We start from the raw sequence: 104,941 nt of genomic DNA, 5'->3' as shown, positions 1-104,941 counted from the left end.
TCAGTCCCTTATCCTTACCATTAAACTATAGATCTAGTAACTCAGTGAGCAATTTTGGTTTTTCAAAATGTTATTTGTATAATGAGCAGGAAATTTTGCGGCACTATTTCACTATTAATCATTGACATATTTCCTCACCTTATCAGAATATAGGAATGTAAACATTTTATGCAACTCACTCTTTTACCCATGGGCCAAAATAAGTTTTAACATAACAAAACACTAATTTTCCCATCTGCATATTCAGTACCTAAACATTCATGCATGAACAACATCAGAAGTCAGCACTTCAGATACTTGTCAGAAAATCCGACCAGGAATGTTCCAGCACCTGCTAGCACATCAGTTAAACCATCTGATAGTTGTGAAGATAGCTAACGAATATGTTAAATATTCCCCCAGATCCTTTGAGTTCTATCTCCGTATTATCAGGAAACAACTTACCTAGACCCTATTATCACAATTAAACACTATGCTATTGTCTTTCTAAATAGAGTTACAATAAAAGAAACGATCATTTGAAAAATATTTCTGGATCTTCTACAAAACTATAGTCAAAGACATGTCTATTAAGTTACTTGTATGAAGTAACTACTTAACTTTCCTATATAGGGTGCCAGAGAAATGTGTAAGTACCTGGCTCTAACTGATTGCGCCACTGGAGGTCCAGCTATGTAAATGTTGCCTTTTATTGAAGCAAAGGGACTACATTCCCTCATTCTCTTTGGTTCTGACTTCTAGAAAGCTCAGATTCAAGTTAGACCTTTACCCTGGGTTCCTGACACATATTGAATCCACTCAAGTTTCCTTCAAGCCAGCTCAGCAACATCTCTCTCTCCCACCTTCCCTACCACTCAGTGATTCTCAAAGGGAGGGTATTCCCCACCCTCAATTACATCCCTCCTCCATCTGGATGTCATTGGGGGTAATGAGAAATGTACTGATGGAAACAGGTTGTACTTGTGGTCGGTGTCTTTTTCACCACCTGTTTAATATGCATTTTGCATTGCAGCCTGTATTTTTGTATGCTGTTTTTGTTTTGCTAAGGCAGCTACGGAGAATAGTGCTGTAGGCACTGTTTGTCTGGTTAAAGCAGCTCTTTTTTTTTTCTTTCTTTTTTTTTATGAATTATTTATTTATTTTTTTGTTACAGATATTTTACCTTTTTACCCCATTGGCACCCCCCACCCCACCCCACCTCCGCCCCGTCCCCGGCTTAGTTGTCCATGTCCATTGGTCATGCATACACGCATATAAGTTCTGTGGTTTATCTCTTCCCACCCCCCTATCCCCCCCACCCCCTCTTCTGAGGGATGTCAGTCTGTGCCCTACTTCCATGTTTCTGGGTCTACTGTATTCCTCAGACTGTTATGTTCATTATATTCCGTATATAAGTGAGATCATGTGGTATTTGTCTTTTTCTGCTTGGCTTGTTTCACTTAGGATAATACTTTCCAGGTACCTCCATGTCGTCTCAAAGGATAAGAGATCTTTCTTTCTTACCGCTGCATAGTACTCCATTGTGTATATGTACCACAGTAAAGCAGCTCTTTTTGGTTTATTCTGTTCAGACACTGTTCATTAGTCACATTCTAAAACAAAAATCTGATTCTGCACTTCCTGCTCCCTTGGGAGACTATTCCTCTTTCCCCTTGAAGCAGAAATTACTTAGTCCTCAACCTCACTTTCCTTTCCTTTATCTTCTTAACTCAAAATACTTTAAGGGAGGTATAGGGAAAGGTAGATGCCAGACTACCTGCACTCACACATTAGTATTTCAAGCCCCCTCTCAGCTTTGTTCGTAGCACATAGGGTAAATGAACACATAATTATCTGTTTTCTGTCATCATCATGTTTAACCTGAAGGAATGATATTTCAAGTGTTGTTTAAAATCAGTGGGCAATCGGCCGGTGTGGCTCAGTGGTTGAGCATCGACCCATGCACCAAGAGGTTGCCGGTTCGATTCCCAGTCAGGGCACAGGCCCAGGTTGTGGGCCTGATCCCCAGTGGGGGGCATGCAGGAGGCAGCCAATCGATGTTCTTTCTCATCGATGTTTCTATCTCTTTCTCCTTCTCCCTTCCTCTCTTTCTAAAATCAATAAAGAAAAAAAAAATTAATCAGTGGGCAACACAGGGTTTCAAGAAAACTTGCCTTGCCCAGCACAGTAATTTCTTGACAGTGGAGCACTGATCTGGACTTGCCTAGTGGGATAGCATGAGGGAGAGAGGATTCAGACATTTTGTTTTTCACCCTTGAACTGTGTTCATAAACAGCCTGGTTTCACTTGGAGGGTCTCTGTCTGGCTCCAGAGTCTTCTACAAGGCCCTGGACTTCCTTCTCTTGGGTCCTTAGCGGCCCCAAACAGAAGGCCTCCACTTCCTTCCTTCCTCTTCTTCCCATATCCAGTTCTAAATCCTGATCATGTTACCCTGAGTTTTTGTTCCTTTCTCTTCATTCCCCCAAGTCCAGTTTTAGCTTAGGCCGTATTATCTCTCCTGGGCTACTGCAGCTGCTTCAGACCTCCCCTCCCCTATGTCAAATTCGTTCTCCATCAGCTGTTTCACATCTGAGGGCTCCCAGCACCATGCTCCATAACAGCTGCGCTTCTCAGAAGATGCACAGGACTCCACGTGGATCTGGTTCTGCCTGTCCCCTCACTCTGGACTCATTTGGGCAACCCCAAGTACCTGCACGTCTCCAGCACGCATCAAGCAGTTCTGCCTTCCAGCAGGTTCACTACACCGGTCAGGGTATTACCTTCTCCAAGAAGCCCTAATGATGCTCCCCAACTCTCAAAGACGGATCTACAATGACCCTTTATGCTCCCTTAGCCCCGCGCCCTATCCCTGCTGGTGCTACCATCTCCTTCTGCACTTGGCCTCCGCAGGTATGTGCACACTTCAGGGAGGGGACTGTGTCATAATCATCTTTGTAGTCCTGGCCCAACCCAACAGCAGTGCCGCCCGAACCTGGAAAACCTCCCTGCAAAGTTGCCGGGAGCCCACCCTCGGTTTGTCTTTAACTCTGAGTCAGAAAAGGGAGTGATCTGGACCCAGACACGCGACCAAGCAGCCTCCATAGTATGGGCAGCCACTGCCTGGCCATGGCCCATGGAGTAATGGCAGGGGATCCCAGCCAGCTGGACGCCAGTGCTCCGTGTCCAGCGGTTTCTCTGAGCACCCCGGCTACCGCACCGCGCAGCACTCCGTGGCCGAGGCGCATGCGCACGGTCGTCATGACAACGCGGCCGCCGCTGCCCGCGGGGCGGAAGGAACATGTGGCGCGGCTCGGAGAAGGCCACCAGGGCCGGGTCCCCGACCTCCTTTCCGGCCCCTAATCAGGGCCCTACTCCTACTCCGGCCTGGGCCCCGGCCTCCGGTAGTGGTAAGAAATACGGTGTCATTCGCCCGAAACGCACAGGGCGCGGGAGCCCGAGCTGCGGGGTCGCACCTGCCGATGACTCCTAGCGGGCTGCGACCCGAGGCGGCGGGGTCGAGAGCGCCCCGGGGGCCCCAGCTGTGGTGGGAGCTCTGGGGCGCCGCAACGCGGGCAGAGGGGAGCCCCGAGTCCCCGCGGGGGGTCTGCTCTTCGCGACAGGGTATCCTGAAGGAAGGCGTGTCTGTCGGTCTGTCGCTTTGCTTTTACGGTCCCCGGTGTCCGGCAAGAGTGACGGTGCTCTTCTCGAGCCCCTTCTAGTGGCAGCCCTGAGAGCGGGCCCCGTCACGTTGCACCTGTAACGTTTGGAGTATTGATGCGCCATGAATGGCCTCTAGCGGAGTAAGCACGCCCCCTCTCCCCTCTCGGTTTATTATTGAACTGTGCTAGAAGCCTTAAGCGAGATGGGCATTATTATGCTCCGACTTTATCATCAAAAGGAAATTGAAGCTCGGAGAATTTAAGTAACTTGTTCAAACTCACACAGCCCATTTTGGATAGGCACCCAAGACTGCTCTTGACCCTTGGATTTCCCAGTACTTGGCTGTTCCAGTATAGGAGGGCATAAGAACCACCTCCACTTTCTCTCGTTAGATATTTTAAAACGTGCTGCTAAGTGAAAATTATTTGGAATTCAAAGCTTAGGCATAGATGAAAAGTGAAATTTGGGTTAGATTCTTGACATTTTCCCGCATTGTTGGTTATTCTTAGATTTTGCTTGACAATTTGAAGACTGCTTTATTACTTTTCTTCTACAGTATAGGGCATAAATTATTGGTGCCATAAAATCCTGACACACACTGCATAGGTGAATTTAAAAAAAAAAGAAAGTAACAGAAATATATAACAGAGACGTTTAAATACTTTAAATTCATGGCCAGGTAATTAAATAAATATGTAATATAAGATTCCTTCATCTACAAAAATGTAAGTTGTAAGTCTGACACTTTTCTTCATGTCCTGGATGTGGTGCAGCAGGCTGAGGGCAGGCACTGAACCTCAGATCCTCAGGGCAATCCTCTCCAAATTTTAATACCAAGGAAGTAGGAGCCAGGAGGTAGGAAAGAAGCCCAGCAGGAGCCCAGATCTAACAAGTACATCTGTTTGATATCTACTTGCTTTGTATCCTGTCCAGGACTTGAAGTAACATTGTCTAGATTGCATGTGAATCATGGTCACATGTGGGTGTCTGGGAAATGGATCATTTCAACCCTCCCTTCCAGGCTCAACAATTTGAAGAGTCTTTGTGCACCTGAGTGTTTTAAATGTCCTGAGGAGTGTTGTAGGTTAGCTCTGTTTAGCTTTGTCTAATTCAGCACTTCTGAAACTTATTTGACCATAAGACCCACTATAATTAGAATACCTTGGATCATCTTGTAGAATGTTAGTATTCTGCAGAACATAATTTGGGAAATATTGTGCTAAAATATTATTATATATATATATATATTTTTTTATCCTCACCCAAGGACATTTTTTTTTTTTTTTCATTTTTTTGTTCAGATAGAATGGGAGGGAAAGAGAGGAAGAGAGAGAAACATCGACGTGAAAGGGACACATCGAGTGTGGCTGCCTCCTGCACGACCCAGCCAGGGCTGGGGATAAACTGCAACTGAGGTACATGCCCTTAGCGGGAACTGAACCTGTGTCTCTCTGGACCGCAGGCTGACACTCTAACCACTGAGCCAAACTGGCCAGGGCCTAAAATATTATTTAAATGCACGAAGATTCCTGAAATAAGTGAAGGATTTCATATGTACATCCACCCACAAGACAAATTATGCTGATGTTAAACATGTTCAAAGAATATCTAATGACTAGGGAAACTGCTTACAATATGTTAACTGAAAACAAAAAGGATATGGAACTAGACTGAAATATTCCAGTTTTCTTTAAAAATACATATAAAAAAAAAACAACAGAGAGGAAATAGCTCCAGACCTCAACAGTGGTGGTTCTCTTTGGCAGTGGAATTGCTGATGAGTGTTTATTTCTTTTTTTATCCTCACCCAAGGACATTTTTCCACTTTTCAGATAGAGTGGAAAGGAGAGAGAGGAAGAGAGAGAGAGAAAGAAACATCAACGTGCAAAGGACACATCGAGTGGCTGTCTCCTGCACGCACGACCCAACCAGGGCCGGGGACAAACTGCAACCGTGCCCTTAGCAGGAACCGAACCCAGGTCTCTCTGGACCGCAGGCCAATGCTCTAACCGCTGAGCCAAACTGGCCAGGGCATACTTTTTATTTATGTATTTATTTATTATCCTCACCCGAGGACATTTTTAGATATTTTGTTCAGATAGAGTGGGAGGGAGAGAGCGAGAGAGAGAAACATTGAAGCAAAAGGGACAGATTGAATGGTTGCCAACCACACGACCCAACCAGGGCTGGGGACAAAATGCAGCTGAGGTACGTGCCCTTAGCGGGAACCGAACCCGAGTCTCTCCAGACCGCAGGCCAACGCTCTAACCGCTGAGCCAAACCGGCCAGGGCCATAATTTTTATTTTTAATTACAGTTGACATACAATATTATATTAATTTCAGATGTACAACCCAGTGATCAGATATTTATATAGCTTACAAAGTGACCACCTCAATATTTCCAGTACCCACCTGGCGCCACCGTACATAGTTATTACAATGTTACTGACTATATTTCCTATGCTATACTACCAATTTGTTATTTGTAATCCCTTCACCTTTTCCCTTTTTCACCCAGCACCCCCCCACACTCCCTTCCCTCTGGCAGCTGTCAGAATGTTCTCTGTATCTTCTATTATTCTGTTTCTGTTTTGTTTGTTAATTTACTTATTTTTATTTTTTACTTTTGTTAATCTCACTTGAGGATATTTTTCTACTGATTTTTAGATAGAGTGGATGGGTGGGAGGGGGAGAGAGAAAGAGAGAGAGAGAGAGAGAGAGAGAGAGACATTGATATGAGAGAGAGAGAGAACGATTGGCTGCCTCCCGGACCAGGGCCAGGGCTTGAATCTGCAACCCAGGTACGTGCCCTTGACTGGGAATCAAACCTGAGACCCCTCAGTCCACGGGCCAGTGCTCTAACCACTGAGCAAGACTGGCCAGGGCTAGTAATGGATCCTTTATTTCAGTTATTGTATTCTTTATTTCTGACTGGTACTTTTTTTATGTTTTCAATCTTCATTTTTATGTTTCCTTTCTCTTTTTTGAAGTTCTCATTGGGTTGATCTGTTCTTCTCCTAAGTTCATTGAGCATCCTTATGACCAGTGTTTTGAACTCTGTATCTAGTAGGTTGCTTGTCTCCATTTTGTTTAGTTCTTTTCTGAAGCTTTGTCCTGTTCTTTCATTTGGGACATGTTTCTTTGTCTCCTCATTTTGGCTGTCTCCCTGTATTTGGTTCTAGTAGGCAGAACTGCTACATCTCCCGATCTTGGCAGAGTGGCCTTTCCAAGTTGTTTGGAATAAGTGTCCTGTGAGGCCCAGTGCAGCCTTCCCAGCCATCTGAGCAAGGTGCTTCAGGTATGCCCCCTGTGTGCGCTGTGTGTACCCTCCTATTGTAGTTGAGCCTTGACTGCAGTTGGCATGTTAATGGCTTTGAGGATAGGCTGCAACTACAGCAGGAACTGCTGTGCAGGGGCCAGTCCCATGGACCCAGACTCACCAGTGGGCTCTGGTGTCCGCTGAGTCCACCTCTTGAGTGTGTGGCTTATGGAGGTGGTTGGGTAGTGCTCTGATGTGATCTGAAGCTGACTCTGGGGTCTCCCTGGAGATGTAGGCCAAGGTCAGCCCATGCCCTGCCCGTGTGAAGCTACAAAGTGATAATGCAGATAGTTGCTACTTTTGCTGGGCTTAGAGGTGATTGGGAGGGTCCAAGTTGCAAACTAAGTCTGGCTTCTCCAGTGCTGGGCTTGGGTCTACTTATCAAGAGGTAGTGCACGCTAAAGCCAGATGCTGCTTGTTTGGGGTTTGTGGACCTTTGAGAGATTTTAGGAAAGTCTGAAGCAAGAGCTAAGACAGGCTGTTTGTATGGAAATGTCATTGGAAGTGGCTTGGGTGGGCCCAAAAGTTGGTGGAGCAGGTCTAAGGGAATCACCAGAGTGGGGAATAGCCAGGTTGATGGAGACTCAGCTGTGGCATCCACCTGAGCCTTCAGGGGGAGGGTTCAGCATAGGAACAATGGCCTCTGCCAGCACTTCTGTCAGGGAGAAAGCTGCTCCTCCATGATGTCAGACAATTCAGTTCCTCCTATATGTCTCTGCACCTTTAGAGCCGAACAAGTGAGTCCGTCAGCTAGCAAGTCTATGCATGGGTTTTTTCAGAGGAATGCTGGGAACTCCAGCAGCCCAGCCACAATCTGCTGGTTTCCACAGCCAGAAGTTACAGGGACTTCTCTTTCTGGCACTTGAACCCTGGGCTGGGGATCTTGGTGTGGAGCTGGGACCCCTGGCTCCTCACAGGGGACCACCACAGCTGAGGTGGCCTGCTCAACTTTTAACCACAACCGCATGTGGCTGTGGGCCCTGCCAGTTTGTGTCTCTGCCCCTCCTACCAGTCTTGACATGACTTATTCTGTATATCCTTAGTTACAGCCAATCTCAGGTGGATCTCCGTGATGGCTGTTCTGTAGTTTAGTTGTAATTTTGACTGTGGCCATGGCAGAAAGCGAGAGCTGAGTTTACCTGCCCTGCCATCTTTACCAGAACTCTGTTCCGTTTTGATATTGAAATTTCCAAGTTGTCTGGAATAAGTGTAGGTTATTAATTTATTTTTAAAGCTTATTTTATAAGAAAAGTTTATTTTTACTATAAATGTTCCTTATCTTAGATCTTGTTTTGCAAATTTGTTTAGCAAACGCTTTAGTTCCCACAGTGCAGAATCCACTCGGCAGAGGACGTCTTTGAGATGTAGAGACTTAGAGAAGCAGGCTCTTAAAGACACCAGCCTGGCAAAGCAGTGAGGCGACCGAGCACAGACTTTTAAAAGAGATTTTACACAAAAAGTAGGACAGAAAACAAAGACAGTGGTAGGGAGAAGACCTGGGCCTTGAAAAAAGATGCTTTTAAAGTAATACCCCAAACAATAAGACCATAAAGGAAAGCTGCAGGTGTAGCAGAGGAAGATCTCAACTGCCGCTTTGTTTCTGTCTTCTTTAATAAAGACTGAACAGGGGGAAATCACCTTTAGAAAGAGGAACTGGGCGGCAGGGTAGGTGAGGAGCTTCCGTGAGCCTGGCTGAAGTGTTAGGAAGAACCAATAGAGCTGTGTTCAAAGATGTCATCAACTTGAGTGGTGCCGAGGGGATCCAAGAAACATAAGGAACTTGGTGATTTTTCAGATCGCTTTTGAATTTAGATTCTCAGATAAAACTGTCTTTATGAGTTACCTTAACCCAATGCGGCAGGGTGGAATGAAGCTTTGGAGTCAGTTTGATTCAGTACTCTGCCCTTATTAACTGCATGAGTTTGGACAAAATATTTAATTTCTCTGACGTGATTTTCCTCAACTACCAGGCCTGTTATATATGGAGGTTAGTTCTCCTTTTATGTCCCTTCCAAGTTCGTGTCTGCCCACCCTCAGAGAGTGCTTCTACGGCCCTAGTTCTCCAAAGAGCATTTTTATTCTCTCCAGTTCCTTACTTCTATTCTCTCCTTTTTCTCTTCTTAATTCTGCCTCCTTTTCTTCCCCACCCAACTCTATATACGTTTATATCTTTGAAAGAAGTGTAATTGGGGGTGAGGGGCCTGGGATAATTTATATGTGATGAAGGGTAATGATAATGCATTTATTTCTCAAAAGCTCCAGAACCTATTGAAAGTCTGCAGGAATATTATACTCATCTATGTATCGAAAAGTCCCAGAAAGTTAATTCTTTTATATTGCATATACTCAAAGGAGTGGATAAAGAAATTGAAAAGGGGTAAGAAGACAAATACTTGATTATATCAATAATATTCCCTGATATTTATCTGTGTGAAAATCCTGGAATACTGAGTGATTTCAAAGCCACTTGCAAATGCTTGATAAAAGGACATACCTTTAGATTCAGAGAAGTAATCTACTGACACTGTTAGTAGGTCTTGGAGGTAGTGGAATGTACTGGGAAGAGCACTAGACCAGCAGTCTCCAAGTCCGGGCTCCAGATTTGTCCTTGACTCCTGTGAGCTGGGTTCATTTATTCAAATCATTGAAGTCTTCCATGCCATTCTCTATCAAGTGGGGATACTTGTGTGTATGTGTGTGTGTGTGTGTGTGTGTGTATGAGAGAGAGAGAGAGAACGAGAGAGAGAGAGAGAGAACGAGAGAGAGAGAACGAGAGAGAGAGAGAGAGAGAGAAATCAGATTGTAAAGCATATATTAAAGTGCTTAGCAAAATCTGTGGAATATTTAGTAGTTTTAAGTTACTTGGTGTAAATCTATATTGTGGTACATATTTGGTTCCAATAAGTGCTATCCATGATGTTACTATTTACAAATGAAAAAAAATATGCTTTCATTTTTTTACTGAGTTTCTTAGTTGTATTTCAACAGATTGAAAGGAATAACATTAAACATTGCTGGTAATAATCCCTCAATGCCAGTGGAAAGAGTAACAGGCGACGATTTTTTTATTCTTTCCAAAACTTTAGAGAAGAATCCATATATTAATGGTATGTCTCTTTAAGAATCCATTACTCCTGCTTTTATTTCCCTGATTTTTAAGTATTCACTATAAGGAAATCAGCTTCTATTCATCTGTTCTCAGGTTTGGATGTTAGATACAACCTCATTAGTGACGTTGGTGCATACCATGCTGCAAAACTGCTTCAGGTATTATTTTACTACAATATGTTTTATGGTTTGTTTGTTTTTCCATCTTCTTCCAGGGGTCAGTTAAGAACTAGTCCTTTCTTTGGAATACGCAGGGTTTGAGCATGTTAAGCATGCTAAGTTAACCCTTTATTGCAGATTCACTTTGGAGACACCCAAACTGAAATGCTGCATTGTGGTTGCATTTTATTTAAGAAAGATATCGTGGTCCACTAATCAGAGAAGGTGTACTTAAAACAAATGCCTTGTGTCAGCCTGAGAAGATCAGCAAATGTGTTTGTATTGTCAGTTAAAATGTTTAAAGCAGCATATACCATTCTTTTTTATTCCTCCCTTACATTGGCTTTTTAATTTTTTTTTTTTTTATCCTCACCTGAGGACATTTTTCCAATTTTTGTACAGATAGAGTGGGAGGGAGAGAGAGGGAGAGAGAGAGAGAGGGAAACATCGACGTGAAAGGGACACATCGAGTGGCTTCCACCCGCACGACCAACCAGGGCCGGGGACAAACTGCAACCGAAGTACGTGCCCTTAGCGGGAACCGAACCCGGGTCTCTTCGGACCGCAGGCCGATGCTCTAACCGCTGAGTCAAACCGGCCAGGGCAGGCTTTTTAATTTTGTAACTACTTGTCCCAACCTCATCTTCTAAAAGTGCTTTTAATGAGTTTTAAATGATCTTAAAATTCTCATATCCATGAAATGGTACACAATGTAAGGGTGGAGGTGAAGATTAAAAAAATGAAGAGACCACGTTTGTTTTTCTTAGCAATCACAAATAAAAATGCTGTAAAATCTTCAAAATGTTATTAGTTCTGTTCAAAGTGAAACCACTAAGTCTAATGGCACGTGCACAAAACACTAGTTTTGCAAAATGTCAGGTCCTGACTATGATATATTTACAACACTTGAAATATATTGAAAACCCATTTGTGCATTTGGGCTCAGCAGAGGTGGTAACTACAGTTGCTGAGTCATGTTTTACAAACGTGTGCACTACAGTTAAATACGTATAGCACATTCATACTTTGAATCATTGGTCAAAACTGAAGATCGTCCTTTTCTTTCATTTATATTGCAATTATATTTATGTTTAAATGAGAATAATGATTTTTCCCCCCCTTAATCGTAGTTTCTTTTGCTAGACTTTCAGGTTTTCAAGTTTTCTGGTTTATAAAGATTTTCTTTGGAGGTAAACACTTTGAGTTAAATAAAATAGCTCATATATTATTGATTGATTTCTAATGATACATTAGAATCTTTTCTCTTCTTATTGTAGAAACAATACAATCTCATTTACATAAACCTTATGTTTAATGATATTGGGCCCAAAGGTGGAGAACTGATTGCTAAAGCGCTACATGTAAGTATTTATAAACCTCAAACTAACATTCTTTTTGGGAATTTTAGCTTATGATATTTTGGAACCAACAGAATCAAATGTTAATGTGAACTTAACATTATTTTAATATTGTGGGAATGTATATTTTTATTACACTTCAGTTTATTAAAATGTAAACATTTTATGAGCACTTTTGAACTCATTTAAAAAAATACATAGCTTAGCCCAGGTCAGTTTGGCTCAGCGGTTAGATCATCAGCCTGAGGACCAAAGGTTCACGGGTTCGATTCCCAGGCAAGGGCATGAACCTGGGTTGCAAGTTCTATCCCCAGCCCCAATCAGGATCAAGTGGGAGGCAACCAATTTGTGTGTGTGTGTTGGGGGGGGGAGGTCTTTCTCTCTCGCCTTCCCTCCCTTCCACTTTATCTAAAAGTCAAAGGGGAAATATCATTGGGTGAGAATTAACAACAAAGAAAAGCTTAAAATATAATACATATTTTCTATTTACATGAAATTTACCCTTTTAAAGTGTTCAGTTCAGTGTTTTTTCAGTATAGTCACAGAGTTGTGCAACCATCAGCACTGTCACTGCTTTCGGAACATTGCCGTCCCCAAAAGGAGTCCTGTGCCCACTAGCAATCCCTCCCATGTTTCTCCCCCACTGACCAGACACTAATCTACTTTCCATCTGTAGATCGCCTGTTCTGGACATTTCATATCAATGAAATCATACAATATGTGGCCTTTTGTGAAAGGCTCAATGTTTTCCAGGTTCATCCTTTTTATTGGCAAATAATATCCCATTGTATGGGTATATCCCATTTTGTAGTATTGTAGTAAGTTAAGTGTGCCAACCCCACACTATCATGGCTAGTGTAGTATTGTAGTAAGTTTTTTAAGAAGTATGAGTGCTTTGTTCTTTTTTCAAGACATGTTGGCTCTTCTGGGTCCTTTGCATTTCCATATGAATTTTAAAATTAGTTTATCAATTTCTGCAAGAAAAGTAGCTGGGATTTTGAGAAGAATTGCTTTAAATCTTTAGATCAATGTGGAGTATTGCCATCTTAACAATATTAAGTCTTCTGACCCATGAATATGGGATGTTTCCATTTATTTAGGTCTTTAATTTATTTCAGTGATGCTTTGTAGTTTCCAGTGTGCAAGTCTTGCCCATCTTTTGTTCAATTTATTCCTAATGTTTTATTCTTTTTGATGTTATTGTAAATGGAATTTTCTTAATTTCATTTTTGGATTGTTCATTGCTCATGTATAGAAATACAATTGATTTTTTTTCTTAATCCTCACCCGAGGATATTTTTACATTAATCTTCATATAGAGTGGAAGGGAGAAAGGGAGAAAGAGAGAGAGAGAGAAACATCAACATGAAAGAGACACATCGATTGGTTGCCACCTGCACAACCCCAGCCGGGGCCAGGGTGAACCGCTACCAAGGTACGTTTCCTTGGCCGGAATTGAACCCAGGACTCTTTGGTCCACGGGCAACACTCTAACTGCTGAGCCATACCAGCCAGGGCAAAATTGATTTTTATATAATGATTTGTGTCCTGCATTCTTGCTGAACTTGTTTACTAGTTCTAACAGATTTTTCCTTTGTGTGTGGATATCTTATGGTTTTCTACATATAAGATCTTGTCATATGCAAACAACAGCACATTGGATGCCTTTTTTGTGTTTTTTTTTTCTTGCCTAATAGCCCTGTTTAGAACCTTCAGTACAATGTTAATTAGAGGTGGTAAGTTTTTTTTGTTTTTGTTTTTTTTATCCTCACCTGAGGACATTTTTCCATTTTTTGTTCAGGTAGAGTGGGAGGGAGAGAGAGGAACAGAGAGAGAGAGAAACATCGATGTGAAAGGAACACATCGAGTGGCTGCCACCCGCACAACCGACCAGGGCCGGGGACAAACTGCAACCGAGGTACGCGCCCTTACGGGAACCGAACCCGGGTCTCTCAGGACCGCAGGCCGACGCTCTAACCGCTGAACCAAACCGGCCAGGGCGAGGTGGTAAGTTTTAAAGATAATTATTTGCATTTACATGTCCTAATATTTATTCATTAGGAAAATGAAATATCTGTAATTTTCTTTGTGAAAGATTTATCCAAAAAGTGGAGTGAGAGAAGGAATTAAACTTTGCAAAGGTCTGAGAACTCTATCTTTAAAAGTGAAGTGATTGCTTAATAGGCACAGGGTCTCCTTTGTGGTGACAAAAATGTTTTGAACTGGCTAGAGGTGAAGGCTGCACAATATTGTGAATATACTAAAAGTTAGTGAACTGTACACTTTTTTTTTTAATCCTTATGTGAGGATATTTTTCCACTTATCTTCAGATAGAGTGTGGGGGTGGAGAGAAACATCAATGTGAGAGAGATACATCAATTGGTTGCCTTCTGCACAAGCCCGACAATGGAACCCACGACTCTTTGGTCTGTAGGCCAACATTCTAACCACTGAGCCAAACCGGCCAGGGCTAATTGTATATTTTTAAATAGCTAATTCTGTGTTATGTGAATTCCACCTCAATAAAAAAAAGTGATATAGCCCTGGCCGGTTTGGCTCAGCGGTTAGAGCATCAGCCTGCAGTCCAGAGAGGCCCGGGTTCGGTTCCCGCAAAGGGCACATCCCTCAGTTGCAGTTTGTCCCCGGCCTTGGTTGGTCATGCAGGTGGCAGACACTCGATGTGTCCCTTTCACATTAATGTTTCTCTCTCTCTTCCTTCCACTCTATCTGAACAAAAAATGGAAAACTGTCCTCGGGTGAGGATAAAAACAAAACAAAACAAAACAAAAAAGTGATATTTTCTCTGTACCGCAGGCCGACGCTCTAACCGCTGAGCCAAACCGGCCAGGGCAAAAAAGTGATATTTTCTTAGAAAATAAATTCATAGATTTTCCAGTGAAAGAAAAGTTTATTAAAAGTCTGCTTCATTTGCCCTGGCTGTTTGGCTAAGTGGTTGGAGCGTTGGCCTGTGGACGAAGGTTGCGGGTTCAATTCCCAGTGAGGGGCATGTGCCTGGATTGTGGGTTTGATATCTGGCCCTGGTTGGGTTGTGCGGGAGGTAACCAATTGATGTGTCTCTCTCACATCGATGTCTGTCTGTCTGTCTGTCTGTCTGTCTCTCTCCCTTTCTTCCTCTACCTCTCTCTCTAAGAGTCAGTGGAAAAATATCCTTGGGTGAGGATTAACAACAACAAAAAAGTGTATTTCATTTAGTGGTTATCGTTTGGCATCTGTTTCCTGGGCATTCTTTCTACTGAACCATTAAACTAGATTTTTATCTATTATGGGGAAATTGAATGTTACCTATAAGAACTATATCCTATTCTCTCTCCATGAAAAATGGATGAGTTTGCAAATAGTAATATACTCACCTCACTCATATAATCTGAAGAGAATTCTGTGGATTAGAAACTTAGTCAAGGCTTGCCTATTTTCTTTTTCAGAAGGATACAACTCTGAAATACCTAAGAATGACTGGAAACAAGATTGAAAATAAAGGTGGAATGTTTTTTGCTGCAATGCTACAAATTAATTCAACCTTAGAGAAGTTAGATCTGGGTGATTGTGATCTGGTGAGTAAATTGGTTATGAGAAAATCACCCAGATAATGGATCATTTCCCCTGGAAATAGAGACCAGCTAAATGACAGCATTATGAATGATTAGGCTTGCTCCTAATGTCTAATAGAGAAAAAGCTTTTTATTTTTATTTTATTTATTTATTTATTTATTTATTTATTTATTTATTTATTTATTTATTTATTTATTTTTATCCTCACCCGAGGATATTTTTCCATTTTTTGTACAGATAGAGTGGGAGGGAGAGAGAGGAAGAGAGAGAGAGAGGGAAACATCGATGTGAAAGGGACACATCGAGTGGCTGCCACCCGCACGACCAACCAGGGCCGGGGACAAACTGCAACCGAAGTACGTGCCCTTAGCGGGAACCGAACCCGGGTCTCTCCGGACCGCAGGCCGACACTCTAACCGCTGAGCCAAACTGGCCAGGGCTATTTTTATTTTTTATTGATTTTTTTTTTTTTAGAGAGAGAGGAAGGGGGAGAGAGAGAGAGAAACATTGATGTGAGAGAGATGTATCAATCAGCTGCCTCCTGCACAACCCCTTCTGGGGATCGAGCCCACAACCCAGGCATGTGTCCTGACTGGGAATCAAACCAGGACTTCTCAGTCCATGGGATGATGCTCAATCCACTAAGCCACACTGGCTGGGCTTTTTTTTTCTTTAACCTAGGTATAAGAGTGCTTACTTAATAAAATCCGATTGTAGTAAATAACATTATAGGAGAATTCCCAGTGTAATAAAAATCTTCCTAAACTTTAATCCATAACCCTTCTTAACCTGTATGGGACTTTAAAAGAAAAAGATTATGTTCATTTTAATTAAACACTACTTTATTAGTGTAATATAAACTTTTTACTTTTGAAAACATTTTGGAGTAGTTATATTGTAGCATAACAACCTAAAATGATGCTAAAAGCTGCTCTGGGCCTTCAGTTGGCCTGAAATGAGAAGCGTGTGTTTTTTCATGTCTTCAAATTCCAGGCTTCATTTTCTCAACATGCTTTCAAACATTGAGGCCTAATGTTGGGAACATTACAGATTAATGAAAATCACTGGGACATGAAAACAATAAGATGGGCCAGGAGTCTCTTTGAGATAAGTTCTGGAGCTTTAAAAAGTAGTGATGCGACCAGTATGGCTCTGGGAAAGCATTAATTCAATATATATTATATACACACACCAGTCGCAGCCCTAGATTCTGAGGTTACAAGAGTGCATCGAATATGGTCTCTGCCCTCATAAAGCCTGTATTTTGTTGGGAAAAGATCAAACACACAGAGAATAGTGCTATGAATATGGCCAAGTACTCTTGATAATGGGGAGGAGGTAATTCGCATGATAGGATGGTTGCCTAAGACTATTGCCTAAGACCTGAGCAAGTAATTTTTTGTTGTTTTTAATCCTCACCTGAGGATTATTTTTCCATTGATTTTTTTAAAACAGAATGGAAGGGAGGGAGGGAGAAAATCCATGTGAGAGAGTACACACTGATTGGCTGCCTCCCACATGACCCTACCCGGGGCCTGGGGATTGAATCTGTAACCCAGGTACATGCCCTTGCCGGGGAATCAAACCTGAGACCCTTGTGTCTGCAGGCCGATGCTTTAACTGCTGAACCAGACTGGCCAGGGCCTGAAGAAGTAATATTTAGGAGTCATGAAGGATGAGAAAAAACTACCTTGGGGAGGGTCCACGGCAGGACCCAGGCAAGGGATCCAGTACATAGACTTTGATAGCGCTTCTTCTCCAAGTGTGGCAGAGGTAGCATTACTGATACAGACTGAGGTGATTTTAATACTCGTACATATTTTGTATATGCTTTCTGTTTATTTCAAGGGACTGGTTTCCCATTTATGGTAGTGATAGAGAGTTTTAAAATGAAGTGAAAAAGTGAGTTGATTTAATGAAAAAATATTAGGTAAATAGTAAAACTTCCTGGCCAGATGGTTCAGTTGGTTGAGCGTCATCCTGTGCACCCAAAGATCACTGGTTCTATTTCTGGTCAAAGCACATGCCTGGGTTTCGGGTTTAGTTCCTGTTTGAGGCACGTATAGAAGGCAACTGACTGATGTTTCTCTTTCACATCGATGTTTCTCTCCCCGCACCTGCTTCCTCTCTCTAAGCATGTCCTTGGGTGAGGAGTTAAAAAAAAAAAAAAGTAGCCCTGGCCTAGTGTGGCTCAGTTGGCTGAACATGCACCAAAAGGTTGCTGGTTCAATTCCTAGTCAGGGCACATATCTGGGTTGTGGGCTCAATCCCTGGTAGGGGGTGTGCAGGAGGCAGCCGATTGATGTGCTCTCTCATTGGTGTTTCTCTCTCCTTCTCCCTTCCTCTCTTTCTAATAAAATCAAGTAATCTTAAAAAAACACAGAAGTAAAACTGATGTTCAGATATGGCAGAATCATGAGGGAGGTACCTGAATAATGAAATAGCAAGTCTGGCAGGCTTTAGGAACGGAAATGCCAGTGGCTGGACAGAGGAGTTAAGAGAGCATCTCACAGGAGGGGGGAGGTTCACAGAGGCCAGTTTCAACAAAGCTCGTGTGGGTTGTGGGTGTGGGTCATGGGGGGAGAGGGTTCTATCATAAATGCAAATCATGGAAAGGCCTTGAGGGGTGACATGATCTGATTAGCACTTTCCAAAGTGCTAATTCTGGTTTGTCTGTGAGGAATTAGAAGGTGGCAAGAGGAAGCCCACTGACCCCTTAGGAAGTTACTGCAATCGTCCATGTGGGCGATGGGGCCTGGGGGTAGGGTGGTGGCCAGAGATGGACTCATGTGAGACATACTTTAGAGACAGAATCTGTGAGACTTACTGATCAACTGGAGGGGAGGGGAGGACTGGCAGTGAGAGGAGGCACGGGTTTTATGGCATAGCAGGCGGGTGTGCGTGGCAGTGTGTCCGGCACTGAGACGGGAGGAATAGGCCCATCCAGGAAGGTAGAGAGGGAGGCCTGTGGGAGCGGTGAAAATCGGATCAGTAACCCTTTCCTGCCACACACACTGAAGTATGAGAAGGAATATGAAAGAATGCTGTCACGGGATGTGTGTTCTGAGTAGTGCAGAGCCCTAGCTGGGATTCACCTGTGTCTGTGTAGCTGAGGTCTGTATCACACAGAAATTGAAGGCTTAGGAGCAAACCTAAGGAAAGGGATACTGAAACTCCCCATGTATGTTATCAATACATGTTAGGGCAGGGAGAAAAGAGCATAACAATTCACTTCTGAATTTGATCAACCTAAAATTCAAGGAGCAAGAAATGCTTAAACTTTGTAAAACCCTTTTATCAGATTCCAGGTTTTAAATAATCTTGAAATATTTATTTATAAGGAGGTTAATTTATACACTTTATCTGTTTCCTTAATGAATTTACCTGTTTTTAGGGAATGCAAAGTGTGATAGCATTTGCTACAGTCCTAACTCAAAACCAAACAATTAAAGGAATAACCCTAAACCGACCTATACTGTACGGAGAACAGGTATGTATTCAAAGTGACAGTAGTTAGTATTACCATATGTAAATAAAACGAAGGTACTACTTACTGAATGTTACGTCAGGGTTCATGAATGCATTGTATTTTTAGAATAGTAAACTGTTTACAAAAAAAACTTTTAAAGGAAAATTATCAATTCTTGATAAGAGTTTTAAAACTAGATATGTTTTAGATGTTGCTTATTTAAGCAGCAGACACATCATTTTTTTTTTTTCTCAGTAAGTAAATCTGTGAGGGGCAAAGTAGTTACAATGAAAGAATAAAAGATTAAAGTTTCAAAGGCTGGATTATACATCCGGTGTGAACTGTTTGTTTTTGTTCATTACATTGCTGTGACTGAACCATTACATCTTTGAAATTGTGAGTAATGGCAAAATGTATGTGAACAGCAGTCTGGAGTCTGGCCTTAACCCTTCAGGTAAACTGCATGCTGGAGACAGAAAGATGAAAAGAAATGTGGTTCCTACTTTCAAGGCTTCCTGCTCTTCAACATTCTTTTAGGTGGTTTTCCTCTCTTACCAGTTGTGAAAAGCTAGTGAATAAGAACTCGTTTTATTATTGACCTAAACAAAACAGAACAGCTACTAAAAAGTAATTCATATAGTCTCTAAATTATCTACTTCCCTGTTCTTTATCAGTATGAGTCATTGTGAATTAACCATATTTTTTAAGTATTTTTCATATTCATAAGTGTTTTGCATTCTTTGCCTACATAGATCTCTCCCTTTGAATTATTTCTGCATTTTATCAAAGTTTTTGGAATTTTACATGTTAATTGCTTCATGTACATAAATCTAATCTGTTCAACAAGACATCCAGAATTCTCAAGTACAAGCACCCTTCTTTAAAGACCAGTGAAATACCTGGCTCAAAGTAAGCATTCGGCAAACTGCTTCACTCGTGATTCATTTACTAAATATTTGAATGCAACCCTAAACTAAAAAAAACGCTGGGTGCTAGAGATAAGAATTCAAATATACACACAGCCCTTGTCTTCAAGGAGCTTTCTGTCTACATGGATGAGATCAACAAGTTTAGAGGGATATGCTGTGATATGCTCAGGGTGTCTTGGAAGCATGAGGAAGAACATCAAAATCAATACAGAGGGACAAGAGGTGTCTGGGAAGGTTCTCAGATTGAGGACATGACAGATCTGAAGTCTAAACATTTTCTGGATTAAAGCCCCAAGGAAATAAACATGTTAAATTATATGAAATCTCTAGTACACTGCTGGTGGGAATACAGACTGGTGCAGCCACTGTGGAAAACACTATGGTGTTACCTCAAAAAGTTAAAAATTGAGCCCTGGCCGGTTTGGCTCAGCGGTTAGAGCGTCGGCCTGCGGTCCTGAGAGACCCGGGTTCGGTTCCCGCTAAGGGCACGTACTTCGGTTGCAGTTTGTCCCCGGCCCTGGTTGGTAGTGCAGGTGGCAGCCACTCGATGTGTTCCTTTCACATCGATGTTTCTCTCTCTCTCTCTGTTCCTCTCTCTCCCTCCCACTCTACCTGAACAAAAAATGGAAAAATGTCCTCGGGTGAGGATAAAAAAAAAAAAAAAAAGTTAAAAATTGAACTGCCATTTGACCCAGTGATCCCTCTTCTAGGAATATATCCTAAGAAGCCTGAAACACCAATCAGAAAGAATATATGTACCCCTATGTTCATAGCAGCACTATTTACAATAGCTAAGATCTGGAAACAACCCAAGTGTCCATCAGTAGACGAGTGGATAAAAAAAGTTGTGGTACATGTACACAATGGAATACTATGCAGCTGTAAGAAAGATCTCTTACCCTTTGATGACATGGAAGGACCTGAAGAGTATTATGCTAAGCGAAACAAGCCAAGCAGAGAAAGACAAATAACACATGATCTTACTTATTTGTGGAATATAATGAACTAAAAACTGATCAACAAAATTGACCCAGAGACATAGAGGTGGGGTACAGACTGACACACCTCAGAGGAGGATGGGTTGGGGGTGGATAAACCACAGAACTTATATGCATGTATGCATGACCAATGGACATAGACAACAAAGCTGGGGATGGGGTTGGGGAGGGTTGGGGAGGAGGATGTCAATGGGGGAAAAAGAAACATCTGTAACAAAAACAATAAAAAAAAATCACATTGGAAGCACAATCCCTCTTTTAAATATGTTGAGTGGCATCATTATTCCCAAATTCACCCTAGAATAATTTAAGGCCCAGGGCTCTCTCAGGCCCAGGCACTTGCTCTCAGTCTGGAGCTTCTGGGAAGTCAGCTAAACTCTGCTCTCTCTCCCTCTCGGTCACTGAGCACTGTTATTTTCCTCTTAAATGGCTTCTGATTCTTCATGCTTTGCAGTTCAAAAATGGGAGCCTACATACACACTTACCCATTTAATGGTTTTACTGTTCATTATCTGGGGAGCTTGGAAAAATATCAATGCCAGGTACCACCTTAGGTAAATTAAGTCACAAACTCAGGGAATGGGGCAAAAAAAAAACCCTTTACTATTTCTGATACTAGTTCTCTCTTTCAAACTTCTGGACCTAAAAATGTAATCAAGGTGTAAATCACAGTTTTTTTTGTTTGTTTGTTTGTTTTTGAGAGAGAGAAACATCGATGAAAGAGAAGATCAATTGGCCGCCTCCTGCATGCCCCAGGCTGGGAATTTGGCCCACATCCTAGGCTTGTGCCCTGACCAGGAATTAAACTGGTAACCTGTTGGTGCATGGGTTGACGCTAAACCACTGACCCACACCGGCCGGGCCACAAGTATGTTTTGAGTATGACCTCCATTCCAGGCAGCATACAGAGCAATGACTCCCTAAGTGATACATTTGCATTTAGTCACTGGAAATGCTGATCACAAATATGGCAACTATATATGCTTTAATTATGTAAAAGTACTTTAAGAAAAACTTTAAGCCCTGGCCAGTTTGGCTCAGCGGTTAGAGTGTCAGCCTGCGGTCCGGAGAGACCCGGGTTCGGTTCCCGCTAAGGGCACGTACTTTGGTTGCAGTTTGTCCCCGGCCCTGGTTGGTCGTGCGGGTGGCAGCCACTCGATGTGTCCCTTCACATCGATGTTTCTCTCTCTCTCTCCCTTCCTTTCTCTCCCTCCCACTCTATCTGTACAAAAAATGGAAAAATATCCTCGGGTGAGGATAAAAAAAAAAAAAGAAAAACTTTAAAAATTAAATGAAGTCACATCGCAATAGCACATAGTACATGAGCTTTATAATAAAAGCGTGCATATACTGGCTTTTCCTTTACAAGCTATATGACTGGGCAAATTATTTCATCTGAGTCTGTTTCCTTTTCTATAAAATAGGTGAAATTATACTTCCCACTCAGAAGTAAATAAAGTACGTGCATAAAATAAGTTCTATAGAAAACTGCAAGCATTGATTACATGTTCAATATTCTATAATCCTGTATCTGATTTGTTCAGATTATTGCCTTGACAATGAAAATATATACCCAAGGGGAAGCTGTAGTCTGTGGTCTTTAATGCACAATGATCACTTAGGGAGTCCAGTATTGCTCTGTATGCTGCCTGGAATGGAGGACAAACTCAAAACAAACTTGTGGCCTGGCCCCTGTGCCTGGGAGAGCAGTCTTCCAGTGACAGGAAAACAAGAGGAAAACATATTTAAACAGTTGGGATGATTATAAAAGGGAGGAATCAGATATATCAATCAGTTAAAATGAGTGTATTTTTAAAATAGAATCAAGACTAGGAAATGTCTGTGCATTTTGTCCGCTATTAGCAGATCAAGAACATAGGTTAGGAACATATGGAGGGTCAAGAATGGTTTAGAGACTCGAGAGGACAGCAATAAGAGATCTGATATGCTCAATATATCATGGGACCAGTTGTTTTGATTTTTTTTTCCTTTTGGAATGATTGCTTTTCTTACTTGCTGTTAGGACTTTTTAACTAGCCTCTTTTATATCATTTAGTCATTGCATTTCACAAGTGCCTGCGGCCTGTTTCTAAAATAGTAAAGATAGCATTTGTGGCAAAGACAGTGAAGATGATCATTTGTGACAAAAATGGCTTTTTAGCATATGTTCAGAATAAACATGTTCTGCTTTAAAATTATACTTTAGAAAAACGATTTTATCTGTTTTTTAGGACGAGTCCACAGTTCATCTAGGCCACATGTTAAAGGAAAATCACTGGCTTGCTGAACTACACATGAGTAAGCATGATGTGAAAAACTGTGGTCTAAAACACTTATGTGATGCACTGTATCTGAACAGAAGCCTGCGCTACCTTGATGTCAGCTGGTAGGGATCCTTTATACACTAATTAATTCAGAAGTCAAGCCATGGGAATAATCTATGTAACTATTCATAGTAAATAGGATATTTTGTTCGACACTAATACCAAAGATTAGAAAATATAACCACTGTTGTCAACTTTTTATCCTAAGCCTTAGAATTTATTTATTTATTTATTTATTTATCCTCACCCGAGGACATTTTTCCTTTTTTTTTTTTTTTTGTTCAGATAGAGCGGGAGGGAGAGAGAGGAAGAGAGAGAGAGAAACATCGATGTGAAGGGACACATCGAGTGGCTGCCACCCTCACGACCAACCAGGGCCGGGGACAAACCGCAACCGAGGTACGTGCCCTTAGCGGAAACCGAACCCGGGTCTCTCTGTACCGCAGGCCGACGCTCCAACCGCTGAGCCAAACCGGCCAGGGCCTAAGCCTTAGAATTTATTTAGTTTATATACTGATATCAATCACCTAATAACTTGAGTGAGCAACTTAATTATGTAAGCCAGAACGAAAGCAACATTTTATGGCAAATTTTCATTAACTTTTTTGGAAATTGAATGATTAAAATAAACCTTTACTAATATAGAAAGTACTGTTTATTACTGTATAACAGTTTTTAAGCATGTTATCTCTATGAATAAAATTATACTTCATATTTTCACATACAACTACATATTTTTCCTTTCCCAGCAATAAAATAACTCATGATGGAATGGTGTTTTTGGCTGCTGTACTGAAAAGCAATACTACCCTGGAAGTAATAGATCTTTCTTTTAATAGACTGGAAAATGCAGGAGCAAAGAATCTCAGTGAAACTCTCACTTCACACAACAGGAGTCTCAAAGCGTTAGTATGGTTTTATAGTTAATGAAAATAAGAGAAAAACTTAAATGTAACTTCAAACCACTTAACTCTTTTTTTTTTTATCCTCACCCAAGGACATTTTTCCACTTTTTGTTCAGATAGAGTGGGAAGGAGAGAGAGAGAGAGAGAGAGAGAGAGAGAGAGAGAGAGAGAGAGAAACATCGACGTGAAAGGGACACATCGAGTGTCTGCCACCCGCACAACCAACCAGGGCCGGGGACAAACTGCAATGGAGGTACGTGCCCTTAGCGGGAACTGAACCCGGGTCTCTCTGGACCACAGGCCGACGCTCTAACCGCTGAGCCAAACTGGCCAGGGCCAAACCACTTAACTCTTAAGATTGATGATGAGCCCTGGCCGGTTTGGCTCAGCGGTTAGAGCGTCGGCCTGCAGTCCTGAGAGACCCAGGTTCGGTTCCCGCTGGGGGCGCGTGCCTCGGTTGCAGTTTGTCCCCGGCCCTGGTTGGTTGTGCGGGTGGCAGCCACTCGATGTGTTCCTTTCACATCGATGTTTCTCTCTCTCTCTCTGTTCCTCTCTCTCCCTCCCACTCTACCTGAACAAAAAAATGGGAAAATGTCCTCGGGTGAGGATTAAAAAAAAAGATTGATGATGAAATATGTAAACTCATTTTCTAAACTGACATAATATTAGGTTTGCAGTAAACATTTCAATTTTTTCTATTTTTAAAAGTACTCTTAAAAATTAGATTGTTTGATTCTAGTGATGATTGCTTAAAATTGATAAAATTCTTCCTGCTTATATTATCCTGAATTCTTTTTTTTTTTTTTTTTTTTATCCTCACCCGAGGACATTTTTCCATTTTTTGTTCAGGTAGAGTGGGAGGGAGAGAGAGGAACAGAGAGAGAGAGAAACATCGATGCGAAAGGAACACATCGAGTGGCTGCCACCCGCACGACCGACCAGGGCCGGGGACAAACTGCAACCAAGGTACGCGCCCTTAGCGGGAACCGAACCCGGGTCTCTCAGGACCGCAGGCCGACGCTCTAACCGCTGAGCCAAACCGGCCAGGGCTTATCCTGAATTCTAACAGGGAAATCATAATCATTCAATATGATCAACTAAAATGAATGAATCAAAGAAAATATTACTTGGATGACTTTATCTTAAAAAATATAACTGTAATCCACCCTCAGACATTTACTGAATAATATAAAACAATTTCCAAAATGTAGGTAACTCTACTAGGTACGTGAAGCATATAATTAGAAAACTTTCTGGATATTAGGAATTACATGGCCAATGGTTTAACTACCACATTAAACCCATTTAAGAATAATGCTAAGACTTTACCTGTTTGTAATAAATGCTGTTGTTAACTTATGCATTCTCTTTTTGTGGAAATACTGATTTCCAGCGTTATTACTTTTTGTTTTTCATAGGTTGTCAGTAGTCAGCTGCAGCATAGAGGGAGAAGGACTTGTTGCACTTTCACAATCAATGAAAACAAATCCCATACTCTCTAACATCTATATTTGGGGAAACAAATTTGATGAGGCTACATGTATGGTAAGTTTTTTTCTTTACTGAAGGTATTTTCTGGGGTCTTCTCTATAACATCAGACATTATTTGTAATTATATTGTTTACAAATGCTTACAAAGTAGAATGAGACACTACAGTTTTGATAAATTTTAACATTAAGTCCTAAAAGTTAGCTACTGGAAAGTTTCTTGGTTGAAATAGCAAAAGATATCAAATATTACATATGAATATAAAGATCACATACTAGAAGCAAGGTTGAGTTTAGAACTAATGACAAGCTGAAGCAGAAAGCAACTAGCCTTAAATGTGTTACTAATTTTTTGCCGTTCTCTATAATCGCAAATTTATTGACAAATCAGTTTAACATGTTTGTATGACACCCTTACACAGATACCGATGATCTATAAGAGATATACAAAGTAATTTCTACAGTGAAGAAATAATTAGGCAGCCAGCCAGGCCAGCAGCTAATACTATGGGGATTATCTCTCTCAGTCTAAATCTGTTGATTAGCTTTAGCAGGTTCATGAACGCCCTATAGTTAGTTCTATGATCTTGCTGGTTTACTTTTCTGAGAAATGGGGTCCTAGCTATCATTAGATCTTCAAGGGCATATACAATAGCCCTTTCCCCCTCATTTAAGAACCTCTGTGGCGCCCTGGCCGGTTTGGTTCAGCGGTTAGAGCGTCGGCCTGCGGTCCTGAGAGACCTGGGTTCGGTTCCCGCTAAGGGCGTGTATCTCGGTTGCAGTTTGTCCCTGGCCCTGGTTGGTCGTGTGGGTGGCAGCCACTCGATGTGTTCCTTTCACATCGATGTTTCTCTCTCTCTTTCCTCTCTCTCCCTCCCACTCTACCTGAACAAAAAATGGAAAAATATCCTCGGGTGAGGATAAAAAAAAATAAAAAAAAGAACCTCTGTGGGACTTGACATTTTTGACCATGGCACCTTCAGTGCACAAAATTTGTATACAAAGAATTGTTAACTCTGGAAGTCATAAAAGAAATTGCCTAATATATTAGAAATAAGTTTTACAAAATTTTAATTTCATTGTGTGAAATTAAATGAATAAAAACCTAATCACAATACCTGGAAAATACCTTTGTAAAATGAATAAACTATTTTCTTAATGGTACTCGTTTTTTTTCCTTAAAAATCTTAGGCATATGCAGGCTTAATTCAAATGGGCCGTCTAAAACCAGACAATACAGACGTGGAACCATTTGTGGTGGATGGACATGTGTATCTTGCTGAAGTCTCCAATGGCCTTAAAAAGCACTATTACTGGACACCAACTTATGGAAATGCTCTCTGTCACTCATCTAATGCCGGTTTTAGTCTTGTACCAGTAGGTCAACAGCTATGAAAACAGCTCTAAAGTAATTTTCACACATTTTTTTTATTACGTTCACAGAGATTAATATTTTATTGCCTATTTCTTTCATAAATTATAATAAATTACTCTTGTCCAATATGTAAAAGATATGATTATATTAAACTTTGTGTAACTATCCATTATAAAAACTGAGTAGTGTACTTTTTAAAAAGAAACTTTACAAAATATAGACTAAAATTTTTACACCCTGGAGAAAGAAATCAAGGAACTATTTTTATAAAGAAAATATAACCAAGTATAGTAAAATAGCATTCAAGGAAAGGTCATTATAGGCATGCTAACTGGAAGTTGTCAGGAAGTGGTAAAAAGGCTTCAGGTGGCAGGTTCTCAGGGAATTCCAAGGGGTTTAGGGTTTTAAAAAGTATTTTATAGTCTTATTTAGGTATTACAGATGGGTGTTGATACAATCGCACAAACACAGGCAAGTATATGTAAACATACACATACAAATGCATATAAAAGTATACTCTCCAAACAAGTCAGTGCTGCCAGTGAGCTTTTTTTTTTTTTTTTTATCCTCACCCGAGGACATTTTTTTGTTCAGGTAGAGTGAGAGAGAGAGAGGGGAAGAGAGAGAGAGAGAGAGAAACATCAATGTGAAAGGGACACATCGAGTGGCTGCCACCCGCGCGACCGACCAGGGCCGGGGACAAACTGCAACCGAGGTACATGCCCTTAGCGGGAACCGAACCCGGGTCTCTCGGGACCGCAGGCTGATGCTCTAACCGCTAAGCCAAACCGGCCAGGGCGCCAGTGAGCTTTTTAAAAGAGTTCTCTTTTGGAGGATGACAGTAACATTTTAATGATTGGCAAATAACAACTGTTGGCATTATATATAAAGATTGCCTGTAGGCAATCTTGTTTTCCTAGGAAGATTAATTAAGATTCCTACAAAGAGGCAACTGACACTATGATCCTTTGATTAGAGACCTATATTCACAAATTTATGAATTCATACATACCAAGAAGAGGCTGCTTATTCTGAATGACTTATTACTGCTCAAGTCGGGCAAAGAGTGAAAAAAGTATGTGAACAGTTTTTTGTTTTTTTTTTTATCTTCACCCGAGGATATTTTTCCATTTTTTGTACAGATAGAGTGGGAGGGAAAGAGAAGAAGGGAGAGAGAGAAACATCGACATGAAGGGACACATCGAGTGGCTGCCACCCGCACGACCAACCAGGGCCGGGGACAAACTGCAACCGAAGTACGTGCCCTTAGCGGGAACCGAACCCGGGTCTCTCCGGACCGCAGGCCGACGCTCTAACCGCTGAGCCAAACTAGCCAGGGCAATGTGAACAGTTTTTAAATTAAGCTGAGGTTCTGCAGTCTAACATTAAAAAACAACAACAATCCAATCTGCCACTGCCCATTCCTTTAGTAGATTAAACAAGATAAATATCCCCTACTCACTATTTCATTATTTTTTAAGTTTAACAGGTCTGTCCTTATATTCAACACCTAATACCACCTTTCCATATTCTCTGGGAAGGAGAGGCAGTGGAGAGGGGTGAAGATGGTGGTGGTGGTGCACATCTGAATAAATTGTATCAGGCATCATTTTCATTTAATGTTATAGAGTCAACCAGAAAAAACCTAAATGCCTTAACAAATTCATTCTCATGCTTTCAGAGATGAATTTGAATCATCCAGGACAGATGGTTGCTATAGGGTTGACTCTATGCTGAAAAAATATTAAAACATCTGGAATTGATTGAAAAATATACACTCAGTAGTTTGTGTTAGTAACAAAACGTGTGATATGCGTTTCAAGGTTGTTTTTTGTTTAAGATAGATATTGTTTATATATTACATTAAAGAAAACTACCATATCTGGTAATGGAATTTTAGATATATATGACCTTCCACTGATGCAAAAATACACTGAAGATTTGCTGTCAAGAAATGTTTACAATGGAATAAAACTGCATAGACCACAGAAATTATCCTGACATTTATACTGACTGATTTCACTAGTTATTGATTTTACTCTTTGTTATCAAGTTTTTCAAACCTTATGTGGCAATGTTGTTCTCTGCATGTTTCAAATCTTTTCTTTCCATTTTAAGATCTCTCCTCTGCAGGTATAAAGACAGTTGGTTTTTTACAAAGTTCTTTTATATTATTACATGCTGAATATATCTAGAACTAAATATCTGTACCTAAAAAGCTGTACGTCCCAGGAAAGCCAAGTGACTCTGTAATAATTAAAAATGCAATAGGGCCCTGGCCGGTTTGGCTCAGTGGTTAGAATGTTGACCTGGCAGACCAGAGAGTTCTGGGTTCGGTTTCCGCTAAGGGCACGTACCTCGGTTGCAGTTTGTCCCCATCCCCATGGGGTTGCGTGGGTGGCAGCCAGTCAATGTGTCTCTCTCTCTCTCTTCCTCCCTCTCTCTTTCCTGCTCTACCTGAAGATACATTCAAAATTGTCCTCGGGGTGAGGATTAAAAAAAAAAATGCAATAGGAAGTGAATAAAATTTTTGTTAAACTGCAGAATTCAATGGATACAATAAAACTATACTATAGGAAAAATATAAACATTTTAAACAATTGTCATTACATTTGAAAAACATTAAGCTGGTGAGGAAATACTATTCCTAACAATTAAAAGACCCAATAAACCCAAGCTTGAATGACAATATGACAAACTTCTTATACTTGAACATTCTTCCAGAGAGTCAGCATAGTTTGTCAAACTACAGATACTAAATCAGCATTTTTTAGTGTGGAGCATCAGAATCACCTGGGGCAAAGGTTTAAAATACAGATTCTTAGACCTACTAAATCACAATTTCTTGGCAGTCTGGAATCTGCATTTTTACAATCCAGGTCACCTTTCATTTCATTCAAGTTTAAAAACCAATGCTCTGGTTTTCTCATTCTTAACAACAACAAAAAGTGTACACAAACACACACACACACACTTCTTTTAAATCGAAGCATAGCAATCATATAAAAAAAGTACAAAAACCTTAAGTGAACAGCTAGTGAATTACCACAAAGTTACCCACCTATGTTAACTACGACATAGACAAAGGCAGTAAACACCACAAGCTTCCCTGAAACTTGTCCAGCCCTCCAATAGACAACCCCTATCCTGACTTCTAACACCAGAGTAGTTTTGCCTGTTTTCAGATTTTATATATCAAACAGTGTGTGATTCATTTATGCTGTTTAATGTAGCAATAGTCTATCCTTCATTGTGTTGAAATATGCTGGGTAATAGAGGAGTCTACAGCATTCTGGAAAGAACAGCTTCTCAGGTTAGGACAGTCACATCAAAGTAAACCTTAGTAAGTGATCCGGTCTGCTTTTCCAGGCCTCTCTCTGTTCCTCTGTGCTCTTTCCCAAGTGGAGACTCAGAAGGTAGCTGATTGGGAAGCTCGGGAAGCAGGTAGGTTTACCTGGATGGAGCCTGCAGTGAGGTGGTATGTGCTAAACCTGCAACTTGACCTACACTGGACTGCTGGAGACAGAGTTGCAGAAGCCTCAGAGCTCCACACTTAAGAGAACCAAGGTGAGGCCAGTGTAGCCAACCTGGGGCTCTGGCCAGGTTAGGAAAAACCTGATCACATATTTTACAAGATGTTGCCTAGTGCACCAGAGGCCAGTAAGATGCCCAGAGAATGGAAGAGCTGAAGACACTGACCTCCTTGATGCCACTGTGCCATGTAAGCCCCCTCCCTCCATATATCTGGACATTTTATTTTATTTTATTTTTTCCATTTTTTGCACAGATAGAGTGGGAGGGAGAGAGAGGAAGAGAGAGAGAGAGAGAAACATCGACGTGAAAGGGACACATCGAGTGGCTGCCACCCGCACGACCAACCAGGGCTGGGAACAAACTGCAACTGAAGTACATGCCCTTAGCAGGAACCGAACCTGGGTCTCTCTGTACCGCAGGCTGATGCTCTAACCGCTGAGCCAAACCGGCCAGGGCTGGACATCATTTTAAAGAGAAGACAAAGGGCAGAAGTAAGAAAGCAATATTCCAAGAGTGTAAGCATTACTTTAAGATACCATCAATTACATCCCCTTTATATAAGGCTAGGTTTTTAAATGGTTAGAACTAAAAGTTAATTTTCTTCCAGATTTCACACTAGTGGGAGCTCAAAGGAAGGAAATGTAAATTCTGTAGGAAAACTCCACTTACTCTGTACATGTGAATTGTAATGAGTAAATCTGCAACTATGTTTTACGTTTCCTTCCATTTTCCTCTTAGCAATCCTTTAAGACCCAGCTCAGACACAGCCTCATATTAGTGCTGCAAATTATATGCTCATTTTGTAGTGTTTCAAATTTGAAAGCAAAAAAGCAAGAAACAGCGACTTATACATTTTAGATATTTGGTGAAATGATCTTGTTTGTGCTACAAGCTCTGATTTTCAAACTAAATAGTATTTATTATGTTACCTACTACTCAAACCACATCCACCTGGCTTCTATTCCCAATTACCCAACCCAATGTGGTCTTTGACTGGTATCCTACTTAATTTCTCTGTACCATGTGATCAGTATAAAGCCATTTTTGTCTTTGTCAAACTTGCACCACCCTGTTTTTTCCTGTTACTACTTTCCACCTCTTTTCCTGTGTTTGGCTCATTCTTAAATGCATTTCCCCAAGATTTTGTCATCGTTTGTTCTGTACCATCTCCCAGGGCTTCCTTAATCATTTCTATCACAGTAATTAGTCTTATTCTAAAAGATCTCTCTCTCGTTTTAACCTCTCCTGGGTTTCAGGCCCCATTTCCAACTACTGCCAGATAGTTTCACACGGATATCTCACCACCAAATTCAGTACATTGACAAGTCTTCTCTTTCATAAATGTCCTTGGCACCACCTCTGTCACTAAGGATCGAAACTTAGGTGTCTAAGTTGGGCTAACTGCAAGGAACAGAAACTGACTCAAGCCTGTTTAAGAAAAAGGGGATTTACTGTAAGGACATAACAGGCAAAAATCACTAGTATCCAGACAAGGAAATGAAGCACAGTTGTACCACCTCAAGAATGGGACTGGAGAGCTAGACACCGAGGCCACTCCTCTCTCCTCACAGGGCCTTGGTTGTGCAAACCTATTCCATCCCCTCGCTTTGCTCTACAAATCAACTTTCTCTGCTTACTCAGTTTCCTTTAGACATTGGCTTGCTTCACTGACCTGGAGCCAGTTGTAAATGATCTTTTCATTTACATGTATATTTAACTGTCTTAGAATTTCACAGTTCAAATTTATAAGACAGATCCTAACTAGTCCAGTTTGGCGTAAGAATTGTTTTTGCCTGGTAAGGTGTTCAGTCAGCTGTTGTCCTAAGTGTGGAATCATGTGTTACAAATGTGGCTGCCTAACCCCTGACCTTCAGCAGTCAACTGTGGTTTGTGAGAACAAGGGGTATGAATTCGGCTATCTAATCCCATTTCTTCAGCCCAGGCTAAGGGCAGAGGTCTATTGCAAGTAAGATGGTACAGGTATAGAGGTAGACATGTCTTGGACTTCTATCTCCTCCCCATGTCATACTTTCTCTCCATTCTGCCTATTTCAGTCAGCTGTATGTAAATGGCTCTCTTCAGCCATCTCCTCTCCTTTGCAGATCCAGGGTAACAATGGCTCTTCCTCTGTCCATTCAACTCCCTTTGACTGCTCAGCATTTCCTTTCTTGCCTTCCTCCCCTATAGTGCTGGACATTCTGACTTGTCTTATGGTAGTTATATTCAGGCTTGTCTTTCCCACGTGACTGTGAACTTAAGGATGGAATTGATCATATTTACCACTGTAAGTTTATGTGTTTGATTTCATTAATTTTCCATCATTTCAAACACTATTTTAATCCAAATATCTGTTCAGATCCACGGTGTTTAGTTTAGTCTATTCTTCTTGAAATGGAATACCCTATTGCTGCATGATTACTATATTTATATGATAATTTTTAAATTCTTAAATACACCAAATCTCTCTTGAATGAAGGGGTTGCAGAAAACAGAAGAATAAACCATATTATTGTCTCAAGAAATTAATGCTCTGCCCGGCTGGTGTGGCTCAGTGAATTGAGCTTCAGCACATGGACTGAGAGGTCTCAGTTTGATTCCTGGTCAGGGCACATGCCCAGGTTATAGGGTGAATCTCCAGTGGGGGGGGGGGGGGGGGGGAGGCAGCTGATCAATGTTTCTCTCTCTCTCCAAAAAATCAATGAAAACATATTTTAAAATAAAGAAATTAATGCTCAATAAGTAAATCTCAATAATGTTCATAAATAATGAATAAAAATGTAGAATTTACAGGTATTGCATTAAAATGTTTTACTTGCTGGTATTTCTAGCTAAGTTCTATAGATTCAAAATCTCTGACTAAAAGATGGAAAGTTATATCATTTATAAATGCTTCTTAAAGGAAGAACATAAAGAAATATTTAGGATAATAGTTCACAATGTGTAGTACACATAAAAATAATCTGTGGGACTTTGCCAGCACATACACATGAAAATGGTCTGATTCAGTTGGCCTAAGGTAAGGGTGGGGGCTTGGATATCAGTATTCTATAAATATGTTTCTGATGTGCATCAAATGTTAAAACTATTATTCTTAGATATTTTAAAACATGAATACATGTATATTGTCTTTATGAGTATGTTTCAGCAACTCATTTGCAAAATTTCTGTAGAATTAAAACATACAAAAAGTGATAAACTACTGTTACAATGGATATGGTAGAACCTTTTTTGAAAAAAAAAAATCTAAATTTTATCAAAATCCTATGAAATTAAACATAAAACAAGTACCGTTTAAAAACACAAAAGAAATCATTTATATGTAATGTATGGCTTTTTGTAAAAAGTCTAATCTCTAAAAATGAAGTAGGAAAAATCTAATATAAATATAAAACAAAATTTAGAAAATTTATTTGCCAGTAAGATCTTCAGCATCCTATAAACACTTAAAAAAAACTTAGTAATAATTAAGAACAGACCTTTCTCAGAACACCACATTATAAGAAATATATTTAAAGATGAGCTTAACTAAAATGATGAGTGTTAGAATGATACAATGAAAATATATAGGTATTATGAGAATGACAAGACGGGATATTCAGTCTTCAATCTTTCTTTAACTGTCATTCTAGAAGAGCATCAAGCCATCCCATTTAAAATAAAATTATTTAAAAGCAGATGTGATGGGAAAAAAGCAAAGAAAATCAACTATAGCCACTCCAGTCCAATAATACTAAAAATAATAAATCTGAGGGCTAATCTATGCAAAAATAAAATGCTAATTACATTAGAGAAAATTGGGTAACTACTGCCCTTATAGAATTATGACATCACTGTAGTGTGTTTTAAAAGAAAGTTTGTTCACTAGATGCTTGGATTAATGAATGTGTGAATTAAATATAACCTCTCTATTTCAGCAGACTTCTTAAAGAGGCTGAGCCATTTAATTTTCTTTAAAATCTTCCCATCCCAATAAATTCCTACTGAATTTAAGCCATAATAGATTAGTAGAACATTTTATAACTCTATAAATTGTTTTTAAACCCAGTGTATTAAGGTAGTACTGTAGATGTGAATAACTAGATTTCTTAAATAATTAAATACTATGTTTGATGAACAAAGAAGGCGATATTTCAAACTCTATTCAATTAAGTCAATTCCACTGGTGGCAATTTATTGCAAAAATGCTGAATGTGTTGCGAAATGGTGACGATTTCTACAGTTCACAAAAAAGAACTAATTTTATTATGTCCTCCAGTTGGTTCCTATGACCCAGGACCCCAGAGAAAATACAATTAAAGAATCAATACCAACAGAAAATACATTAACTTTATTATAGGTGTAGTTTAAGACCAAAAACAAGCCACAACTAATGCATGGCAGAAATAAATGTCACCATGGTGTTCGATCAGCAGTAAAGGAACCGACTTTGTGAAACTGATAATTTAATGTCCAAAGATCAGGCAGTAAAATAAATCAGTATGTGGGAAAAGTAGGATGGGGAACAGTGGTAGCAAATATCAGAATATTGGATTTTCTACGTTCATTAGGAAGGAAAAAGGCTACTGTGAAACTACAAACCACCACCAAATGTTGTGGTTTATTATAAAATTTTAAAACTCAAAACTTATAGAATACTCAAATATAAAATGTTTAATAAACTGGCTTTCTGATCATTCAAATGCTTACTTATAATTGAAGTTAATTTCTTAAATCTATGTAATATAATGTATCAAATTCAGAAGCCAAGTGATTTATAGTATGTATTAAGTTTATATTTAGAAAATTCCTTTTAGAATTTAATATTTTAAAAAGTGCATAACAGGTATAAGAGAGGCTTGTCAAAAAATTTTAAAACTCAGTATATTTTCCTCATCTTCAGTAATCTGTAAACTTATTAAAACATAACCTGAATCAAAATTTGAAACTGTCTTGTAACAAGGTAAAAACACCAAATAGCTATTAAAATTTATTTTGAAACTGTAGTCTCAGGCAACTCAAATCAAAAGTATTGACCACTGGTTTTCTCCAGAAAACTGAGTTCTAAAATGAACAAAAATTTATATTCAGTTTTTCTAGCTCTTAAGAGAAACACTTTTTTTTGTTTCATTAGAAAAGTTACCTCCAATGGAATATATTAATAAATAGCACAATTCTTATTCAATACCTAAATTTTCTTAGGCAGAAATATAAAATTTTATTTTTTCCCTCAGTTTTTATGTATTGGCTATGGAGCTTAGTAACAACAACACTCTTGAGCTGATACCATCATGGATTTTGCTTAAATATTGAGGGGAAGAAAAATTTTAAATCCCACAGGTCAAAACTGAATCATATAAACTGACACTTCAGTAAATGAAAGGCAGTTCTAAAATGCAAAATAAAAATGGAATTAAGGCAGCTCTAAAAGAAAATGAAACTTAACCATCCACAATAGTGCTACTGTAGTATACTTCATTTTTTAAAAAGCTGTGTGTATAATCTGGACATAAAAGCCAAAACTCAAAATAGGAATTGCAGTTATGATGCAGCATCAGGTGCCTTTACTTCAATGAATGAATAATGGCCACAACTCAAAAGAATGGTAATTTAACATGAATATATGCACCTTACCAGAGATGTCTTAGCAATTCCACATTTCTCTTAAAGTCAATATAATTGTTGTAAAAAAATCAACTGTGGTTCTGAATACCCATTCACAGTTGACCTCAACAATGTATCTGATGTAGGAGACTGATTATCTGTGACAGGCAGAAGCATGTGGTGGTCCTCAGTCCCAAGTGGAAGGGCCAGTGGTAAAGTCATATCAGAAGGCTTCACATCCAAAGTTTCTGATACAGGGCTTTTTTGTATGGAATCTTGTTCACTTAAAGTATGATCCTCTATACTAGAATCTAGAATTTTATCTGCCCCTGAAATGGAAGGGGAAAAAAATTATACTATCTTTAAAAACAAAACAAAAACTCTTACCATTCCCAGAACTTGCATTCCAACCACCACACCTTTACTCAGGCTACTTCTCTTTTGCTGAATTCCCCTCATTATCTATACAATTCCAACATGGGCTTCAAGACGAGGCCCAAACACCAACTCCATGATAAAAATGGACTTAATTGTTCTAGTCCAGGGTGAGTTGTTTCTTATCTATTTTATCAGTCATTTGTCAATGTTTATATACTGGTTTGTGACATGTATCTCTTATTGCTACTTAACACTCAACTTAGGTATGTCTTGAATCCTAAACTAAAGTACCTAACAGTACTACTATACACATAATAATACAGTCGTCCCTCACCACTTCACGCTTCAATGGTCGTGGCTTTTTATATTTGAAAAAACCGCAATAGAGTGAAGTCATTGAAGCCCGAAGTGGTGAGGGACAACTGTATATAAATAAAGAATCCTACTTCACAGAAATTCATTTATCACAGTAGTCTGGAACTATTAACTGTGATAAACGAGGGCCAATTGTACTCTATTTGTTCACTAACTATATTAATGAGTCATTCATACTATTCTGTAAATTCAAGTTCAGAAATAGGGCACTTTCATATATTTTCAGAAGTGAGAAATTCTGCTCTACTCAAGGGAATAATTATCACATCAACTGAAGATACATTTTGCCTTCAAATTTTCCAGTAGCTTTACCATGCTCCTGACAATCCAAAGTACTAACATGATTCCAGTCTCACTATCCTCGTTAGACAAAACTGTGTATTTGCTTTTATAAAATTTAACTCGGTTCTTCAGTTCAACCAGCTAAGAATATAGCCTGCACCTTGTTGCCTGGAATAAATCCTTCCTTTCCCATTTGTATCCTCTGAACTCTTCTCAATCCTGCAAGTTCCCCAGGATTATGCCTTTCCAATACCTCAGAAGTGCTTAATCTCATCTTCAGCACTTCTGTGTCTCTAGTATAGCCTACATTTTCTCTTGTAATCATATTTAGATTTCTGGTCTCCCACACCAAATTTTAAGTTCTTTGAAGATTAGACTATGCCTTGTTCAACTTCATATACCCTGTATTTATGTGTACTTTAGAGGTATTTAATAAATTTTTGTTGAATTATTGGCTCAATGCATTCTTTAGGTGTTACTAATTAAATCCTTATGTTTATGTTTATTATCAAAGACTCACTGTCATTTCTATACACTGAAGAAGCCTGGTGTTTTGTTTTGATTCTAATCATGAAGAAAATGTTAAGCACAGTGAAGCTTTTTCAAGTATAAATTTTAAGCAAAAGACTTACATTTTTTAACTCTTGCTTTCTTTTTTTATGTAACAGTTTTGGGCTTCCTTATTTCATTATTTCCATATATACATATGGATTAGTGTTCATGATGGCCCTCTCTTCATATAACTAGAGTAAACTCTAGGCCCCAGACTCTAGTATAGTTTGCTCATATATTCCTTCATTTTTGAAATTGTTCACAAATCAGATTTTTAAAGGAGAAAATGTTTCAATATTATGTATTAGGTTAATATGAAAAGAAATTCAGAGTAAACTTAGGTGCAAATTATAAAGCTACCTTCCTCCTTGTACCTAGTTTAAAAAAATCTGAACTGTTATAATGTTCATCTCAACATTTTAAGAGATAGTACCAATATGAAGGCACCAAATTTTTAAAAAACATAAGCATTTACCAGAATGAACTTTTGTTTTGTGCTTCTTTAAATTTTTAATATCTGTGTAAGAATTTCCACATAATTCGCAGATAAATGGTCTTTCTCCTGAAAAATAAGTTAAAAGTTTAAAACCGTAATATTTTAGAGGCTAAGACAAAAATATCAATGTTTATGAATATAAAGCAAAAGTAACTACACTTCAAATTTAGTTTCAAATTACCATTTTAATCACTTGGCTCTAATACAATGAAATAAAAATTTCTATACACATAGCATCCCCATTTTGGGAAAGACTGAGCATTTTCATGAACAGAAATTTTAAACTAAAAAAAAAACAAAAACTTTTTTTATTTCTATCAGACATTTAATGAGTACAATTATATGACAGACCTGACTAAGAGATATAGTGGGGCTAAAAATACATAATTATGGTTTCTGTTCTGTGAAAGCTTACAAATGGTAAAATCCTTTTAAAAACTGACAAAATGATACAAAATTCTAATTCTTTTGAAATAAGAACTGTTGAATGCTTTAAGTTGACAATACATTTATCAAATGTTTCCTAGGTGCTCACACTATTCTAGAATTATGAGGGATAATTTGTTTTTTTAAAGTTGGAACAGCACATTTTCAAAGTGGCCTTATCCTTTAAAAATTTCTTTACATTCAATACTTTCTTCATACTACTTACATAATACCTCTTACAATAAACATATGCCAATATAAAAATGTATACCTAGAAGTTGTATACTGAATATTCTTTAATAAGAAAATCTATTATCTTGTTACTGATTCCTTTTCATTTCTTGGTACATCTGTGCAATTAAATCAAAATCATTAAAAAAACTATTGATTTTCTGGCATACCTCTGAGAGAATCTATACAATTCTCTACCAAATTTAATTCACACTACAAATAACTAAAAAAAAACCCAACAAAATAAGTAAATGAAAAGGTGATATTTATGCATTAAAATATTACTGAAAGTATAAATAGATACCATATAGTCCATAGTGGTTTAGAAGCCAAGGTTTACATAAAAAGAAATTAGAGAGAACAAAAAATAATACGTTCTCCCTAAACACAGACCTGTATGGGATCGAAAGTGTTTGTTGAGCTCTCCTGAGGAAATAAAACTTTTCCCACAAATACCACATATGTATGGTTTTTCACCTAGATGGAAATAAAAGATAGCGAAGTGGTGTACTATACCAACATAATATTTATCAATTACAATAATCTAAAGTAAGCTGTTCTAAAATATCATTTAAATTAAAGCCTCTTTATATTTTATTTTAGAGGTATTTTCAGTGTGATCTAACTGAAATAAATATTAGTAATTTTATACTATTCATGTAACCTGATGCTTTTCATATAATAAAACTTTATTTCTGTAAATGTCCTTCTAGGCTAGAGTTGGGTAAATTAAATTTATATAATTAAAAAATTTTATATAATTGTAAATTCATCAATCCATATTTCAATTCTTGTTATCTACTATAGTATTAAAGAGGAATAAAATTATTTAGAAAAAATATATTAAAAATGTACCCTATAAAAAGGGTAAACCTGTCCGGCTGTGTGGCTCAATGGATTGAGCATCGTCCCATGGACTGAGAGGTCCTAGTTTGATTCCTGGTCAGGGCACGTGCCCAGGTTGTGGGGGGCGTGCAGGAGGCAGCCGATCAATGTATCTCTCACATCAATGTCTCTCTCTCCTTTCCTTTCTAAAAAAAAAAAACAATCAATAAAAACATATAAAAAAAAAGAAAACCTCTGAATAAAATTTTTTTCAGAACTGATACTTTGCATTTAAAGTATTTGTTTAATTTGCAATAAGAATGTCTGTGTAAAAAAAGCCCTAAAAATTATAAAATCAGTGTTCTACCCAAACCCACCCCTACCCCTTAATTTCACTCTATAGTTTTATCCAAGGGAAAAGAAACTTCAAAAGGCTAAGGAGTTTTTCTAAGGTCATAAAATATGTCTCAACTCAAGATTGTCAAAATCATCTGCTTTTAATGTATATGTTCCATGATAGAAATTTCATCCACTATGTATTATTCTAGAAAATAGGTGTTTTTATATCTATTATCTAAAAATTATAAACATAAAAAGCTTCAAAAAACACAAACACAACAGATATATAACTAACACCGTCTATAATCTACTTTCTGAAAAGGCTCAACTTCCCCTTTTATTTACAACTTTCCTTATTTTAAGCAGTCTCTCCACATCAAATTCTTACCTGTATGTTTTCGAGAATGAGTGATAAGAGAACTAGAGACAGCAAATGCCTTCCCACAAGTATCACACACATAAGGCTTTTCTCCAGTATGCCTACGAACATGATAGGTCAGTGTGCTGGCTTGGGCAAATCTCTGTCCACACCTATCACAGACATATGGCTTCTCTCCACTATGCTTCCTATTAGTAAATAAATAAAGTTATATGCTAAGTAAAATAATTTGGAGGTCAATTTATATAGCAAGCACTTTTCATACAGTATTTTATTTCATCTTAACAGACCAATTATATGTATTTAAAACCAATAGGTTGTTATCAAAACAGTAGTTCTGAGATCAGGTCAAAAAGTTTTGCCATCATCTTTTCAGGGTTATCAAGTATGCCCCTAATTCTGCAGGCAATTATTTTTGCTTGTCCATCCACTCATTCTTCAAAACTCTTTCCTCAAACCTTCAGAACCTCCTCACCCTTAGCTGATTTCTTTGCTTCCTCTTTCACTGAGAAAAATTTAAGCAATCTGAAAATTTCCACCATCACAACTCTCCACCTATGGACATTGTTTTCCTTAACTCAGAGGATGAGAGTTCATCTGAATCCAACTACTCCCATTGGTATACTTACGATACTATTCCCCTTGTCTTACTCAATGATATCACTCCCACATTTTCTTCTCCATCTTACATCATGCCCTTTCCCCACCCCATTGAATTGTAACATACAAATTTAACGTCTCCCATCTTAAAAGAGACCCTTGACCTCCACTTCTTTGCTCCCACTTACCAAAAACTTGAGCCTCCAAATTGTTTACTTACATCGGTTCCCTACTAATCTCTTCCCAATTAGCCTCTACTAACACTGCTTTCGTTAAAAACAATTGCTGACCTCTCACTTGGTTAAATCCAGATCAATTCTGTCTTCATTTCTCTATTATTAGAATTGGACAAAGCTGATCACTCCCTTGTGGAATCATTTTCTTCACTTGGATTCTGGGGCAGCCCACTCTTTTGGTGTTTTTCCTATACTGACTGCTCCTTCCTAGACACCTTTTCTGTTTCTTGCCCATCTCCCAGAACTCTTAGTGTCTGTCTCATGACTTCAGTCCTTTTTTCCCTTTTCTATGCATGTTCATTCTCTGTGTTATGGCTTTAAGTACTATCTATATGTTGATGACTCCCAAATTCTTATATTCGGATCAAACCAGTCCTCTGAATTTGACTTAGATAGCCAACTGTGTATTGAGTATCTCCTTTCAGATGTCTAATAGTCATCTACAATTTAACTCATTCAGAATTCTATTCCAACAACTCCTGTACTCCTGTTTAAAATGCTCTATCCACAAATTTTCTCTATTTCAGTTAATAGTAATTCCATCTTTTCAGGTGGTCAGGCTCAAACGTCAAAATCATCTTTGACCTACCTTCCTTCTTTCTTTTCATACCCCATATCAAATCTGCAGCAAATTCTGTTTGTTCTACATTTATATACATCCAGAATCTGCTACTTATCTTTCCCACTGCTACCATGCTAGCTGAACCAAAATCAGTCTCACTTGGGTTTTACAACTAGGGCTTCCTAACTGGTAAATTTGCCTCTACTCTTGCAGTCCTATAATCTTTTCCAAATATAGCAGCCAGAGTGGTCCTCTTCAAAGGCAAGCAGCATCACATCACTTATTTCTCAATCTCAAGAATAAAAGCTTTATAACAGCCTATAAAACTGCACACCATCTGAACACCTTATTACCATTCTGATCTTATTTCCCTCCCACACTTATTTCCCTCCACCCACCACAGCTTCCTTGAATGTGCTAAGAATATTGTATGGTGAACCACAATTGGAACTCTACTGTCCTGAATTCTAATACAGTAGTCAATTCATAAGGGTATGGTGAATGACAGACTCAAAGATCAGACAACTTTTTTTTGGTTTTATTTTTTACCTTGCATGAATCTTGAGATTGCTAGAAGTTGCAAATTGTAAATTGCATACATCACATTTATAGGGTTTTTCCTCACCATGATGCATGCGACTATGGAAGACTAGCTGGCATTTCTGAGCAAATCCTTTATCACACAATTCACATTTGTATGGCTTCTCACCTAACAGAAGTAAATAAAATCTGTATTTAGAAAGAAATATTGTCTTAGTTGCTTAAGTCATATAAGCTTTCAAGAGTCCATCAACAGTACTCGTTTCAGTATTCAGAAAATGTTAATTGTTAGAAGTAAAAAAACAAATAGGATCTCTTCTTCTAGATTTATTGAAAACAACAGTGGAGTTAAAAGAAGTTAGTGTTTCTTAATTCATAACAGTGAAAGGTGATCAATAAGAGAAATACATATTACATCTTACATCTAAGTGTACCAATAAAGACAAATATAGAAGCTGAGGAACGAATACTGTGCAATGCTAATAAATGTTCAGAGATTGACAAAGTCTAGGAAGCAGGTGAAGAGATGTGTTGGCAAAATCTGAGAATTGGCCCGAGTTGTAATTACTTTTTTCTCTTTATCAGTTTTAATATCTTTGTCTATCTTTGTGTTAAATACTTACTAAGCTAGATACATTTATGTTTATTTTAACTATGAGGAAAAATGGTATAAAGAGCTTCTGTATTAGGACTACAGAGTATCAGTTACAATAAAACAAATAGCCATTAAACACTTGCTCACAATGACAAAGAAATTTTCAGCAGTTTAACATCCTAAATACTTTTATGAATACAAGTATATATCAAATTTTGATCATAGTCAACACTGTATATTAATAAGTTCCCTATAAAAAGTATTATTTCAGTCACAGTATACAAGCAATTATATCTCCCACAAATCAGTCTTACCTGTATGAGTTCTTACATGCGTTTTCAGCTGGTTACACTGGGTAAATGCCTTTCCACACAAATGGCAAACATAAGGTTTGACTCCTTTATGTATTCTCATGTGCCTTCTCAAGCTGCTGGCTTCTGAAAATACTTTCCCACAAGTGTTACACATTGGCTTGGCCTTGGAATACCTCTGATCCAGCTCTTCGCCAGAGCTCTCCACCTCATAAGAGTTCTTGACACTGGCTATATTAGACATAGAGTGCTCTTTCAGAGCACAATTTGGCTGTGATTTTCCACGTTTCCGTTTCACTGCAACAGTTTGCACAATATCTTGTGCTGGAAAAGTATTTTCCACAACTGATGTCAACTCAAGTTCTGAATTATCATTTCTTTGTGCAACCTGTTCTATTATAGGTGTGGACAATTTATTTGCATCTAGAAATAATTCAACTGATGCCGTCTCTAAAATGTCACTGGGATATTGCACTGTTTTATTCTGCCCTGTTTTCTGGGAGTTGAAGGTCTTCTTCTTCTTTTTAGTTTGAGACGACTTCTTTGCTAAAGCCCCTTGTTTAGGGTTTGCCTGAACTAAATCTGTAGACACTTCTGATTTCTCCCGACTATTATAATCTCGTAGAGTAAGAAGACAAGTCTGTTGATTCAATTCAATGTTTCCAGTAATACTAGATATCTCTGTAGAAGAGGGATTAGCAATAAAAGCAAAATCTTCCATCTTTATTTTACATTTAGTGACCACCTCTTCCACTTTGAGATAGTCAGCAGCCTGATGAATTTCTTTAACATTCCAACTGTAAGGAAACAAGGCTAAATGACAACATTCTGATCAAAGAAAAACTGTTTTTGAAACAGCTGCATGTATATTTCAATGTTTTTTAAAGACCTAATGAAGCAGAATGATGAAAACAAATCTACAAAATTCATTCATTCATTCACTCAGAGTAATATTTAGACAAAAATTTCCAGCTTTATAGAACCGGAAAAGATGAAAAATACTGGTGATTCACAGCTACCTATGTACCACTACAGAAAAATTAAATATTCAAATTTCTACCTGTTTAAAAAATGTTTTTATTGATTTGAGAGAGAGATGGAGAGAGAAACATCAGTCAGCTGCCTTCTGCACGCTCCTTACTGGGGATGGAGCCGGCAACCTGGGAATCCAACCAAATTGTGGCCTCTTGGTGCACAGGACAGCGCTCAACCAACTAAGCCACACTGGCCAAGGCAAAATTTCTACCCATTTTAAAAACACTTGGAACATAAAAGTAGCTGTTGGCAACTTACTGCCTTCTCCCATTCATCCTGAGGCCTCTTCAGATAGTAACCAACTTTTCTGGATTGACAACAGAAAGTCTAAAAAAATTGTTTCCTATTACCTTCTTCTGCTCTCCTCCTTCTGAAGGACTTTAATGGTGCTTTTCAAATTTTCCTATGCATGTTAATCACCAAGGAAGCTTGTTAAATGTAGAATCAGATTCAGTAGGTCTGTGCCTGGGTGGCTGCATTTCTAACACACTCCCTGGTGATGCCAATGCTGCTGGTCCATGGATCACACGTGAAGAAACAGGTTTTAGAATGTGCTCCCTCTTGTAACCCTTCCACTTGTGTGTGTGTATGTGTGTGTGAGATATCAACCCAAGATAGCCAGCAAGTCTGTCATATTAAAATTATATACAAAAACTTAAGTCACCTTGTTCAACATTCTAGTCAATATTTACTGATCATCCACTATGGGTGGTTACTATGAGTGACATTTAGAAACATCAAATTGCCCTGGCCAGTTTGGCTCAGCGGTTAGAGCGTGAGCACAGGCCTGCGGTCCAGAGAGACCTGGGTTCGATTCCCGCTAAGAGCGCGTACCTTGGTTGCAGTTTGTCCCCGGCCCTGGTTGGTCGTGCAGGTGGCAACCACTGGATGTGTCCCTTTCACGTCAATGTTTCTCTCTCTTTCCCTTCCACTCTATCCGAATAAAATATGGAAAAATGTCCTTGGATAAGGATAAAAAAAACAACAACAAAAAAAAACGGAAACATCTCATAGTCTCTGCTCTCCAGAAGTTTACAATGTAGTAAAAGGTTGATTACTCCAGTACTGGCTCTGAAATTACTAACTGAATTAATTAGAGTAAGTTAGTATCTTTGGGTGCTTCAATTTTCTCAGCTGTAAAATCAGAGTTGAGTGGTATTAACACTAAAAATGTGACCCTTCTAATTATTTGAGGACATGGACACACACACAACGCCTCCCTCAAGTAACCTTTCTACTTGCCATTTCCTCCAAATATTTAATTCTCCAGGAAAAAATAACTCTTTTCCCTATTATATATATGAACCAGAAAAGAGTAAAACGTGAAATGAAATAAAAAATAACTAGTGTCATGAACCTCTCAGATCATTGAAAGTATATGGACTACAGTATCTACAAATCTTTATTCATTTTCTCATAACCGAATTAAACCTGCTTTGCCTCAAGTGCCACCTGTATGTTTCCTTTTTAAATTTAGCATTACAACAGCTTTTGAAGTTCTGTCTTTTATTATATACATAATCATTTTTCAGCTGATTATAGACTAGATTTATAGGCTAGTTTGGAAACCTAATCACCAGTTTAAGGAACACTTTATTCTCTGAGAACACCCATCACAAGTCCCTAAACATTACAAATACACTTTGGAACATAATCTGTTTGCAAATTGGGTCTTTCCCCTAAATAAGAAAACATTATTTAAGATATTCTTTTCTTATGGCTCTTGGCTATAATTTTGGAACATATATATAATCAATGATCTTTGAAATCAAGTTAATTCTCTATTCACAAAGATACAGCACAAATGCCCCAAATATAAATATAACCTTATTCATCTTTTATACAAAATATTTTTTTCCATGTACATAGCATTGTCATTCTCTAAAAACATTATATTTCTTCTTAAGCATTTTTACTGATTTTGGTACATAATCTATTATTAAATTATTTAAGTAAGAGATACCACTAGAATGAAAGCCAAATTTACTTTATCACTTCTTATACTTTGGTCTCATAATTGTGCTTAGTGCTCCATAAAATGAACCACCAAACAGGTAACAAAGTCAGACAGTCTTTAAGACCAATGTGAACTAGCATTGACTCACACGTTAAAACATTAATATAAATTATCTATTTCATATATGGCCTATAATTTCAGTTACAGTTAAGAGAACCAATTAGCATTTGTTTATGTCAGTAACTGATGTGCTTTTGTTTAAACATGAAGTTACAGTGCTTGAAAATTTGCTTTTACCTTTTGAACAGTTATTTAAAGTCATTTAATTACATATTGCAGGGATCTGCCTAAATATTTTATATGAGTAATTAATCCTCAGGACATGGCTGAGAAATCTATTATAATCTCCATTTTACATACAAATGAAGGATCAAAGGTCCAAAATAACTGGAGTAATTTTTCCAAGATAACAGTGTTAGAACTAAAATTTGAACAAGGTAATTGAGCTCCCAAGTCTACTTAATTCTCTGCTATCCTGTTTTCTTTTACAGTTGTTTTCTTTCTTTCTAATTTTTTAAAAATTGATTTCAGAGAGAGGGAAGGAGAGAGAAACATTGATCAGTTGCCTCCCATATACACCCTGACTGGGGATCAAACCCACAACCTGAGTATTTGCCTTGACCGGGAATTGAACCTGTCACCTCTTGGTGTAAGGGATGATGCTCCAATTAACCAATCTACCTCGGCCAGGCTCTTCTGTTTTCTTAGTCATTAAATTATAGATTTTCTTTTTTTGGTAAAGTCTTCTCTTATATTTTTGGCTGGGCTCAAACAATTAGATCCTCGGGAAAGATATGTACCAAGAAAGATTGAGCAAAACATCTGGCTTTTCTTTCTATTGGTTCTTTGCATGAAAGGGCAAAGTCAGATGCTCTTCAGCATGTTCAGATCCACTCAAGATTTTCCCGGCAAAGTTATTTGAGAGAGGGAAAACAGTAAATTGAAGAGCAACCAAGATGCACTGGTTTTGTAGTTATATTAAATACTCTGAATTTTTAATTAAAGGCATTTCTATAGTCAGTCTACTTAGTAAATTTAAATAATTTATCATGAGGTTAATGTAGGGACACTGCTCTGTTCCTTTACTCACTTATACAGAACTGACTCAAAGATTTCATTATACCAACATTTAAAAAGTAATTCCAAAACAGTATGTTTCTTTTTCAAAAGTATGAATAAACATCATGATTCTAACTCTTTAAAGAGGTATATTTTCATGATAAGCTGCAATGTAAAAGAGAAGGAAGGATTTTGCTTAATGTGTATATGCATATATCTACAAAGATGATCTGGAAAAGAATAAAATATTTTTCAAAGTGTTAACAGTGGTTATCAGTGGGTGGCAGAATTCCAGCTGGTTCATGTTTTTTTGTCCCCCCTCATTTTTCCCCCCCAAGAAATGTGAAATTAAAAGGGGAGAGGAAGGTAGAGAAGAGAAAAACCAAGGAAACTAATGTTCATTGGTAGATGGGCTTTCAAGTAAATCTTTAATCTTCATAGTAACACCAAGGTAGTTATTACCATCTCATTTTTACAGATGGGAAAACTGAGGCCGAGAGGTTGCATCTTGCTCAAAGAGACATAGTGACTGACAGGCAATATCTAATTCTAAAGCCCATAATCTTTCTATTGCATAAGATTATGACCTATTCATGTTCACACTTTCATAAGAGATGGAGGAAAGACGACAAGGGTAATTTGGATTTTCCTTCCTTTATTATCCACTCCACCATTCCCCCCCACAAACTAATGAATGCATTGGTATTATGCTAATTACACATATCACTGTATATGGGAAACAGACAGTGCCTTCATTATCAAAGTTCTCAGTACCTACATTTGTTAGTACAGTGACAGCATTGTGCATGTTAGAGAACCATTTGAGTACCTTGGACCTATCATTAGTATTGATAACTTTACAGAGATAACAGGAGTCACTGCCATTTATACTGCAATGAAGTTATTTTCCTGAATCAATATCAGGACATGATGCTGCACATTGCTATTCATAGTTGGAGATGGGAGCACTATTAAAAGAACACAGAGGTTCTTCCTTCTTTCTCCATCTACTCTCTCACCCCAACAACTTAAGAGGCAGGGGACAGAAAGTGGGGGAGAGAGACCAGAGGAACATAAAGACCAAAAAGCAAGGGGAAACTAGAATTCACTGTGTTTAATCTTCAAATTTACTTAACTAAAATCACAGGCTTGCCCTGGCCGGTTTGGCTCAGCGGTTAGAGCGTCGGCCTGCGGTACAGAGAGACCCGGGTTCGGTTCCCGCTAAGGGCATGTACCTCGGTTGCAGTTTGTCCCCGGCCCTGGTTGGGTTGTGCGGGTGGCGGCCACTCGATGTGTCCCTTCACATCGATGTTCTCTCTCTCTTCCTCTCTCTCCCTCCTGCTCTGTCTGAACAAAAAATGCAAAAATGTCCTCGGGTGAGGTTAAAATAAATAAATAAATAAATAAATAAATAAATAAATAAAATCACAGGCTTTGTTTCAGTAGGTAAATCAAATGTAACAGAAACAAGGCTTTAATCACATTAACATCTGTGCTTTTTTGTGCTTAAAATGTAGTCTGTTCATCAATATCAGTGGTATTGGCTTCTTTAAAAAACAAAAAAGGAAAACAACATTGTGCATATCAATATTTGAAGATTCCGGGTTCAGGGGCTGAATGTAAACAATACAAATGTACTTTTCCTCTTAAGACTATGGATTAGCTTTTACAAATGAAATAAAATATGTACTTTACCTGTCAAGGTTTAAAGTTCCTGTGTATATAAACTCCAACAGTTTCTTAAATCCATCTGCCTTCACCTGACTCTGATCAAGAAAGACATTGTTCTCAGAAGTGCTTCTGTAGATGGCACCAAAATACTCACTAAAGGAGGCAAGCACATTCCTATGGGCTTTAAACTGGAAATCCCCAATCACTATGGTGCAGTCACAAAGAAAACCTGCTTCTCGTTGTTTGTTCAGTCTCTCTAAAAGGTGCTCACAGTGATGCGAATACTGCATTTTGATATCTGAGTGGAATTTTACCCTTGTTCTAAAAGACAAAAAGAAATAGTAAATCAGTAATCCTAAATTTTCATCAAACGATTCACCCAAGCAATTGGTTAAGGGGTGAAGGGACACAGGATATAACATGAACAGGAAAAAAGTCAGTTCTCATTTTATCCCACCAGAAAATTCTTATCAAACAGATATGGTAAAAAATTTTTGAAGGGATAAGTTCTTTTTGTTTCATCTTGGCCAACAAACACAATCCTTTGGACACATCAACAAATGGCAATGAGTGAAAACACTTCCACAAGCTGGGAAAAAAAAAAAAAAAAGCACTACAAAATTTCTCACTTTTGCACCAGATGACCCTTCAGACATTTAAGCTCAGTAGCCATACATATGTCAGGATAAAATTAAACCATTAAAAACTAATTCCTGAGGAAAAGCCACGGTACCCGTTCTTTTAAACTGCTCTCAAATCACCGAAACCTGTTAGCGTCCGCGGTACACAGTTGCTTCAAAACGCAAGGCGCGTGCCCAGCGGGTGGAGAATGAGCAGGGCCAAGAGTTGTCAAAGGTTCCGTCCCTCACCGGGAAGGGGCCACACCCCCACACGTCCCCCTTCTCCACTCAAGGGGGCATCCAGAGTGACAACCAAAGCCGGTCTCTCCCGGCTTCTGCTGCCCTGCCCTTCGCCCAGCTCCCACTTCCCCAAATTCCCACAGCAGAGGTTGTAGCCAAGGCCAACACCGGACTGCCTCGACCAACTTCCCACGTTAACAGTTTCGTCCCTACTGGAGCCCGAACTCCCAGGTGCCTGCCCACAGTGGCCCAGGATCTGGAAAGAGCGGGGTTATTGGGCTGGAGGTAAAGACAGAACTCACCTATAGCAACCCAACCGGGACACTGTTTCTTCACTCTCTCTCCGCCATCTTGGGAGGACGTCACCACGCCACGCTCCGCCTCTCCCTTCTCCCTCCACGGCAACGTCACATCCGGCTCCGGAGTCCCTCGGCAACACCGGAGGCTCTAGGACTGCGGACGTCCAATACCAGCCTAGGCTGAACTGGCTGGACCACAAAGATGCACCCCCGCCCCCCAACACACACCTCACATGCCAGGGATACCCCCTCCCCAAATAGCGAGCGTCAAAGACAGGAGACCTCTGGGATCGCTCACAGCGCCCCGCCTATCTTCTTCATTCTCAGCATTCTGGTCGGCCGACAGCAGGCGTCTCGCGCTGGGCCCGCATCTGGGCCGAGGCCCGGCAGAGCTACACCGCACACCTCTTTCCAGGAGCCAGACTGCGCACTGCATGCTGGGGCTTGTAGTTGCTTGTCTTCTCTCATCATCCTTCCCTTTCTGGTGAACAACTGCTTTGTGCACTGGGCTTGCAGCCATGGGGAATTTTTGAGCTGAGACTGATCGCCCCTTTTCAGTTTACATACCCGAAAGCTCTTGGGACCTCCTGGGTTTTGTTTGCATCAGCCAACTGTAGCCCAGTTTCCAGGAAACCCTTACCTGGAGACAGAAGTCTGATGCGCGAAAGCGGAGCAAAGCTGTAGGGCACACTGGGCATGCGCAACAGTGGAGGAAGGTGGGCGTTATACCGGAAAAGGTTCTGAGCCGGGGTTGAAAATATTTTAATATAATTATTTACCTCGAATTCAGATTTTGTGTGGTTAAGGAAAGGGATGCCAGTTTTCATAATATCCAAAAAGGGCAGAAACAGTAAGATAAGTCATGTTATGGTATGGCGGATTCTTTCCTAGTACCCGCAGATATCATAAATCTCAGAAAACCAAAACTTAAACATTTTTTATTGTTAAAAGTTGTGTCAGGACCATAGGAAATGTGCTTACAACTTTATTCTAAAATATAGTCTCAACTGAATGTATTCGTTTCTTCTCTCCTAAGATTTTTCCAACCAGATTCTGTTTGCTTTTTTGTAACTTATTTTTGTCTACTCAGTAAAAATTACATTTGTGCATAAAACCGTAACTGTTATGTTTGTAAGGGGAAAAGTGAGGCTGGTTCTTGCTTTTGTTACTGAACAAGGGATTTGCTGCTTGGGGTTCTGTATTAAAAATCAAGAGGTGATCGTTGCAAGGTAGTTTTATTTACTTGCACTCTCCCAGAAGAAAGACTTAACTATTGCTTATATACACTATTTGGTCAAGTACACTGCTGATTCCGTTCTTGCAGTTGGCTACACTTACCTATTCTAGTTCCTGTCAAGCCCATCCTGTTTACAGCTGGTATGTAAAACACTGTGCTACATTTTAACACTTAGCAAGAATAACATTTAGTAAGAATGACCCAGACGTGAGACCCTTGTCCTATCTAACAATTTTATCTTAGTACACTTTTCTTTCTGATTTCACTTTTTTGTTGGAACCCTTTTTGATTTATTAATTCAGAAATATTTATGAGTCTCTCCTAGGTGCCATGCATGAGACTAAGTATATAGACTAAGACTAAAGCATGGTGTCTGGCATTTAGAAAAATCTGAATTGTTAACGGGAAAACGAATGGAAAACCAAATGACTTCTACAAAGAGTGCTGTAGCGGAGCAAAGCTGTAGGGCACACTGGGCAACAGTGGAGGAAGGAGCCGAGAAGGCTGTTTTCTCACACTGATCTCCCCTTCTAGGCTGTACATTATTTTTCCAGTATCAGGTTGTGAGTTGAACTTAAAAAATTTTTTTTAAGTCTAGAGCCCTTCTTGTACAAGTTACAGCATTAGTAAAAACTAAAAAAAAAAAAAAAAAGGTGTTTTAAGTCTGGAGTCCTTTGTGTACATGTTACACCATTAATAAACACGTAATTTTTAGGGAAAAGTTGTTTCCGCCCGGTTTCGAACCGGGGACCTTTCGCGTGTTAGGCGAACGTGATAACCACTACACTACGGAAACCTACATGCTACTTTGTCCTCAGAGTAGCCTAGATATAGGTATTGTAATGTGTAGTTCATTTATTCTTAAAGCTAAGAAAAACTAATGTCACTTTTAACAGAAAGACAGAAAAGGGATAATAACCATATGTCCAATTGAACAGTACTGTTATTTCAAAAATTGAAATTTGCGTGCACTTTTTAAAAAGCCGCCCCCGCAGCACCCGCTAGTTGCCCTTCTTTGGGGTACCCTTTCTTCTATGGGAAAGAATTGTTTATTAGGTCTCTCTCCCCAGTGTCGCGTTGCTGAGTTTCCCCGCTTCGCTGGCCTGGAAGGACGCGCCCTCACCCATCCCAGAGTTTCCGCTCCCCCAGCGGCGCGCCGCACCAAACCCCAAGGCTGGGATTTAACAAGGAGAAAGCGACTCTTCTAAACCCCTAGTGGAGGGATGGATACATAGCTTTTGAATTTCCTCCCCTGTTTCTGTAGACCAGGGCCTCTAATTTGCATACTTAATTTAAAATCCTCTAGGGATGGGCCGAGAGTCTAGGGTGTGCAAAATTAAGGCCAGGCAGGGAAAATCAAACACCAAGATGCACTTTTTGGCATGCAAGGTACTTAAATGTTTCTAAGTCTGAGCTTCATATGACTAAAGAAATATCACATACTGCAAAGAGGCAGACACACCCTTAAGCCTAAAAAATCCAGAATTTTTCAGAATAAGAATTTAGCTTCCATATTATCCTGGGAGGTAACCTGATGAGATTGCCCAAATAAATAAATAGTAAGATTCTACTAAAAGTTTTTAAAACCCACTTTACTTTTCTTCTCTTTAATTTTTCCTTTTTACTCAATCTCTCCACTCATCTCCCCCACTCATCCATCCACCTCCTGACTGCTGTCAGCTTGCTCTCAACCTATGATTCTGTCTCTATTTTGCTTGTTAGTTCATTTTGTTCATTAGATTCCATATATCAGTAAAATCATGTTAAAATCCACTTTAAATTTTTATTTATTGAATTTAGAGAGGGGAAGGGAGAAGCAGGTTTGGTGTTCTACTTATTTATGCACTTATTAATTTTTGTGTGTACCCTGACCAGGGATCCAACCCACAACCTTGGAGTATTGGTTGGACGTTCTAACCAACTGAGAGCTACCCAGTCAGGGCTTGTTAAAACCCACTTGAAATCCTAGCATTTTCTTCCCCACTCTTTTTACAGAAGTTGACTGGGTTTCAAAAACAGGGACCATGCCCTCCCTGCTGGGACAGTTTTCTCTTCAAATCTCTCTCCACCTCTTTCCAGTTTCAACAACGTATTCTAGTTTTCCCCAGGCCCCTGGACGGACACTTATTAACTGGAATTCAATGACTTTTGGAAATAAAATTGTTTCTATAGCTCATCCTGGTATTAGGGAAAGCCACCTGCGAAGGGTTAGATTGTATCTTGGGGGGAGAAAATCAGGTTTTCCCGATAATGGTATTCCGAGATTCCAGGGGTTAGAGAGAGAAGCCACGGGGAGAGCAGTCGTTTGGAGCACACTGTGCCTCCGAAGAGTCTATGGGCCCGTGGATGTCCCTGTTCCCAGCCAGTGCGGGCCTCAGGCACTGTGGGGTCTTTGTGACGCAACGTCCCAGGCTCTCGGCTCCCACGCATCATTGGAACCTGGAAAGGCCGGCAGGGGCTGCGCCCCGCACTTTCTGACCTCCTCGGGCGGGCAGCAGCCAGGCCAGTGGGAGCCGCCAGACGACCAGAGGCGTCGGCGGCGTCAGCAGCATGAGCAACGCCCAGCCACCGGTGGTAATCGACAACGGCTCGGATGTGATCAAGGCGGGCTTGGCTGGGTCCCGGGAGCCCCAGTTCATCTACCCTAACATTATCGGACGTGTCAAAGGCCACGGCTTGGCGGCCGAGGGCGCGCGGGAGCTGTTCGTGGGTGATGAAGCGCAGGACCGGAGAACCTCGCTGTCCATCAGGTACCGCCTTTTCTGGCGGGCAGGACCCGCGGAGAGGGGAAGGAGGGAGAGCCCAGACCAGATAAGGTGCGCAAGGGTGAGAGAAAAGGTAAGGAAGCCCGAGAGTTTCAGCCAGCCAGCGTTACTGCAAATGCACGGGCCACAAATCTCCGAAGATACCAAGCATCTAATGAGTGAATATTACTTGCTCTCTGGATCTATACAAATGTACTCAGAGTATAACGTTATCATTCATTAAATACAAGTTCACTTAATTCATGGTACATTTGTCATTTGGGTTATTTTCTTAGATTAATTGATAGTAAAACTACTATTATGTGAAGACCCCTAACTCTCCAACATTTTTAAGTCACAAAGAGTTTTCCAAAGATGGTGTAGGGAATGGAAAGCAACAGAAATTGTAAAGGAAAAGAGTTGTTCTACTGTTCTACTTTTGCTGATAGTTACCTTCTCTGAGAAACTGTGGCAGTTATTGCCTATAAAGGGATACTGGTGATAAATAGGGGGATTAACTCAGGTTTAAAGGGTAGAAACTGCCATTTATGCTATTGTTTTTTCTACAGCTACCCAGTGGAACGTGGTCTCATTACTTCCTGGGGGGACATGGAGATCACATGGAAACATATCTATGACCATAACCTGAAGCTAAAGCCCTGTGATGGCCCAGTTTTGATTACTGAGCCAGCACTGAACCCACTGGCCAACCGACAACAAATCACTGAAGTGTTTTTTGAGCATTTGGGGGTTCCTGCCTTCTATATGTCCATCCAGGGGGTGCTGGCTCTCTTTGCTGCTGGCTTCACAACTGGATTTGTGATGAATTCAGGTGCTGGGGTTACTCAGTGTGTGCCTATTTTTGAAGGTTACTGTCTGCCTCATGGTGTCAACCAGCTACATCTTGCTGGCCTTGACCTCACCAACTACCTCATGATGCTGCTGAAGGACCATGGCATCATGCTGCTTAGTGCTGCAGACAGAAAGATCGTCGCAGACATTAAGGAAACCTCTTGCTATGTGGCAATGAACTATGAAGAGGAAATGGCCAAGAAACCTGGTAGTATAGAGAAAGTTTACCAATTACCTGATGGGAAGATGATCAAGCTCTATGACCAGCTTTTCAAATGTCCAGAGGCCCTCTTCTCTCCATCTCTCATGAACCTTGAGACTCCTGGTATTGATAAGATGTGCTTCAGCAGTATAATGAAATGTGATATGGATCTGAGGAATTCCTTTTTCTCCAACATTATCCTTGCTGGGGGATCAACCTTGTTCCCTGGTTTAGACAAGCGGCTAATTAAAGATATTGCAAATGTGGCACCTGCTAATACCCCTGTGCAGGTTATAGCTCCCCGAGAAAGGAAAATATTGGTATGGATGGGGGGCTCTATTCTTGCATCCCTGTCTGCCTTCCAGGACATGTGGATCACTGCTGCAGAATTTAAAGAAGTTGGTCCCAACATAGTACACCAGAGATGCTTCTGAAGACAGATCAAATAAATACTTACAAGAAAATGTTTTGAGTGTGTGGGACAGAAAACTTTGGATATTATGTTTCCAGGAGAACAAAATATTTCCATTATTGGTATGTCCATGTCTCTGTTGCATTTCTATAATGGGGGAAAATAATGATGAAATAGTCAGACAACAGATGTTTATCGAGTAGAACCAAATTAAATGCAAGAGGAAACTATTCTTGACTTTGGAGATCTTACCTTTTCCTTGGAAAGAGAACAACTTGTGGTGCAACACGTTATGTGCCAAATGAGTGATATAGATTTAATTTGATGAAGTTTAAGGAAAGAAGGTTGCTTGCTATAATGAAAGATTTCATAGCAGAGGTATGCCATCATGGATGGGGTGGCATTAGGACGGGTAGGGGGAGAGGGAAAGAGGGTCGATATCCAGAAAAGTAAAATGGAAATGAGCAAGGGGCTAGAGATAAAAATGAACTAAGCATGCATATTCAAGGCATGTTCAGTAGAATGGTTTTGTTAAAATGAAGCTCATATGGAGCAGAATAAGAGCAACACTAGAAAGGTAAATTAAGGCCAGAGACCGGAAGACTTTGTGTTAAATGTTGTATAAGCAAAGGGGAACAATTAAAGATTTAAAAGCAGAAGACATAAGGGAATTAAGACAAATGGGGCAATAATTTGGAGGATAAATTATACTGGGAAGGCCCTGGAGATTTGATGATCAGTTAAAAAGTAGAAATAAAGTAAAGCCTTGTACTCAAGATTATAGGCAATAGGAAATAAAAAGAAGAAATTAAGAAAAACATACAAGTCTTGGTACCTAATTAGATAAGTGTGAAGGGGAAAGGAAGGTCTGAAATGATCTGTATAGCAGAAAGAATGATGGCAGTATTGACATAACTAAAAGTATTTAGTATATGTTCGATGCAAATCAGGAGTCAGATCCTGTCCCAAGGAAGCCAGCAGTCTATTATGAGAAATATCCACACCTTAATTATAATAATACAAGGGAGAAAGTGATTTGGCGTCCTAAGAGAAGTATAAAATTGCTCTGGGGTTTCATAGGAGGGAAAATACCTTGAGAGCTCAAGGAAGACTTTCTTGTAGACTTGGCTTTGGGGCTGGGCTTGAAGGAGAGTTGGTATTTAAACCTAATGGAGAACCCTTCCCTCAGAAGTCAGGGGCAGCATATGTTGGTTTGGGTCCAGGCCCTGCCACCTACCAGCTGTGCGACTTAAATTGTTTAAACACCTTGAAGATCAAGTTCCTCATCCATAAAGTGGGTTTGCTAATCCCAATCTGTCTCACAGAATCATGGTGAGGTTCAAATGAGATAATGTCCCTAAAGGAAATTTTTGCTCAGAGATTTAGATAATTTATAGGTCCAGTTCAGATGCTACTTTCTCCCTGGAATCTAAATTGATTATGTCTATCCTCCAGCCCATTATATCACATTTCCGTTCATTGACCATTTTATTTATGCAGTCTTATTGTTTGGTTTGCTTATCTATCTTCCTTACTAGATATGTTGTTAGAAGACAGGGATTGAGAATTTTCCCTTTTCATCGCTGTCCCCTTTCCTCCTTCTATGGTGGACTCCAAGTAGTTGTGCAGATATAGAAATTGACCAGGAGTACATTCCTGGCAAAGGGCACATTAGGACAAAGACGCCAATGTATAAAAAGCATAGCCATGCGAGGGTGTAGAGAAAATGGGACTCTATTACACTGCTGGTGGGAATGCAGACTGGTGCAGCCACTATGGAAAACAATATGGTGTTACCTCAAAAAATTAAAAATTGAACTGCCATTTGACCCAGTGATCCTACTTCTAGGAATATACCCTAAGAAGCCTGAAACACCAATCAGTAAGAATATGTGTACCCCCATGTTCATAGCAGCACTATTTACAATAGCTAAGATCTGGAAACAGCCCAAGTGTCCATCAGTAGACGAATGGATAAAAAAGCAGTGGTACATATACACAATGGAGTACTATGTAGCTGTAAAAAAGAAAGATCTCTTATCCTTTGAGACAACATGGAGGGACCTTGGAAAGTATTATCCTAAGTGAAACAACCCAAGCAGAAAAAGACAAATACCACATGATCTCACTTATTTGTGGAATATAATAAACATAACAGTCTGCGGAATAGGGTAGACTCAGAGACGTGGAAGTAGGGTACAGACTGACAACCCTCAGAAGAGGAGGTGGTGGGGGGAGGGAAGAGATAAGCCACAGAACTTATATGCATGTACGCATAACCAATGGACATGGACAACAAAGCCGGGGATGGGGTGGGGGGGGGGGTTCGGGAGGTGTCAATGGGGTAAAAAAGGAGAAACATCTGTAACAAAAAAAAAAAGCATAGCCATGTACAAGTAGCAGTTGCTCAGTTTGACTGAGTCAAGCATTTGTGAAGAAGTACATTTCAATTGTTGGCATGTGTCTCCCATTTTAGTGACTATAAGCAAGACTAGATCAGATAAGGTGTAGAAACTGAGGGCAGTTCGAACAACTAACACTGCACTCAATAAATTCACAAGCACTGAAGAGAGAGAGATCGAAATTGCTCACTTTAGAATTCTTAAAGTGCTTTTTTCAAACTAAAGGAAATAGGGCTAATCATATGTTTATCTAATTTAAACTTCACCATCCCAGAAAGACAAGTATTTCCATTTTATAAATTAAGAAACTGAGATCTGAACAGGTTAAAAGATTTAAGTTTAAAGTGATCCCAAAGCAGCTTGCCATGTTAGACAGGTACCAAGTCCTTAACCCTAGTGTCTTAGGTAGTTAACCCAACAGCCAGTCTGGAATATTCTGTAGACTCCAGGTCATAAATGATCCTTGTCCCATAATCTAGGAATAGGGAATAAAATGTGAAAACTCCGTTTATATATTCCCTACCTTTACAATCATTTGGCACTGACCCCCCTAACATTTAACTTTTCTCTGATTTAAGCACCGGTAGCAATTCCACAGAGTTCACCCAACTGAACACGAGTAAACAACAATTAAGATTAGCCAGTACTAACTAACTAACTAACTAACTAACTAACTAACTAAGCCAGTTACTCATAAAACATCATTATACTGGTCATTATAACCGCCCCCCCCATGCTATTTATGGTGGATTGTTCCTTTTTAAAAACCTAATCACGATACATTAAAGCAAAATCAATGCTTGAAAACCCTTCCTAACAAAAAGTAGGTTCAGTCTTTACTGTGAAGCTTAAGAATGAAGTAGTTATACTGAATATAACCCATCCTCTGCTCAAGATGTTGTAGAGAATTCATTCAAAGAAGGGGTCAGAGCAGGAAGTCGGAGGCAACCCACGGAACCCAGCCTAGAGTCTGACCTGGTCAGTGCTGCCTGGGAATCTAAATTCTCTACATGTGACCATCAGAGTTGAAAGTCACTGTTCTCTTCTCTCCCGCCTTCAAGATTTTCTGTGAACTCTGGTTTTATTAAGGTAGTCGAGTGCACCGCGCCTGGTCCACAGCGGATGGAAAACGGCACTCTGATGCACACATTAATTTTCACTTTTAAAGTAAATCTGAAGAAAAGATCCAAGTCTTTCCCTTAAATGAACGTGAGGATCTGCGGCCACTAACTTCACAACCGGAAATAGAACTTCGAAGGGGGGGGGGGTGTTGCGAGGCCGGATCTCGCGAGAGCTGTGCCGGATGGGCCTCGGCCAATGGCGCAGGCGCAGGCCGCTCCTTTAAAAGGAGAGGCGGCCCGGCGCATTGCGGGCTGAGGCGGGTGGGCCCGGGTCGGGTGACGGCCGGATTTTATCTAACCCTAATTGAGTAGGGCGTAGGCGCGGTGCTTTTGTCCTCTGCGCGCTGTTTTTCTCGCTGGTTTTCAGCGAGCGGAAAAGCCTCGGCCTACCGCCGTCCACCATCCAGTTTAGACAGAAAAAAAAAAAAAATGCCAGCGTCTGGCTCTCTCACCCGTCCCGGGAGCCTGCGGTGCTCGCCCGCCCAGCCCCCGCACCCGCCCGGAGGCCGCGGTCGGCCTGGGGCTTCTCCGGAGGTGCCCATTGCCGCCGCGAAGAGTTGGGCTCTGTCAGCCGCGGGTTTCTTGGGGGCCAAGGGCGAGGCTCTAGACGCAGGGAGAGCAATGGAGCGGGTCCTCGCGCGGTGCACTTCCCTGAGCTGTGGGACTTGCATCCGGGACCGGGCTCAGACACATGCAGCCTGTGGGGGGCTGCGGGGGGCGGCGGGAGGAGCGGCGCGGTCTGCTTTCCCACTGCGAGGGAGGCGGGATTGCGCGTCTCCCTCCGCCGGCAGTCGTGGGCCTGGGGCTTCCAGGCCTGCAGGTTGGACCTGGGTGGTTGCAAAGGCCCGAAGGACACGTGGAGGCACCTCCAAAAATTGGCCCAAATGAAGGGGCAGTGAGCTGAGTAGCCGGCCGGCCAGCCGGTCCTGTGAGGTGCTTTTTGTTCTAACCCTACTACTCTGGTTTGTTCCTCTTTATCACTGTAGCACAATGCAGTGCCTGCTTGGGGATTTTGTTGAGGTTTTTTGCTTCCTCGACCAGTCCCTCAATTGGGTGTGGAAGTGCAGTGATTTTTTTTTTAGGGGGTGAGATTATTAAGCATTTCATACGTATTTAGAAGAGCCAATATGTTCGTTCTCAAAACAATGAAAACTGTTCCTTAATGGTCGTTGCTTTTCATCTTTGTTTCTGCCTTTGAATGCAAAATATTAACTGGCGTCAGACAGAAAAAAAAGTTGACAAGGAAATTTATGCCCCAAAGAATGTGTGGTTTTCTTTCAGAAAAGAAAATAAGCTGATGGCCCACTAGTTTAAAGGCAACAACCCCCAGGCGATTCTGACCACTCATCCCCAAAACTTCACTCTAGGCTTATGTGTGGATTCATCCCAAGTCAGTGTATTGACCCCCTTAAAGCAGCTATTCTGGGGGCAGTTGCTGAGAGATAGTAGCCAGTGGCCTGTATTATTAAGACAAGTTACCCAGCCTGAATCCTGACCTGATGGTCCAAAGAGTCAGTCAGGAGGATCATGTAAGTGAACTTGCAAATGTAAAGTCTGTAGTATCCCAGCCTATTAACTAAAATATGTTCCTGAGTGTTGTCTAATACAGTTCTTAGCTTTATACAGTTAATTTTGAGAAAACTAGAATGCCCTGTGGCTGGTAATGTTCTCTGAGAAGGAAAAATAATTTTCCCCAGTCAGCATGGTTTTTGTGGAAAGAGCTCAGGATAGGTAACTAAATGAAGATCTAGTTCTGATTTTCTAGATTCTTGAAAGTAACTCAGCTAGCTTCACTAAGCTTTCTTTTTCTCAGAAGATGATCTTTTTAAGATCTCTTGAAGACTGCTGGGATTCCCTAAACCACAAATGAATAGATGTATTTTGTTTCTGCTCCATCTAGTGGTACTTTTCCTTCTTCACATTTACAAAGTTAGTGGTGATGTCCGGCCTGAGGCAAAAGATGGCCATCTACTGAGAATACTTGCCTTTTTCTCATTTAAAAAGAGAAAATGCTAGCCCTGGCCGGTTTGGCTAAGCGGTTAGAGCTTCTGCCCGTGGACCAGACAGTCCTGGATTCAGTTTCTGCTGGGAGCGCTTACCTCGGTGGCAGTTTGTCCCCAGCCCTGGTTGGGGTTGTGTGGATGGCAGCCAGTCCATGTGTCTCTCTCACATTGATGTTTTTCTCTCTCTTCCTCCTGCTCTCTCTGAAGATAAATGCAAAAGTGTCCTCAGGTGAGGATAACTACAACAAAAAAACTCATTTAACAAAATTCAAAAATGAGTCCACAGCTGTTGTCTATTTCTTATATTTGAAATCCTCCCTCTGTCTTGTAAACATTACATGGGAAAATTCTTAGTGTTACAAACATTTAATATATTTTTTATTTTGTCAAAATGATTCTCTTAGTTACATAGTTTTGGAGTAAGAAAGGGTTATCAATGTTACCTAATGAGATAATTTACATGACAACCTTTGCAGATAGTAAATATGGCAAATGTGACTTCTTATGGCTACAAGAATTAAATTCCTCTGGTCGATGAAGACATTGATGCTTAGAGGGGTTTAAATTACTTGCCTAAGTTAATTATTTTCAGAATTGGGACTGGCAGCAAGGCCTCCCAAGTTCAAGTCCAGTGTTTTATTTACTATGTGGCACCTCAATACTACTTTGGTTTGCCTGGGAAAGATGACTAACATTAACTCTACCATCACTTTCTGGTTTAAAATAACAACTTTAATGGTTATCTGCCTGTAATTTTGTGCTGGAAAGTCCAATGTGTGTTTCACTACTTTACAAGGACAGTTGATCCTTGTTACCTGTGGTAGTTGTGTTCTATAAAGTCACCATTAACACAGACTTAGTGAACATCAAACCATTTTTCCTAGGGGAAATACAGAATGAGGTTCCTCTGAGCCTCTGATCACAACATGTTCATCAATTGATCAATTCATAATCTTGTTTTATTTGTGTTTCTGTTTAAAGACACTTTAAAAAATATATATGTAATTGATTCATTAACAATGAACTCGTATCCAAAAACACTATAACTCATGCCTGCCTGTACAAAGCTAATCTCATGTATTCTCTCTGTAAGGCTTATCAGGCTTTTTTTTTGGTTAATCTTTACCCGAGGATATTTTTTTCCATTGATTTTTTTTTTTTAATTAGAGTGAATGGAAGAGAGGGATGGTAGGGGGGCAGAGAGAGGGAGAGAGAAACATCGATGTGAGAGAGACACATTGAGTGGTTGCTTCACACATCCTGAGTGGGGTGGGGATCAAATCTGCAACCCAGGTATGTGCCCTTGATCAGGAGTCTAACTTGAGATCCTTTGGTGTTTGGGCTGACACTCTAACCATTGAGCAACACTGGCCAGGGCAAGGTATATCAACCTTCTTGCACTTAGGAGCACCAGAGAGTACTTCAACACTACATTGGGGGGCAATTTTAAACAGCAAAATCAGCCTTGGCCAGTTTGGCTCAGCGGTTAGAGCGTCGGCCTGCGGTCCAGAGAGACTCTGGTTCGGTTCCTGCTAAGGACACGTACCTCGGTTGCAGTTTGTCCCCGGCCCTGGTTGGATCGTGTGGGTAGCAACCACTCGATGTGTCTCTCTCACATCGCCTCTCTCTCTCTCTCCCTCCCACTCTATCTGAACAAAAAATGGAAAAATGTCCTTGGTTGAGGATTAAAAAAATAAATAAATCCTAAAAAAAAATAAATAAATAAACAGCAAAATCAGTAACAAAAAGCACACACACATACACACACAAAGTGTTACTAAATAAACCACAAAAAAGGCACCTGTTTACAATGTAGGTAGAGTGTCACCTTGTTTGACCTTAGCTGGGAACTTTTGTATTAGGTGACTCAAATTTTTCGCTGCTCTGCACATGCCCATGAATGACTGTAAAAACACTGCAGATACTGATTTTGAGGTTACAAATTTTACTGAGTAAATGAATTCACAAATATGGAATCCATGAATACTGAGCATCTACTGTACTACAAGTCTATATGACATCACCAGAAAGAGTCTATAGGTGTTCATGTGGTTCCTGAAGTCCTTGGGGCTTCTTTCATGCCTTTTATATTACTTCAACAAGTGATTTACAAAGGGGTGTAATGTGAGAAAGTATATGAAGTTCGAATTTAACAATATTTGGCCCTGGTTAGTGTAGCCAAGTGGTTAGAGCATGAGCCTGCACATCAAAGGGTCAAGTGTTCAAGTCTGGTCAGGACACATACTTGGCTTGCAGGTTCAACCTCCCACCCTATTGGGGTCGTGTGGGAGGCAACCAATCGATGTGTCTTTCTCACATTGATGTTTCTCTCACTCCTCCTCTCCCTCCCTCCCGCTCGCTTGAAAAAAAAAATCAATGAAAAATTATCCTCAGGTGAGGATTTGAAAAAGAAAAGAATAATATTTGTCCCATTTATTTTCCTTTACTCATTTTGAATTTCAAATAATAGAGATGTGAGAATTTTATGCTTATGAAGGAAGCAGTGGCTTTAAAAATGACAAATGTAGGTCTTGTTTTGTCTTTAGAATGAGAGGCTTCCATTCTAAAGTGCTAGGTTGGCTATGGTTCCTGACTCTGAATATGACACGAGTTTAATTCAGCTTGTCCTGGTTCTGCAGTTAAAAAATTCCTGATTAGCCTGGCTCAAGACTTAAGAGACAGATGGCACAGGCATACCTATATGGCCACATGCATCCCCACTCACACAAAGTGTAGAGGAGAAGGGGTTTTAAACTGAGATGGGATTGAAATGACAAAAGGTAATCGTCATTCTTCCCCCATTTATTCTTTTAGGGTAATAAATAATGTGTGATGGAAGTAAAACAGCAAAACTACCCATGACGGGCCAGAGTTTGTAAATTTAAATGTCTGCAATGGACGTGAAAGAAAGGAGTGAATCATGCCCAGAATACAGAACTAGAGACTGTGGAGATGGTGGGGAGAATGACTGTCCATTTAAAGGGGGAAAGAGTCTTGTGGGAATTAAGACCCAAAATTGCCAATACTTCATTGGAGGACAAAAAAATTTAGATTTTTAACAAACACTGATTTTTACTATTTTTTCAATTAGTAATAATTATGACTCTCATAAACCTCATTGGCTATGATACTGCCACTGTACAAAGCTAAACATTGATTTTTAAATGTTGGTAGCTAATTTGAAATAAAATTTAAATATTGTGTGGGTGTATGACAAAGAATTTGGCTGGCCTTTGTTCCTGAGTCCTGGGAAGTAGCCTCTACTCCCTTGGAATTTCCCAAGTGGTAGGAATGCCTTTCATATTCATGGTGGGCCCCTCAGACTATACCTAATAGTTTATGAGATGACTCACAATGAGGCTGGTCACGCCACAAAGACCAAACATAGAATTATCAGTTTGACCTCCTGGGAGGTTGAAGGGGGCCTGAGAATGAGTTGAGTGATTCAACCAATCATGCCAATGTAGTGAAGCCCCAATACAAACTGTGGACATACTGAAGCTTAGATGAGCTTCCCTGGTTGGCGATACTCTGTATTGTCACATATCAATTCATTGGGAGGGTAGTGTTTTCCCTGAGGACACAGGAGAGAACAATGGAAGCTTCACATTTGAGACCATCTCAGAGCTGACCCTATGCTCACTCTGGCTGGTTCTGATTTGAATCCTTTTTGCTATAATATAACCGTAATTGTCAGTATTACACTTTCCAAATTTCTGTGAGTCATTCTAGCAAATTATCAAACCTGAGGGGTTAGTGGGAACCTCTGAATTTGTATCCAGCTGGTCAGAAGCAAAGGTAGCCTTGGGACCCCTGAACTTGTGACTAGTGTCTAAAGTAAGGAAGGGCAGTCTTATGGAGGACTGTGTCCTTAACCTGTGAAGTTTGGCCTACTTCGATTTGTTGGTGTCAGAAGTCATTGTAATGGGCCAGTACAAAACTTTTTGAGATAAAATCTGGCCCATTATAGGCTGCTAATTTATGACCTTTGGCCTAGGCAAATTCAATGACACCAGACGTGTGGCAGTTGGGTCATCCATCAGTTCATGGCCTACCCAAAGTAATTGTACTTGAGAAGAGGTTATGCTGTTGGCATCTTTTATAGCCCCCTGGGAATATCACTAAAGACAGAAATTTCAAAATTAAACCTTAATAATATTCTTAAATAGTAGTGCTACTCCTTCCCCACATATAGAACCTAGGAAATTTGTTCCAGTGGTTCTGCCTGAGGGATAAGCCTGGCCTTCAGTGTCCATTCTGTCAGATCCTGGTGGGTTTGTGAGGAAAATCCTACCATCACTTGGTGGAACTGAGATCACGTCCCTCATAGCCTTCCCTATCCTGGTTTAATCTCCCCTCCTAGGAAATCATCAAACTGTGCAGTGTTTTCATTTGAATGTTGCCTTCATTCTCATTTCTTCCTTTGTGTGTGTGTGTGTGTGTTTTGTTTTGTTTTTGATATTTTGTTCAGAGAGAGAGAGAAACATCGACGTGAACAAGACACATCGAGTGGCTGCCACCCTCACGACCGAACCAGGGCCGGGGACAAACTGCAACCGAGGTATGTGCCCTTAGCGGGAACCGAACCCGGGTCTCTCGGGACTGCAGGCCGGTGCTCTAACCACTGAGCAACCGGCCAGGGCTACAATCTTTAGGTATATGGGACAATACTCCAACCAACTGAGCCACCCGGCCATGGCTACTGAGGTGATATTTATATGTGTACTGTGGCTGTCTATATTAGAAATATTAAAATGAATAATTATAGCTATTAAAAGCAATTTTAGGAAAGCCCATCAGAAAAAATACGTCAATGAAGAAATAAAAATATTGAATTTTATATCAATTTTTGAATGAGGTTGTTATAGCTAAAATGGAAAACATTATACATATCATTTGCAGAAAATAGTTTTATTTACCTCACAATAATTTTTAGAATGCAAGTAGCTTACTAACGTAAATCAAGTGACTTATTTTCAACCTTAGAAGAAAAGCTCAATTAAAGCAGCAATTGAACTGTAATGGCACCAAGGAGTTCAACTTGACCTCATATGCCAGATGATAATGATCTTTCAAGTGTACAAACAAGGAAGCATAGTTATCAAAGAATGAGAAATACATTTGTTCCAAGACCATTTACTGCTTTAACAAGAGGTGAAAGCTTGCCAGAAATGTACAAACACCTAATACGGTGCTACTCACAGGCTTAACATGTTCAAAGACTGGGGGGCAATTTAAAAATATCTTTGAAGTTGTGGGTATTCATCATCATATCTAATAATGCTTACTTTCTAGAGTTCCTCTTCAAGGAGGGCAAAGCAATTTATCTGACTTATTTTCATGACATCCTTGTGAGATAAGGCAACGACCATTATCTCCCTTTTGCAAATGGAGAACCCGAAACACTGGGAGGTAAAAATCACTTGAACAAGGTCAGTAGCAGGCCCAAGAATTTCAACACACACATTAAAGCTTTTAACTTCCATTTTAGTTTAACTACAGAAAACTAAACAAACAAAGAATTTAAAAAAATAAAGAATCTCATACTTTTTCCTTTTAAGTTAAAGAATAATTAATGGTCAATCAAGTTTTCCTTGTCTGCCTTGGAAAGGAAAACTGTCTAAAATCAGGCTTTTCACAATAACTGAAGTCTTACTGCACTGAAATGAAAGAAATATTTGCAAAGCTGTGATAGTCATTCAATAAACACTAAATACCTAGTCTGTAACGTGCATTGTTCAGGATGTTGAGACTTCACAGGTGAAACACTTATTCCCCATCCTTCTTGGAGAGAAGAATTATATAAACAGATTATATATTGCAGTTCAATATTATTTAAATATAACTGAATTCTTCATTGTATTCCCCAAATCTATTTTTTCTCACTTTCCTCATCTTTGTAAATGCCCCTGCCATACACACAATTGCTCAAACCAGTAATTGTCCTTGAGTCACTCTCTCCTCACCCCACCATATCCTCTGGTCTATCTTGAAAATGTACCCTTGAAACCTTTTAGTCTCTGTCATCTCCACTGCCACCACCCTAATCCAGTTCACTGGTTCACAGTCTCTCACAGAGACCTTCTGACTAGTCTCTGCTTCTTATCTAGTCCCCTATTTACCACCAGAACATCCCTCACAATGGAGCCTGAGTGATCCTATTAAAATGCAAACTAAATGTTGTTTCTTCTCTGTATAGCCCTTCCATGGTTTCACAGTGCACTTTGAATAAAATACAAAATTCTTATCAAGGTTTTGTCCCTGCTTACTACCTCTCCAACCTCATTCTAAACCCTCTCGTCTTACATTGTGCTCCTGACTTTGCCAAGCTCTTTCTCACCTTGGGGTCCTCTGCTTAAATTGCTCTGTCCTGCCACTTGCAGTTCCTGCATCTTCTCATTCTCAGGTCAATCCAAATACCACCTGCTCAAAAGCTCTCTGACCCCCTTTTAAAAAAGATTCCTCCTCCTATTATGATATTGTGTTGGTTACCTTTATACCAGGTTTTCCTGATTTGTAATAAATCACTTGCGTATTGCCTGCCTTCTTCACTGGACTGTAAGGATAGGGGCAGGGACCAAGTCATTTACCTTATGGATGTATCCCTGGTGCCTAGTACATAATAGGTGCTCAATCATTATTTGTTGAATAAATGAATGAGGGCTGTTGGGACAGAGGATAGACTGCTTAATTGTAACTGCTGTTTTACCAGCACAGCGGCGAACTGCTAAGTAGATATCTGCCAAGTAATAGTGCTTTCCAATTTTTTCAGTTATAAAATTAATGTAACAGTATCACAAAATAAGTTGAGAAGTTGGAGACACACACAATTCAGGAAAACTTAGTATCTTTTAGTGTATTTCTTTCTAGTCTCTTTTTCAATGTACCATAATCTACATAACACTTTGCCTTCTGATGAATATTTATGTTGTTTTCAATTTTTTCCGGGCAATTATAAATAATTATTATGCACAACATTTACCATATTTTTAATTCTTTATTTAGTTACTAAGAGTTCATGACTAACACAAGTCGTCCTTTAGTATCTTCAAGGAATTGTTTCCTTGGGGAATTGGTATCTCTCAGATACCAAAATCCTGAGATGCTCAAGTCTCTTATATAAAATGGTATGTAGTATTTATCTATAGCCTATATTTGCTTATAAGCTACAGCAGGGTATGCCTATATATCACTTCATTCCTATGAATTCAGCCTAGTGCTAGACATGTGGCAAATTCAAAGTTGTGCTTTTTTTTTTTATCTTTATTGTTGAATGTATTACAGATGTTCCTCATTTCCCCCCCATTGACCCCCTCCTCCCTCCTGCCTTTTCCCACTGTTGTCTGTGTCCACTGGTTATGCATATAAGTTCTTTGGTTTATTTCCTCCCCCGACCCCCTTCTCTTTGAGGTTTGTCAGTCTAGCAACCAATTTGTACTTCTTTTTTTTAATCCTCACCCGAGGACATTTTTTCACCCTTTGCCCAGGTAGAGTGGGAGGGAGAGAGAGGAACAGAGAGAGAGAGAAACATCGACGTGAAAGGGACACATCGAGTGGCTGCCACCCGCACGACCGACCAGGGCCGGGGACAAACTGCAACCGAGGTACATGCCCTTAGCGGGAACCGAACCCGGGTCTCTCCAGACCGCAGGCCAATGCTCTAACCGCTGAGCCAATCCGGCCAGGGCCAATTTGTACTTCTTATTCCTTTCACATTTTTCACCCATTCCCCCAATCCCCCTCCCATCTGGCAACCAACAAAATGTTCTCTGTATCTATGAGATTGTTTCTGTTCTGTGTGTTCATGTTGTTTGTAGATTCAATTGTCGATAGATATGTATTCATTGACATTTTGTCTGTTCATATATTTTATCTTTTTCTTCAAAAAGACCCTTCAACATTTCATATAATAACGGTTTGGTGGTGATGAACTCCTTTAGCTTTTTCTTGTCTGGGAAAGTCTTTATATGGCCATCGATTCTAAATGACAGCTTTGCAGGATAGAGTAATCTTGGTTGTAGGTTCTTGCTTTTCATCACTCTGAATATTTCTTGCCACTCCCTTCTGGCCTGCAAAGTTTCTTTTGAGAAATCAGCCCTGGCCGGTTTGGCTCAGCGGTTAGAGCATTGGCCTGCGGTCCAGAGAGACCCGGGTTCGGTTCCCGCTAAGGGCATGTACCTCGGTTGCAGTTTGTCCCCGGCCCTGGTTGGTTGTGCGGGTGGCAGCCACTCGATGTGTCCCTTTCACATCGATGTTTCTCTCTCTCTCTCTGTTCCTCTCTCTCCCTCCCACTCTACCTGAACAAAAAGTGGAAAAATGTCCTCGGGTGAGGATAAAAAAAAAAAAAAAAAAAAAGAAATCAGCTGACAGCCTTATGGGAACTCCCTTGTAGGTATCTAACTGCTTTTCTTTTGCTGCTTTTAAGATTGTCTCTTTGTCTTGAACCTTTTGCATTTTGATGATGATGTGTCTTGGTGTGGGCCTCTTGGGGTTCATCTTGTTTGGGACTCTCTGTGCTTCCTGGACTTGTATGTCTGTTTCCTTCACCAAGTTGGGGAAGTTTTCTGCCATTATTGTTTCAAATAGGTTTTCGATTTCTTGTTCTCTCTCCTCCTTCTGGCACCCCCAAGATGCAAATGTTGGCACGCTTGAAGTTGTCCTAGAGGCTCCTTACACTATCCTCATTTTTTTTTTGATTCTTTTCTCTTTTTGCTGTTCTGATTGGGTGTTTTTTGCTTCCTTATATTCCAAATCGATGTTTTGCTTCTTGGCTTTACCTTCTCTACTATTGAATCTGTGTAAATTATTCTTTGTTTCAGTTAGCGCCTCCTTCTTTTCTGACTGTGCTTCCTTCATTTCTGACTGGTCCTTTTTTATGCTCTTGAGGCCCTCCCTAAGTTCACTGAGGTTCTCACTAAGTTCATTGAGCATCCTTATAAGCAGTATTTTGAACTCAGCATCTGTTAGGTTGCTTATCTCCATTTCGCTTAGTTCTTTTCCTGGAGATTTGTTCTGTTCTTTCATTTGGGACCTGTTTCTTTGTCTCCTCATTTTGGCTGCCTCCCTGTGTTTGTTTCTGTGTATTACTTAATGAGAGATATGGGGCTAGCTGAGACCAGATGCTGCTTGTTTGAAAGAATTTAGGAAAACCTGAAGCAGGATCCAAGACCGGCCAATCCTATGTTTAAGCAAGTGGCAACAGCTTGGGTGGGCCTGAAAGTTGGGTGGGCCTGAAAGTTGGGTGGGGCGGGGCGGGGCCTCAGGGAGTCACCAGGGTGGGGCTACCAGTATGAGCCAGGTTGCTGGAGTCCCATATATGGCAACTGTCTGCCGCCCCGGGGAATGGCTCACCAAAGGAACAAAGGCCTCTGACAGCACGTTTGTCCCTGAGAAAGCCCCCTCTCCAGCCCTCGCTCCAGTGCCAAACAGCTCAGTTCTTCCCTGTGTGTCTCTGGTGCCCCTCGAGCTGCCTCCCCTCCAAGCTTAGAGGGAGAGAGTCCGATAAGTCCGTGCGTGGGCCCTTTAAGGAGCTGCCTGGGGCTCCAGCCGCTTCAGCCTCCCTGAGCCTCAGTTCCAGCTGGTTTTTCCAGCCGGAAGTTATGGGGATTCTCTTCCTGGCACTGGAACCCTGAGCTGGGCACCTGATGTGGGACGGGAACCCCTCAGTCCTCAGGGAGGACCTTCCCAGTCGAGGTGTCCTCCTGATTTTTATCCGCCACACGTGGGTGTGGGACCAGCCGGTCCACCTTCGCCCCTCCTACCAGTCTGGGTGTGGCTGCTTCTTTAATTCCTCTTTAATTCTGTAGTTGTAGGACTTCCATTCAGCTTGATTTCAGGCAATTTTGAATGATAGTTTTTCTATAGTTTAGTTGTAACTTTGATGTGGTTGTGGGAGGACGCGATACCGCGTTTACCTACCCGCCATCTTGACCGGAAGTCCAAAGTTTTGCTTTTTGGAACTTTCTAGGATTTGTGTTTTGAATATTATTGCTCTGTGGTTAGTTGAATCTGTGGATGTGAAAGCTGTACATACAGAGGGCCAACTGTAGTCGGTTTGAATAATTGTCCAGACTTGTATAGTACCTCTGGGTAATCAATCTATTTTTCTTTCTCTTCTAAAATTTCCCCAAATAGAATTTTTTTGATCACCACATGCATCTACTTATCTAAAGCACTAGCTCTGGCTACAGCTGCAGACCTTGGGTAACTATGCAGACTGAATCACTTAATCTTTCCTAGAGTCCTTCTACTAAAATGAAAGACATTGTATCTTTTTTGCCTTATTTTTCCTCATCCTCTTTCCTACCTTCCTTTCATTGCCAATCAGTTTTAACAAAGCAGGAGGTAAAGATGGCAGGGAGAATGGGAGGGGGTAGGGGAGAGAAGAAGAAGGAGGAGAGGGAGGGGGAGGGAGAAAAGGGGCAAGGGAGAGAGAAAGAATGGCCCAAAACACTGAATGAGTCTATTTCTTAGCTTTGTTTGTGGTTCTAAGTTACAGGGACCAAGGAAATCAATACAGAGACTGGGTACGGACATGATGGTGCCTCTGCCATATCACACCCTTCTACATTCAGTTGCAACTATGCCTATATCCAGGATGATTCTAATCCCATCTCCCTTGCCATCATGATCTGTTCTGGGGTCATCCAACTGGAACAAGTCTAGCACTTAAGGTTAATGGTTGAGTGAAGAAAGGCTCTCTCTCCTTGAATGGAAATGAAGAAGCAAGAAATCAATGTTGCTTTTATAAATAACTAAAAGGGAAGCCATCTGAGCACAGAGTCAACATAAAGGCAGAATCCAGAAAACCAGAGAAAGAGAGGTGGAGCCCTCACTGGACCATACTTAAAAGCTTTCTCTACTCTGGACTTTTCAATACATGAGCTGATAAATTACCCTGATTGTTTAAGCCAACTGGAGTTGGGTTTTTTGTTGCCTCCACTTAAAAGTACCTTACTGATGCAGGAGGATTGCTATCTCGCCAAGTAATTCTACTGTGACTCTGTCCTAGAAGAGGGGTTAAGGTGGCTTCTGTCCTAGAGGAAATGTTCTCTACGACACAAGAGGCCTGCCTCAGAGACTTCTGGGATCTACTCTTCTCCCACTTTGGACTCCCATGTCTTGGACACAAAGATAGGTGGCATTGCCATTTCCAGAAACAGGACTTGCAACTTTCAGATATTTGCAAGTAAATTTTCTATTAGAGATGCTTTGTAACTGCAAATGCCATGGATGTAGTTTGTGATTATTTATAATATCAAATAGGAGAGGTACAGAGACTGAGATTCTGAAGCAGAACCAATCTTGACAACAGCACTATGCTTTTCAGGGATGTAGGCTCAAAGGCTAGGAAGTTGGAACCACTCCCTTGGGATGTTTATTCTTTGAGGTGAAAGACTCTTCTCTTGTGTGTGTTTGTGTCCCCGTGTAGCTTTTCAGTAACGAGTTATATAATAATAAAAACTGCCAGTTCTCCTGTCCTCCTCCATCTCCCACTCCCATTTTTCCCTTTTCCCAGCACTGGCTCTCACTTATTTGGTTGGTTGTTTATTACAGAGATTCATATGAATGGTGTTATAAATGAAATGAGAATATCTCTCTAGTTTAATTTTCGTCTTAAAGTTAATGTTTAGAGTTAATACTTTTTGATGTTGGACGGCTGTCCAGCATGTTATACCTGTTGTGGAATACATCTTCCTTTGGTATTTATTGCAACAACCTAACTCTAGCAAAAAATAGCACTATTGATGATAATGCTGCTGAATGCTTGACTTCCACATTACAGGTCTCCCCTTCTCTATCAGACAGAAGGTGTTCCTGTAGGGGAAAAATAAATACATAAATAAATAATACGTTTACTTCTATTTTTTAAGTACTTCTTACTTGGCTGGTAATCAAATTAACAGAGACAGATTAACAGGAGAAAATAAAATTAATTTCTTAAATCCTCACCCGAGAACATGCTTAGAGAGAGGAAGGGGAAGAGAGAGAGAAACTTTGATGTGAGAGAGAAACATTAATCGGTTTGCCTTCCATACATGCCTCTACCAGGGATCGAATGCACAACCCAGGTATGTGCCCTGACCGGGAATCAAACTGGCAACCTTCTGGTGTACAGGACAACACTCAACCAACTGAGCCACTCTAGCCAGATGAAAATCACATTTTAATGCATGAATGTGGGAATTTACATATGCATGAAAATTGCTAAAGACAACGAGGCAACATTGTGTATATATGATATTTGGGACAAAAGGAAAAAAATGCAGGTATCAGGGGTCTTAGATTTCAGAAGTGAAAATGGGGGGTTTACAGGTAGTTGAGGGAGAGTGGAATATATGTGGCAGGGAAATTCTTGCTAGACAACCCAGAAACAGTGGGACACACAGGGCTTTTCTAGTTAATTAACCATAGTTAATTTATCTTTGTTTATTTATTTATTTTTATCCTCACCCGAGAACATTTTTCCATTTTTTTGTTCAGATAGAGTGGGAGGGAGAGGAAGAGAGAGAGAAACATCGACGTGAAAGGGACACATCGAGTGGTTGCCTCCCGCACAACCCAACCAGGGCTGGGGACAAACTGCAACCGAAGTACACGCCCTTAGCGGGAACTAAACATGGGTCTCTCTGGACCACAGACCGACGCTCTAACCGCTGAGCCAAACCGGCCAGGGCAACCACAGTTAATTTAAATTAGACCAAGGCAAAATCCTAAAATTCCCTTCCTGGAGTAGGCCTTTCCATCTGAATCTCTTGGGCAGGAACGGGAGGGGTCAAAGTTTCTTTCTGAGTCTTAATAACCAGCTTAAAAATCAACATCCCAAAAGGCAGCTTCAGGGTGGCAAAACTTTGGTCTCCTACGTTCTTTAATCAGAAAGACTGTTTTTACCAGTTCATTAATGTAATTTTCTCTACTAGTGCAGGATTGGAATTAAAACAGAGTTATACAGAGAGCAAATGAAAGCAAAATAAAGGAAATGTTTTGAATTCACCTATTCTCTGTTTTTCTCCCCATCTGTCTTCATTTTTGCTTTTCCCAGCATTAACTCTGACCTTACTTGGTTGTTAGGTATTTGTCCTAAAGATTCAGATGCTGATTTTATTTTTCATAAGAGAATATTTTATTTTGAAAAAGAAATCTCCACCAAACCAAACTCAGAATTTTACAGAGTACAGAAAGACATCATTACATTTCTATAGCACCTTGAATAATCCAAGAGCAGCTGCCTGGTAACATCAGAAATAGTCAATCAGCTTATAACTCTGCCGAAATGGTAGCAGAGCATCATGCGTCTACCGAGTCAGAAATTAAATTACACTTCAAGTTCCATCTCTTAACACTGTTTTCATGCATTTTGAATTCTACCAAACAAAACAAGATAAAAAGTAAGTTTGATATACATTTTTAAAGATGACTATAGCCCTGGCCAGTTTGGCTCAGTGGTTAGAGCGTCGGCCTGCGGTCCTGAGAGACCCAGGTTCGGTTCCCGCTAGGGGCACGTACCTTGGTTGCAGTTTGTCCCCGGCCCTGGTTGGGTCGTGTGGGTGGCAGCCACTCGATGTGTCGCTTTCACGTCGATGTTTCTCTCTCTCTCTCTCCCTCTCACTCTATCTGAACAAAATATCGAAAAATGTCCTCGGGTGAGGATTAAAAAAAATAAATAAATAAATAAAAATAAAGATGACTATAAACTCTGGCTGTAAATACAATTCCCCTAAGTCAAACTTTAAAATGACAGCTATCTGCCCTGGCTGGTGTGTTCAGTGGTTAGAGCGTTGACCCATGCAATGTAGCCCCTACAGGAACACCTTCTGTCTGATAGAGAAGGGGAGACCTGTAATGTGGAAGTCAAGCATTCAGCAGCATTATCATCAATAGTGCTATTTTTTAAATTTTTAAATTAATTAATTAATTTTTTTGTTAGAGATGTTTTTCCTTTTTTACCCCATTGGCACCTCCCCGCCGCCCCGTCCCCAGCTTTGTTGTCCATGTCTATTGGTTATGTATAAATGCATATAAGTTCTGTGGTTTATCTCTTCCCACCCCCCTCCCCCCACACCCTCTTCTGAGGGATGTCAGTCTGTGCCCTACTTCCATGTTTCTGGGTCTACCGATTTTTTAATAGGACCAAAAAGACCCAGCTATATTATTATTATCAATTTCACACTATTTACACCATATTTTCCAAAGGTGTACTGCAGGATGATTGGTTATTTTTTATCTGTGTATTCATGTATTCATACATTTAATAAACATTTATTGAGTATAACAGTCTGTGCTGGCATTATGCTAGGTGCTAGGAATGCCAGGCACTGGGTGACCAAACCTCAGGGTCCTTGCAGTAAACTAGAAAAGACATATAGTGACACGTAAACTAGCAAAGAGATAATTACTGTCAAAGTAAGTGATGTCCAAACCTGTAGAGAATTTTATGAGTTAGTTTGAACAAACTGACGACATGTGCCAGGGAGCAAGATCTCAAATGTTCCTCAGAGTAACAGTTTTGCAGTTTCTTTGAAGCATTTGAGGTTGAGGAGAAAACATAGGAAGATGACTGGTGGGAGAAAGCAAGGCGGGGATTGAATTACAGGACAGTTCACAAGATTATGTGCTCTCTTGAAGGTAGTTGGAAATTGGGGTAGGCATTTTCAAGGTCTGTTAACCTCGATGCACAGAAACAATGGACAGGACTTGCTTGAGGCAAAGATAAATTTTTTACTGAAAAGTTTTATGCCTGGGGCGTGACTACCCTCCAGCACCTGCCCAGTTAGGAATCTGTGATTTGTTGCAGCACCCCCTTTTTGTCCACATTACAGAGTGTGAAGGAAGTGAACAGGGTGTGGTGCTAGAGAGCAATGGGTGGGGCAGAAGGACTTAGGCAGTAGATGGAGCAGGAGAGAAGTATATATATATTTGGATTATACTTTGTAGAGAGTTCTACAATAGAAATTCTATGACACGGATGTGAGAGAGGGAAAGGAGAATTGGGCATGATTTCCAGGTTTCTGGCTTGAGCAGTTGGGGTGAAAACAGATGAGATTTAATAATATGAAGAAGAACAGATTTTGTAGGAAAATCAATGATTCAGGGTTTTTCTGTTGAGTGAGATTCAAAATGTCCAAGTGGAAATATTTAGATAGTTGTCATAAGTCCCACTGTGTATATAGGACAGGCTCTGTTTATGCCTATCATTCCAGTGTAATCTTTAACTATCTTCTTCATTCTCAAAAATCCTTGTTTTATAATACGTTACATGGTCATCCTGTATGTTGGTTAGAGTAGTTTTTGTGGATAGGGGAGTGTGATATTATTTGTGATAAGAAATATATATTTGGTGTTCCTGGCACAGGAGCTCCCTGTTTCTGGCACAGAGCTCCTAAAACCCTTAGAATTTCCTAAGTGATAAGAGTGATAAAGATGTTGTGGTATTCATAACAAACCCCTTTGAACCACACAGGAGTTTATGTTAATAGGTGACTTTGGAAAGCATCTAAGGATGGGGGCTGGTTGCTGGGGGGAATCAACGAGGTGTTTAGGGGATTGGAGCTTTTATCCCCCACCCCCATATGAAGTTAGAGCCTAGGTCATGTATGTGCAAGGAGTCATTCATTCATCCTTCTAGTACTCAAACAACCCTTTGCTGATTATTTTTAAATGATCACCTTATTTTATTAGTACAAAAATAGTGCATTATAGCTACTATTATCTGAACTTTACATATGATAAAACTGAAAGTGAGCAAGGTCTGTGTTCCCCTCCAAGTACTGCTGCCTCTGTGCATCCAACCTACTCATGCCCCATGTCACTCATTCAGCTTTTCTCCTGTCTACTCTTTAGTGGGTGAAACAGAAAGGGATGAAAGATCCATCTTTTCATTGCACTGAAATTTAGAGTATTATCTTGAGTGCCTGACCTGATTCTTCCTTTGGGCCCTCCCACAATTTTGATTACAGTGCTTGTGTATCCTTAATATAAGAACCAACTGCCGTGTTCCAACAATTAGGATTGTAATCATGGGAGACTGTACATGTGAAATCTGGATGTAGGCCAGAGAAATCAGACTTAGTGTCCTTGAAAGTAGAAAGAGCACTGAATTGGGAGATAAAATGTCTGGGCTTAAATCTCAGTTTTGCCATGTAACTTCTCAGTGACCTTGGGAAATTCACTTAAAGTTGAGCCGGTTTCCTCATCTCAAAATGAAGTTATTAATATCTGCTCTAAGTCACGAGATTTATAAAAATTAGATTAGACAAACCACGTGGAAGTACACCGCTATGCAAATTTAAGTGTACAACTTCCTTCTTTAAAAGTTTGAGTCATCCCTCCATGTCCTGAAAATGAGAATAAAGAAGATTCATCTAAAATCCATGAAAGTGGCCTGATCCTAATGATAGAGAGAACTCATGGGCAAGGTATAAAATATAAAGAATGATCTAAGAAAGAATTTCAACCAGAATTCAACTGACTGAAGCCTTTAATCAGGATTAATTTTTAAATTTTCTGATTCTAAAGCTCTAAAATAAATTTCTTGGTTTTATCCTGGGATTAATACATTGTTCATTTCTCTACATTTTGTGGCCACATGGGTAAGTGTGAAGATAGTGGCAGAAGGAAATATGGAATAGACGGAGTCCTTGATGGCATTTGTGCTGCTATTTTGACTTGTTCTAGAATCTCCAGCCCTTGGACTTTGTTATATGAGGTTATACTTTCTTATTGTTTGAGGCTCCTTCACTTGGGTTTAACTGTTATTTGCAACCAAAAGCATCCTAATACACTCACTTCTATTAATCTTACATGAGGTCATCCAAATCCTTTATTCTCATCAAAGACAGGCAAGTCTTTGAGACAGTTAGAACTAATGGCACAGGGCTTTACAGAAGCATCATAGAAGAAAAAAAAAAAAAAGCAAAAGTTTATGTTCTAGAGTCAGAAATGCATTCACTCCATTTCCTTCATCCATTCTGCTGAACTGATAGTTGACTCTGGTTGCCTGGACTTAGGTAGGTTATTCCCTTTGCTGGGCTCCTTAAACTTGGCCATACATCATTCAAACCTCTGTTTTCATTTGACCTTTCCTGCTTATCTAGATTTCCACCTACAGCTGGACTCTCTTAAACCACTGATAAAGCCATCCCCACCCCAACATGATGCACCATTATTTTTGAGCTTAAAACTATATATGTAGCATGAGTACTAATATTTATTGACTTAATCACACAAACATTTCCCTTTGCTTCCACTCTGGAATCCCTCATGACACCTGTAGCTTGGAAAACCATCAGCAACTAGAATCCTGCTAGACTGAGAGTCTTTTTTTTTTATTTAATTTTTATCAAATCACATATCTTTTTTTTTTTCTTTTTTCCCCTATGTGAACATTGGGACTGGCTTATTCTATATTTTCCTTCAGCTACCCAGTTATAACCCTTCATCAATTCCTCCAATATATTCCCTGCCCATCTCAACCTAAGTATAAACTGTCTCATCTTCTACATTCTCAGTTCTATTTGGCCCAGCTTCTCTTTTCCTTACTCAATAACAGGCATAATTATACATTTCATACCTAGGAATCTTACCTGTCCTGTATTCAATGAAAGCAGGAAATCACTCTGGTGCTATTCTGATGCAGAAATTTACACATGAGAAAAAATGACCTGTAAATAGAGCAGAGCTAATTAATTTACCAAGTCCCACAGTTGATGATGGCAGTGCTAGATTCAGACCCAAGTCTATTTGTCTTCAAAGCCTGGGCTGCTAATCACCATTTTCTTATTTCTTACTTTCAAAACAGGAATAAAATCATACTTAACTTGAAATATAAATCTTATTCAATTTCTAAATATACATGAAATTCAACATACACTTACCATATGGCCCAGCAACCACACTCTTGGACATTTATCCCAGGGAAATAAAGCTTATGTTTTAACAAAAACCTGTACAGAAGTGTGCACAGCAGCTTTGGTTTTATTTTTAAATTTTTTAAAATCCTCACCTGAGGATATGTTTTGCAATGATATTTAGAGAGAGGAACGGGGAGAGAGAGATGTGAGAGAGAAACATCTATTGGCTGCCTCCCATTTGCACCTGAACTGGGGATCAAACCCACAGCCTAGGTATGTGCCATGACTGGGAATCAAACTTGCAAACTTTTTTGGTGTAAGGGACTACATTCTACCCAACTGAACCACCCAGTCAGGGCAGCAGCTTTATTTTTAATAGCGAAAGCCTGAAAACAACCAAAATATCCTTCAGTGAGTGAATGGTTAAACAAACTGTGGTACACTCATACCATGTAATATTAGCAATAAAAAGGAACAAACTACTGATACATGTAACAACTTGGATGCATCTCGGGCATTATGCTTAGTGAAACAAGCCAGTCCCACAAAGTCATATACTGTATGATTCCATTTACATAACATTCTCTAAATGACAAAATTATGGAAGCCAAGAACAGATTAGTGGTTGCCAGGAATAGGGATAGTGAAGGGAAGGGGAGGGTGGATATATCTATAAAGGGGTAGCACGAGGGAGATCTTTGTAAAAACATTTCATGTCTTGATTGCATTGGTGGCTACACAAATCACATGTAATAGAATGACAAAGAACTATACACATACATTGTACCGATGTCATTTTTCTGGTTTTGAAGTTGTGTTATAGCTATGTAAAATAATCCCATTAAGGAAAACTGGGTGAGGGGTAAATGGGACCTATTTGTACTATATTTGTAATTTGTGAATCTATAATTATTGCATCAGATTTGTATGGAACCACAAAAGACTCGCTTAGCCAAAGAAATCCTGAGAAAAAAGAACAAAGCTGGAGGTATCACACTATCTGACTTCAAGTTATACTACAGAGAGGATAATCAAAACAGCATGGTATTGGCAGAAAAATAGACACACAGACCAATGGAACAGAATTCAGAGCCCAGAAATAGAACCACATGTATACAGGCAAATGATTTTTGACAAAGGACCAAAAACACACAATGGAGAAAAGAAAGCCTCTTCAATAAATGGTGCTGGGAAAATTGGAAAGCCACATGCAAAAGAATGAAACTAGATTAGTTTGTCCCCATGTACAAAAATTAATGCAAAATGCAAAGACCTAAATATATGATCTGAAACAATAAATTACATAGAAGAAAACATAGGTACTAAACTTATGGACCTTGGTTGTAGAGAACATTTTATGAATTTGACCTTAAAGGCCGAGGAAGTAAAGGCAAAAATAAATGAATGGGACTATATCAAACTAAAAGGCTTCTGTGCAGCAAAAGAAACCAACAAGAAAACAAAAAGGCAGCCAACTGAATGCAAATATCAGCTCTGACAAAGGTTTAATATCCAAAATATATAAAGAACTCATAAAACTCAACACCAAACGAACAATCCAATTTAATAAATGGACAGAAGACCTGAACAGATAACTCTCCCAAGAAGACATACAAATGGCCAACAGATACATGAAAAGATGTTCAACTTCACTAGCTATTAAGGAAATGCAAATCAGAACTACAACGAGATACTACCTCACACTGTGGTTTTTAGGGTATCTTTCCTTTCTATTCTTAGATATTCAGGTTTGGGGCCTACTCTGCTCCATCCACATATCACACTTCACATCGACTTTTCTGGACTGCAAGATAGCTGAGACAGGACGTGGCTGTTGACAGAGTTAAATATTCTTTAAAGGGGCAAATGCTTTTTTATGTGCCAAAACATCTGAATTTCAGCCACCAAATCATTTCCTCCAGCTCAACACTAGCCACCGGAATAAAGACAGGTCATTCCTCATATTGATGGATCTGGAGGCACAGAATTCTGTCTTCCCTTACTAGCAGGAGAGTTTTAATATGGCTGGATTCTCTGACCCAGATGCATTGCTTTTGGTAGCTTTTTGCCCTACATGGGCTTTCTCTAAATTGGAGCTTAAGTATGTCCTTTTAGAAGCCTAAAGAAGGCTAAGGGTTAACTTAACTTTCTAAAGAAAATTTATTTATAATTACATCTAAAATTAAAAGTGACGTCTTACGAATTTCTAGAGGCTTTGTGAGAAAGCAAAGAAAATACATTAATCTACATCTTAAGTTTAATTTTGAAACAAAGTTAAGGTAATTAAAAAGGGATCATATATATTTCTTCTTCATGCTAGTATCTAAAATGGTGGGCCAAAAGGTAACTCATAAAACAATGACTTGCTTTCAACCTTTAGTCAAAAGAAAGAATAATTACACATAGCAATTTTTTCTCGTTTTAGGAAAGAAAGTTTCCTGGTTTTTTATATTTTCTATTCTCTTTAGTTTTCAAACTGTTTTGTGGATACTAAATAACTGTATAAGTAAGGAGAAACTGACTACTTTCATAAAGATATTTTTTTTCCATTTTGAATTTATGATCTGTCAAAACCTTAATAAGCCTGAAAACGTTGGCTTAACCATTTTATTTTTTCTCAACAGTAGATGGCAATATCTGTTCATCTGTAGCAAAAACCTCAATCACAGTAATAACTATAGACTTAGATTTTTTTCTCCCACCCTGTAGAGTGAAATTGGTCTATTTAAAATTGCAAAATTGAAGACAGAAACAGTTTGCATGTCAGTACTTTTAAAATGTTGGTTGAAGGGGTACAGAAGTACACGAGTAGATGAAAACTATGCCTTACTTCACGGCAGGGCAGCAAGGCTGGCGGCTCTGCAGAAGGCTGCCGGGAACAAAGAGAACTTAGAGGTAGACAGTCTGAGGTAAGAACGAGAGAGGTTAAGCTAACAATTTTTAGGTAGTTCTGTTAAAATTTATGCTCAGATCTTGTTCCATATCCAGAGAGGCTTTTTTGCTTATTTTTTTAAATTCCAAAGTGTATTTTGCCTAGAAAATTTAAACTTCACACATTTTTATTTTTGAGAAATAAAATAAGAAATGAAACAATGCCAGTTTTGTACCCCAGGCTCAGGTTTACTCTTCCTTCCTAAGGAAGTAAAGGGATGGGGTTTAGACTCAGGTTTGGGATCCCTCTGATCCCCTCAACCAGAGCAGTTGCACTTCTTACAGAGTGGATTTCCAGTGTCTGTCTGAAGAAATAGCTCCAGGGCTTCAAACATTTCAAAAATCACAGCTGATGGTCTAACAAAGTAGCTGCTCTACAGGTTAAACAACTTTACTACTGTGATAAACCAATACAAGTGCCTTTGTTTTTTTTGTTTTTTTTTAAGAGATAATATATAGTAATATTTCCCTTAACATCTAAGATCATCTATGCCTTTGAAAATGTCAGTGTCTGTGCACTATGATGAGAGAAACATATTGACAGACTGTAACTCTCTAGCTTTTACTTAAGCATGTCCATGAGTGCCATCTTCATTAGAATCTATCTTTAAGATGTAACTTTTGGTACAAGTTTGATTCCTTATTGGCTATAACTTTCTGTTTTGTATTTTAAAACAAATCATTCTTTTGTCAAAATAGTTAACTGATAATTCGATCTTTGGAGGACTGGATGGAAAAGCAGCCGTTGTCAGACGGAGCTGCCGGGAAGCGGGGCAGGAGTCTGCTGCTCGTCAGCAAGCATCAAGCCACGTACAAAACACAAAGGACAAAGAAAGAGTGAGTTACACTCCATCATACTGATCAAGATTTTAAATATTTTTATGGCCCACATTAATATTGGAAATTTTCATCAAAATACAATCACTGTTTCTATGTTTCTGTAGTTGATGATCAGCTTCTCAGAATCAATATATCTGATTATAGTCTTTTGGATTATTAAAAAAAACTTGTTTTTTAATTTAAAATTTTTTTGTTGTTAATCCTCACCTGAGAATATTTTTTCCATTGATTTTTAGAGAGAGTGGAAGGAGACACACACACACACACACACACACACACACACACACGCTGATATGAAAGAGACAGATTGAATGGTTGCCTCCTGCACACCCCCAGGGATCAAACCGGCAACCCTTTGGTGTGCAGGCCAATGTTCTATACACTGAGCCACACAGGTCAGGGCTAAATTTTATTTTATTTTATGAGAGAGATTTGTTGTTCCATTTATGTAAGAATTCATTGTTATTTCTTGTATATGCCCTGACCAGGGATCGAACCTGAAACCTTGGCATATTGAGATGACACTCTGACCAACTAAGCTACCTGGGCAGGGATGGATTCTTTTTTTTTTTTTTTTTTTTTAATAATTCACTTTAAGTAATTAGATTTTAAAATAAATTTGGAGATGCCAAGGAGGAATAAGATATATCTATTTTTAAGTCAGTCTGTTTTGGCAACTTTTGAGTTCAGTAGACAATTCCTTAGGATTCTGGAGATTTACATTAATACTTGAATTCCTGTAAAAGAACAAGTCCCATGGCAGTCTGTCTCTCCCATTATTTAAGAAGGCTCTGGCATGTGTGGTTAACTGAACACAGTTACTGCATAAATAAAATAACCACATTCCATGAAGTTTTGATGGGTTTATGGTCAAATGAAGGAAATTATCTTGGCTATTTCTTGGTGGATCTTTTCCACAGAGTGCGGCTGTGTTTCTCTCATTATTCCCCATGAAGTGATAGGTTTCACAGCAGAAACTTACCTATTTTTAGGATCACTGGACATCTGGCCAGTTTTACTGTTTATAACAAGTCTTCCTTCAGGCAAAGAACCAAATTTCATCATTACTTTTATCATATTAATATGTCTGTAAACTACTGCACTATAGGGTCTACTATCCCTAGCTGAGGCATATCTACAGTGTGTATGTATTTTCATCATAGGAAGCAGCTTGAATTTCTTTACTACAAATGGAACTCTCATTTATCTTGTTTCGCAGCAGCCTTTTGCCATTCACCTGGTTTTATGGCCCATATACTATGTACAAAGAGAAGTGTGAACCTAAGAACAGGCCTTATGATTGTAAGCTCCCCTACATCAGGATACATTAAAGGTTCAATTTAATATTATGCATCTGTAGGCAGCTTTGAACAAACAGACTGATGGTTTTGAGTGTGAACTGGTAAAGTCTGCTAATTTCTCTTCTTTTCCATTCACTCTTATCCTAAAGTTTCCAAGGTGAGACTCTTATTTGCCTTTTTCCAAGAAGGTGTTCAATTAACAACAGAGAAGAATTAAGACTGATATGATGGCTTCGTGTCTTAATTTAACTCCTTTAAACAGATTGCTGGAAAGAAAATGTACCATTTTCTTGTGTTTTGTTTTTTTTTAATTTCAGGATTTTTTTCCCCATTGTATTTGTCATGTAACAAATTTGATATTTTCCTTTCAGTAACTTATCACAGATAATTTTTTTTTTTAATCCTCACCCAAGGACATTTTTCCATATTTTGTTCAGATAGAGTGGGAGGAAGAGAGAGAGAAAAAAACATCGACATGAAAGGGACACATCGAGTGGCTGCCACCTGCACGACCCAACCAGGGCCGGGGAAAAACTGCAACTGAGGTACATGCCCTTAGCGGGAACCGAACCTGGGTCTCTCTGGACTGCAGGCCCACGCTCTAACCGCTGAGCCAAACTGGCCAGGGCTATCACAGATAATTAGGTATTTGATCACTTACCCACATAGTATATACCACATTTAACTTTAGGTGAATAGTGTTTAAATGTTAAATTGAAATCTGTGCAGGGTTTGCACAAGCCATGGGCACCCCTCTCTATTCCGAACAACTATCTCCTATGAAGGTGTCCCCATTTGATGCTCTATGTATGGTTTCTACAAAGCTTTCTCCTCTCAACTGTGTTATCCTTCTCCTGTCAGCCCTGGGTTCTAGGTCCTCTGGGTCCTGCTTTCAGCTTTTCCCCAGCTGTTAGAGAGAGGGGATGGAAGAGAGCTAGTGCAACCAACATGCAGACGGGGTACTCCATCCTTTGAGACTTAATTCGATGGACTGAACCCTTCATCCCTTATGTGGTGGGGCAGGAGACATCCCTTACTCCCATCTCCATTCCTAACATGTCTGAGGATTCTTGGGGGAAGCTCTGCTCCAGACCGGAGCCCTTTGATTCTGCCTTTCCACTTCTGGAAGGGTTCTTCTCTACTGTGCATTTATCCTAATCTCTGTGTTTGCTGCATGGATCTTCTTTTTGAACATCACTCCATTTCCTTCACTGTTCAAAGTCTTGATCTTGGGGCCATGAAGTTGTGCACACCACTTACAACTGAATTTTAGCTATTTTTGTTCTTAAAAGCCCTTGGCCATTTCTGCCACTGGGCAGTTGCACCCTTCTGGACTGGGAGGGGTACCCAGAGCTCCCATTCTCCTTGCTTCAAAGTGTGCTCTTTTCCTCTGAGGAGGTGTGATTCAACCCTCACGAATCCCGCTCTTTTCTTGTGCAGAATAGTTTTGCTCCCTTTGTCTAATTCCTGCCTCATTTAAGCTGTGTTCCAAGGACTCTTTGCACAGCTGAAATGGCACACCAGGATTCTGTATCTCCCCAGAGCCTGTTCTCTAAGATAAATTCTGCTGCTAGCTATGATAGTAATATTTGTTTAATGTGCTATGCCTAAGTATTAATAGTTAATGGAGTAATCTCCTTCTAGAGATATTTGCATGTCCTAAGGGGATTAGCCAGAGGGCTGTGTACTTACTGGACTACTTGTGGGGCTCTTTGATGAAATGTGTGACTAGGAGAGCCTTTTCCACACCAAACAAATAGTATCACAGAGGTCACCGATATCTCCATTTTTCTACCTGTTTTGTGTTCTTTTTATTTAATTTTTCTCTGTAAGCATATATATCCACAGGAATGGAGACACGTAAAGAACAGAAGGTCGTCCTGGCCTGTTTGGCTCAGTGGTAGAGCGTTGGACTGCAGACCAATGAGTCGCGGGTTCAATTTGAGCCAAGGGCATGTACCTCAGTTGCAGTTTGTCCATGGCCCTGGTCGGGGTTGTGGCAACCAGTCAATGTGTCCCTCTCACATCATTGTTTCTCTCTATCTCTCTCTCTCCTACTCTATCTGAAGATAAATAGAAAAATATCCTTGGGTGAGGAAAGAAAGAAAGAAAGAAAGAAAGAAAGAAAGAAAGAAAGAAAGAAAGACCATAATGAAGATAGAATTTAAGTAGGTGTTTGTGCTATTTATATGCATTCTTTTAATAAATAACCCTATGAGGAATCTACAGTACCCTATGAAGTAATTCACCCAAGGTCACATAGGCAGTGGATTCAATCTAGGTGGGTCTTACTCTAAAATCTACACATCATGGAAATTTTCTCTACAGATAAGTTTATTGCATTTTTTCAAGGGCAAAGTCCATTGGCTTCAATGTGATATTATTGTTTCTAGTCAGTGAATATAACAATGTTTAAACACACTATTTCTTTATTTGTGAACAAGAATCAGTTTGTTGTGGGATATGTTGGTTGTGTGACAAGTTTAAACCAATGATAAGAGATTGAGATAGTGCTATATTGTCTATAAATTAACCTCAGTTTCTTTAAATATGTATTGTGTATGTATATATAATATAAATAAATATATATATTATACATATATATTTAAGCAAATATAAATATGTATCAATACATTATAATAAATATAACATAAAATCTATTTTCTCCTCTATCTTTCTGTACCTACCTCAGTATCAGGAGAGATTGGTATATTCAATATATTTGGAAATTTTTTGTTTGCTAAATTATAGTAATGTGATAAACTTTGTTATAGTTAAATATGAAAAAAATGACTATTTCTAATTGAAATATAATTGCTTTTACCATGGTTCTGATAAAAAGGGATTGTCACAAATACACTTACAAAATCATTTCATTATGTAAAAAAAGGTTAATTTTCAAATAATTTATAGAGGAAAAACATGTCCAATTAAATTTTAGTTTAAATTTGTTTAGTAAGATATGCATTCACATATTCAAAAATCCAAAGTTATTGAAAGGTATAGAGTGAAAATTCTCCTTTCCACATCTGGTCTTTCCTTATATTTCTGCAAACCACCCTTCCTTTTTCAAAGTAATCATTGTTTTATTAATTTTTTTTTGGGGGGGGGGAGAGGGAGAGGGAGAGGGAAAGGGAGAGAAACATCAATGTGACTCATATCCATTGGTTGCCTCCCATATGACCCCAACTGGGGTCAGGGGTCAAAACTGCAACTGAGGTATGTGCCCTTGACTGGGAATCGAACCCAAGACTCTGGTCCACGGGCTGACACTCAACTGCTGAGCCAGACCAGCCAGAGCCAATTATTATGTTCTTATGTATTTTAATATATATTCATATTTCCCCCCTGTACATAAATATTTTCATATATAAACTTTCTCATGTACTTTGCTTTCTTTGTTTAATATATCATGGAACTTTTTCTATATCAGTACATAAAGATTTTTTTTTTCTTTTCAGCTGAATAATATTCATTTGTGTGGTTGCACCATACTTTATTTAATCAGTACTTAATCAAAGGAGACTTGGCTGTTTTCAATTTTTTACCACTTTATTTTATTTATTTAAAAAATGTTTTTTTCTTTATTGATTTTTAGAGATAGAGGAAGGGAGAGGGAGAGAGATAGAAACATCAGTGAGAGAGAACATTGATTAGCCGCCTCCTGCATGCCCCCCACTGGGGATCAGGCCCACAACCTGGGCATGTACCCTGGCTGGGAATCGAACCAGCAACATCTTGATGCATAGGTTGATGCTCAACCACTGAGCCATACTGGCCAGACTCTTTCACCACTTTTTATTTTTATTTTTAAAATATTTTTATTCTCACTTGAGGACATTTTTGCATTTATCTTCAGATTGAACAGGAAGGAGAGAGGGAGGAAGAGAGAGAAAGAAACATAGATGTGAGAGGGACACATCAAGTGGTCGCCACCCACACACAACCCCAACCCAGTGCCAGGGACAAACTGCAGCCGAGGCACGTGCCCTTAACAGGAACCGAACCCGGGACTCTCTGGTATGTGGGCCAATGCTCTAACCACCGAGCAAAACCGGCCAGGGCTCTTTTACCACTTTAAATAGTGTTCCAAAAATTAGCTTTATGTCATTTTGTATATATGTGAATATATCTAAAAAAAGTGGAATTATTGGATCAAAGAATACTTGCATTTATAATGTCAGTAGATGCTATGCTAATGCCCCCCATAGAAATGTAATTATATAATATCTAAGCAATATAATAATATTTAACCAATGTGGAGGACTTTCTGTTTACCAACAACCATGCCAATAGAGTGCTATCAAACTTTGTTTTTGCCAATTTGGTAACTGAAAAATGGTATTTTAGATGTGTTATTTTTTTTTTTGACATTTTTCCTATTATGAATGAAGCTAAGTTTCTTTTCATATATTTGAGACCAATTTGTATTTCTTCTTCTGTGACCTGTTTGTCACATGTTTTCCTATCAAGTTACTGTTTTTTTTTCTAATCAGTTGCTAATTGGGAGATTTGTCTGTCATTTGTATTGCAGATATTTTCCCCAGCTCCACTCCTTAGAGGTAATCACTGTTAACAGTTTGAGATTGGAATGAACATGCAGATTAGTTTGGTATCATTTAAAATTTTTTCAGAATTGCTTTTTCCTATCCAGGAATAAGAGCTGTCTTAGGTTTTTCAAATCTCATTTGTTTGTTTTATTGTGTTTACAGTGGTCTTGAACATTCTTTTTATGTTAATTTCTAGGTTATTTATGGGTTTTTGTTGTGGCTATTTTCATTTTGTCCAGAAATACCCATGTCCTAGTGTTCTGGTGTGTAGGTTCATCACTCTGTAGTTGCTCCATTGGTGACTGAAGAAAAACAAACAGAAAGGCCAACCTGGTTCTTATTTATCTCTGTCAAATGGAGGAATCTCATTCTCTTGTAACATTCTGTGATTAGTAAGAAAAGTTTCTAATTCTAAAAATATCATTCCTTAATATGAAAGGACTAGTCAAGGCCTAAAATGAAAATGCAGTATAGACCCTGGCCGGTGTGGCTCACTGGCTGAGCGTCGACCCATGCACCAAGAGGTCGCCAGTTTGATTTCCAGTCAGGGCACATGCCCAGGTTGTGGACCTGATTCCCATTGGGGGCATGTAGGAGGCGGCCAATCGATGTTCTCTCTCATCGATGGTTCTATCTCTTCTTTCCCTCTTCCCTCCTCTCTCCCTAAAAATAAATAAAGAAAAAAAAATTTTTTAATAAAAAAAAAGAAAATGCAGTATAGATATTGCCATTTACTTCAAATGGGTGAAAATGTAGGTTTTAATTTTTCCTTGGATTAATATAGACTGTAAAATATAATAATTTTAATGAAATCAAAATTTTTTTCAGTGATCACATTTCTAAAACCTTTACCCCCTCATTCAAAGAAATGTAAACCTCACTTTTACTCAACATAACAGTTGTTTTGGACAGCAAAAACCTATGCTACATTAGTTCTGTGCACTGGGGCATTCTCCAATTCTCTATTCTCAGAACTAGTAAAAACCCATGACATTAAGATTATAATTGGTCAGATGATGATAGTGAAGGCAATTTCTTATTCCCTGTAAATTTCTATGCATTAAAAACAAAACAACACACCTTGGGGGTATATCTCAACTCTTTTGGATATGAAAAATTCTTACATTTATTAGAGCCTATGTCTCCTAGTTTATCAATTCATAACATACATTTATTTTTTTAATTAAAAAAATTTTTTTATTGATTTTAGAGAGAGAGGAAGAGAGAGATAGAAACATTGATGAGAGAGAACATCGATTGGCCGCCTCCTGCATGCTCCCCACTGGGATTGGGCCCACAACCTGGGCATGTGCCCTGACCGGGAACTGAACCAGCAGTCTCCTGGTGTATGGGGTCAATGCTCAATCTCTGAGCCACACCGGCTGGGCACAATGTTTATTTTTATATAACAGCTGTGGATTTTTAAAGACATGCCCTATCTTTTAGCTTATATTAGTCGTTTTCAAAAGACACTTTTATTTTTTATTTTAAAAAATCACCTTTATAGTGTGAATTATGAATAAGTTGTTCCTTTATTGTTACCGTTTCCATCTTTTTTTGAACTCCTTTATACTGGGGATTTGCAATTAACCTCAGCTTTCCATGTGGTCTCTGGGCATGCCCCTTTGCTCACTATGTTGAAACAGTGTTTTTCTGCAAGTGAATGATCAGGTGGCAAGGAAGTGGTGTCTGTACTTCAGAACATGGCAGCTGGTTTAATGATGTATCTGATGGGAAATTTTCTCTGGAGGAGCAATGTTGATGATGCCCCCCTAATTCAGCTACCTCTGCTTCACTGAACACTGCTAAGCCAGATCTGAAAGCAAATGGCAGACAGTGTGGAAAACCACAGGCTGAAAGAGAGCTCTTGAGTATTCCTCATCAAATAAAGGCCTGACAAAGAAGAATATGTGTTGACAGCATGTCTTAAGACATGCTTCAAGGATCACATTAAAACATTTCCACAGGGTACAGGCTTCAATCAGCAGAAGATGTTCTTGAATCCCAGTACCACAGGGTCGAGTTTTCTAATGACCCCAACACTGAAGCCAATATAGGGGCTGCTGGAGTAATTAAACAGATTTCATTGTCAGCAAAAGCTTGTGGCCAGCTATTAGACAAACTTTTATGCATTATTAATGTCAGGTCCTTCAAAAAGCATCCAGGCTAATCTAATTGAACTGGATATTGCAGTAAATATACATTTATTAATAGGGTAGATTTGTTTTTCTGTCTTAGGTGGCAATGTTTTAAGAAATCATGCTTTGCCCTGGTTGGTTTGGCTCAGCGGTTAGAGCATCGGTCTGTGGACTGGAGAGTCCCGGGTTCAGTTTCTGCTAAGAGCATGTACCTCAGTTGCAGTTTGTCCCCGGCCCCAACGGGGTCGTGTGGGTGGCAACCACTAGATGTGTTTCTCTAACTTCGATACTTCTCTCTTTCTTCCTTCCTCTCTCCCTTTATCTGAAGATAAATGCAAAAATGTCTTCGGGTGAGGATAAAAAAAGAAATTATACTTTATTCAATTTATAAAATATATAATTGACTGGGAAAAATTCTCACAAGGACATTTTTTAGATGTATGCATATACTCTCTTCTAGAAGTGTTATTGACTTTGGATTCATATTGACCTAATGTTAATTATTGACTGTGTTAGGCATTGCTTCTAACAAAATATAATACAGCTATTTGTTCTCCCAATTTTATAGTTGAGGAAAGGAGGACTCAGAGAGGTTAAATAATTTATCCAAGATCACACAGCCGATGCATGGGAATAAACCCAGGTTGAATCATGTAAGCTAATTATATTCCCTTCTTACATCATTTTATTATATATTTTTTAAAAGCAGTTGGTATTACAGCAGTCAAATAGTAGTCTTAGTTAATCAGTGAAACTTTATTCTACTTGGTGTGAGAAATATTTATGTTAATCATACCAAAAATTTGTTCATAGAATAATAAGATTATTTTCCTATTCCAGTCTGCTCACTATGTATTTTCCCACTGATGTTACCAGTGTGGGAAAAATGGGAACAATTTGAATATGAAGCATTTCCCCAGAGACAACAAAAGGGAAAATTTGAACTGTGACCATTAGCTTATAGTACTTCTGAGGAGCTTTTATTCTCCCTTCAAAACTTGTGGGGCTCTGGGGAGAAGCATTAGAAGTAGGAATATATGTAATTGCATTGATATGGAAGGGCTAAAATTTGAGAGATAATAGCCTATAAACAATTTAATTTCTCTTAGAGATGTTTTGGGCTTGTTTGATGGTATCTCTGTATTATTTCAGTCTTGAGAGTTCAGTGAACTTAGAACATTGAGAGGAGACTGTTCATTTCCCACCTTAAGACATCCTCTAGTTAATAATCTTGAATAGGTAAGTGATTATATTACAAATTGCAGAGAGCCCGGCCGATGTGGTTCAGTGGTTGAACATCAACCCATGCACCAAGAGGTTGCTGGTTCGATTCCTGATCAGGGCACATGCCCTTGTTGTGGGCCCAATCCCCAGTGGGGGGCCTGCAGGAGGCAGCCAATTGATGTTGTCTCTTATCGTTTCTTTCTCTCTCTTCCTCTCCCTTCCTCTCTCTCTCTCTAATATAAATAAAGAAAAAAAATTAAAAATTGTAGAGAAATAAACTGTCAAATTTCTCTGGTAACTTATACATTCCAGTGTCAGGTATTTATTTATTTATTTATTTATCCTCACCCGAGGACATTTTTCCATTTTTTGTACAGATAGAGTGGGAGGGAGAAAAAGGAAGGGAGAGAGAGAGAGAAACATCGACGTGAAGGGACACATCGAGTGGCTGCCACCCGCACGACCAACCAGGGCCGGGGACAAACTGCAACCGAGGTACGTGCCCTTAGCGGGAACCGAACCCGGGTCTCTCTGGACCGCAGGCCGACGCTCTAACTGCTGAGCCAAACTGGCCAGGGCTTTATTTATTTTTTTAATTGAACAGTATCTAGAACAGTATCTAGTACACAATAGACACTAACTACTTGGTTAATGAAAGAATCCAACATAAATTCATTTGTTACCCTCAGAAGAGAGAGAAAGGCAAGACGGCTTTCTGCAAAAGTGAGATAAATTGAGACTAAGGGAAAAAATTGGTTTAAAATTAGACTAAAGTGGGGCAAAGAATGTCCTTCATCTGTATTGGCTTTTGGTATTAAAAAAAAAAACAAAAATTTAAAACAAAATTCTTTTAACAACGGTGAGAAGAAAATCAATTTTAGTAGTTTTGTGATTCAAATATAAATCACTATTAAGTTGACAGGGCAGGAGAGTAACAACAAATGGCATAAGGAACAGTAATGGAAAAAAAAATACATTATGACTGTATTATAACATCCATACAATACTTACGTGATGGAAGGAAATGCATTTTGGCATCTGATGCCTCAAGCCTAAACTTTGTATGCACAAAAAGGGTCCAAAGCTGCGTAACAAAGGTATTGAAAAGTGGTCTATGACATCAATTAGTGCACAATTTAGAGACTAATCCCCAAGAAACACATGTGTGATATAGAACAAAGCAGCATAGCAAAAGATTTGAAAACAGAGCTGACAATGAAACTAATTGAGCAAAGAGGGAGAGGCAGAACTTAAAGTCTGAATCTAACCATGTTATTTGCCTGTTAAAAAGTCAACATTCTACAGAAGATTTTAATAGGAACTGGAGTTTCACAATGTAATAAGTATTCAAAATGTCCAGAATACAATTCAAGATTACTCAACCTACAAAGGAACAGAAAAATATGACTGATTCTCAAGTGAAAATATAATCAACAGAGGCCAACCCTGAGATGATCCAGATGTTGGAATTATTAGACAGACTTTAAAGCAGCTATTATAATCAACCTACAAGAAGTGAAAGTGAACACATTTCAAATGAATGAAAGATAGAAATCTTGAGGAGCGAAACAGAAATTATAAATGAAAGAGCCAAATGGACATTTTAAAACTGAAAAATACAATGTGTGAAATAAAAATTATTCACTGGATGGGCTAAATTGTAGAACTGAGATGATGGAGAAAGGAGTGAGTCAATTTGGAGACTGATCAATAGAAATCATTTAATGTTAAGAACTGAGAGAGAAAAGATTTTTTTAAGAAAGCATACCAATCATTAGGTATGAATGGGACAATATTTTAATATATGACATGTCTGTCATTGCAGTTCCAGAAAGAAGGAAAGAATTTAATGCAGAAACAAATATTTGAAGAATAATGGCTGAAAAATTTCTAATTTTGTGAAACACATAAAGTTATAAAATAAACTCAGAGAAAACCACACCAGATACATTATAAACAAACTGCCAAAAATCAAAAGTGAAAAAAAAAATCTTGAAAGAAGACAGAAAAAAATAGCATATTATGTAGAACCTAGAAGACAGTGGAACATCTTCATAGTGATTCAAGAGAAGGACTATTAAGTGAGAATTCTGCATCCTTCTGGAATGATGGAGAAATAAAGGTATGCACGGAGAAAGAAAACGAAGAGAATTCATTACCAGCAGACCTGCTCTAAAACAAACCATAAAGGAAGTTCGTCAAGCCAGAGGGAAATGATACAAGAAGGACAATGGGAACACTAGGAATGAAGGAAGAACAAACACATGTTTGGGTAAGTGTAATAGAATATTTGTTCCTCATAAATTTTTAAAGTATGTATGACTGTTGACAGCACAATATAAGATTTCTGGGGGTTTCAATGTATGTAGATGTAATAAAAATGGCAACAACAACATAAAAAGAAGGAAAGGCTAAAGAGATTTAAGTAATTGTGAGGTTTTTACATTTCACTTGAAGTGCTAAAAGGTTATGTAGGTATTTCATACTCCCTAGAGACTGTATACCAAAAAGAGTGAATGTTACTCTATGTACATTCAAAACCCAGAGCACTTTAAGGATAAAAGTTTATAAATAAATGAATTTGAAAGAAAAAAATAAATAAATAAATGAATTTGAAAGAAAAAATAAATAAATAAATGAATTTGAAAGAAAAAAAAATAAGAGAAGGTTAAATTTTTGAAGTTTGTAACATTTGTTGAGAAGGGGAAGCTTCATCAACTTGAACATGAGGAATACACAAGTCCTTTCTCTGAAATTAATGATTTATCTTTATATTCTCGCCATAGTCAGTGTCTGGCAGTTGGCATTACATACCTGGGCAGATAATTAAGCAGTGTTACTTCCCATTATCACAGTCTTGAGAAAGTCTGCAATTAAGCATTTTATAATAGTTTTTTTAAAAACCCTGATTTCTGGTGACTTAGTGCAAAAAATGAATAAATAAATAAAAAGCATGATGGGTTCCTTTATAAATATTGAATGGGGAAAACTCTTCTGTTTATGATTCAAAATTCAGAAGCCATAGATTTGACAAATTCAACTCCATATATGAAAAATTTCTTTGTAGCAAAAACAACATAAGAAGTCAAAAGTCAGTGACAAAGTGGGAAAGATATTTGCTGCTCATATCACAGAAAAAGGGTTAAACTCTCTAAGAACTTCTAGAAATCGAAAGAAGTCTAACAACTCATAGAAAAATAGGCAAAGAACATAAACAAACAATTCACAGAAAAAGAAATACAGATTTCCCATCAATTCATGTTTAGTTGCGTATCCTCACTTATGAAAAGATAGTCACAAATTAAATGTATACTGGGATATCTTGAAGAAAGGGGGACAAAATGGTATCATCTCTGTAGAGGGGGATTTAGCAATATCTAGCAAAATGTCTTTGACAAAAAAAAAAAAAAGACTACACAAAGCTATTCATTGCAGCACTATTTGTAATAGCAAAAGAAATACTGGAAACAACACAATTGGCCATCAGTTAGAGAGTGGTTGAATAAAATATGGTATATACATAAAATAAAGTACCAAGCTGTTGAAAAAGAATCAGGACTATCTTTAGATACTGTTATGAAATAAACTCCAGATATACTATTAAGTGCAAAAACAAGACAGAGAAATGTATAAATTATATGCCACTGTTTATCTAAGGAAGAGGTGTGTATGTGTGTGTGCATGCATGTTTGCTTATATAAAAAACAAACCTCTGGTTGGCTTGTTTTGCTTAGGATAATACTCTCCAGGTCCTTCCATCTCGTTTCAAAGGATAAGAGATCTTTCTTTTTTTTTTTTTTTAATCCTCACCCAAGGACATTTTTCCTTTTTTTTGTTCAGATAGAGTGGGAGGGAGAGAGAGAGAGAGAGAAACACCTATGTAAAAGGGACACATTGGCTGCCACCTGCACAACCCAACCAGGGCCAGGGACAAACTGCAACCGAGGTACATGCCCTTTGCGGGAACCGAACCCGGATCTCCCAGGACCACAGGCCGATGCTCTAACCGCTGAACCAAACTGGCCAGGGTGAGATCTTTCTTTCTTACAGTTGTGTAGTATTCCACTGTATATATGTACCAGTTTTCTTTTATCCACTTATCTATTGATGGACACTTGGGTTGTTTCCGGATCTTAGCGATTGTAAATAGTGCTGCTATGAACATAGCGGTACATATATTCTTTCTGACTGGTGTTTCAGGCTTCTTAGGGTATATTCCTAGAAATGGGATCACTGGACAAATGGCAGTTCCAAGCTAATCAAAGACAAACATCACATGATTGCACTTATTTGTGGAATATAATGAATAAAACAAGCTGAGGAACAAAATAGACCCAGAGACTTGGAAGTGAGGGGCAGACCGACAAACCTCAGAAGAGGTGGATGTGGGGGAGGGAAGAGAAAAACCACAGAATTTATACGCATGTATGTGTAAACAACGACATAAACAATAATGCTGGGGCAGGGGTAGGTGCAGGATTGGAGGAGGATGTCAATGGGGAGAAAAAAGAGAACATCTGTAACAAAAATAAATAATTAATTTAAAAAAAAAGAATTTCGCCCTGGCCGGTTTGGCCCAGTGGTTAGAGCGTCGGCCTGTGGTCCAGAGAGACCTGGGTTCGGTTTCTGCTGAGGGCACGCACCTCAGTTGCAGTTTGTCCCCGGCCCTGGTTGGTCGTGCAGGTGGCAGCCACTCGATGTGTCCCTTTCACATAGATGTTTCTCTCTCTCTCTCTCCCTCCCACTCTATCTGAACAAAAATGTCCTCAGATGAAGATTAAAAAAGAAAAAAATTTCACTGAGCAACAAAACAAAACAAACAAACCCCAACAGCAATGAAAGCTGTGGTAGGGAGAATTCTAGGATGGTTCCCAATATTCTCTCCTCCTGGTATATATACCTTATATTATCTCCTCTCAAGTGTGGTGGGAAGGGTCAATATGATGTTCTGCTGGCTCAGAGGAAAGAAAAAAGCCATGTCGTGAACTGCATATGAGGGAACCATGTTGCTAGGACCTGAGGGAGGCCTCTCGGAGGTGAGAGCAACCCCAGGCCAACCGCCTGTAAGAAAACAGGGACCTCAGTCCTACAAACATAGGAACCGAAAGAGCTTGGAGGAGGATTCTGAGCTCTAGGTGAGACTACAGTCCTGGCTGACACCTTAATTTCAACTTTGTGATGCCTTGAACAGAAAACTCTCTTACATCCTGCTCAGACTTCTGACGCGCCGACACTGTGAAATAATAAATATGCTTTGTTTTAAGTCATTGTGGTAATTTGTTATATAGCAATAGAAAATGAGTAAAGAAGCCCTGGCTGGTTTTGCTCAGTGGTTAGAGCGTCAGCTTGCGGTCCGGAGAGACCCGGGTTCGGTTCCTGCTAAGGGCGTGTACCTCGGTCGCAGTTTGTCCCCGGCCCTGGTTGGTCGTGCGGGTGGCAGCCACTCGATGTGTCCCTTTCACGTCACGTCGAAGTTTCTCTCTCTCTCTCTTCCTCTCTCTCCCTCCCACTCCATCTGAACAAAAAATGAAAAAGTGTGCCCTGGCCGGTTTGGCTTAGCAGTTGGAGCGTCGGCCTGCGGTCCAGAGAGACCCGGGTTCGGTTCCCGCTAAGGGCATGTACCTCGGTCGCAGTTTGTCCCTGGTCCTGGTTGGTCGTGCGGGTGGCAGCCACTCGATGTGTCCCTTTCACGTCACGTCGATGTTTCTCTCTCTCTCTCTCTCTCTCTCTCTCTCTCTCTCTCTCCCCACCCCTCCCACTCTCTCTGAACAAAAAAATGGAAAAATGTCCTTGGGTAAGGATAAAAAAAAAAAAGAAAATGAGTAAAGAAGAATAAATAAAAAACTTAAGGGAACTTGATGGAAAAGGTGGAGGGGCTGGAAAATAAAACTTTTGTACCTATATTTATCTTTTTATTTAGTTTTTGAATTTTAAACTATGTAAATATATTTATCTAAGCTAGAATTAAATAAAAAAGAAAAAACAAACAAACAGAATAACAACCCAACATCTGAGCATTGAAGTGATTTTGAGCACAATTAAGGGTTGTTGATGTACATAGTTCTGCTCGTCCTCTGAACTCTTAAAGAATATATTACACAGAATGATACAGCTCATATTTTGCTCACCCTTGTGTGCCACAAAACAGTTCCTCAGGAAGAACAGATGTACCCACTGCTAGAGAAAGGGTGAATGTGGAGCTGAGTCCTTAGCATCCTTGAGGAACATGCAGAAGAGGACATGGAGGGATAGAGATTATACCATTGAGGAAATATTTTCCTTTATTCTTTGGAATGAGCCTCCGCTGCCTACCTGCATAATCTTATCCCCTCAGAAATGCCTTTTGAAATAGTTTGGTAATGTTTATTCCGCCAATACAAGTTATGAATAAGACAACTGGAAAGAAATCTATGGAGAAAGATAGATTGATAAGACAAGGTCCCAAAGAAAAATACGACAGACAGAAAAGTAAACAAAGAAGAATGGTGCCTTCGTCAGAGATAGATGCAGTCAGAATAGGTAACCATGAAAACAAATCTGGATATTTAGAGATGCTGTAGTTCTAGATTGTTGGTTACAAGTACAAAAATACGATCCAAATTGGCTTACGTAAAAAAGAGAATTTATTGGATCATAGAATTGAAAAGTCCTGTGGTATGATAACTTCAAGGCAGGTGGCCCTAGGAACTGTAGGACGCCATCAGGAATAAATCTGCTTTCCTCGGGCTTTTTCGTAGGCAGGCTTTTCCCTTGCGGGCATGATGGGGGTTAACAGCACTTGGCTTATTTCTTTGTAGATTAGAATCCCTAAAACAAAAGAGAGTTATTTCCCCCAAAATAGTTCAGACAAAGGTTTCATTGGTCTGGCTTTGTTGTCATGCCCATTCCTGATTTGTTGACTGTGCACTGGCCTGCCAGGCCTGAGTTACAGGCCTACTTTGAGAGGCTATGGGAGCTAGCCCGCTGGAGCTCCATGGACTAGGGATGGAGGGGTGGGGTGGTGGTCATTTCAAGGAAATCTGATGAATGGATCTGGGTAGGTAAAAGCAATAGATATTCACTCTAAAGGGAAATTTCAGGGACTACAAATTTGCTTAACATGAAAAGAAGAAGGTTAACAATTTAGCCTCAGGGGTTGAGGAGAAATTAGGAGAAAGGAATGTTAGGAAGGAACGAGAATAAAACATTGAGCATCAATGCAGTGGGCGTCTACAGAGATTAGTAAAATAATCACTGAGCAGCCCCTGAGGGCCCAATTAAAGTTAGATAATGTGGATTTGTCATTAACGCATTAAACCCAGTTTTCAGGACATTTTACTGTAGCTTTCCCAGGATTGGGGATTGGCCTAAGGGTGAGGAGAAATCAGGTGCTAACAGTCATGGTTAAGATGGAGTCCAGGCAAAAGGGAAACTAGAGGGTGGCTGGTGGACTAAGAGTGGGGGGGGATCAAAGGACTGAAAGTCATAGGCATATAAAAAGCAGTTTTAGCAGGAGCGTGGAGTGTAGATGATGAAAGGCAGGTTCTCTGGAAGTGCAAGATATGTGGGTAGAGGAGAGGCAGAAGGTGCAGCTAGAGTAGGAGAGACAGAAGGTGTCGCTAGAGCTACTGCTAACTATCAGGGTGCAGTTGCAGGTTGGCTTCTCCGTGCAGCAGGTGCTGAAGTGAAGTTAGGAGTACAAAAGGCTTGCCGAGGGGTAACACCAGTGAAAGGGAAGGAGGGAGAAGTAGGATTGGCCAGGGGGAGCCATCAGACCATGATGCTGGCCTGATAAACTCTTTTTATCTTCCTGACAAGAGCTCCGAGACAAGCAATGCCCGTTAGAACAGTCCTGTGTTGAGAGCAAATGGCTAGGCCCTTGAACCACCATCTTGCTTAGTCACTGGCTTGGGGCCATGCAGAAAAGAGCATGGACTCCCCTTGGAAACTGAGGCAGACTCTGAAGAAGCTAACAGTTGGAGGCTGTCAGTTAATTACACTCCTCACAGCTGACAGCCAGCCAGTTCTTTCCTGAAGGGGAATCTGAGTGTGCCCACCACGAGTACCTTTGTGCAGATTAGAAAAAGGCACTTCTCTAAGAGTTTGCAGTCCTGTGGCTACATGGTTTGGTGAACATAATGAGGCTGATTGTATTTGGAGGCAAACGAAGGCACCCCTGCCTCTGAGCAGGCACAGATCTTTTTTTTTTTTAATTAATAAATTATTTCTATTAATTTATTTTTGTTACAGTGGTTGCCCCCCCCCCCCGCCCCCGCCACAGCTCTTCACCAGGGTGCGCAGCTTGGTGAGCAGAGCAGCCCGCGTTCACTCTGTCACCTAGGCCCCTGGGACAATGCATTAACCACCAAACTATATGCAGTGACCCTGACGGACAAACCGTGAAACCAGTAGTTGTGGCCATCAGCCTTTCCAACTCAGCGGAACCCAGAAGATGTCCTCCCTCTCCCCAACAGGGGAAAGTGATCTCCCAGCTTCTGAATAATCCAAACTGATCAAGGTAATCAATCCTATCCTCTTTGCTAGGGATTGGCTCTGGAATTTAGGCTTAAACCAGTCACTTTTTTGTATTTCCCTTTTATTGGTCCACAGGTGGGCATATGGCCTAAATGTGTCCAATCAGACAAGATTGGAAGAGAGTTCCAACCCCACCTGTCACTCACACTGGTGCCACTTGCTTCTGGCAGCAACTCCTGACGGGAGCCAGCCTTTGGCTTAAGTTTACAGAGCGGGGAGGTGGAAGAGCCTTGATCCTTGGATCCTTGATGGCATTGTCAAGATGCTCAGTCACGGAGCCCTGAAGTCTGATGTAAACAATTCCTATCATGTAAGATCAGCACTCCTATCAGTTAAGCCAGCCTGGGTTGGGCATTTAGATTCTTGCAGCCCAAAGTATCCTAAAACTGACACAGGGTATTAGAGGATTATCTGACCAATTAACCTGGGAGGAGCCTCAAAGGGAAGGCAGAGGAAATGTGGCGAGGCGGCTCCAGGTAACACCAGGGAACAGAGTGGAAACTTTCCTCGAAGTTGGTGGATAATAGTGATCTGTGCATGGGGTAAAGAGAGGGCAATACAATTTTAAAAAGCGTTGCTGCTAGGGGTTGGGAAACAATATTCAGTGTGATTGAAAACATGGGCTTTGGGTTCAGAATGCTGACTATTTAACAGCTCTTGCACTTTTGTCAGCTGGATCGCTTCGGACCACAATTTTTTCATCTTCAATAGGATGGCTGTAAGAATTGAAGAGGATTAATATTCGTCTGGTACCAAGGATGATGCATAGGTCATTACTCAACCACTGAGCCACAACAGTAGGCCAAGGCACCAAGTATGTAGTAAAGCTCAATAATTATTACTTTGAAACTATCAGATGAATAGAGACTGTTTCTCAACTAAAATCACACTGTTGACCCAAAACTCTAAATTATCTGTTTTATATCCAGGAAAAAGGCGGAGAGAATGGGACAGCTGGAAATGTTGTGGCTGTGGAGGTGAGAACTGAGAAAGAGTGAATTTATGGGGTTTGATCGATCTCTCCTGTCTGTGGATTGGAAGTTGAGAAACTGGCTGAGAGGGGCACCGGGTACAGAAGGAGCAGCCGCCTTGCTCTGAGTCCAGGAGGGGGCGGAACTGAGGTGAGGTGCAGGGGTATGGGGCAGGGCAGGAGGCAACCTTGCAAGAGGATCGTGCAAATCGAGACAGAGAGGGTGGGCTGATACACAAGGAGCCTGAGTCTTGGAAGACTTTACAGACTGACCACATCCAGAGTTCCGCAGGGGTCAAATGATAGCCAGGGCCTCGGCTCAGGCGTTAGTGGAGAGCATCCAGCCTAATGTTAGGGACCAGCAATAACTAAAGAAGGGCATCACACCTCCCACTGGAGGGAAAGTATTTTGTTTTTCTAATTTTGCTCAGGTTGTGCTGATTTGCATGGCAGAAACATTTAGAATCTGAAGTAGGCCAACTCTAGGGCATCTACCTCCGGAATCTGCGGGGCCCTGGAGTTGACTACAGGGAAGGAAGGCTCCCTACCCTTTCTCCTGGGCCTGTGGTTAATGTGCTGCCAGGTCACTAGCAGTTTGTAATTATGTTTGTGTCCACTGTGGTGAGCTCCTGAGGGAGGTACAGGGAATTCAGAGACAGTGTTGCTGCTGAGCTGTGTGTGTCCAGAGGTCACCCCGCTGCTCTGCTTGGGGTCAGAGAAATAGGGAGAAGAGGCAGGGGGACATGGAGTACCGGCATGAGAACATTTGCCAAGATCAGAATGTTCCCCATCGCTGTGAGCAGATGAGATCTTGGAACCTGGAATCACACAGTCCCAGCTCCAGCAGGGCCTCTGGCAACAGCCCCAGTGTCTTCAGCTACAGACACCACCTCTGTGAGTGCCAAGAAAAGCAAACACAGGCCCCAGATCTCCTGTTGCACCAACTGGAAAGAAGCCCACAGTAGAGGAGCTGAGCTGTGAGGACAGTCTTCTCATAGCTCTTGATTTTCTGCCATCCTTCCCCAACCCGGATCGAACAAACAAACAACATACTTGTAATAAAATTTGCAGGTGTGGCTGGTTTATATTCTGGGATTCTCTTTTGATCAAATTCCCTACAGGACGCTGGGATAAAATGGTGAATAAAGCTGGATAGCGCAGTCTGTCCCAGACGTTTGAGACTGAATAGGAGGGGAGGAATCCTGGAAAAGCAGAGATTTCATTCTGCCCCTGGGAGCTGGTTCTTTTTAGTGGCCTGTGGATGGTCTCACTCAAATGCCCTCCAGCCAGCCCTTGGGAAACGTATTCCAAGTTTCTCTTCTTAGGGATGGGGGCAGGGGGAGGCAATTATTCTGTAAAGTTTAAATCGCAAGGCGATATCCCTGGCCGGTTTGGCTCAGTGGTTAGAGTGTTAGCCTGCGGTCCAGAGAGACCCGAGTTCAGTTCCTGCTAAGGGCATGTACCTCGGTTGCAGTTTGTCCCCGGCCCTGACGATGTTTCTCCCCCCCACCCCACCCCCATCTGAACAAAAAATGGAAAAATGTCCTCTGGTGAGGATTAAGAAAAAAAAAAAAAAGAGCAAGGCAATAAAGTGGCATCTTAAAACTCTGGCTGTCCAAGATTGGCAACAGGATCAGAAATCTATTGGGGGGAAAAAGCTTTAGGAGAAGAAAAGTTGAATTAATAACATCAAGTGTGACAACAGCTACCAAGGAGAGGAAAATATCCAGAGTTGACAAAGAAAATCATGAACCACTGGTGGCACACAGGCAAGTGAGGAATGAATCTGAGATCTAAGGATTTGAATTTCTAGAAAACAAACAGTTGTTGGTGACGGAAGTCGTCAGATATTCCTAAAGCTTTTGTTTTCTGATTAAACAAAGTTTAGTCCCTTTTTTCCAGTCAGTTGCCAGTTTTCTAGATAAAGATTGATCAACAAATGAGCGTTAGTCATATTTAATGCGCAAGGTATTGTGTTTCCCTGGGTTATTTCGAAGAGCTGGTCCTCTCCTTAGTGTTTCTGGGAGCCCTGGACGTGCTTACGGCTCGTCGCTCCCTTCTTCGAATTCATCCTTCATACTCCATTGTCCTGGCCAAAGTACTTTTACTTTATAATTAGGGAGATGTTCAAGCATACAAAAATATAAAGAAAGGCCCCCTATCACCTTTCAGCTTCAACAATTATTAACATTTTGTGAATCTTCTTTATTTTTATCCCCCATTTCAAAGCAAAGCCCAGACATTGCATCTTTTTCACTCTTGAATATTATTTCTTCTTTGTCACTTCACTTTGAAAACCATGTTTCTCTGTTTGTTTCAGAACTATTATTGTGATATATATATATATATATATATATATATATATACACACACACACACACACACACACACACACACATATATACTGAAGATTGTTTAAAATGTATAGGAATGCTTAAAATCAATCAAACAAATGTAAAACAAGCAATTGTGTACCTGTCTCTTGCTTAATAAACAGAACACTGATCCTTTTTCAAAAAACAAAGACGGAATTTGACTTTCAGTTTCTATCATGATGGTAAACTAGCACGGATTTTTGGTTCCCTTCCCTAATGTTGACCTCGCAGGAACTATAGAACTGAGGTCCCCCCTGCTGCTGCTATAACCCTCAGAAACTCTGGACTATCAATTCTGCCACATCCACCTGAATAATCAGACTGCCCTTAACTCTGTGCATCATCCCCTCAATATGAAAAACTCCTGGGTCTGGACATCTGATTGATCAAGCCTAAGTCATATGACTGTGCCCTGGCTGTTTAAGAGAGATGCCAAGAAATCTGCCCGCCCCCTTCTGATTACTCTGATTGGAGGAAGGGGCCCTGCCTCCATTCATTTTATGTTGTCCCCACATAGAAAGGTGATTCAGATACTGAGCATAAAAATAACAGAAGTCTACTGTACCAAGTGTATATAGCTCCTGCTTAGGCCAGTCTTCTGAGCTCCAGCTCATACATCAACATCCTACTTCTTCCCTTTACTTGGCTATTGCTCAGGTGTCTCAGACTCAGCACATCCAACTTTGTCTGAGTCTGTTGTCTTTCCCACAATCTATGTAAGATCCAAATAACTTAGTCAAGTGTATAAGGCCTTTCCTTCATTATTTGTCTCTTTCTTTCTTCTTCAGCCTGATTTCTTACTACCTCCTTTCTCTACCCCCTCACAAATACTATATTCCATTCTTGTGGAACCATTTGCAGTTCCCAGAATGTGCTTCTTTTAAGAGTGAGGAAATTCTTTACAGTTGCTTCCCAGCAAACTTCCCCTAAAATCACACAAATGCCTGGATCAATAATTGTGAGGAGAATGGGACCATTATAATGGTCTTAGACCAATCAGTGTTTACCCTCTGGGGCTGAAGCAGGGCCAACCTCTGATGCTAAGGCCTGGGAAGGAAAACACACATAAGCAACCAAGGTTCCATAAGCAAAGAGAGGAGAGAGGAGAATGGTGGTTGGCTAGATAGCGCACCATGTCCATTACAGAGCATGTATATTGTCTTCTTTCAGACTAGTCTGTGCTGTTAACATGCAAACATTTGAAGTTCTTATCTATTTTTAGAAATATTTTTATTAATATGTAATGATGTTATTAATGAATTGCTGACAACCATGTATATCTCCAGCAATGTATTCAAAATCAAGTTATTTCCAGTTTAAGGGAATAATACACCTAATGAAGATTTAAGAGACATTTAAAAAAAATTGTTCTTGTTTTTTGAAACCAGATCACTAAATCTCTGTTATAATGATCACAGCTAAAAGAAAGCCCAAATTTATGTACTAGAAATC

The 104,941-nt window shown here is 39.8% G+C and overlaps 3 protein-coding genes, 1 non-coding gene and 1 pseudogene across 6 annotated transcripts; 2 read left to right on the top strand and 3 right to left on the bottom strand.

Moving 5' to 3' along the window:
- Nucleotides 1–3,333: 3,333 nt before the first annotated feature.
- Nucleotides 3,334–26,813, top strand: LRRC34 (leucine rich repeat containing 34). 2 transcript variants are annotated; one of them, XM_036243211.1, is made up of 12 exons: nucleotides 3,334–3,386; nucleotides 6,823–6,938; nucleotides 9,216–9,336; nucleotides 9,948–10,066; nucleotides 10,162–10,226; nucleotides 11,504–11,587; nucleotides 15,028–15,156; nucleotides 18,549–18,644; nucleotides 22,782–22,936; nucleotides 23,624–23,779; nucleotides 25,198–25,324; nucleotides 26,459–26,813. In XM_036243211.1, exons 4-12 carry the CDS (start codon nucleotides 9,991–9,993, stop codon nucleotides 26,660–26,662), a joined length of 1,092 nt encoding a protein of 363 aa, XP_036099104.1. In that variant the 5' UTR covers nucleotides 3,334–3,386; nucleotides 6,823–6,938; nucleotides 9,216–9,336; nucleotides 9,948–9,990; the 3' UTR covers nucleotides 26,663–26,813. The 2 variants fall into 2 exon arrangements, with proteins under 2 accessions (XP_036099104.1, XP_036099105.1); XM_036243212.1 differs by lacking the exons at nucleotides 3,334–3,386; nucleotides 6,823–6,938; nucleotides 9,216–9,336; nucleotides 9,948–10,066 and adding an exon at nucleotides 11,370–11,416 and having other exon boundaries at nucleotides 10,170–10,226.
- Nucleotides 26,814–34,304: 7,491 nt separating this feature from the next.
- MYNN (myoneurin) lies at nucleotides 34,305–50,021 on the bottom strand. Of its 2 annotated transcripts, XM_036242858.1 has the most exons (8): nucleotides 49,828–50,020; nucleotides 48,690–48,986; nucleotides 42,887–43,680; nucleotides 41,987–42,146; nucleotides 40,049–40,227; nucleotides 38,890–38,973; nucleotides 37,819–37,905; nucleotides 34,958–36,085 (listed from the first exon to the last, which is right to left on the bottom strand). In XM_036242858.1, the coding sequence occupies exons 2-8, from the start codon at nucleotides 48,953–48,955 to the stop codon at nucleotides 35,823–35,825; spliced, it is 1,833 nt and encodes a 610-aa protein (XP_036098751.1). In that variant the 5' UTR covers nucleotides 48,956–48,986; nucleotides 49,828–50,020; the 3' UTR covers nucleotides 34,958–35,822. The 2 variants fall into 2 exon arrangements, with proteins under 2 accessions (XP_036098752.1, XP_036098751.1); XM_036242859.1 differs by lacking the exon at nucleotides 38,890–38,973 and having other exon boundaries at nucleotides 34,305–36,085; nucleotides 49,828–50,021.
- A 1,763-nt stretch (nucleotides 50,022–51,784) lies between these two features.
- Nucleotides 51,785–51,857, bottom strand: TRNAV-AAC. Its single transcript has one exon. It is a non-coding gene; the product is annotated as a tRNA-Val (tRNA).
- Nucleotides 51,858–53,611: 1,754 nt separating this feature from the next.
- Nucleotides 53,612–55,293, top strand: ACTRT3 (actin related protein T3). The gene is made up of 2 exons (XM_036243901.1): nucleotides 53,612–53,811; nucleotides 54,375–55,293. The coding sequence occupies exons 1-2, from the start codon at nucleotides 53,612–53,614 to the stop codon at nucleotides 55,291–55,293; spliced, it is 1,119 nt and encodes a 372-aa protein (XP_036099794.1).
- Nucleotides 55,294–63,822: 8,529 nt separating this feature from the next.
- LOC118618059 lies at nucleotides 63,823–63,945 on the bottom strand (annotated as a pseudogene).
- Nucleotides 63,946–104,941: the final 40,996 nt, after the last annotated feature.

This window comes from Molossus molossus, unplaced genomic scaffold (assembly GCF_014108415.1).
Source record: "Molossus molossus isolate mMolMol1 unplaced genomic scaffold, mMolMol1.p scaffold_m16_p_5, whole genome shotgun sequence".
In the NCBI taxonomy this organism is placed as follows: Eukaryota; Metazoa; Chordata; class Mammalia; order Chiroptera; family Molossidae; genus Molossus; species Molossus molossus.
The sequence above is the reverse complement of the archived record's forward strand: the minus strand, read 5'-3'. Positions and strand labels throughout refer to the sequence as shown.

Bases quoted from the DNA above. Each gene is read 5' to 3' on its own strand.
- LRRC34 (XM_036243211.1), top strand. From the start codon at position 9,991: ATGCCAGTGGAAAGAGTAACAGGCGACGATTTTTTTATTCTTTCCAAA. The intron at 15,157-18,548 runs GTGAGTAAATTG...ACCTGTTTTTAG, and splicing joins ATCTGGGTGATTGTGATCTG to GGAATGCAAAGTGTGATAGC. The intron at 25,325-26,458 runs GTAAGTTTTTTT...TAAAAATCTTAG, and splicing joins TTGATGAGGCTACATGTATG to GCATATGCAGGCTTAATTCA.
- MYNN (XM_036242858.1), bottom strand. From the start codon at position 48,955: ATGCAGTATTCGCATCACTGTGAGCACCTTTTAGAGAGACTGAACAAA. The intron at 37,906-38,889 runs GTCTGTGTTTAG...CTTATTTTTCAG, and splicing joins ACACTTTCGATCCCATACAG to GAGAAAGACCATTTATCTGC. The intron at 36,086-37,818 runs GTAAATGCTTAT...CTTCCATTTCAG, and splicing joins CAAAACAAAAGTTCATTCTG to GGGCAGATAAAATTCTAGAT.
- ACTRT3 (XM_036243901.1), top strand. From the start codon at position 53,612: ATGAGCAACGCCCAGCCACCGGTGGTAATCGACAACGGCTCGGATGTG. The intron at 53,812-54,374 runs GTACCGCCTTTT...TTTTTTCTACAG, and splicing joins AGAACCTCGCTGTCCATCAG to CTACCCAGTGGAACGTGGTC.